The sequence below is a fragment of the Hirundo rustica genome, chromosome 1, assembly GCF_015227805.2.
Source record: "Hirundo rustica isolate bHirRus1 chromosome 1, bHirRus1.pri.v3, whole genome shotgun sequence".
In the NCBI taxonomy this organism is placed as follows: domain Eukaryota; kingdom Metazoa; phylum Chordata; class Aves; order Passeriformes; family Hirundinidae; genus Hirundo; species Hirundo rustica.
In genome coordinates, this window is record NC_053450.1 from 8137462 (window position 1) to 8281640 (window position 144179).

Genomic DNA, 144179 nt, shown 5'->3' on the forward strand with positions numbered 1-144179 from the left:
TGCATAAGCCCCTCTTCCCTTCTTGCTACAGTGCTATAGAAGCCATGTGCTGTAATAGACTTAGCATTTCCTACATCATCAGTCCCATTCCACAGAGAAGTGGTCCATAAAATTACACCTTTCCACTTGGCTGACAGCACACTATCATTTTGCTCCCTGTCATGGAGCAAAACTTCATAAAGTGTAAGGAGGAATAAAAATAAATGAAGGAACAGGTTTGGATTTTTTTTTTTTATTTTTTTTTTTTTTTTTTTTTTTTTTTTTTTTTTTCCCCGAGGGACTCTGTGTAATGACAAGAAGCAACTTTATTTACAAGTCAGAAGAATCATAGAATCACAGAATGTTTTGGATTAGACTGGACATTAAGGAACATCTTGTTCCAGCACTCTGCCATTAGAGGCAGTATCCTGAATTTGAAGCAAGTTGAAATTAAAAAAAGAAAAACAAACAACAATTTTTTGGCATTTATCCTTGACTTCAACCTTCATTTTACTTCTCAAAAAAGGCTAAGGAATTGAAGGACTCCAGCAATCTTTCACCTTCAGTCTCTTAGGTTTGTGTTTGAGAGTTCTGTAATGTCTGTTCAAAGCAGATGGAAATGGTTTGTGATTCCCTCCCATAGCATTCTCCTATAGCATTCATTAGACGTGTATTATTGTGATTGCCTGTCCAGCCTGAAGAGTATTTTCCCACAACTCTCTATGTATTTGAAATTCTTGACAGAAAACAATTTTGATCAGCAGAGCTTGAAAAGGTCCTGGTCCTTCCTTTAATTCTAAGGATAGATTACCATGATATCATCAATTAAACTGTAGCTGGGTGAAGCTATGGCAGGGACAAGGTAGGGGACAGGATGTGAGGTAAAAGCTGGTGAAGAACTTGAGGACTAGGAAGAGTTTCTCTGTGCTGTTCCCTGAGTGTTATCTCAGGCACAGCAGTTCCTCCCAGCTATGTCTTCAGCTGTGATGGCTGTCTGGAAAGATGACCTACTTACATTCCCATCCCATGTCTTGCTGAGGAATAACACCCAACAGATCAGGAAATTGCAACAAGAAATTAAAATCTTAGCTGAACACTCATGCTATTTAGGTGATGGGGTGGTAGTTTTCCTGTGGTGATGATTGTGGTGAGAAAAGAATTGAGGGCAGTAACTTATGTCACCCAGGCTGCTCTACTGTGACTTTGAATTAAAAATGACGCAGCTTGAAAAGGCCACCCATTACAGCTTTTCCCTTAATGTGTGAAGTCTCCTTAAATTTCCAGTTAATTCAGCATGCTATGGAATGTGTTAACAAATCCTGTATTATAGTCTTCTACATTTATAAAATAAATTGTTGCGGATGCATTGTTACACCTGCAGAAGGGAGTGGAGCATATCGATGATAAAAGGTAGACGGTTCCTCATCTGTAGCACACTGACTCACCCATCAGTGTTACCTTGAGTGTTAAGAGCACTTCACATTATTCTGATAACTTCTGTCTCTGGAGAGAATCCAAGAAAGATGAAGCTGTGGTGAGAGAAACATGATGAAGGCAATGTCAGTACCATTCTTTAATCACCCACTTCTACTGATCCTGCAAAAGCCTGGTTTTGGCCCCATCAGCAGGTCTCAGGCACCAGGGAGCCTTAAGACCATTCTCCACGGTACTTCTTACACCCTTCAGAGCACAGACAGACTGGCTCAGGACACTGTGCCTGCAAGCTGTGAGGTACAGAAGCAGGAAAGATGCGGCAGGCTTCAAATATTTGCATTTTACAGAATAAACCCCAAATGTTCTGCCCACAAGGAAGAACTGGAATTTCAGAAATATTTAAGGGACAACAGTAGCCATCTTCCAGGCATAGGTTCTGCCTTTGCTAGGGCTGACCCAGTTCTGTTCCTTCTTTAGTGAGACAGTATCTCACTAGAATAGCAATGTCTCATTTCGTACACAACATCCCTTGCCATTGCTAACATTCAGAATATAATTTAGTTATAAATATAGCTATTAATTTCAGGATCTCTAGGGATATGCTGAGACATTGATGTCTAGTTCCTGCATTACTCTATGATGTATTTTACACAGTCAGATTGCAGAAACATTTTTATACATTCTGTAGTTTAGATTAATAAGTGTATTTGCAGGAAATAAACTTTATATCAGACCATTTTGCCACAAATTTACCCTTGCCTTAAACTTGTTGGCTGGCTGAAAAGTATAGTTTGTCTAAAGTACTCTTTTCATAAATAAACACGTTCTCCATAAGCAGGAACTCAGGACTCTGCCCCATCCCTTCTGTGTTCCTAGGAGCATCAATTCTTAAGTTCCCCATATTTGGGGCAGGACCAGTAATTGCAACATCATGTATAAAGAACATTTTCTTCCACTAATGCAAAGAACTTTTGTCCCAGAGAAAGATATTCTGATAATATGGCAAACTGGCCGTCTTCCTACCTGCTGTCTTGGCTGTTATGGTGCACGTAGTGTCAGTGGTCCAAGCAGTGAAAATGTATTAATCTGCTGTGCTTATTTTCCTGCTTCTGCCAAACCATGAGACTGGCTTAACTATCATCAGATTTAAGCAATAATAGCAAGAATTAGATTTGTCTTATTTCCTTCAGAAATTCATGGCCAGCAGAGACAACTTCTTATGTGGGACTTTTTTTCTAAAATCTAGTAGTCAGGGCTTTGTCAGATAAGTAAAATTATAGAATCGCTGAAAGGTTTGGATTGGAATGGAGCCTTAAAGATCATCTGCTTCCAGCTCCACTGCTGTGGGTAAGGGACACTTTGCACTAGACCAGGTTGTTCAATTCGCAATCCAGCCTGGCCTTGAGTTCTTCCAGGGGTGGAACAGCCATTACTGCTCTGGACAATCTGTTCTGGTGTCTCACTATCCTTACAGTAAAGATTTTCTTCCTAATATCCAATCTAAACCTACTTCCTTCAGTGTGAACCCATTCCCCCTTGTCCTTTCTCTACATGCTCTTGTAAATAGTCTCTTCCATATTTCTTGTGGGCTCCCTTTGGGTACTGGAAGGCCACAATTGGATCACCCCTAAGCCCTCTCTTTTCCAGACTGAAAAATCCCAATTCTCTCAGCCTTTCCTCATAGGAGAGGTGCTCCAGCCCCCTGATGCTCTTGGTGGCCTCCTCTGGATTCACTCCAACAGGCTGAAATCCGCCCTGTGCTGGGGTCCTCAGAGATGGAGACAGCACTGCAGGTGGGGTCTCACCAGAGCAGAGCAGAGCAGAGCAGAGCAGAGCAGAGGGGCTGAGTCCCCTCCCTCACCTGCTGCCCATGATGCTCGGGATATGTTTGGGTTCCTGGGCTCCCACTGCATGTGGCTGAGTCATGTCCAGTCTCTCATCCACCAGTACCCCCAAGTCCTTCTTGGCAGGGCTGCTCAATCTGTCCACTCATCAAATCTATCTCTCTCCAATTTAGAGAGAGGGAAGTGGTGGGGGTCTGTTGTGTCAGAGCCTTTACAGCAAATGATATCTGTAGCCCTTCCCTTGTCCACTGATGTAGTCATTCCATCATAGAAGGCTACTGAGTTTGTCAGGCAGGACTTAGCCATGGTGACAATGTGCTGGCTGTCCTAAATCTTCTCCTTGTTTTCCATATACATTAGCATGGCTTCCAGGAGGATCTGCTCATGATCTTCCCAGGCAGAGGAGTGAGGCTGACGGGTGGGTAGTTCCCAAGGTCCTCCTTTGTATTTTTAAAGATGGGGACGATGTTTCCCTTTCTCCAATCATCCACCTGACTGCCATGACTTTTCAAATATCATGAAGAGTGTCTTGGCAACCACATCAGCCAATTCTCTCTGAAAGTATTTTGGTGATATCCAGCTGCCTGTTGCTCTTCAGCATCCCATTAGGGATCACAAACACTTTGGTACCCTTCACAGTTTTCCAGTTTTTACCTTTTCCTATTTGGCCCATATCTAGGCCATCATGGCTGTGAGAAGCATTGGGTCAGTCACCGGGAGGTTCATGTCCAAATGGATCTAGGTGACATCAGGTGAATTCAGAGTAAGTTCCTTAAGGAATTCATCCAGATCTAGAAGCTTTTTTAGTTTGCTATGAGGTCTTCAGCCTCAGTCATGATCCATTTCCTGAAGGAGCCCACCTTGAGCAGCAGGTTAACTCTCCTGAAGCCCCTGGTTGCAATCTTATTTGCTGCCTTTCTTTTCCCTCATCTGATACTGAACTCCATGATCTCATGGTCACTGCAGCCAAGGCTACTCCTGACGTGCACTTGTCCAACAAGGCTTCCCTGCTTGTTAGTGTGAGGGAGCAGCACACCATTTCTTATGGGATCCACAATTTTTGAAGCATAACCTCCATTTTTCTTGTGTAATAAAGAGACTTAAATGCCTAAAATACAACCTTCTATCTTCAAGTTTTGTAGTTGAAGAACCGCCTATAATGATTAATTATGCCAAGATGCTTATGGAGTAACATTTCATTAGCAGAGGTTCAGATTTGCATCACTGACAGCAAAAACATGTGCTGAAGCTGTGGAACACGGTAATTGAAATGAAGGGTTCAGAAGTCATTTTGAATTTGTAACTGATGTGAAGTACAAGTGAAAATCAGCTGATGCACACTTCATGCTGCACAGATCTCTCAATGAGAGTGGGTATAAATTCTGTTGGCTGCAATAGGGGAAATAAATACTGTACTGCTCTTGTAAAGAAGTGGTTTGATTGTAACAACCGCGTTGTAGGGAGACAGCACTTGCCTCCACCCTCTCTCCTAACCAACACTTAGCAGAGGCTAGAACTTCACTCTAAAATGGACGTGCAGCACCACCTCTCGTTGGGATTGCTTTCTGCAGCGTGATCCTTACAGTTTCCCTCCTTCCTCCTCTGTTTCAGGTCAGCCTTCCTAAGGCATCACCCGCCCCCTAGACAAGTGTAACAACAAACTGGGACAAGTAGGACAGTGTTTTGCTTTTATGAATCTGTAAAAGTGCAATTATTCTGCCTTCCTTGAAGGCTACAGGATCAATGTACTTGCGCCTCTCCTGTAGGGTGTTACCACTTACATCACTCAGACTAGACAGAACAGTCCACTTGGGCAAACTGCCCATGAGAACCCTTTGCGTGTTGGTATCCCAGGAGTACTCCAGACATGCCAAGGTCCATGCCATATAACCTCTGCCGTGGTGTAACCCTGGCCAGCAATTAAGCCCCACACAGGCACCTGTTCTCTCCCCCAGCTGGATGATGGACAGAATTGGAAGAGTGGGAGTGAGAGGATTCCTGAGTTGAGATAAAGACAGTTTAATAGGTAAAGCAAAAAACTGAGCACAGAAGCAAAGTGAACCAAGGAATTCATTCAGTGCTTCCCGCGGGCAGGCAGGGGTCAGCTATCTGTAGGAAAGCAGGGCTCCATTGTGCATAGCAGTGACTTGAGAAGGCAAACACCATCACTCGGAACGTCTCCCCTTCCTTCCTCTTCCCCAGCTTTACGTGCAGCACCATATGACCTGGAATATACCTGTGGGGTCAGCTGGGGTCACAAGTCCTTGCTGTGGCCCCTCCCATCTCCTTCTGTCCTGGTTTCTGTGAGGAGCAGAAAAAGCCTTGTCTCTGTGTGAGCCCTGCTCAGTGATAACGAAAACTTCTCTGTGTCATCAATGCTGTTTTCCAGCACAAATCCAAAACTCAACCCCATACCAGCTGTAACCTTTAACCCAGCTGAAGCAGTACAATATCTTAAATGAAACTAGAGGAAACGGAGCCATTTTCTCTATTGAGAGGTAAGGATGCACATTTAGCTGCTTTGCCAAGGGGGTAGATGTAGCAGGGAAAGGAACCTCTTACATTTGATCTGCTAACATCAAAAAAGTGATAAGGGTAACAGGCTTGTATGGAGCTGTGTTTTTCATATAATTCAGCCATCCGGATGATGTTAACTAGCTGTAATTTTAAATTATTTTTTCCTTGAAAGTCACTATTTTGGTATAAGATAGAGCCTTGTTTTGGGCTGGACTTTTCCTTAACAAACATTAAAGGAATAAAAACTTCTCTGAATAAAGAGGAGTGTTTTCTTAGACAACATCAAAGCCTTTTAGCATGTAAACAGTAAAAAAACCTCAACATGGATCCATGGCAATTCAGACACCTACAAATATAAAAAATAAAATAAACCTAGAAAAATTTAGAACTTTCTAGAGACTACATGAGACTATCTTTTAACTTTTGTCTATTTTTGTGCAATATTGTCAAGAACTAGCTCTGTTTTAGCAGCATATGTTAACAGGTATCATTGCAGACTGACTGGCATAATCAGTATTTTTAGGCAGTTTCTTCTCTCACTTTCAAATTAGTTAGTGGTCATTAATGAAATTAAAAACAAACAAACAGACAAAAACAAAAAACCAAGAAAACCCCAAACCCTCAATGATGAGGCAGTATAAATAATCCAAAATGTGCAGATTCAGAAGAAAATTGATTGTCTATACAACTCATTTATTTCACAAAGAAACATGAGCTCAGAACTTTGATGACTGGATGCTTAACTACTCAACCTCCTGGCTAACTAGATCCTAATAATAGCATTATTTTTCTGAGAAAGTCCTAGTGGCAAAAATTTTTTAGAACACTGAACTCCATGCTGACTTTCATGAAAGAGAAAAAAATAAGATTTTCTCTTATTACAGAGCCTGCTATGGGAAGAGGTAAATAGGTGCTTTTAGGTAGCATGAATGGTATTGTATAATGATACAACCATAATTTTATTCTGCTAACAAGACATACGACTGTGGGATGTCAGAATTTTTTGCATGTTGTCTGTCACAATCCAGTCTTGTGCAGATAACATACTAAAATGCCACAGACTGATTCACACTTTAGAGGAAAAGAATCGTTTAGAGTATATGTACCAAACTTTTGGTTGTGGGCTCAGAAAAATAAATAATTTATCATTTTTATTTTATAGGCTATTAAAAATATGATGACTAATTAGAAGGAAAAAATGAAGCTTCATTATTGATTGAACTGAGCTGCATACTAATGCATTATCAAAAGGATTTGGGAAGAAGAGATGCATTAAATTAGTGACAACAAACTTGAAAGTTTCTAAAAAGTGATTCTAAATAATGAATTTTGGAGATTCTAAAAAATTAAAAATAACTCAATCTTGTGAACATGTGCTGTCCTTATGCAATCAAAAATCCCACAGAAACAAGAAGTTTGCCTACAAAAAGGAAAACTTCAGGACTTAGGAAATGAAATCAGATGGAGAAAGGATAAGCATTTTATAAAAAATGATCCAATCTGAAAAATCATTTCTCAAGTTGAAGGTGTAGTCTAATCCTTCCTAATAGACATTATTTTCAAATCCTGGCTTCTGCACCTTACTCTTTGAAACAATGATAGTGCTTTACAAAGAAAGATGATACCATAAATCTTGCCATTCTAACTCCACATATGTTTGTCTCCTGTAAAATGGATCCATTCCCATGACTTTATAATCTGTGTTTTGTTTTCATGAAGCAAAGAGATAGGAGGGAACTATGAACTATTTAGTGACTTTTCTTCCACTGCCCAGCTCCAGGGAAGAGGGAAATTCACATCTGTCCAAAGGTGATGGGCTGAGGCACTACTCACCTGGGTGTTTTGCTGGGCCAGTAACTGCAGATGATTTTTGTGCTTGGGAGACAACACAGACCCCTACTACTCACTTATTACTAGCTGTGCTTTGTGCTGTGCTTCATGCCTTCAACACTTAAGTTACAACTTGTTGCCATATTATATGAGCTTCTGTGAGATGTTTACAGTTCTGATTAAATTTTCCCACAGTTTCCTGATGTAAACATCTTGTTTTTCCACGTCTTTCTGATGATAATCAACTGATGGATTTCTAACCTGGCCAGTAGGATGGAGAGGTGGTAGCCTTGTTCTCCAATCCTGTGTCATTCTTCAAAACCTATAAAGCCAGGTCTTTGTAAACAATAAATTCTTTCCTTCTTCAGCCTTCATTTTGTGTAGAGCCAAATCTGTGAGCATTTACTTGTGCCCACTAGCACCACAACAACTATCTTTTATTTTCCTGGAACAGCTCTAGCAAGTCCAGCAGGAGAGAAAGTTCAATTGAAGGAAGAAAGCTTAAAGAGCTGAAGATAAACCTGGTTAGCAGAGAAAAAGGAATACAAGACCTGTGATTCTGCCCATCAATACCAGCTTGCAGAAGGACTTGAAACAGAGAAATCTGTCAACAGCTGCTGTGTGAGATTCAAACAAGTGTCGAAGTGTTCAGCTCCTCTCAAATCCCCTGCCACTGCTGTAATCTTCTTCAGTCAGTCTCCTGCTTATTTATGGACTTGAAAATTTCATGGTGGTCCTCTTGCTGAAATGCCCATGTAATGAGATTCTGCCAGTTCTGCTCTGTTCCTTGTCCCTCAGACAAGGAAATGGGACACATGTCCCAAAACGCCATCCTCTGGAGGAACCAGATCTCATCAATCATTAGAAAACACTGAAATTAAGGAAATAATTTTGAGGAGAAAAAAACAAAAACAAAACCCAAAACAACAACAACAACCATTCATACATACATAGCTGTATTAGGAGAAAGTATAGCTTTTAATTTTCTTATACATGCTCAATGACTTTGCAAAAACAACAACAACAACAAATATATATATATATATATATATATATATATCCTCATCATATCCAGTTTTTGCAGACCTATGCATTCACCTTTAGTGCCAGTTTGCTGAGAGGTGCAGGAGGATGGAATGCAACTGGTGTGTAACAAACTTATGCTCAAATGTTCACAGAGGAGTAACAATGCTTCCTCACTCCTGTAGTTGTACCTTTCTCTTGGACTTTTTCTGGGTTGGTTTTCCTTTGTTTGCCACAGGGGTAGAGGAGCACAATCTCACTGGCCCTTCTGAAATCCTGCAGATCTGAGGCAGAAACAATAAGATTCACAAAGGAACACAAGTAAGGTTCAGATCAAGCAAAAAACACAATCATTTTTAAAGAGGAATTATAAAATTATTTTGGAAATACCTGTGAAGACTTCTCTGCTTCGAAGTGCAAAATAAATTGATTGTATAGAGCATCAGTAGTCTCAGGCAAAATTAAGCTTTCAGGGAGGCTTAATGGTAGAAAGCATAATGGTATTTAAATTACAGGGACATAAAGGACAGAGCTATCAACAAGTGAACAAAAAACAGAACCCATGAAGAAAACTCCCAGAGCAAAGTACAGTTATTTCATCCCATTAAGGGATTCAGCTTCTTCTTAATTTTTGAAACAGATGGTATGACAAGATTGGCAATGCTTTGCAGCATGAGCATCATCTAACTCATTCAGAGCCGAGCTGAAAATAACAAAATTAAGCTCAGCATGGAAAAAGACTCAAGCTAACCCATGTGTGGGGAAAGAAATTCAAAACAAAGAGATGGAAACAAGAAGAAACCTGGAAAACAAGTGTGCTAAAGAAGGCCGAGGAATGGGTGGCCCTCAGATCATGTCTACTTAACCAGGCAAGGTGTTTCAACTGTGCAGACTGGAATTATTCAAACTGGGACATGACTGGCACGTTGTGACTTGAACTTTTACATTTAGCCAATAAATTGGTTATTGCACTGCTTTTAATGATGAGAACTCCCTGGAGCTTGAGTTTCTGTCCCTTTGTTAAAATTTTCCACACTCTCCTGACCTTCTCCATGGCAGACATGAAGCACCATATCTTATGGTTCAGAAAGTTTGCAAATTCTGTCAGAGCTGCAGGTTGCTCTTTTTCCTCTTTCCTTCTCCCCAGAAGGTCTGATCCAGTTCCACAGTGCTGCCTTTGGAAGCGCCAGCACTGAGCACTGTGTGTTTGTGTGTTTATCATGAACAAATAAATATACATCTGGTCCTTCTGCATGATCAGACAATGTGACAGAACCCTCTTTTTCTGTCCAAAATATTTGGAGGATTTTGTGCCTTTCCTTTATCATGGATCTTTATTTTATTTATTTATTTATTTATTTTATTTTATTTTTAGCAATACATCAGCAGTTGCTATACGTTACATCCCCTCAGTACATTCAGGTATAACTAGTTATGCGTAGTAATTGAACATATCCTTTACTAATTTTTGTGTGGTTGAAAAATGGTGCTAATTGTAACTCATGCAGAAATTTGATAGCTGTGAGTAATTCCATGTTTCAGGACTTGTGGTTTTTGTCCTTTTACTGTTTGCTTCCTTAACAGTTGAGCTTCACATTGAGACCAGCCAAAGTATAATCAACAATAAAATGAAGGAAAAGTGTTTAAGCCAAAAAGCATCAGCCTGTGGGATTTGTTAACCTTTAGGAAATTTGTTCTGGACATTTAGTAGATTTAATTTTGTTCGGAAAGAAGGATTATAAACATACACACTAAAGAATCTGTGTGAAAATTATTTCCCATTTCAATTCAAGATATAAGAATAACAACTTTTATTATGGGCCAGGGTTTAGATTTTCCATTAACACAGCAGTTACCAAGGAAAAGCTTTGTATTAGGTTAGTAAAGAATTGTTACATGAGTAACAGATATTTGATACTTTCTGAATAATACCTCATGTTCCAAATTAAAAGTAGCCTTTTACAGAAAGTTTCTCTTTCTGACTTGGTTTCAAGTCATTACAAGGACTTATTAAAATACACTGTTTTTGAAAACTCCCTAAAACAGCAAAGGAAGTGTCAATCAGACAGAACATCATCCTTAAGGTACTGCTTTGCAATTTATATGACTTCTAAAATGCAAATCTGCTTTTGTTTTTAAACTGACAATATGTCCCGGACTTTCATTTTTTTGCAGCATTACAGGCAACTTTGAAGTGCTGGGAGTTGCTTTGGTATGTGGAAAGGGATGATCATGGGGATACATCCCATCATTGCCTCCCAGGATGTAAATGCTGTGTGTCTGCCCTTGTCAGCACAGAGGTTCACTGAGGGAACTAATGTGTACAAATGCAAGAAACTGCTGGCAAATCCTCATGGCAAATTTAACAGAATGTAGCATATGTAACACCCTGGTTGGCTGCACAGGTCCTTGGTGGATAAATGCCTGTGCTGAGGCAGACGTCCTGGGCAAAATACCAGAAGGTTGCAGTGATGTAACTGCAACAGCAGTGCAGAGTGGAGAGTAACATCAGGTTAATTTTCACCTGTTGCTTGTGGAGTCCATCTGTATCCCACTCAGGAGTATGTCCTTCTACCTTCCTAGAGAGGCTAGAGCCTTTCATCTCTCCTGCTCATGCTTTTAAATACTCATTATATCCCTGGACATAGATCTAGATCAGTGTCCTGACCACAGTCACTGGAGAATGTTTCAGAATGTTTCAGAATGTATGCACTGAACATAGTGCAAAGTATAAAAAGGTCAAACTGAAATAGTGCTAAATGAGGATATTAGGAGTATTTACTAGCCAAACATAGGATTTGCCTAACAAATCCAAAACTGTTCAAATACTTCTGTCGTGTAGATCATTTTATTAAGAAGAAAAAGATATTGATTTGTTCTTCCAAACTGCTGTATTTTCCTGATCTGTTTGTTCAGCTTATAAGCTGCAGTATCAGAGGGGGCATTCATCAAGGGTGAGCCAACCAATACCCTGACACAGTGTGATGCCCTGGAGTGCCCCTGGGAATGCCACTGTCCCTGCTGCCTCCCTCCCCAGGCAGGGGAATCAGCCTGCTGGAGCAGGGCTCAAAGCAGACAGGGTAGCAGGCTGCACACAGCCTTCCCTTGCTGCAGCCCTGACGGAGCTGGGGTCACCAGGGAATGAAACCATGCCTATAACTAGTGAAGCAATATATCAAAGCTCACCTATGATCTTCTCTCCCTTTAATGGCTGGACCATCTGAAGCACTGCTGGCACTGTTAGACCTCTGCTTCCAAAGGGAGCTTGTATCTGGCAGGTTTGCTTGACTGAATAAAAAGTTAGTTGATTGAATTTTTTATTCCTGCCGCTTTGAAAGTCTGTTTGTTCTGACTCCATTACCAAGCAGTGATGAAATACCCTCAGCACACAATGATTTCAGGACAGAGAGGAATTTCACATCATGGTGGCTGGACTGTAATCTTTCCCCTTCATGATTACTGCCTGGCTGCTTTTTTCCTCCTCCCTCCTTCACTCTTAGTCCCCAAATCTCCTTCCTTCCCTCTTCTCCCTTATGAAAGGATAGATATTCCCTCTCCAATTCTTTCTAAACTAAGGGGAGATATTGCATACTAAGTTACATTTAGTATTCTGGCTCTAATCTAACCAAAACACAACCAAGGAGGGTTTTATCTACCCATGGAAATCTTTATGTGACTCCAGGGACTAATAATGAATATTCAGCTGCTCAGTTATGTACTATGGAAACAGAGGTGGATAACCCAAGGGAAAGAGAAATAAAAGGCCTAATCAAAGGAAAGAGATAACTTGAAGATAAATGTGACAGAAACATGAAGCAGAGAATTACAAAAGGCTCTTCCAGATTGCAGAGGTGTGGAAGAGAAAGATTTTTCCCCACAAAATATAAAATACTGCGAAGAATCACAGAGGTCAGGAAAAATATTTCTGCTGTCACAGGTATGGCCCTCCAATTAAAAAATACTTTGGGGTTTGTCCCATTGGGATGGAGACATTCAGCTGCTTCCCTTCTCCCTAGATCTGGCTCATCCATTTCACCTAGGACAGCGACTCAGGGAGCAAGAGGTGCCTTAGTGCTTTCAAGCCCAGGCTGCCCCTGTGCAGAGCATGCCCTGAGCTGGTCCTGCCTCACTTCCCTGAGAGCCCGGAACAAGGAGCAGACACCTGCTTGCACAAACACCTGGATCTCTCCTAGTGGGAATGGCTGGTGCTCTCACATCCGTGTTATCTGCTAGGAAAAGGAATGTGCCCTGCCCGGCAAATCTGATCCCACAAATAACATATTTGACCCACTTTTTAAAGCTGTTGAGCTAGATTAAATGAATTGTCCATAACAAAACCAGCAGCAATGGATAAAAAGCTTTCCCACCTGAAAACCGTGTCTCTGTGCTGTTCTGTCAGAAGCCTGATTTGAATTCTATTTCCTTAACATATTAATAACAGGCCACAGCCCCAGAAAATTACTCTTTCTTTTCTGTTGGAAATTAAACTGGAACATTTTAGCCTTCTGTGCCTGTGAAGGGTTTCCTTGCTGGGTATTGGGGGACTACACTGAAATTACTTTGCAGATTCTTCTTCCTCAGTTTGGAATTTGTGAATGATCAGCAGGTGGTTTTCGGACATCAATCAGGAACTGCTCTTTAACTGAATTATTTAGATGAGAGACCCAAATCATAGTCTCAATTTCTCTAAAAAAAAGCCTGTAAAAGCTGCTTTCAGATTGAAATATGATGTTTCAGGTTTTGGGATTGCACCTGAATAGCCTTGTAAAACATATTCACCAATCAGCTACATATCTGGGGAGCGTGCCCCCCAGAGCCTCTCTGAATTTAGAAATTAAAAATCAAAATCCATTTACTCAAGTCCCCAAGCAAAGCAATTTGGGCTTTGATTTCTTTTAGCATCTTTTGGCTGATTTATGCTATGATTAAAATTTTTGTTGCTGATGATGCATTATGCATGCAGTAGCTGATGAAATAACATCACAGTAAAATCTAAAAATAGAGCCATTCAAGTATCCTTTAAAGAAAACCTGACATGAATACTAGCTCGCACATCAATGAAACTGAGCTGCAGAAGCAAATTTCACTTACCCACACTTCATGCAGAATTGAAAGCCCAGACAGATCCCTGTTGTGCACGTTTCTACCATCTAAATTTCAGATATGATTTGATTTAGTTTAATTTAATGAGACAGGAAGAGTGGTGAGATGTACACTGAGTTCTTCTGTACAGCACAAGTTGATAGTTTTACCCATTTTGTCCTTTCCAGTTAATGTGTTGCAGCTGGCTGGTCATGGCTGCTCCTCAGCAGACCTGTGGGTACCACATCAAGGCAGGGGTAGCATTTCAAAACAGCTTTTATTTTCCCTCAAATAAGAGAATGAAGCTACTCAGCCTTATCGATATCATCAGAGGGAAATGTCTTTCTCTCTTTCAAGCTATAAGCAGCCACAGCCTAAACATCTGCTCTCTGCCTCCATCATTTATTCTCTCTTTGATTTGAAAATGTACATAGGAGGGTTCAGGGCTCGAGGCTGACACCTATAACCTGCCCACTGGTGTCCTAGCAGAAGGATTGGCTGCCTTCTTGAATCACTGCGGACCCTAAAATCCATTGTTGTGTCCCCTTCCCACGGAATGGACACACCTGAGGAGGGGAAAACTTCATTCAGCCTCTTTCAGGATGATGAGGAAGGTAATGAGTGTGTGTGTGATCAGCTGAAAAGATCTGCACACGTGTTTTAACCTGTGTATTCACTGAGTGGACATGCTCTGTGGGTGTGAGAGCTGTGCAAAGATGATAGAGGATCCACTCGTTCTTGGCAGCACATCACTTCAATTGTGCCCCCTTCAAGTAATTTGAAAGGGGAAGAAAGAAGTTAAAAAATTATGGAAAAGGGATTCCTCAAGTTCAGGCACAGAATAATAGAGGTGAAACATACAGGAAACGTGAATTACAACTAGACAAATGAATATTGTTTGGAAAGAGGAGAGTGATGGAAAAATCAATGTGACTTCTGGTCGCTTCCCCTCCCAGAGCCCAAGCAATCTTCGAAGCTTTTCCAGAGTGTGCTTTAAAGTTTGACTCAATTCTGACATTGCTCTCCTCCCCTATGCAGTTAACCCTGAAGGATCTGGGTCTCCTTTTGAAGAATGCCTGGTGAGATTTATTATTTTGGCTTCAGTGTGAGAGTAACTGCTGTCAGCACATGGGGATCAACAGTGGGCTTTGGTTTTGAACACAGCAGTTATAAACAGACCTGCCTATAGAGAGCAGGGAGTTGACCTCGCAAACACTGTGCACTGTACTGAGTTCAGCTCGCTCCTTAGTGACAGGATTTATTTGTTTTACTTCTCTATCTTCTGCAGTGAAAGACTCTGACAGAATATCAATGCAATGTGTTATTTCTCAGGCATTTCAAGACTGCCTTCCCCTGCAATCGTGATTTCATCACTCTGAGACTTGCAAAAAAGGAACTTTTTTGCTTTTTCCCTCTGCAGCACGTAGTGTCTCTAGCTGGATCCTTTGAAGCACATTTGCAGCATTTAAGTAAGCTTTCACTGCTTCACACACAGAAAAGCTACAGGCTGTCATTAAGTGTCTGTAGGACCATTAGCCTATTAGCATTCAGCAAAGCAGAGCTGACTTTAATTATTTCATTTGCAGTTGCTGCTTCCAGTGTGGTTTGTCTGGAATTCCGCAGCCGTGGTGGTTAATGACTATAGCCCAGCCCGGGAGAGCAGCAATGGGGCAGAGAGGCTTGAACCTCTCCTCGTGCCATGCCTGATTCCTACCATTTAAAACGGATCAAATGAGGGCTCCACAGCGTCTGCTGGCACCTCCACGTTGAATATTATAAACAGTGTTTAATGCATGCAGATTCACCTCCCGATGGTGAGTAACAGGGGCTACAGCAGCCTGTTATTTAATAGAAGGTGACAGAACCGCTTCTTCTGCTCAGATTGTGTGGGTCTGTACTTGCAGAGCTGAAAGCTCCAGGTTTATTCCCAGTTAATGACAGCAGCACTAGTGCCTGTGCATATGCATTATTTACATAGAAACAAAATTAAAACTTTGACAGAGGAGAATATTTTAGGTAGATTGTTTCTGCTTTCAGAAAGCAGTGGGAAGCAGTGATGCCATAACTGAGAGAATAACATGGTTAAATCCATCTTTGATACACCCAGAAGTGACAATGCAATTTTGCCAAGGGTCAAAGTATTCTAGATCTGTTCCTAACTAATGAGCTAGAGATCCATCTCCCGTCAAATAAGGTACTTCCACACTATGAAATTTTGAAAATTACATGAAATCCATAAAATGTAGCTGCATCCTGATAGTCTTTTTCAAATTATTCACATCCACAGAGAAGATAAATCCATCAAGCAGAATGTCATTTATTTTTCTATGAATCTGACAATTTAAACAGTATGCAGTTGAGATTGTGGTAAGTTGGATTGCTTGCTGGTTTTGTCCTAAATTTATAGAAATCAGATAAGAGCTCCTTTCTAGCCTATTCTTTCCCTGATGTACATTCTTAAACATTGGAGTAAAATATTTCCTTTCGAGCAACCAAGACAAGAATATCAAATATCTATTAAGAAACTAATTTGGGCCCCTGAAGTGTTACTAGAAACACAAATACCTCTAGGATTAAACTAATATAAAATTTTCAGTAGTTTTAGAAGTAAAACTTATGGGCATAATTATTGGAAAGTCTTGTCTATTATGGGGAAGGTAAAAAAATATTCACCCATGCTCGTATTATTGGCAAATGTGTTTTTATATTTGGAATCAGCTATTAAAGTACAGCTGTTTATGAAGATTTACACTGAAATTCTTTTTCTGCTCTACTTCCTTCCGAGAAAATGGATTTTTCAGAACAAATATTTTCATAAGACTATTTCAGGTAAGATGGCATTTCCACTCAGTTACATGAGACCCATTCCCCAGCAGTCCTCAGGGACATGGCAAGCTAAATATTGTTCTTAAGCATACCTGATTCTCACTACTGTGCCATGTTCTGAATGTTTCTCTTGTTTCTCCCTTTCTCCATTCTTTGTCCAAATCTTGGCTTTATTATGACGTGAATTGATACAGTATTTCAGTTTCTAAAGTGAAACCTTTTGCATCCATTTTGAGTTTACAAGTTAAATCCCAAACTACTGAGAGCAGCCAGAATTTTATTATAGATTTAATATATGTACTACAGCTCAGAAACCTAATGGTATAATGTATGGTCCTGTTCCATTTAAAGTGTTTAAATGCTCCAACTTATGCTCCAACCTCATTCCACTTAAACGATCCTTGTTATGACTACTCCACCAATTCTGACTATCTGAAAAAAAGAGAGTATAATTTACTGTTTAAAGGCAAAATATTTGGACTGGAGACACACCTGGAGAAAGGATTCTAATGCCAACCTGTCCTCAAGGGAGGGCAGTGTCCTCTGACTCCTTCCATAGGTGCCCATAGTGGCCCCTCTGAGGGTCTCAGGCAGGAAGACAGGCAGGGGAAGACACTCCTCTTGGACAGTGTATTTCAGTAGTTTGGGGAAATAAACATCAAATCCAGCACTTCATCCCACAAACTGCAAATCCCTGACAGTCAGGTCACAGAACCATGGCTTGGTATGATCCTGCATTAGATTGTTTACCAAGCTTTTAGTTTTTGGGGTGGCTCTAATAATATGTGAGATGCACAGTTGTGAGGTGTTTTAGTGCAAAAACACAGTTCTTCTAGAATAGAATGAAAGAGAACATTTTCAAAGCTGATCTGGCCAAAAAGGCCAGAAGATCACCTGTGTATGGACATAATTAGCTATTGCCAGCTCATGAAAACACCTGTGTGTGTGATTACACAGGAGCAGGTGCTTCAAAGTGGCCCTAAATAGGGACTGCAGACCTAAGGTCTCTTTGGGCAGCTGGGCTCTGACACAGCACTTAGCTCAGTGTTTATGAAAAAAGGCATTCAGGTAGACAAAAAGTATCAAATTATGTTTATCATGGAAAAGGAGATAAGTTCCCTTTTTTTTCCAAATGGTGCTTCAGATTCACTGGATGCTCAGCACAAGTCAGAATTACACTGGAGGGCAGAAGTCTGCTGCTGCTGGATCAACAAAGCCTCTCTGGGTCTGATAGCTGAGTAATTAAGAAAGACAGTGCTTCTGTCAAACCTCTTTTTACCATTAATTGCATCGGGGCTATATTTACAGCTGTTACATAACCTTAAAGGTTGCTTTATGATATACAATATAATGAAAAACCCAGAAGGTTGCCAGCTTAAATAATATTTAATACGTGTGTTAAAATGAGTTATCTATCTCTATTTATTTATGTTATTACATTCCTGGGACTTGGGCAATCTTCATTTTGGTTTATTTACAGTTTTATAATAAATTTTGCCGCAGTATGGAGCTAAATTATTTTTTTAAATACTCATACAGATTGGATTATTACTCAAAAGTAGAACCAAAAATCAACAGATGTAAGCGATATATTTAAACTAATTTCCATCACAGCAGAAGCAGGCACATGGCATGTGGATTCTTTTTCCTGTACCAACCATCTGATCTCTGCCTGTGATCATTAATTTAGCACATACTGTATTGTATTTTTAAATACATCTCAAAACAAATGAACACATGCTCCAGTGTTCAAACTCCAATCATTCTGTGGTGGGTAACCTTTATTTTAAGACTATGTGGACCCAGACAGCCAGCAGCAGTATTTATCGGTGAAATGACTAATGGCCCAGTTCTGCAGATGTTGAAATTGCTACATGATGGTTGCATTTTATCAGCAATCACTGAATGTCAAGGGTGGAATTTAAGATCTGCTACAAATTGATCTCTATAGTAAGAGATAAGTGTCGGGGAAAAGGGGGTGAGACCATACCCTTGTCAGTGGGTTTGGTGAGCAGCAACTTATGAGTTGTTTTTGGATCTCCCACCAGCTGGACTTCTATCAAATACCAGCTAAAAGCTGAGCCATAGCTTTGTCTTATAATGTGCATTTCTAAAGAACTGGACAATAACAACTCCTGAACATTGTGAAACAGAGCAAATAAAATATGAACAAATGTATTTTTATGAGCTGTTCCCTTCACATTAGCAAGATGGCTCTCAGGAGTCTTGTTACTTCTATTACAAAGATGTGCAGTTTGAAACTTTTGTTGGAAAGGAAAACTGTCTGTTGTTCACGTGCAGAAATTGCATATATTTACACTTATTTCAGGTCCTTGCAGAGGAGGCTTCTGAGTCATGCAGCTTTTTACTTCATTAGCAACCATATTGCCACAATGAGTGATATTAAAACTACAGGAACAGCACAAATATTTCAAATATTATTGCCAGGAAAGACAGCAAATTTGCTACTGCCTGGTGCCTGTTCTAGGGCCTGAAAAAGGAGACTGAGCAGCTGCTGCTGAGGGAGCTGCTGACATTTGTATAGAGGTTTGTTAGTAGTTACTGTTGGGCAGGTAAGGGGAAGCTTTCTAGCATTATTAAATGCTATCCATTTTTATAACTTCTCTGAGGTTCTGAGCATGGAACTCTAAAGAAGCACAGCTCTTTATCTTCTTTCTTTAGCCACCACTTGGCTTCTGAGATGGTGGTAAAAGAATGGACAAAGCATAGAATCATGGAGACCAGTGAGGTTTTCTAAGGGTTCTTAATGCACTTGTAGTCAATGGCATCACTGACAGCTGAAAGGCAAAATAAAATCCCTATTAACTCAATCACATATACTGAACCTGTGTCTGTTTTCTAATATCTTAATGAATGTAGCAGTGTAGACTCCAGAATCTTAAACTTTAACAAGCTGATATTTGGGAGGGAGGGAATGAAGGAAGAAAAAAAGAGAGAGAGAGAGAGAGAAAGAAAGAGAAAGAGAGAGAGAAAGAAAGAGAAAGAGAGAGAAAGGATATGACTATTCCTGCCTTATGTAGAGAAAATTGAGATATATGTTGAGATATATAGTGACGACATTGAAATTCTCCCAAAAAGCACAGAATAAGGAGGAGATTACAAGGTGCTCAGGCTTTTTTAGAGAGCAGGTGAGATCTTCACAGTGGGTCTGATCTATTGCCTGGCAGAAAAACAGCTTCTCCACAGCCCAGCTGAGCACTGTGTAAAGAGATGTGCCCAACAAACAGAGCCATGCCCTCCAGCTTGGGTGGGCACTCTGGAGGGTGTGGGGTAAGAGAAGGATAAATGTGTTTGTTTAACCAGGTTGGGAATTACTCCTCTAAGCAGCACCACAGTACAAACCATTTTGAGATCACCTATTACCTACTGCAGCTCACTTTGGTGGCTTTTGTGAGGTTGTCTCATGACCTCAGCCTTACAAAAGCACAAACCTCACAATTTCTCCAAACTCTCAGCTTTCCAAGGGAGCTGCCATTTCCACATCTCTCCCACATTTTGGGTTTCCTGGTTCCTCATCAGAGGAAGAAAGGCACAGTGTGAGGGGCACCTCCACCTATACACAATGTGAAGATTTTAATAGACCCTGCTTATAGCCAGGGTGGACAACCAGTGGGGAGGAGAAACTCACTGCAGCCATCCATGGCTTTGGGAAAGGATGGATTGCTCTTGCTGCCTGCTCCTCAGGAACATCACTGTGGACAATTCCTCTGCCTCAGACTGGCATGGAGGGCTTTGGTGTGTGACCTGCAGCTCCACAGCCCACATGCATCAGGCACAGAAGGGAAAAGGCTGCAGGAGAGGGATGTTGCAGACCATCCATAGAGCTGCTCCTTCCCCTCCGCCCAAGACTGACCCAAAGTGTGACAGGAGTGATCTCATTCACAGCCTCTGCCCCTGGTCATACAGAGCAGTTTGAGGACAGCAGGCAGGGATGTGGGCGGTAGCTGTCGGGGAGACTAAGAAATGGCAAGCTGAGGTTTAAGAACAGGCAAGAGAAAATGTGGGGTCTTTGATATTTTAAAGTACAGTTCACAAGGAACCCACAAAATCATAGTTTCCCCGGCAGATGCAGCACACCATAATCCTGTACAAATACTCTAGCCCTTCTGAAACGTAGAGATAATTTAGAAGGATGGTATATTAAGTGTCCTGACATTGCTTTTTAACAGCTGTGAAAGCCTCTTTGCATCTCTTCAAAGAATTGCTGCTTATATGAGAAAACTGACTAAGCTGCCTTTTGTTTGCAGGCAAGCTCTGCAGTGGATCAGGCTGTGAGGCAAACAACAAATACCACCTCCACATGGTTAGGCTACGAACATGCTAATAAGTTACTAAAACCATATTCAAAATTCCGTGGTACCTAGTATGATAAAGGCTGCAAGGATGTGACAGCTAAGATGTGTTAAGTTTTTTCAGTGCCAGAGTCCACAACTTTCCACTAAAAGCCCTAAACACAAACATCCCTTCCCTTCTGTGCATGACATGCAGATTGACTGCTGGCCAGGAATCGTCCTACTGCACTGTGGGCTTTAACTCCAGGCACCAAGAACTTGCCTCAGTTTTCAGGGAAATCATAACAGGAAAATAATAAGCAGTATAACAAGCAGTAGTGGGAAGGTCTGAGGGAAGGAGTGTCATGGAAAGCTGTAAGACAATTTACTCTGCTCTTAATTCCCAGTCAACAGGTTTTGTGGCAATGCACCAGCAGGTGCTCAGCTGTTTTTTCATGGCAGGTGCTGCTTTAACCCAAAGTGAGTTTTGAGGTGAGGCTGAGCTGCAAACAGGTTGATAGGCCTAAAAATCAGAAAATTATATCTATCTCGCACATTAAAAAAAAAAAAAAAAAAAAAAAAGATAGAAAGGAATTTGGGGCAGGGAGAAGGATTTAAATCAACAACACAGCCACCTAAAGAGCAAAGGAAGGAGCCAGCCTAGCTGCTAACTGATAAAAAGGACAGGTAGGGCATGAGTAACTGTAGATCTTTGAAAATTAGGAAGATAAACTGGGATATGCTCTAGGGAAGGAGGATGTGAGAAGAGTTGGCAGACCCAGAGAAGCAAAACATGATGGTCATTGCAGCATTAGTTATGCTTTAGGCAATACTGGAGATATCATCAGGTCTGGATAAAAAGAAGCAGATCCACAGCAAATTGTCAGCCACACACAGCTCCCCACTCACAAAGTTCTTCACGCTGGTGCCACCAGACCCAACAGTTCCCAGCTGAGCCCCAGTGCAGTGTTTGCAGTAACTGCATTGCTGATGAAAGCCCATTCTGAGCAAAGAAAACCACCTCAAAATGCCCAGACAAAACTGAATCTCTGGATCTACTCATCTCTTCTTCCTGCACTCCTGCTTTGGCACGAGGCAGTGTTTCTAACAGCAGGCTGCAGACAGCTTCCAGCCAGAATCTCCTAAGGTAAGTGCTGTGTCTAAAGTAAGAGTACATAATTTAATAAGCTTCTTTCCAGAGCTTGCATGAAAAAAATCTCAATGAAATTTTTAGGTTGGCACTTAAGGGACTTTTTCTGCATAGACAGTCCCCAGTCTCTGTTGCCCTTATTTATTAATAGAGAATTAAATTCTTACTTCACTGGGGCTTTCAGTTTTGGTGTTTTATTTTTAGTTTATTGGTTGGATTTGTTTGTTTGTTTGATTGCTTTCCTCCTAGTGAGAACAAAGAGCAGTATGTTCAGTATAAAAAAAAGAAAAACAAATGCATTTCTTAACTATACATGAGAAAAGAGAATCTGCCCCCCACAGCACATCATTGCCAAGGGAGTTAATACTGCTGATTCATTTTCAAGGCTGTTTTACTGGCATGAGAGTTATACAAGAAGAAATAAACTAAAAAAAAAAAAAACCAAAAAAACCCCACAAAAAACAAACAAACGAAAAAACCACAAACAAACAAACAAACCCCCAAAAAACCAACAACAAAACAAACACAAACAAACAAACAAACAAATGGGGGGGGGGAACCTCACACACAAAAAACCCTTACCAACCAAACAAAAAATGAATTGTGTTTTGCTATTTACTCTTGGATACTTTGTACATCATGGGGTTTTTTTGGTATGTGTGTGTGGGGTTTTTTTGTTTGTTTGTTTGTTTGTTTGTTTGTTTTTTGCTTATGTGGATGATGAGTCTACCATCTTCTCCCCATTTTAAAAAGTAAACTCTTTTGAGATGCTCTCTTTAATGTGTTAAATAACACTTTGTTTCAGGCTGGTGTCTTTGAGTTTATCTACTTACTACTGGGTTTACTGAGAAAAGACTAATAGCCCCTTTCAGACCATGGAACCACATAATTTTAGCAGTGTAACTTAATGTCTTATTAGGAGGAAACTGTGTAGTTGCTCTGGGAATGAATAAAGGTCCCTCTGCCTGTCAGGTTTGTCCAGTCCTTGTACTTGACTTCCCTGAAGGCAGCCTCTAGTCTGTTTTCAACAATCCCAATGTTTTGCTTTGTTTTGTTTTTGCCTTATCAACATTGATTTGGACGCAATGTGCACATTTAGGGATATATTTGCCAGCTTTACACTGAAGATTGCTTTCTTTGCTGTCTTTGACTTTCTCTTAGGGAGAAAATCCTAGGACAAAAACGCTTACTACACAAAGCACACCCTGAGCTTTGAAGGTAACCTTTCTCTTTCATTTTCCTGGATTTTTTTAAAAACTCATGCAGAGTCATCAGATGTTTGTCTTGACTTTTTTTTTTTCCCTTCTCTTTTCTCTTTTCTTTTTCTTTTCTTTTTCTTTTCTTTTTCTTTTTCTTTTTCTTTTTCTTTTTCTTTTTCTTTTTCTTTTCTTTTTCTTTTTCTTTTTCTTTTTCTTTTTCTTTTTCTTTCTTTTTGTTTAGTTTAAAAATGTACAGGAAACACATTACTTGTTTCTTCACTTTCCTTTCTCTTGTATGACTATATGGCACCCTCTTATATTGGAAATATCATAGCGCTGAGACCTTGAACAGTACCCAAGGCAGGAACTGGGTGAACTGGGTGTTGAAAATGTGCTACAAGAGGGTAGATTAAAAAAACCCAAAACAAACAATTGAGTTCTGAAGGAGTGAAATGCATTTGTGCTTTTGGGATTTACTATTGCATTAAATAAGTCATTTGACACTGACCATTTATGGTCAGAGAGTCTTTTTTTTATTTTATTGGTATCTTCTTTTAGGTAGCAGATTTTCCTAAGAAACGCTTTAATTAAGAAACAAATAGAAACCAAAGTCTCATTTTATTGAATATGACAGATCCACAGCAGGTAGTCTAATAAAATCCAGATCTCTTGCAGAACATGTGAGCCCTGCCAGTCTCTGTCTCCCAGAGAATTTAATGAGGTCTCCAACTGTTTTTTTGCACCAAAACACATTCCAGCTTATCTCCTTCAAGCCAAACACTTTTATTGGTTTCTAGATTTTTTCAAATTAAAAATACTCACCTGAGAAACTTCCTTCAGTTTAAAACTGATAAAAGCTGTTTTTGCTATGACAGGCCATAATCCACAGCTAAGAAGCAGCCAAGCTCTATGGGGCAAACAAAAAACACACTGATCATATTAGGTTCAGAAATCTCCAGTTATAGCAGACATGTGGACTGGTCCTTTAATTTTTTTTTTTTTTTTTTTTTTAAATACTATTAAAAAACAGAATGAAAGAAGCAGTGAAAATAAAGATTTTTCAGGTACTGCATAACAGTTACTGAAAAAAAGAGACCATTCAGTCTGTTTACCTTGTCTTGACGTATGCTTAAGTTCTTTTAGTGTGATTGCTAAAATAAAAATATAGTTTCACATTCCTTGAATGTCATACTGCAATGTCCAGGGGAATCCCAGAGGCAGCTTCTCAGGCTGGAAGCATCCAAAGCATTTTAACCAGGAGCTGGGAAGAAGGAAGGCTTTACCCTCTCCACAATGTGTTGCAGAGTGTGCACCCCATATGGTGCCCATAGGGAAGGCTGCAACTTCCTTGCACACTTCTGTCAACTCATCCTCTTTATGGTTTCATGGGCTGGAAATGAAACTTTACACAGAAACCAGACGCAGCTCGTGTAAGTCACAGAATGCCAGATGTGGCCAAATACTTGCATTCAGGTACAACATGCCTGGCTCCCACGTTTAGCATAAATTCAAAACTTTCCCTGCTCTGCTGTTCTCTCTCTGCAATGCAGAGCAGTCGGGCAGACCTGCTGAACAAGCTGGTCAAATACTGCAAACTTCTCACTGTATTTTCCTGTACCATTTGGAGGTTGGTTTATAGGTCCTCAGTTCTGCTGATGTCCATTCACAAACCTGTCTGGGAGTGTTGCCATGTTATGTGAGCTTTTGTGAGATGTTTACAGCTCTGTAGCTGAGTTCTCACAGTTTGTACTGTAAACAATCGGTGTTTTCCACATTCCTCTCTGATGAGAGTCAACTGATTGACTTCTAGTCTGGCCAGTGGGATGGAGAGGTGGTAACCTTGCTCTCCAATCCCTGGTCATTGTTCAGAATCTATATAAGTGAGATCTTTGTAAACAATAAAGTTCTTCTTTTCTTCAGCCTTCATCTTCGTGGAGTCAGATTCTGTGAGTATCTTTTGTGTCCTCTAGCAACATGGGAGCACTTCTTGGTCCTGTGTCCACTGACACCCAGACCCTTGAGCTGTGGTAATGAGGAATGGCACTTTGTACAGCATTGCTGATTTCACCTTGGGCTTTGAGAGCCCTTGGAGGGAAGTTAATGGATTAAATCTGGCTATACAAAACTAGAAATATTTGTACAAACAGTTGATTATACAAAAAGGAAAACAGCAGAAATGTTTTCAGTAGGGAAAAAGAGAGGTGGCAAATCATATTTTCCAATTATGAACCTCATTTGCACTGGATGTATCTCCATGAAAAAGCATTGGACTTACATCAAGGAAGTTTAATTGTGCCTTTACCATGGCCCAGTGTGTTTCTTTTCCATCCTTTCTTGATTACTCCCTTGTTCAACATGATTGTTAGTTTTCAATATGCAGCACCCCAGTTGTGCTATTTGCATTCATTAGCCTTTCAACCTGGATTTTGGATTTTGGTTTGACTTTACAGCTTTGGTTTTATACTTTCTTTTCTCTCTCTCTCTGCTAGATTCTTTCCTTTTCTTCCCTGCCTCCTCACTTCCATCTTGAACTAAGGAGAGTCAGATTTGGCTAAAAGAGGCACAAGTTTTTAAAAGTAACTGTGTAAATGAACCCTTCAGGCAAACCTACTACTGATTTTAGTACATTTATTTCTTAGACGTTGCCAAGCAATTCTTTGCACTGCTATATCTTTCCTAAGGGTTTCCCCTTACAATGGTTGCATATTTTTCTTTTCCTGCTGATCCTCTATTTTTCTACTGACTGCGGAAGAATAGGCAGAGCTGTATACCACTGCATTTTACTTCAGACCAATACAAACCTATACTTCTAATTACATCTCAGTCCTGATGTTGCAATCATGATTCTTCATCCAGTAGTTGCTATCAGCTCTGTCTGTTCATGCAGTTGAACGTCTCACTTCAGTGAGAGCTGCAGGAACATAATTGTCATCTTGTCTGACTTTGAATGCTTCACTGCCAATAGAGAAATTGCATTTGGACTTCATGCAGACACTTAATGACCCTGGTCCTCCCAGTCATATCCTCTTCCCATACACACATTTGGGTGTTTTACTTTGTGTATTGTTTCTTACTTTTGTTCAGATGGAATCTCAATCATTGCTCTACCTGCGGTACTGAAAAAGGATTTAATGCAATCTCAGTATGGTAGAAGGGTCCTGACTCATTGTCTTTGTTTGAAAGACAGGTATCTGCTAGGCAGGGGCAGGGCCTCCCTTGAAATGGGGAATTCCAATCCTCTCCCTCCAAATTATTATAATTTAGATTATTAAAGGGGCTTTCAGGCAGATGTATGGGGATAGGAATAATAGTTCTTTACTAGTATGTATAACAAGGCAAACAAACAACAACAACTGCAACATTAATAATAATCAGAACCAGGAACCTCGAGGGGCTTTGTCTCACAAAGCCTGGGGCAGTCTGATCCCTTGGGACCCCGAGAACACCAAGCTGGAACGGTGGAAATTCCCGGGCTGGTGGATGAGATTTATCAGAAGCTCAGCAGTGGCAGCTGAAATGGCAGGGGTGTTCTGGCAGGGTTGTCCTGGCAGGGATGTCCTGGCCAGACAGGGCAGTGTGGGGTCACAGAGTAGCAAAAAGCCTTGAAGCAGTGCTGAAGAAGCGGCAGCGGTGGGACAGGGATGGCCCAGCAGGGCAGGAGGAGGTGAGCTCAGAGTTCCAGGACACACGAGCAGATGATGGTAGATTTTCTCAGGACTGGACTTGGTGGTGACAGCAAACTCCTCCAGCAGCAAGCAGCAGCCTGGCCCTCCTCTCTCTGATGCTGAGACCAAGAGAGAGAAGCTGCCCCCAGCCCTGTCCTTTACCTGCCCCAAAACTGGCTTTATCTCCCCCTTCGAGAGAAATGCCCACCGACCCAAAACATAGCCAGGTGCTACAACTCCTCTCCTTTGGCCACTTTGTTCTGCTTGAGTACCCATAAGTACCCAGTAGTAAGTTTCCTAGCAACTTATGGGAAAAATTCTTTAAGTAATAAAGAAGCAAATCCGACCCCCAACACTCATGCACGACTCAGGTAACAACTACACCACTTCTGGCAACTGAGTTAGTTCAGGACACCTCTTGTCTAAAAACACGTCTTCCCATGAGGAAGTGCTGTGAGCTATCTCTGGATGGATATCTTCATTGAGGAGATCACATCAGCCCTCTAAAATATTACCCAAGAGTCTGAGATTTCATCCTCTGTTTTATGTTGTTTTCCTGTTCCCTGATGTATGAGGTCAAGATTCTGAGACTGAGTACTGATGACTGTGATGACTTCCAGGGCCGTTCCTTACAGAGGGGGAAAGGCAAGAAAAAAGACTGGTTATGAAAGGATAACAGTTCAAATCTAGTTTTCAGTTTGAAAAAACCCTCCACAAGCAACAAAACCCCCCAAAGAATCTTTGGAAACCTGAAGGAGGAGATGTGAAGGTCAAGTTTTCAATCTGTAGAAATGCATTTATACTCTTTATGTTTGTCATTTCTGTCCTGAAATTTCCCTCTGCCTGGCACTGTCTGGCCTGGAGTGATTTCAATACATTGCAAAAAGCCTTTCTTGTATTTCCTCTGCCCACATCTCAATTTTTCTTGACTTCTAACGAATCACTCCTCTTCCAAGGAAAAAGAAAATCTTTCTTCTGCTGTCTTATAACAATCTTCTTATCATTTTATCACCTCCCATGCGATCTTCATTGTTAGAGCCTGCATTTTTTATGTCATTCACAAGTCAATGGGAGACACTTGCACATGGCAACTTCAAGTTTACTCCTTGGAGCAAGATGCTATCCTTGGAGAAAAATTCCAGGCCAGAGCAAGTGTTAAGAGATAAATGTTAAACAGAGATAGAAAAAAAATGGTACTCAGTGTTTTTTAGTCATTTGTGAAAAATACCTTTTCAGTTTGTCTTGTGTTGGTGAAGTGAGAGGAGATGACCCCAGGTCCACTACATCTGGATGACTGAATTAATTCCTGCTGAACACAGGATCACAGCAAAACCGAAAACTTTTTGGTGTACAGTAACAGATAGTTTCCTTATCTGGAAAATCACCTCCACCAGAAAACAGCATGGCATGGCAAATCTGTAAGAGAACTGAGCACTGTCCCTATTCTTTCCTTTCAGCAGTGAAGAACATGGAAATGAGGATGCTGAAGGTTCAAACAAGCCTCAGAAACACAAAATTTCTCACCAAGGAGAGGTAAACCAATTTAAGATAATGAGACTGGAATAAATAACTTTTTCTTTTTCACCTCCCATTTCTTCCTTTTAAATTTTGCAGGTGAAGATACTTATTTTTAAATGTGTGCATAAATTCCTATCTAATCACACATAGATGTCACTTCAGAAAGAACAATATAGGTAGCAGGCGACTGAGGATGGGACTGTGGGTGACATCAGCAGGATGTGGTCAGACTGTTGTGGTGCCCAGGGCCAGGACCAGCATGACAGGAACAGAGCAGCCCTGTTCCTACTGTCTGAACATGGAACCATTCTGCCTTGGGGCCTCTTGGTTTTCTCTTACTCCTGGAGAAGGCAGCATCTGCTGCTTGACTTTCAGCAGTTCCCCAAGCCTGCCCCAGGCCTCCTGAGCTCTCACATTGAGAATATTTACTGTCTAGTAAAAGAAGAAGTTTTATAGAGTTACAAAACTCTAGAGAACCAAGTGCAAAGAAGCAAATAAAGCATATTTTAGATTTCTCTTATATGTTGCTCAGCACGTGGAGCTGTGGCCTGTTATCTGACTACTAGATATTGCAGATAAGTTATTTTTGGATATTTTTTGCAGCTGAATTGAGTAAAATTAGCAAACATCCCATCCTCAATTGCTTTGGAGGAAAGGTTTTTTGGTTTGGGTTTTTTTTTTTAGAGAGAGAGAGGAGCATATGCTTTTTAAACTGAAATAAAATATGCTTTTCTGCCTGAGGGTGTCAGCAGATATTTGAAATTCTCCTGGAAAAAAAAAAAAAAAAAAAAAAAAAAAAGAGCCCATGAGTCTTTCTTAAAAACATTCTGCAATTTCAGCTGTCTTCTGAAGGAAAGAACATTCTGCGCCAGCAAGTATTTATCAACTGCTTTAAAATACTTGAATACTTGGCTGGGAGATCTGAAGGAGCATGTGGTTTCCTGGAGTCTTGTGCCACCTTGATTTGCATTTTCTGACCATCAGTGGCCCCCACTTGACTTACAGCCCTTGCACCCTCACTTTACTGACAGCTTGCATATGGTTTTTGCCATCAGGGGTAGTCTCCAGCAGCCCAGGCTGTATGTGAAATTTGAGTATTATGGATTATCTCTTTGAATGCCTTTGGTCTTGAGAAGCTGCGGCTCTTAAAGATGATGTGATGGCAGTGGGCAGATGAGGGCTGAGCTTTCCAGGCTCACTGTGATTGCACATGAATTTGGAATACATTCTGTTCTTACCATCTTTTCCTGGTGAGGACTGCCCCTGGTCACAACTGGTGTATGGCTGTTCCTTCATGATCAGTATGCAGTTTTTATGACCTCCGTGGCTATGGTGGGACTTCTGGCTCAGCTGTTGAAGCAAAAAAGCCAGCACATACCTTTGTTTCCTGTGTGGTGGGAATGACTGGGATTTCAAGACAGATACTCACACATCAAAGCACAACTGAGAGCAGAGGCTGTGGTTTCCAAAGTAGGTAGTAATGCTTGAGCAATCAGGTTATCTCCCCTTGTGCTTGGGCAGGAAACTACACAATCTGCTGAACAGAATATTTCAGTGTATGGATTACCCATCCTGAGGCTCTCTTAAGGCTTTGCCATGAGTCTTAAGGCAGCCCTATCTCAGAGGGGAGCTGTTGGATGCACTCCATTACTCAGGAAGAAACACCTCACACTGGAGACAGTGCTGCTCAAACACCACTTGGACCCCCCCATCCCACCAGCAGGTACTGAAACAGAGACATCACTCATGCAACCACTGCTATAAACAGGGAGTCTGGCCTTTCTTCCAAGTCTGTTTTACAGAACTTGGGGTTGATCCTCACCCCTCATCTTCACATGAGAGTGATTGACTTGCCACTTTTCCCCTGGTGAATGGATTTTGAACACCATCAGCCCTGTGGTTCTCTCATTCCTACCTGCACACACTGACAGAAAGAAGAACAGTGACATTAACTGACCTCAAAGAATTTTAAAGCCTGGACTTTTAAGGTTCTAACCCTGCTGCCATGGGCAGAGACACGTCCCTCTAGACTGGGTGGCTCACAGCCCCATCCACACTGGCCTTGAACGCTTCCAAGGATGGGACATCCACAGTTTCTGTGGGCAACCTGTTCCGGTGTCTCATCTTTCTCACAGTAAATATTTTTTTTCTTAATATCTAACTGAAATTTCCTCTTTCATTTTGACCCCACAGCCTGTCCTATCACTACAGTTCCTGATGAGGAGTGCTCCTCTGGCTTCTGTATGGGTACCTTCAGGTACTGCTATGAGATCTCTATACAGCCTTCTCTTCTTCAGGCTCAACAGCCCCAACTTTCTCAGTCTGTCTTCATAAGGGAAGTGCTCCTGTCCTCTTACCAACTTTGTGTCCTCCTCTGGACTTGCTCCAACAGTTTCATGTCCTTTTTGTGTTGGGGGCTCCAGAACTGGATGCAGCTCTCTCAGTGGAGTCTCACAAGCACAGAGTAGAGGGAAAGAAACCTTTTGTTGTAGCCCAGGATTCATTTGGCTTTCTGGGCTGCAGGTGCTCACTGCTGGCTTAGGGTGAGTTTTTAATCAACCATCATCCCCAAGCCCTTCTCGACAGGGCTGCTCTCGGTCACTTCTCTGCCCAACCAGTAGGTGTGAATATAAGTCCACGTTGTTTTCTCCCCATTTATTTCATATCCTGAGTAGGATACTGTCAGTATAGTTTTTAGTTGAGGAGGTTTGCTAAAGTATTCTGTAATGAAGAGTTATGTGCAGAGAAACATCTCCCTTGCATTTATTTTTCACTCAGCAATCCACTGTTAACTTTCAAATCCATTGATTCTTTCAAGACATCACCAAAGCTACTGGAAACTTCATCTAAATCCAAAAGCCATTTTAGTTAGAGGTGCTTTAAGATCTTAGAAAGAAGCATGGACAAAATTGACTGCAATTCCTGTAGAAAATCCAAAATACCTTGTGTGCATATACTTTGTTTCACAAAACATAACACTGTAGGAAATTGAGCTTCCTTAGGCTCATGATAGGGTTTTTTGCCACTGTTGTGGTTTCATTGGTTTTGTAATGGCAGTAGCTGTCACATTATTTCTATGAACAAATTTTGTATATAAGTATGAGTAATTTATATGATTTTAAATCTGAGTATTTCTATATACCCAACTGCACTTAATATTCTTCTTTTAAAGTAATATCCTTATTTCTTCTCCTACAAAGTATGTCGTTCTACCCCAAAATGGGTTATGACTTCATAGAGAAATAATTTCTACTTCCATCGAGATTCAAATTGATTTGTTTTTACGGTATCAATTTGTATACTTATTCAACAGATGGCTTGCTTAAATTCAAGCACAGTTTTTTGTAGGCTGTTTTTTCTCCTCTTCTTCCAGTCAAATGCATGATGAAAATGGAAATAGTGCATCAGGTATATGGTCATAGTTTATTTTTCATGCTCAGTTGCTGGGATTGGTTCCCAGAATGTAGCTCAGCTGCTTCCAGAAATAGTTCTGCAAAATCACACTCAAGCAGCAAATTCCAAAGTGAAATCTGAGAGAAACTAAATCAAATGAGACCAAAAAGAGGTTTTCACATATCTCTGTGAATCCAGCTCATCTCACTTCATCCAACAATCATTAATATTTTCCCCTATGTTTTAATCTTTTTTATATTCAATAAATATTCATTTTCTTCTTTGTTAGACATTTTAATTCACTGTGAAGAAGTTCAGCTGGATATTTAAGAGCATTACCTCCCTCCCTTCTCCACAAAATGCATTTGGGGGTAGAAGGGTGAAATTTCTATTCTGGATCTATATTGAGGTGTTGAGCTCTTCTCTAGACAACTGTAAATGGAGTCACATATTGAGAACATAAATCCCCTCGGAGAGAAATTCCTCCACCTTGTTATTCTTATGCACCTGCTGTGCTGCAGTAGAGCACATTCTGGTGCCAGTCTGGGCTTTCTCATGCAGAAAAGTTGGAAGAGGAGAAATATGAAATAAAACAACTTAGTTGCTGGGTGGGGGTGGTGGTTTTGGTCACCTCTAGCTTCTTACCAACAATTTTCACTCTTTCCCAGCCAGCTGGCCTTCTTGAAAGAAATGCATGTGAGGAATGCCAGTGTGGATGTACCAGTAAAAATGGAGGGACACCCAAGGGAAAGGAGATATTTTGGAGTGTGCCAAGAGGGCAAGGAAGACAGGACTTTGTACAGAATGGGATACTTCACTGTGTTAAAAACCACTTCAGGTGAAGCATTATCAGCTTTAAATGCTGGGAGCGCCCTTGCTGTAGTTCTTGTACCTGTGAATATGGCATTTATTTAACAATGAGGATATATCTGACATTAATCAGGTGCTGCAGCTTTCCATAAAAACAAGTAGGAAAAACTGGCTCCTACATCAGGTGAAATAATTTTCCTGCTTGTAGTTCTCTGGGACAGGATGGGGACTTGTGTTTGGCCATCACTAACAGAGCATCTAACATGAGGCAATTTCAACAGAAAAACTTGGAGACGGAGAGAAAGTCAACATATGAAACATGAAACATAAATAGTGGGATGTGCAATAAATGTTCTTCAGTGTTGCTAAGTGATATGCCAGGCGTGGGCAAGAGCAATGCCATCCTGGGAGTAATGGAATAATCTTCTGCCCAAGATGCCCAAAAGGTAAAAATTCATTTGAGAATGAGGAGAGAACAGTGGAGAGTGCATAAGAAACTACTGAAGAGAAATAACAGCTTTTGAAGTCTACATTTATTAATAAAATGTGGCAAAAGCTTGAAAGGCTCAGGTTGAGCCATTTCCAAAGGCACAGGAGAAGTTTGTCTCATTTCTTACCTTAGAAATATTTCCATGTCTTCTTCCCTTCAGACAATTTTTAATCCCAAAACATGGTATAGAAGCCCATGCATTTGGTGGCTTGGGCATTGGAAACATAGAGCAAGATTCCCCAGTGCTCTGACATCCCAGAGGAAGCTGCAGAGAGGAGGAACTCCATGAGGTTCTTGACACAGCTTTTTCAAAATTTAATTGGTATCTTCTGGATGAAAATCTGCTAGAAAGAAATGAATTAATCTGCTACCCCTGGGAATAGTGGGAATTAGGAAGACTTTGCTCTTGACAAACTTACACCTGTATGAAGGATATGCATGAGTAAACCTCTCAAACTGAATGTGAAAAAGACTGTTCATTATTTTCCATGGACAGTTTGAACTCTGTCTCTTATTGATGGATTTTAAATGTTTGCAGATGTGTTTTTGGTCTCTTCAGTCCCAATTGGTTTCCTGGCCACATCCCAGTTGCGTGTAAGGACAGAGGGCTGTCCCTTCCCGGACTTTCCTGAGGGTTGTGGTGTGTTAGCCCAGGCAGTGTGGTGTGTTAGCCCAGGCAGCAGCCAAACACCCCTCAGTTGCTTGTTCCTCAATTCAAGCTGATGAGAGAAATTGGGATAAAAATGTTAATGGATCAAGATGATGAGAGGGAGATCATTTGCCAATTACCATTGCAGACAAACCAGACTTGAGGAAAATTAATTTATTGCCCCTGTTGTTTACATGGACAGGGACAGCCCAAACTGTCTGGCACCCCAAAATGTGAGTAATCTGCACTTATTCTAATGGGCTTGGTCTGACTTTTAAAGCTTCTTTTGAAATTGTGCTGGGAATCAGGCACCTGACCCCCTCAAAGCCCACAGTTCTTGCCAAAGAGAAGCAGCAAGTTCCTCTTTGCTGTGAAATAATTCAAGATCCATGGTGGAACCCCATACATGCTCTTCTGCATCATCAGGAAATCCCCAATTGCTTCCTTCCTCCTTTAGTAAGAAACTGCTAAACCAGGAAAATCAAATATGCAAAGGAAACTGATACCCAAGGGGTTAAACAAGCATTCACTTCTGGCCATCAGCAAAAGTTTATGTACAAATAATTAATACCTGTTGGATTTTATCAAGCAACTGTACAGGAACAGACTAACAGCAGTAACCTCCCAGACTAATGTTTTTGCATGTTTCCTCTGTTCAAAGGCCTTTTCTTCCACAAAGGAAGGATATTTTCAGGAGACACAGAGAGACAGTTCTCTAGGTACTACACAAAACAGAAAATCCCATTCCCAAAGGCTCCCCTATTTACCAGTTTTTTTATTTCAGTTATAATTTGATTTCAGACTGATAGTACTGATGGGCATCAGCTCAGTAAGACTGTGAATATTCACATTTTTGTTTCCATTGTCAATCTGGCAGGCTTAAAAAAAAAAAAAAAAAAAAAAAAGAAAAGAAAAAAGAAAGAAAAGTGTTGAACACTTTTGTTTGTGAACCACAGAGAAAATAATCAAAAGTGTGAGCCACAGAGAAAATAATCAAAAATCACAATCTGTAGTGAAAGGAAGAGTGGAATTCAGTTGTGGCTTCAAGGAACTGTGTATGCGTTTTGCATTTATGGGACCTGTGCTGTTTTTCATCTTTGATGGCAACATGGGCAGTGGGACTGAGTGTTTGAGTACACCCTCAGCAAGTTTACCAAACTACACAAAGTTGTGTGATCTGTTTGACATGCTAGAGGAAGGGGTGCCATCCACAGGGATCTCAACAGGCTTGAAAAGTGGCCCCATCTTCCCATAAAAACAGTGTGAACCTTTTGGAGCAAGTCCAGAGGAGGCCACAATGATGGTCAGAGGGATAGAGCACCTCTAACATGAAGACAGGGTGACAGAGCTGGGGGTTGTTCAGCCTAGAGAAGAGAAGGCTCTGGGGAAACCTTCTAGCAGCTTTCCAGTTCTGCAGTACAAAGGTTTGTGGTGTTGGTAAACGACTCAAATACAAGGAAAAGGAAAGTTTTGTTCCCAGATCAGATACAGCTGTCTTAGTTATTTTTATTGCAGATTAACACGAGGCTTAGACTGATGGCTTTTAATGTTCCAAAGTCATTTGGGTGAGAGTTTTTAAGTGTGGAATGGTTCATTGATCTCATTTTTATTCTAGTTCTGTGGTTACCTTTCCTTGTCTTTTTCTTCATGCTTTCTTACTATATAGTCTAAGAACATGGCAAAGCAGACTAGTTCTCTTATGCTGGCACTAGCTATTTTTCTATTCCAGGCCATCAAATGCAATTCTGTTCACGTGACTTGTTTATTCATGTGACCTGTTGCCATAGTTGCCTCAATTTAACTTTTTAATGTTGCCTCGTGTTCCTTGATCCATAGATGTTCGTGTGATCCCTTTAGAAGGAGGTTAATTGGTTGTATTTTCTTCTCCTCAAAACAAAACAAAACAAAACAAAACAAAACAAAACAAAACAAAACAAAACAAAACAAAAAAGAGGCGGGGTGGTGAATGACCAAATTTAGCTTAATTTTTAGATGGCTAAATTCCCATGATGTGGAACAAAACCTGACTGCTGAGGTGTGATGTCTCAAGGTGTTAGTAAGAATGCAGTAGTTCTGCTCTGAATTCTAAGCAGGCAGAGACAATCCTGCTTCTCTGCATGAGCTCTATAGCAATTTTTTTCCTTCTTCCCTACCTCCTGCAGCTGATTTCTCACAGATATTAAACTATCCACAGCCCCAACAAAATACTTCAATTTTCTGCTAAGAAGCAGATGCTTGCCAGCTCACATTTGTTATATAGTAATGACATTCTAGAGTGAACTGAAAATGGCATTCTGCAAAATTGAAGATTTTTACTTTCCATCCCCATTTTCTCTTTCAGTAAGAGTGGTTGTGGAGAAATTCCACTGTGTTTTGCCATCATGTTGTCACATGAATGATACCTGAGTTGGATTTTCTCATCAATACATGGGGAATGTAGTAATAAAAGTGCCAGTCAGCCTGTTTTCTCACTTAGCAGAGCATATGGTAGAAGGTGGACTTTTAAATCTTGATCATTGGTGTAAATCTGGGCTTCTGTTGATGTGGGACTGTTGAAACTGAGATCAGAATTAAACCTCAGGAAAAAGAGAAGAGTTTCTGCAAAGCTCAGTATTTTGACAGTTCATGGATATGCCTGAGCTCTTACATCCATTCCTAGTTACTGGCATAGTCTCATCAGCTCCAGGCCCAGTGGTCATGGAGATGTGTGGGATCAGTGGGATCATCCTCGCACCCTTTACCTTGGTGCAGTGCAGAGCACTGAGTGATCAGCTAGCTCTCTGTGTTTGTATCCTCTCTGGGTTCCTGTGCTGTGGGAACACAACTGACAGGGTTTGTGTTCCCATCTGGTGGCCTGTTTATTGTTGCTGTACATGTATAAGCAGCAAAAGTCACAATCTGCTGTGGGGTCATAAAGGCTTTATGCCCTTCAAGTCAGAAAACAGCACAAAGGATCTGGAATGCACTTAGGGCTACAATTAAATCTACCCTTGTAATTAATAGTTCCAAGAACTGAGAAAGGCATTCAGAACTAAATGAGAGGGAAGAGTGCAACGGTTATTCAGAATTGTGTTTAAGGCTTTCAGAAGAACACAGGCACAGACATTAGCTTTCTCCATATTCAGATGAATTTCAGCCATGGTATTTGTTTGCAGCCTGCTGGCAGAAGGCAGCAGTGTTTTCCCTGTGAAGCCATTTGGTTCAAATCCAAATGACAACATTTCTCAGAACAAAGCATAGAAGCCATTTACTTTCTTGAGGCCACACAGACCATGTTCATTTCTATGGCATCTTGCTGACAATCGAGTGCTATCTTAACAAACCCTTTAGTGAGGGCTGCGAAAAAAATTAAAGTAAGCCAACTTGTTATTTTCCCACAGTCATAATTTGAACAAAAATGTAGTTCTTGGTTGTTTTGTTTTATACTTGCTTGCTGTGAAATGTATCACAAAACGCCTTAAAACCTAAAAAAAAAAGAAAAAAAAAGAAAAAACGTTTCTGGGAAGTTCAATGTCTCCATACTTATCTGGAGTTAATGAAACATTTTACATCAACTGAGATTCCCAGGACAACAGTTACTGCCAATATTAAGGAGAATATTTCTGTTACCTATAAGAATATGAATATATATACATTTTCTTATTCTTAACTAGTGCACATCAAAGAAAGGGAGAGAAAATACGAAAGCAGCCCTTCTTTGTTCTTCTTTGCTCTCTATCACCCTCTCTATTGATGGCTGGATTGCGGGTAGTCAGTAAATGATACAATTTCAGTGTTTTTGTTTCAGTTCATCTGGACATCCTCAAAACCACAAAGGCCTCACTGAGCCAGGAGTTATACTACACTTTGTATAACAAAATTGTATAACAACTTTGTGTAACAAAGCACATTTCCTCACCTTGCTTGTATTTTCAGAATCAGGATGTGTCAGGCTGGAAGGACCACAGTGGAATAATCTGGTCCAGCCTCCCTGCTCAAGCAGGGCCATCCTGGAGCACATGGAATAGGATTGTGTCCAGTTGATTCTGGAATGTCTCCAGTGAGGGAGACCCCACACACTCTCTGGAAAACCTGCTCCAGTGCACAATTACCCACACAGTGAAGAAGTTCCATTTCCCTCTTGTCAAAATTGCTTCTACCTTCTTAACCACAGCATGCCAGACTAAAGACCAAAGTATTTAATTAACTTAGTTCATAGTAATTAGTATTCATTCCTAGAAATATATAATGAGTGATGGTGACTGCTGCAGGGGAACCCTACTCAATTTAACAGGTTTATTTCAAATCAGGATCAAGGATGATTAAAGTTATATTAATGACAGGAAATTAAGAGACAATCAGTCAACTGTACATTCCAGATTGGTATTAGCAATGCAACAGATAAAGCACAGTTCTAGACAACTGCAAAATGTCTGAAGATCTGAAGACCCTATTATAAATAGTCAAAGGGTTGCTTCTGGCTGTGCTGAACCAAGGTCTACCCTCAGGTGTTTCAACCTCATTTTTCCCCCCACTGCTGCACATTTTAATACTATTTCATTGTATCACACAGACATGGTGGAAAGATTCCCTGGAACAGGTTGACCAGAGAAGTTGTGGCTCTCACATACCTGGAAATGTTCAAGGCTGAGTTGGATGGGGATCTGAGCAATTTGGTTTAGTGGAAAGTGTCCCTGCCCGTGGCAGGGGAGTTGGAACTGAGTGATCTTTAAGGTCCTTTCCAACTCAAAGTATTCTGTGATTCCATGATTCACTGCTGTGAGATTTGTTCCTGTGATAATGAGACAAAATAGTACATAATGCAACAAAACAAAAATCAGTCTTCTCCAAGCCTTAAACCCTTCTTCAATTTTAGTGTTGTACACAATCCAATATTGAATTATTATATAATATATAAATATATAATACAATACTAAATGAGTATGCTATGTACCAGATAACCCCTTCCTAGTAAAGAGATATGAATTTCCAATTCACCTCATGATTAACTAGTATTTATTTATCAATGTGACAATATTAGGTGCCTCCCATTTATGAATTCTGCAGATAAAGTGAGAGTTGTTGCAGAGAACACAGTAAATAAAGTACACGGCATAATGTTATGTAATTGTGGAGCCTGGTGAGTACCCAGGGGAGAGAAAGAATTATGGATTGTGAAGAAACACCATTTCTTTCAGTTCCGATTTTCTTTTTGAACTTAGCATGAATATGAATAAACAATAAGAAATGGATTATTCTTATGGATTTGAGAAATCAGAAGCTAAGAATAGCACAAGATTAGTAGATAAATTATCTGGTGCTTCTTCTTTTCTTCTCCTGTTTTTACATCCTTTGACAACAAAAGAGAAGAAAAACCCCAGCTCCTGGAATAAGCAGATTCCCGTCCCCAGCAGACAGCAGAGTCTCAAAAGCAGCAGAAAATCCCCCAGGTTCTCCAAAAGAATTTTTAGTGCACAGAAAACTTAAAAAATATTTATGCCTAACAGCATAATACTCTGGACTGAAGAAGAAAACATAATATATATTTGTCATATTGCTAGGAAACAACTGTGATTTGGTCAAAACAAAGATGACAGATATCAATATTTTTCTGAGGAGACTTAAGTGTACCAGGACACAAAAATACTGGCAAAGCTAGTGAGTAATTCACATAAAAATGCAAAGTGCAAGAGGAAAGGACTCAAAGATGTTCATTCTGACATGAAAATGCATACAAAAGTACAATATTTATTAATTTAGTCAAAAGTCTTAGGAATTAAACTTCCATGAGTAATGTTGGAAGCAGTGATCCATCTGCATCTCATTCTATAGATTTGCATTTTTGCGTGTGTAAAGGAGTGGCTGCAAAGCCACACTTCTGTGAAGAACATTTCACTTTTTATATGCAGACACATCTCTGAAAACAGCAACAATAAGTTACTACAGACCTTTGCTGGGCATATCTCTAAAGGATATGCTAAAAAAATTGTCCCTGAACTGTGCAATTTTTCCCACAGTGGATTTTTATGTGGTTAAATTTTGTACCATTGTCCGTGAAGAAATGTTCTGGAAGGGAAAGCAATGAATATGAAACAGTTCTCCTATAAAGAGCAACAACTGTTATAAGCTCCATAACTCTTGGGCAATTTATGATCTTTCCTGGTGGTCAAAAGATAGGAGAAACCACAGGTTGAAAATGGAACTAGAGAATTTTATCTTTAATCTTTCTGACTTAGTAAAGGAAAAAGGGAGAGTTTAAAAAAATACCCTTTCCTCTTCATTTTCTTCTGTCATTGCTAAAAAATAGGTTTTGTCATCAAAAGAATGGCACCAGTTAGGATGGCAGCAGAGAGGCAAAGAAATACAAAGGGTGACAGAAAAGATAAAAGTATTAGAGGAAAAAAACAAAAAAAACCCAAGAAAACCCACATTAGTGGGGACATGGAGGAAGCTGAATTTATACAGTCTATTACAATGAAGATTCAGGAAGGATAGTTTATATATAGCTTCAGAGTAACAATAAACATAAAGAAGATTATTCTCAGTGGATGATGTGATAAGAAGTAGTGGACTGAAACTATGAAGGGAAAACTTTAGGATACATATTAAGAAATATTTTTTAATGACAATAATCAAGGAAAGTGGCCGAAACAATGACCTTGTAGAGAGTCTTACCGAGATAAGGAGAGATCTTCCCTTAACAATATTATCGTAGATTTGAAACACAGAACTGATAGTAAATTGATGGATATTAAATCAAATCCAAGAAACCAGCATTTCAGCTTTTCTCAAGAGCAGTAATGAATGTCTTCCTTTATAGAAGAGTCTTCGGATCACTGAGACTTACTTCAAATTCCCTGATTTTTTTAATGAGAGTTAACACTATCTAAATGTTGTAGATCAAATTCCTGTATTATATATGTGTGGGAGATTAGGGACAGGCGGTTGGAAGATATCGCGCTGTACGGGCAGACAGAACCCCTCCCTCAACACTTAGTTGTTTAGTGTCCCTGATAAGGTAAGCAACACCTAACCTGTAACGTAAGCAGACGGATGTGATGTAGCAAACAGAGGTTTAATAACTCCATGTAACCAGTTAATAAACGCCATTAGCCGTCCACTACACTGGTGTCTGTGAGCTGATGGACCGAGCAGCCTGGGTGTGGCTGCCGTGTCGTTCCTGAACCAGGTCGCTACGCCTCAGCGGAGGTAACAATATATGCTATGTTTTGGGGTTTAAAAAATATTTTCATTTCCTTTTGCCCATGAATGGAACTTTTTTCAAGGCTCACAGACAATATGCCAGTTTCCAGCTCCCAGGATACACTGATGTCTCAGGAACTGTCATAAAGCACATGAAAGTAGTGAAAAAATTCCCTTGCTGTGTGTCAAAATACATCAAAATAGTTCCTATACCACAATGCACTATTTTTTCAAAGGCTTAATCCTGCACTAAGAAAACAAATATGAGCACCATCTCATTATTGCTATTGGAACAGCATCTGAAAGCAGCTGAATCAAAGGAGTGCAAAGTGCAAAGATGCTGAGGCAGAGATGAGGGTAGTGAGAAGCATTGGGTGGGAGACAGCACTTTCCAGTGGATACCCTGGCATTGCAGCATTCAGAGGGCCTTGCCACTGAAGCTGGCAAGAGACAGTAATTACGAACTCTTAGGTGGGATAAAAGGAAGTCTTTGACAGAGAGAAATTCTTCAAAGCATAAAAAATGTGACAATATCATTTCCAGGCATACCTTGTGCCTAGTGTATCCCATAAATATGATATGACTACATATCATATTTAGCATTATTTAGGATCTTAAGTCTTCCTCTAAGTCTTCCCTGGGAATGTATCATTCTTCACTGAAGCTGTTGAGAAGCACAAAGAAGCAAGAATTAACTCCAGCACCCATTTACTCATCGTGGTTTCACCAAAGGAAGACCAAATTCCATGGCTTTGTCACATGCAGGCTTTATTCCAGTGTTGGTCTTATATGTAAACATCAGCAGGTCTTTTTGGGATTCTTGCTATTTTATAGAAATAAAAGATGCGAGGGACCTTTTTTAGTGTTTTCCTGTGAGCTGAGATTATTCTGTGTTATTTTCATAAACTTTAGTCTGTGCAAACGTTAAAGTATACGTTCAATGATATCAGAAGTGGAAAACTATGATGAAACCATTTTGAAAGCAGCATTTAGGATGCTGAATGATGAATACCTTGACTTTTCAGACCTCCTTCCCTCCCCACTGACCTCAGTCACTGAGGATATCAGAAGGGGGTGGAGGTCAAAGTTCTCCCTAGGAGAGAAGTTGAATTTCAAAACTGATAAAACCTTCACAAAAGCTGGATTTCCCCCATTGTTGAAGGTTAATTACGGTTGTCCCTTTCCTCCTTGGCACACCCCAGGGCTTGGTGAGCTCCTGTGGTGCTGGCAGGGTGCTGCCTGAAGTCGTGCTACACACAGGTCTTGCAGGGCACCAAGTTTTCTAAAACAAACCCTAATTTTTGCAGGCACACAGAGACAGGTTGATAACTTTCAGTATGAGCCATGGGTGCCGATAATACAATACTAATAACCTAACCTTCAGGCACAGGAATCAGACCTTAATCTGTTGATGTCTGCCCCAAACCAGAGATAAATCTGCATTAACAGATTATTCTGTTTTACGCCCATTCAGGCTCTTGGTGGCACATGCTCTGAAGGATTAAATTTACCTGTACAAGCTAAATGGAGGTGTTCTGTGAAGTGAAGATGACCAAGAGTCAGGCCCAGATGAGCATTGCTGCCAGCCAGGAAGGGGGAACCTGCTCATACTATGACTTCAGACATTAAAAAAACCCCCTGAAGTTCATAAATTACATTTCTAGGAAAGACTTGGGAATTAGTTAAAGACACATTTGAGGTATTTTTTCTGAATCTGGGTTATTTTTTGGTAACTTTTCTCTCTTAAGCTATCAGTAGAATTTTATTTGGGTTTTTTAAAATCACAGGATCTTGCATTTGAGCTAAAGAACAAGTTTTTTCCCCTGAAGTTTTTATTGAACTAATTCATCTTTCATATGTACTAGCCTCCAGAGGGGAAATAAAATGTACAAACTTTTTCTCTGATAAAAATGACAATGCTCAGAACTGATTTGGTTGATGATTTCTCTCTCCTGGCAGATTGTAGGCTATATTTTTGCTACGGTTTGATATATGTCAGTTAGAAGAAAGTTTTTCTTTCTTATAGAGAATAAAACACTATGGCATGAAAAACAAAGAAGAAGCCCAGTCCTACACTGTGGAATGTGGATTTCTGAAGCTGCATCAACAAAAATCTCGGTTCAAAAATTTGAGCTAGAAGACTCCAAATGGGTATGGAAATTGCTCGCCTTAAATGGGGGAAAATTATTACAGAGTATTAGCTGAAAAATTTAGGAACACACCACCATGAGGCAGGTTTGTTTTTTTTTTTTTTTTGTTTGTTTGTTTGTTTGTTTTTTAATTTTAAATTGGAAACAGGCATGCCTAATATTAGTACTATCTGTTTGCAATTTGTAGTAATTTAATGGATCAGGAGTGATTCAGAGCAGCGGCAAAAGGAGGGCTGTCTAATAACCTGAAAGCTGAGTCCTTCCAAAAATGTGGAATAAAGACTTTGTGACAAAACAGGTTTGATATTGTGCTGAGTGTTGCACAGGCATCCATGGCTGTGCAGTTTGCCTGTAAAAGGGAGCATATGGTGGGTTCCATTAGCAATGCACTAGCTTGGGCACTTGTTTTTGTGTTGCTAATGCTAAATTTATAGAAAGTTACATAATTTTATGAAGATAAACAATTCTTATTGAGGATTGCCAACATTTCGCACGTGACAGGAGAGATAAGCCAAGCAGCAAGGGTAGAAATTAGTTCTTCTTCTGGCATATGGCATCTGCCTGGGTAGAGTTTCCTGAATAATCCATCAATTACCTATACCTGTCAAGCAGTCAGTGAAAAAGCTCATTCCATGAAGGTGAATAGCTAAAGGGTTTTTAACCACTGTAAAAGTCACATCTGTTATAATTTCATACAGTGGTTTTTATCTGATGAGGAAATAACTTGCTAAATCATGACAAAATATTGTCTGTGGTCTGATCTGTAACATCTTTGTTCTAAATGAATGAAGAAACTTTTTTTTTTTTTTTTTTTTTTTTTTGGGTAATCTTTGGATATTGTCATTTTGCACCAAATTTGGATTTTTATTTTCCAAAATGCTTCTAAAGCTTACAAATCTGGTACAAATATGTGCCAAAATTTGTCAAATCTCCTGTAGTCTATTCCAATAGTTGCATGTATAGATTTCAGTCCCTACAATGTTTTATCTCATGAGGAGCTATTCTGGGATGCCTGTTGTTTTTATTTTACATGCTTCTGCCAGATGACTCACTTCACAATTTAACTTGTGTTTCCATTTTTACTCTGGTGATACTCATCCTAATTTTTTTCTTTACTCTTAATCAAAGAATGATTTCATTTAATCATGAAGACTAGCCTGCAAGAGAATGTCTTGCAGCTAAATTTTACTATCTACAAACCTCTGCAGAGGATGAGGAGAGTGAGTAGGCTTGGGAAATTGATTTTGTTGGTGTAGAGTGCCAGTCTTTTGCCCTATAACAAGCAATTTTGACCTTCTATTTCATCCATGCTTTTATAGATATTTTATGTTTTACCTTCTTTCCCTTTCTCCAGAAGGTGGATGTTTAAACTTGAGTACTGTAACACATTTCACTGATCAAAAGGTGCAGAACATCAGTAAATAGGAGGCAGCATTCCTTGGTAGCCTGAGGTAGACCTGAAGGTCTTGCCAGCTACATCTGAGCAAATGTGAGATGTAGAGACTGGGACTGGCTGAAGTGATGGCCAGGAGTGGCCCGTGTTTGATCATTAACCTGTGGTCTGTACCAGCTGCCTCTAACGAGCACTCCCTGGGCATGGTTCTGGCAGCCACAGACCCAGGTCAAATGGCACCTCACCTGATGCCATCATCTTACTCTTCTGGTAGTGATGGAGAGTTTATCCACATGGATGACAGCTTGGCCTTAGGGTCAGGGTCATTGGCCTGTTTCATTTATTCCTACCTTTGTAGATACTGGGACCTACTTTGTGCATGTCTAGATTACAACAGGAGAAAGTCCTCAAGTTGGTGATACCACTCCTTCTGAATGATGGTGCCATAAAAGCAGGATTCCATTGCCTACTCCTATCTGCTGAATGAATCCATGAAGAACATTGAAACCCGTTTTGAGGCTGGTCTGCACCATTAAATATGTAAAAAGATGAATTTCAGTATCACTTGTAGGTGATCACAGAACTGTGCAAAGGACCAAGACATTACTCAACATTTTTTGTAATTTACATATGAAGACATCTACGCCATCGTCTCTGTTGTTAGAGCATAGAACAGCAGTATCTCATCTTTGGTTCATTGCTACAGCCTGGGAAAGAGCCCCACAATGTAAGTCTGTTGATAGGATTTACCCTAACAGTAAGTAGGTCAGGGAGAAATAACTAAGAAAGCAATGATGTACAATTAACTGCACAAATTAACTGCTCAGATGTATGAGGAGTAGCATACATCAACATAAGATATCCTCAAGAGAGACTGGGGCAGAGCAGGAAAGAACAGATACACTCTGTACACTCATTCTGTTTCAGAGAAGACTAGTGTCAGAGAGGGAAATTCTGGAAGTGTCTGTGAAACATATCTGGGTGTTACAGATTCGGTGAGAAATGGAATGTATTGCCTGGGAACAGAAAAGATGTATTGCCTTAAATTATAATAAGGGACATTTAGATTAGCCTTTACGAGAAATATTGCGTAGGATGGTTAAACTCACCGAAAGGTTTTAGGATGAGATAAGAAATCTCATCCATCTGTCACAAATTATGTCAGCCTCATGAAACTGCCAGCTGCATGGCAGGGGTCTACATGGCTTCTGGATTTCTTCTTGACTTCTATGACTCTGTGGTTCTATGATTCCTCAAGTTGCTTTTATACCATTTGTTCAGTGATTATCCTGTGCATGAAAGTGGGAGTGGCAAATTTGGTTCAACCCCCATCCTGGAGTTGTTCTTCTGAACACTGCTTTATAAAGGTAGAATCAAGAACAGGGGGGGTTATGCAAAAAACAGTGGCAACATTGAAAGGTCAAAACAGGAATGCAGATTACTGTAGCTGCATGGAAAGCAAAGTGGTTTGGAAAGGCAAAAGAATGTTAAAGCAAAACTTCTTAAACTTCTACTGATAACCACCTGCAATATAGGACATATCACTGGCTTCCTGTGATCATTTAAGTCCTGGTTCTCACAGAAATCAAAGAAATGTGATGGCCACTGACATACAAATCAAGACAATCAAAATACAAATACAATCAAGAGAGCAGCGCCATGTCAGAGAGCAGCTGGTAATATGGTTAAAACAAGCTTTGGATCAAGCTGCTCACCACCTCCAAAGGCCAACAAGTAGAGCAGATGCAAGCTGCAAAAGGCAGCTTAGAGATGTTGCTCTTTTCACAGCCTTAAAACAGAAGCTCCTTGGCAAAATGTCCCTTCAATTGCATCTAATTCTTCTCTGAGGTCAGTGGGAAATGACGGGGAGGATTATCAGATGCCTGCAAGATGCAAGCATGAGCTGCAGTGACTAAAGGGGATAAATTAATTGTGGATCTATCCCAAGCAGACTCAGAAAGGAGATCTTATTGAAAGAGCCTGCATCTTATCATGCCAGAGGTAAAGGCCCAGGAAGGCAAAGATACACAAAAAACAATGGTTTAAAGGAAGGGTTAGACCTGAAACCTTAATGTTTCTGGACACATGTGTATGGGATCGGACAAAATGAGAGTGGTCAGTACATTATATGGTTTTGTCTGAATGTTCCTCCTTGATGGGTCTATGCAGAAGTATGAAAAGTTATGTAATCCTTGTGGGGAGGCTGTTCTTTTGACTGGCATGTTTACACAGGCAATGGGCTGAGAGACTACTCACAGCAGTATGATAATGTCATATTATAGAATGAAAGGAGATAGCAATTTTAAATATACCACAACTAAAAATATTGTTTTACCAAGCTTGTAAAGAGACATTAACTTCCAACCATTCATTGCCACAATGCCATGACTCTATTGAAATATGCAACAGACACATCTAGTGAGCTATTTTCTTTTGCTTTGAGTCTTTATTTGTCCCATTAAAATCACTGACATGGAAAGCTCCTGTGTTCATATTGTCTGAGAGAGTCAAGGGAGACACAGCAAGGAGAAGGCATTCTCTTCCACTGTGAAAAAGGACCTGTGTTCATAGAGTTAGGCCTGGACACAGCTGGTCCATAGGTCCGAGAGGTGGATCACTGGAAGGGTAGGTGTACTTCAGGATGACAGCTTGTCTTCAGAGAGCTGATGGATCTACTCCTGTATCCTGGCAAAGCCTATGGGATTTGCTGGGCTCTGTGGTTCATTGTTGGGGCCTTTCCAGCTTGGAAGCAAAGGCTGGAAAAATGACATGAAAAGTCAGTGTGCCTTTCTTTGGTCTACACTGTGTGTTGCCCATATCCAGGCACACAGGGCAGGTAACTGCAGCTAGATGGGAACCATCCACAATGTGCCTTGCTTATGGTGACGGACAGGGGTGGAAGAAAAGCTAATCCTCTCTTATCAGAAAGCTTTCAGTCTCCTTTTTATGCCTGAATCATGCAAACTGTCAGACGAAACAATCCATCATACAGGGTATCTCTTGTCAGGATCAAGTAGTGATGTCCAGAATTCCAGCAATGTTCATAGGCCTTGAGGCCGCTGCAAGTAACTCAGCTGGGGTATGGGATTCAGACAATTGCAGCTCTCAGGACTCCTTCTTAGATGCCATACAAGGAGCCATATCTAATGTTTATTCTGCATAGCATCTTCCAGCAGTTTGCCACTGGCAGATTTGGAAATGTCCCACTGTGCTGTGTCTCCTGCGCAGTGCTGGCAGGACCAGCCATGGCCCTGATGCTCAGGGTTAGGACAGCATGATGGCACACTTTTCTTGAGAGCCCCTCTGAAAAAGAGCCTGGTGGTACTCAGTACAGCTGGTTCATCCTGGCATGATTCACTCCTAGTTAAGACATTGTGATTCATGGATGAGTTTTAACTCCATGATTCATTCAGGTCCACTTTCCTTTATTACTGCCAAAAGACATATAATCAGTAGGTGTCTTATCTAAGAAAAACTAAAAATGAGCAAAAGTTAACAGCTCTTCCAAGAGACAATTAAAGCTCTTCTTCTTCAGAGGTATGCAACCAGCACCATGTTGAAAAAGATTGGAATATTCACAAAGCAAATTCATTCCAGCCTCAGCAATATAGCAGATTCGTGAATTTGTGTTTTTATTATCAATGTATTTAAACTGAAAAGAGTTAATTCTCCCTGCTCTTTGTGTTCCTTCTATACAAGTTGTTTTGCTCTGCAGTTTCCATAGATTTTCTTTATAGAAATCTGTAGCATAAAATTTTATTATGTCTGCAACATTGAACAAATCAGAAATAGGAGCACTGAAGGGAATAGGTTTCTGTACTTTCAGTCTCTTTCTGAAGGTTTTCACCCTCAGTTGTGCTGAATGCTGGATCAATTCTATGCTTCCTTCTGCTGAAAAGACAAAAAACTTCACCATGAAAGAGAGAATGGGATAAGGCAGAGAACTATTTTTAAATGGTGGAAACAGAAAACAATATTCATCTGCACAGACATTAGCTATAGATTGGATTGTAAGCTATAATAGTTCCTTGGCAAGAGCATAGAGACAACCAAATTCATTACATCATAGATATGCCATTTATTGTCAGATCTGCAGGCAATTCCACAGAGCTGGTTTCTGTCCTTGATGTTAAAGAAGTGTCCAAAGCCTGATCCCAGGTGAATAAGTGTTTTGTGTACTTCAGATAACGTACATTTGAATTGCACGTGTGTAAACCTGTTCTTTGATTCTTGGAAACACAAATAACAGCACTGCCTTTGCAGTAAAACATTAGCCACTAGCAAAGGACCAGGGCCAAAATCATTCTTGGGTTCCATGCTCTTGACCGCAAGGATTACACCAAGAATCAATCTGACCTTTCTTTTCGGCAATAAAGGAATCATAACCATGTGGGATTTGAGGGATCACAAGGCAATGAATTTCCAGCTTCCATTCAACTGATTTGTGCGTGTGACCAAATAACCTCTCTAATTCTTCCCTGTGGCTCTACAGCCACAGCCTTCCTATGTAGAAATCCCTCAGCTCCAGCTCCCTGGGTTCCTGTGGGGGAAAGGGTCACTGTGATGGATGAGATTTACAGAGGTTAATTTGTGGTTTGGCAAGCCATGGGCTAGTTCCAAGCCAGGGGCCTTGGCTCCCAGCACTGAGAAATTGCCTCTAAGTCAGCTCCCATTACAGTTACTCTGCTTCAGACTCAACAGGGACCTCCTGACTGTGTGTGTACCTGGAGTGAACCCTAAATCAAATCCAGATTTGATCCATTTGATTGCTTCAGTGCGTTAGAGCTCCAGGGAGAGAAATGAGGTGCCTGAAACTATTGAATATAGGATACACTCCCAATTTTCATTTGGGGCAAGAGCAGTCATGGTCAATTAGCTAAAGAGAAATTAAAAGTCAGTTTCATGTCCTTTTGCAGAAGTAACAAGGATAAACTGGCTTTTATACAAAATTTGTACAAGTGAGGCACAAAACACGGAGACTCACTGAGTCATCTTTCTGCAAAGAACAGGATATAACAACAGTAACATCTCTCCTTATGTAAGTTGAGTTTGGCTTGCAGCCAAACAGAAGTGTAGAGATGTGTTTCAAGCTAAGTCAGCTCTATCTAGAGCTGAGCCTGAGCTCGGCTTGGGCTGAGCAAGTTAGGAAAGAAGAGACTGGAACTTGGCAGCAAGGAACAGTTAGTTCCATTTTGCCAAGCACTGTGCATAGCATTAAGGTAAATGTCCTGCTTCTTACAAAACCTGTACTCATAAGGGACTGTCATAAACCAGAATGAGTTTCCTCCAAGACCCTTGAAAAACAAGCCAAAAAATTACAAAAAAGCACTTCAATTTCTGATACAGACCATTGTGAACTTCCAATAAATCAATTAGATGCAGAGATTGTGCAATGAAGTCTGTCCATAAGGATCTCTGCAGTCCAGGATCCAACAGTCATGGAATGTACACTGATGTCTTGAGGTTTCTATTTTCATGTTCCATGAAAATGTAATATGGTGTCTGATGCAAGCTCCATGTAATGAATATCTCTGTTAAGTTCTTCTCTTTCTTAGAATTCAGTTAAAATCTTTGCTGAACATGTAAATATGTGAAAATTAATTAATATTTTTTTTTAAAAAAAGTGTGGTACAACATTCACTTTCAGGTGAAAAACTTGAGGAAATACATTTAAAATAACTTTTAATTGTCACAGATACTGGTATATTATATCCTCTACCTCAGGAATAGGACCAAATTTTCCTGTCTGTGATATCCTTACTGTATTCAGAGCTGAAAGTCAATGAACAAAGTTCTCAGCTTTCTACAGGCAGATGGATTCAGAGCTGAGTACATGCTTGGCACCTGCATCCCAGTAAGAAAAAAATATTTCTGACAGGATGGAAATATCTCCAATTGTCCTCTTTCCTCTGCTCCAAGAAGGCTGGAGCAGAGCCAGGGAAGAAGTATTGGGGTGGCCTGTTGAAAAATTAATACAAATAACAGGTGTCAAAATGTGTTATGGAGATAGTAACCTGAATCCAGGGAAGAGGAATGAGTGTTCTCTTTCTGGGTGTCCACGTCCAGCTCAACCAGGAGATGAGACTGAGCCCTACTCCAACTCCCACTGGTGCCAGTGTAAAACCAACAATAAACCTTTTTTTTTTTTTTTTTTTTTTTTTTTTTAATATCCATAGATGGACCTAGTTATTATATTGAGATCAAATTACCACAAATGTGTAGTAGTAAATTCTCTTGCTTACCTGCCACCTCACATTTGGCTCTCTCCATATTTTTTAAGCTGGGAAAACTAAACATTGAAAGTCGAGAGAACTTCAGGACAGAGTCTGAGAAAGAAAAATACTGAGTATGGGGCTCTTAAAAACTCCCCCATAATCTGTTAACATGCTGTTGATTTAATTCTGATTAGTTGTTCTGATCATCAGGGTGACTGCTGAGCACAGAGATGTCCTCATAGAGAGAAAGGCAGACTCAGGATCCACAGTGGGTCTGCCTGAGGGTGGGTGGAAGGAAGTGAGTTTTCTAAAGGGCTATTTGGTGTTTTCAGCCCTTTGTGTTTTTTATTTTTGTGACAATCTTAGGCTGTCCTGGACTCTTTTAACTGCACCTGCTATCATCTCTCAGGTTTTTGTTTTCTTTTCACTTTTCCTTGAATTGCATTGAAAACACTAAAGAAAACAGTCCACTGTTGGGTAGTTCCTCTCCTTGAGACGATTTCTGTTATCACTGTAATGAGACAGTTTCCCCAGGACCAGGAGAGAGTGGCTTTCCTCTACTCCAGTGACAGCACAGGTCTGGGTTTGCTAACATGTGAACAATGTGCTGACAGGTGGCTCAAAGACTGTCTGATAGCAGTAATCTTACCAGGAGAAGGGGTGTCACAAACAGAGCAGGGGTGCTCTGTTAGTCAAACAACCCTGGTTTTTTTTCCCATGTTGGATGTTACAGGCAAAGGTTCTTGATGGACTCATTCGTTATTTCATTTATGACCAAGGTGGCAGGTTACTGTGACAATAGAAACAATGGAACAGATATACACAAAGGCAGATTTTTGTGCTCAGAAGCCCATGTAACTGCTGCACTGCTTTTCCTCTGGTTCTTTGTTTTCATTAGGTGTTCTGTGATTTTGGGAATGCTTCCTATGCACATTAGGGCAAAGGTATGCAGCTGTGAATTCAATGAGAGAGGAGTATTCAGGACTGATAACTGAATGTGCAAATGACATTTACAGGCTCTGACATCCAATTTAGAAAATACATGAACAAGTTAATTTGCAATCCTGTACTTAAACAGTATTATAATTGTGCCTTTTAAAGGGCAGGTAAGTTGTTTATAGGTTTATCTGACTTTTTTCCTTTTCAAGCAAAACTGTATTTTCCATCTCCTCTAACCCACTGGAAAATGGATTAAGCAAATCTTGTTTAATTTAAAAAGAAAAAAAAAAACAAAAAACACCATCAACCTCCCCCCCCCCCGCCAAAAAAAAACCCCACAACAGGTTGGTTGTAAACAATCATAAAACCTTCATCCTCTAGGTGAGCTTTGCTTTAATTTTAAGCACTGTGCAAATGGAACAGAGTTGCAGATTCAGATTAATATCTTTGCAATGAATTGTACATGCCTGATTTAGTGGGAGTATTTGTAGGGCAAAGGTATGAGAGTCCAAAGGTATGGAATGAAATTGGTAACCTTAACGACACCTGTAACTATTGCAGTACACTGTAGCATCACCATGGCAACCATGGATGCCACAGAGCTACAAAACCCAGGACTGCAGTTACACTGCAAGAGCTATTGTTTCTCTTTTATTTTACAGAGTGTGTTTCACTCACACTCTGGAGCTAAGTAGGTCAAACCATGCTCCACACGCACAAGGCTGCCCAATCACTGATCTCTGTTTGGATGAAGAGAATCTGAGAGCAAGGCACATGCCAGGTTTTTCTGCTTCTTGCATGCTGGGCAAGTGCTTTACACATAATTGGGCATCAAATATGCATTGTTGCATATTCAAAAGTCCAAATTTTCCCCTAGAGTATTTTCATGTTTCTAAAACTTCATCAAGATGATCATTCTTAAATATCCAGTTCCCATACAAATCTGCCAGGCCAGGCACTTAAATTGCACAACAATTGTGATCATTCCTAGATATTAATCTTACAACTAGACAAATTTTTGCATTTGTCTTCTAAACTTATATTCATAGATGCTGTCCTTTGAAGAGAAGGAGGATTACTGATTTGTTTGGCAAGGGGTGGCAGTTGCTGCTCCAAGATTTACTGAGGTGAATTCAGATATGGGATAACACATCCTAAACCAGAAAGAATTAATTGTTCCCACAGAGTCCTCTCCATCACTGTTAGGAGAAGCGTAAACAAGGAAGTAGCACTGGTGTCTTGATTTGTGGAGCATTAAAGGTAAGATACACCTCACTTATAGGTCTGATAGAATAAATTTGGTTAGGCTCACATAATCCAGACTGGAACACAGCTCCATGGTTTATTGCTGCGTGACTGAGAGATGGGACTTCAAAGGAGGCACGCAAGAAGTAGTCCAAGCAAGAAGCCCAGGCAAAAAAAAATCAAAGGCCAGGGCAAAAAGAAGTCAGAGTTGAAGTCATTAAGTCCAAACAAAAACAGGATTGAAGTCAAAGTTGAAGCGATTTATTTTCTTCTCAGTTGAGTCTTACATACTGTTGCAGCCCAAAGCTGTTACAGCCCTAACAGTCATACCCTGAAGCAAGAATTTCCCACTAGTTACAGAATCAGCCTATTTTTTGCCAGTCTTACAAGACTACATTGTTTCAAAAACCTTGATACCTGCACATGCTGCACTTTCCCAGTTCTTCTCATATCTCTGGTTGCTCATCCCATGGCCTGTATCCCACCAAGGCTGGGATATCATTAAGCTCCATTGTGCTCTCTGTTCTGTCCCCCATTTGCTCTCCCATAGTTTATGTCACCAGGAATCCCTGAAAGAAAGGTGCTCTGATCAGAAAATGCAACTTTCTGACATAATTTTCTATCTGCTCCTGCTGCTTGAGAAGGAGTCATGGATCTTTGCAAAGATATGCTATCTAATGGTGACTGAACATGTATCTGTGGGGATGCCTTCATTCTATCCCAGATCTGATAAACACTTACACAACTGACAAAAAATGTAAGGAATGGAGCTGAATGCTTTCAAGCTTTCAATAATCTTTACAGTTTGGCTTCCTAACAGCCAGTTATGTAATCTATTATAATGAGGAATATTAGTCCAAATATCTATTTAAGGACCACTTAAACTCTTTAATTTATATTCATGGATGATAAAACAGACACACTGGGTACTTCATATTTTTTTTCCCTTGGTATGGCTGTTAATCCGAGTTTCAGCAGAGATCCAAAAGGAAGCTGTCCTGTTGTCCCTTCTCCCCTCTTCAGCAAGGCCCAAATTTCAGAGAAGCAACAGTTACTCAGTGCATGACAGGGGATGGATAACTGGGGCAGCTCCTTTCACACTTCCTACTGGCATTTTTGTTATCTTGCTGAAGCAGACTATGCAATGGATTCAGTAATCAGAGGACCCGAACCTCTCTTGTCAGCGGGGGATAAATATGTGGCAGTGACAGCTTTTTGTGATGGTGATTAAGGCTGTCTGGCTGTCATAGTTCATTTGCATTGGCTGGTGTGACTACACTGGTCCAGAAAAGAGTGTGGCATCTCAATTTGTCCTCAGAGGAAGTTCAGCTCTAGTGCTACTGGGCCTGTTTGGTGAAACATGCATTTCAGTTTATTCCTGTATTATATAGATCACTAGGAAGCTTTTCTTTGTAATGACTTTGTCAGTGAGGAAATGCAATTTAAAAGGTCTGTAAGGCTATTCGTGCCCTTTGTCAGATCCAAAGCTTGCTTGTTGTTAACATCACGTCTTGTACATCCTGAGTGTTTTCCTGCCTTCAAATGAATTTGCAATCAGAAGTATTGAGGGACCTTTCCATTTCTCTGCCATGTGCTGAACTAGCTCAGCAACTCTAACCTTTCCTTGCGTCCCTGGAGGTCACATCAGGCTATCCTCCTTTCCATCACTGGAGACTGCAAATGAATCCAGTCTGACCAGCTATCCAGTCTGACCTCCACACATAGCAAAATTCTAACAATGTTACTGATGACCTTTTCAGGAAAGGAAACTGGTCTCTTTCTAGGAAGGATCAGCTGATGAGTAAAAGTGAGCAGGTAACTCACTCACTGCCCTGTCTGCTTACAGCAGGTGGGATAAACATTTATGACAAGTCAAAAATCAGGATAAGATGCCAGTTTTTACTAGCAATAATAAATTCTCTTTAATAGTAAATTATTACTTAATTAGATGAGCACTGCAAATGACAAATAAACGAATAACTACAGCTATGGGGAAAAAATATACATCTATTACACTTATCATCCACACACATTTCTTGCAAAACACTGAACAGATCCTTTTTTTTTGTTTTTTTTTTCTTATATATTTTTTACTGATCCCATGCACAGAGGTTAGCATCTAGGCCATTCTGCAGATGAGGTTATGATTTTCATGGCTGGAATAAGGACACCAGTTAACATTTATTTTTGGATGGAATTTCTTTAAGTACCTTGGTGAGAATTTTTTCAAACATCATTGTATTGCTCACTAAAAATTCACCTTATACTTCAGAGCAGACTACCCCCAAACTGTCACTGAACTTTAAAATGTCACAATAACAGAATTATATGTTCTAAAAATAGGGAAATGGCTTAAAGAGGAATTTAACTGGCTTAGACAAGTTTAATTAATCACTATGCTTTGGAGAAAAAAAGTAACATGCTTTTCCATTGAAGTGCAGAGACAGTTCAGACAGAGACTGGATTGCAGAGGCATTATCAGAAGACATCAGTGTGCTAGGCAAGAGCAAGCCCTGTTCTTTTCAGCTCCTGCTTTTGGAAGGCATGACAAGCCACTTCAATGCAGCCCATGTGAGCTCAGCCTTCTGAGATCCGTTAGCAGCAAACACCTCCTCAGCTCATTGGATTGAATTCATGGTCTGGCATGTCCTCACCATGTTCATTCACACACTTACCTTCGAGAGTCTGACAAGAGCAGAACGGGTGATCTGGGACAGGAGAGAAAGGAGAAGAAGGCTCTTGGCCATGCTTTTGTGTATTAATTGGTTAGAAGGTCAGACTGGTGACATTCAAGAGGTAGAAATGAGCAAGGGACAAAGCAGTTTGTCAGCAGCCCCACATCCTGCTACTCCTGACTGCACTCTGATGGACCCTGGACCTGAGTGTTGCCTGGGGCTGTTGGTTAGGGATGGTGTCACTCTGAAGCTGGGGGTCTGTGCCCTGCTGCTGAAGGCACAGTGTCTGCCTGCGCATGGTATCCTGGTTTGTGATCCTCCTGGAGCAGCCCCACTCCTACTGCTCCCTGGCACTGGGTAATGTCAGCACATCTCTCACTTAGCACTGTGGATACCTGAGGAGTCAAGAGCTCATCCACCACTGCCCTCAGCATTGCCAAGAAATTGGGTGTTTTGGAGGGGGGGCAGAGCTGCCTCCTGGCAAGGAGGGATCCACAAGTCTCAGGAGCCCCTTCCCCAGGCAGCTCTCCAGATCTCCCAGACACACAAAGCCCTGCTTAGCTAAGCCCCAGTTTAGGCCAGTTTGGAGTACACAGACCCATTTTGGCATCATGCAATGAACCCCAAAGCACTGAGAACCATTCCTTTTCCTCCTAAACTGACTGCATTTCCCCTGTCAATGCCAGCACAGGGATGAAGTGTCTGCAGGTGGCTCCATTCCACTGGGAATTCTAAGGCATTCTTACTTAATGAGACACCCTCTGCAAGAGGACTGTTAATACCAGTGTACCTTTTTCCCAAAGAAGAAGTAAAGAGCCTGACCCACCCTACCTTCCCCATATAAATAAAGACAGTCAGGCACAATGAAAGTGCTTCTTCAGCAGGAGTGCCTCAGCCAGACCCTTTCTCCGTCAGAGGGTTTGCTCAGCCCCGCACGGGTGTTGGTCACCAGTGCCAAGAGCAGGCTCAGACCTCTCTGCTCTCCAATCTACCAGGGGGTACAGCCACACCCTTGAGCACTTCAGCTGCTCAAATGACTTGGGCAAGGTTGTGTGTGTAGCCTGTGTGAACAAGGAATTGCACAAGCTCTTTGCCAGGCCAAGGCTTTCACCCAAATCACAATTTTATCCTCCCCTTCCTAAGGTCAAGCAAAGATGCTCAGCTCAGAGTTTATTCTCCTCTCTGATCTTTAATCCTTGGAGAACCAGAATTCCTGATGGGAAAACCAATAGCCCCTCGAGTGTGTCAGGGCAGTTGAGTGCTACTGTAATAAGGTAGAGTATATTCAGTGTAAGGATAATGGGTAATGTGGGATTTATAACAAAGCCATAACTCAGTAGGAGGGGGTTCAGATGATTTCATGAATCACAGCCATGAGATGTGACTGATCGATGAGATCATTAGAAAGCTAAGATTGAATTACAGCTTTGGTAATTTATCACACGACAGCCTCAGCATTTTCTATGATATTTGAGGAACACTTACACATTTTCCTGCACTGTTTTTTTCAGGTGCCTAATTATAAATAAGGTGCTGGAGATGCTTTTAATCAGTGGACAGTCTAGTGCCACTGTCTTTCACTGTAATCAGAGTTGCAGGCATACAGTGAACTTCCCTTTTGAATTATTCAGAATGTAGATCATTGCAGAATTACAACATAGCATTTTCTTTCTCAGTGTTCAACACAGCAGTGGAAAATTCCAGTGTAATAAGGCTGGGACATATATTTCTTTCATAGTTAACATTTTATTGTACTAATTAAGAAGCAAAACAGAAAAAATATTCTACATTCTATGTTATTGCTAATTGTATTTCATATTAATTAATAAACATAGGCCAGTTAGTCTGAGGTGTGAAATTTTTCAACACCTGCTTTTTCAGCTGGTTTAGTAGATTATGCTTTTTTCTTTGTGTATGTTTTCTGGCTCATTTATTTGATATATGTTGTATATGCATTGAAGCTGCATGGAGACATAAGTTTGATAAAGTAAGAAGGCATTTGCTTTCTAAAAGACAAAAATTAGCAGCCATTGGCAGACGGGCAAAATTAAAGGATTCCAGTTAATTTTCTGACTCTGACAGCTACTAACCGAGAGCATTACAAAGGAGAATGTCTAGGATAGCTGACATCTTTGAAAGCAGTCTCTGCAGTCTGTGGAAAGGGTAAGCAAATTGTGAATCCACCTGGGTGATATTTCTGGACCTGGCTCTAAGAAAATGTAAAACAGAGATGCCACTTGTACTTCATGTCGAATCAATTTGACACTCTCCTTTCTGTAATTGCTGGAGGACAGGGATGTTCTGTCTCGCCTCTTCCTTGCTTCTTCCCACGTGTCTCACTGCCAAAATCTCTGCAAAGCACATTCTCTGTACGATCATATCCCCTGCCTCTGGCACCCTGGATTTCACAGTCCTTTTAAGAGGGTCAAGAGTGCTGGAGTTGTTGCAGATCTCTCTCTTCCACTGAAATTTGGATCCCTGTAATGATCTTTTTCATGCAGTAGAAGGAAAGTGATACGATTCTCTTAGACTTTTCTGCAAAAGAAGAAAATTACCCCTTTTAATTTTTCATTTGTTTGTGGGTTGTTTGTTTGTTTTACTTGTTTTTAAATTTGCCTGGTACTGTCTGGCAGAACTGATGGACAAGCAGCATTCCCATTTCTTTGGAAATTTCACCTAAGAAATGTATTTAGTCTGAATTAGACTGAAGTGGGCAGCAATGTTCACCATTTTCTGTGAATGGGAAATTTCAAAGAAAATCTCACACCTGACACACCTGACCATTGTGTTTACAGAACAAAAGCCTTTCCTTGCAGCTGCACTTAAAAATTGACATTCCTGACAGTTCTCCCTGTGTGGCTGCAAAGACACTGACAGGAATGGTAATGGGGTGGGCAGGAGGCTCAGGAGCTGTGAACCTTTCACTCCCTGCCCTGAGCTGCTCATCTGGGAACAGCCAGGGTGCAAATGCTCCCCTGCACACTGGGGACTCTGCCATCCCCAGGTTCTGGGACATCTCTGAGGTTTAGCACTTCTCCCTTCCTTCTGAAGAGCCGGGTGACAATTCTTTACCTGGGCTCTGAAACTTCTGTTCATCATCTCCCACTGCATGGCAAAAGAATGAGCAGCAGCTGAGGCAGTACCTGCCTGCAAGCCAGCAAATCCTCGCAAATTTACTTCCAGTGATGCCAGCTTGTACCTTACATGGTCAGCAGTTTTGTGCATATTAATTTCTCCCTGATGTAAAACTTGTCTCTCAGCCAGAATCCTGTAAAAAAGATTATTCTCTTCTGTCATTGCTGTAAATTGGCATCATCAATGCACCTGCTTCAAGGTGGGCTGGTGCCTGTGAGGGTCCCTCATGGCTCTGTTGCTGCAGTCCCCTATATGTTTTCATTAATATAGCAGTCATTTTAATATTCTGCATCAGTCATATTCCTAAATGCCTGGTATCAGTCAAAATCAGTCAAAATCTGCCCCACTTAGGTTTCTTCAGGACATTTCTGTTGCTCTTTGCTCAGTTTATATGAGTATTTCACAAATATTAATGACTTAGTCTGTGTAAACCTTGCTGAAATATTAAGACACATTTCCCTCTAACAATGAGAAAGCACAGAGAACCACAGGTAAAGGAACACAGGGTAATTTTGGGATATCCAGAGTGACATGGCTGATCCTTGTTTTTCCAAAGCTTGTGCCTTTGTCCCTGTCTGTCTCTGAGCAGCACAGTTCCCACTGACATAAAATCTGTGTTTTCAGTTAATCTGCAATTAATCCATAGCTTCCTAAAACATTACCGAGGCAAAATACCTCTTCCTATGCCACCGTAAAGACGTGGAGGATAAATTCAGCTCACTGAGGCAGTTTCCAGCTTCCTTGCTGCTCTTCCCTTGTCTACAAACCTGAAATTGCTTCTCCCCATCTTGCCCTCCACCAAAGGAGGGGATGCTGACAACAAATCACTCCTGTCTGTGGGATCAGGGTCCTGCAGAGAGGTGATCCCAGCATTAAATCCCATCCAGTGTACGGGCCAGCAGGTTGAGGAGGGATTTACAGCCACGTAAGGCTGCCTTACTTCTATTTTATCCCAGAATGAATGAGTTAGGGAGAGACCTGGCACTGCTGAGCAGATGGTGCTGCTGTCCCTGGTGAGACAAGGGCCATACCTGCCCCAGGAGAGCCAGGAATCCTTGCTTGCTCAGGAGACATGTTTTTCTACTGATGTACTGATGAAATAAACCATACAGTATCTAACCACAGCTGAAACTGAAATAGCAGGCCTCTCATTTATTCCAAGCCCTCACTTATTCCAGCGATGATGGGATTGGGAGTTTTCCAGATTTAGGGTTAAATTATTTTTGCACTCTATTCCCATGTCCAAAGCTGAAGGAATTTAGGCAGTGCTCCTGGTACAAGGCAGCTGCTGGGAGAGTTTCAGTTTCAGTGAACACAGCTCCTGTCATCTGCGATGTTGCCAGCTGGGTTAACACAGCTGTGTCCATGACTATGTTACAAACGTGACACCAACTTAGCACAGTGATTTTCCAGCAAGAGCAAAGCCTTAGTTTCCTCATTGCTATCCGGAAAGTGACAGAAAACCTTCCTTCCCTACATCAATTACTTACTTTGAAAGGCAGGTAAAGGTGAGAGTCAGCTGAGTTGAAAAATGAAGCATTGTTTTTCTTTCTGTCAGCTCAGCTGCCTGATCACTGGATTCTGATCATGGTTCCTCAGAATAGACCCCACAAGGAGTGGGACCTCTCCACTGTCCTTGCCATGGCAAGAAAAAAAAGACAGAAAATGACCTCAGCATGGCTGTCACCCTCTGCTGCTCAGAGGATTGCCACAGTTATTATTATTATTTATTTTTTTTTTTTTTTTTTTAGTTAAGTCATATTTCTAATGGGAAATAAACATGAACATTGTTTTGTGGTGAAGAAATCTCTGTGGTGGCTTGTCAGGTTGTTCCAGTGGTAAATCACCTTAGCTGTTGGAACATGATGAAGGTCTGATTTCCTAAGCACAAAATGGTGTTGACTCTCTGCCATCTCCCCAACACATTTTAAGACTCTCCAGGTTACTCGTGTTTAAGACCTCTTTATGCAGAAAAGAATTATCTTCATAATTTTTTCTAGAGCTTATTCCAAAAACTTTGGAGAAAATGCCACTGTCACCATTATTTGCTTCACAAAAATATTTCTCAACATTCAGATCTCTATAAATGCCTCCGCCTAAATAGATGCTAAGAACTCTAACAAAGTGTTCAGAAATTTTTTCTTTTTTCATTATTTTAGAGTGAGGTTTCTAATAGCAACCTAATGGAGCTTGAAAATTTATGTTTTTTCTTCACACAAATAAGTCCATCCTTTATTAAAATGTTTGATATAATTTCTTCTTATCTATGCTTCCTTTGCCTGCTTTTTTTCCAGATATATTTGCAGCTTTGGACATTTTTTTGCAAGGTTTTAATGCAGTTCCTTCCTCAATGTATTTTATTTTTCTTCCAAAGTGGAAAAAAACCTGCAAATACAAATGCACTTGGAGGAACAAAAACAAGAATGTTATAGGAAGAGAAAATTTATTTTAGATGTTGTGTCATATCAGACCATGTGGGATTATTTTGAAACACAAGTTTTTCAGAACAATGTACAAACTTCAGAGGAATTCAGAGAATTTGGGGATATAGGAAAAGTACCTTCACTAATTTGATTACATTAATAAGATCCAACAGTATTATTCTGCTTTAAAAAAAAAAACAAAAAAACCACAACAAACCAAATACTCTTCACCCACAAAAAATTTCCAGAAAATTAAAAATCCCCTCCAAATCAATCACTGACCAAAAAAAAAAAAAAAAAAAAGTAACCCAAAGTAGCCCAAAACCTCCAAAAGACCCACAAAAAAATGAAGAAAAAAAGAAATGTGGATACTTGAAAGAAACTACCTGGGACATGTATTCTGAAGCTCAAAACCCAGGTTTCAGCGTCCAGAAAGCAGTAGACCGACATGGACTAAATGGTGAAAACCTAGATATGATGATTAGAGATCTGGAAAATGTTGATTTACAAGGAACAATTGAATAAACAACAACTACTTGGCATTGAAAGGGGGAGATTGGATGGACAATCTGTAACTGTTTTCAAGTGTATTACAGGCCAGCCTGAAGATCAGGCAACAACCTGCTTGCTGACATGACTGGCATCTATAGAAGGAGAACCTACTGGATTCAAACTCCAAACAAAGGAAATTTCCAGTGTTTAAGATTAGAAACTCTTTAAAATTTTAAATTAGCACAAAAATTAATCACAAAGTAGAACACAGGTTGTCTAAAAATTTCTGGTGTCTCAATCACTGGGAGTTTTTGGGGAAGAAAAATGACAAACGTTTCTTGATTTATATATAATTACATATAATTAACCCTAAGTTGAAGCAAGACGATGGGTAAATTACATCTTTCCTCTTTTCATCTTTTAGGATTCAGAATAGAAGTGAGAGATTAATACTATTTGGGTTTTAATGGGTATTTTTATGCTGGGCTTTTAAATATAAGTGGGGAAGGAGACACTTTTTGAATCATTCTGACAAACTGTGTATTGCAAAGAGGACTGAGAGTACAAAGGAGATAGGCAAATTGAGCAAGCAGTTCATCACACACACGAATTGCAGCCAGTTTGGGTATCATCAGCAGAAACTATCTACCACTAGAAAATGGCCGTGTTATAGTATTTTGAAGAAATATATTTTTGTGGAGAAATTACCTGACTCACAAATGAATGCATTTTCTTAACCTTTAATGGTCTGTCCTGATTCTTTCAGAAAAGAATGATTTAAATTTTTTCTTTCACCTAAAAGTAGCTGATTTCAAATCTATATATGTAATTAATTAAATGGAAGAAATTGTGTTTGAAGCATAGTATTTCAGGGTGGGTTTTTTTGGTGGTTTTTTTTTTTTTTTTTTTTTTTTTTTAAGAAAACATTTTTTTTTAGTTCAAAATACAAAATTTAGAAGAGGAAGCTTTGGGGTCTGCCTCAGATGAAAAATAAAATAATAATTTAACATCTTCTGGAATGTATTTTCCTTCAAACTTCAATAAAAATTATCCTAGATTCTTAGTAAAATTAGACCTTGTTTAAACATACATATGGAGAATCCCTCATCATTTTGGAGAGTATATATCATTAGAGAAATTGGCCAGTGGCTGATTGACCATATTCAGTTTATAGCTGTAGCATTTTTGTTTTGTTTCGTTTTTGTTATGATTCAGGTTGCCTTCAGTTTTTCTGAAGGTAAATTATGGGCTTTATAGTAATATCACTGAAATGTAGTTTATGACAAAACTTACAGTAAGACAGATTTATGGTGGATGCTCTCTACCCACTGAGAAGCACAAAATATTTGAGCAGAGGCAGTTTTATTTGAAGTATTAGAGTTCTCAGAATATTTAATTTCTTTTTAGGGAGTTAGGTCATAAAATATTAATATTTTCTCCTTCCCACTCAAATAAGGATGGATTTTTTTAATGAGATATAATTTCAAACTCATTACTTCTTTCTTTTCCAGAAATCCCTGTCTTTCATTTACTAGTCTTCCTTAAAGTTTATCTAAAGTTTAAAAAAGTAGCATCACAGTGATATTATTTGACTATCCATTTTGGCCTGGAAGAGCTAGGTAGTAGTGGCCATTTACTTTCTTTTTGTTTAAAACTCTCTGTTTTAAATTAATTGTTTGTTCCTTGTTATTGCTGAAATGAGATTTGAAAGGAAAATGCTAAGGAGGAAATTTGGAAAAGATAATTTATCAAAGACATTGCCATCTACAGCAACCTAAAAAAATAAACTGCCAACAAAAGCTTGAATAAGTCAGTTTTATGAAACCTAAAAAATTTAAAGGCTTGAAATCCAAGTATATCTTTGAAAGATAAAGGGAATCTGTCTGCTATGCTTTGTCCTGTTGGTTGGATTTGGCCATGCATTACTGTGAATTCACGAACTTTATCTGCAGTTCACTGATGTAAGTGAAGAATGAGGTGTCATACTCTCCTCACCCTTCCAAACCTCATCCTGTAATTATTCTCATTTCCACTGTTGGTCTGAAACCACTGTGGACACTGAGAAATAACTGAAGTAATGCAGTGGTTGGATTGTACCTCAGTGCTGCAGGCCAGTCACGTCCACAGGAAATACCATGGGGTTGAATATGAGGCAAACTCATGACACCCACTTGACAGCTAAATCCAAACTTCTAATTCAGAGAGCCCTTATCAAAAATGCAATGTCTTTACTGTCCTGGAAATAGCCTGATTTGAGACCATGAATCACCCCTATGTGTTTGCTGCCACTGGATCTCTGTTCCCCAGGCCCATGGCGATGGCTGAGGTTCTTACAGAGATATTTCAGATGGGCCCCAGTGTGCTCAGCACAGCCTGGAGCAGCCTGAAGGTCCTCACACCATCTCCCAACCATTTGTGTGCCACCTCGCTAGAGAGGTTTATCTCTAGTGAACCCAATATTATCTTTTTTACCCTTCAAGTCCAGATTAAAGCTCTTTTGATCAGCCCTGCTCATTTTTGCACTAAGTTCCTTTTCCCCCCGTTGGTGTACCTCATCTGTTCCAGAGGGCCTGGTGTCATGTAGATAGACCCATGATGAAAAACCCCAAATTCTCCTGGTGACACCAGGCTCAGAGCCAGGAATTGATCTGCTGGCCCTTCCTGCTGGCACTGGGATGGCAGAATGTTCCCTCTGAGCTCTGCCTGTGCAGCTGCATCAGTTGTGGTGGGTGCAGAGCTGAGAGAGGACAGGGACAGCTCTGCCTCTGGACACCATCCCTCCCTGGCAGAGCTGGCAGAGCTACAGTGCCCTTCTTGCCTGCCAACTGCTCCTGGTTCCAGCACTTCCTAAGGGATTCTTTTATGGGAGAGGGTTTGACCACTGTCATTCCTGGCCCTGCATGGGTCTCCTGGCGCTGAGCTGTGGGCTCCTGGGGAGTCTCTCCACTCCCCTCTTGAGGTTCCCTTGGTTCAGGGACTCCCCTAGTGCATCACTCTGGGCAGCTGCTGTTGGGGTCATTGAAACTCCCAAGAATACACAGGTCTGTGACCTTTTTTCTTCCCACTGTCTGAAAGTCTCCTTTGCTTCTTTGTGATCCAGCACTCTGTAGAGGAAACACATTAAAACATTGCATCCTTCTACTCAGCACAACAGACTTCGCAGTTTTGCAAAACATGCAGGAATATGTTGTCAGTTCCTAAAGTAATTAATGTGTTATTTGCATTACAAACATGCTGCTTTATGGAGCCATCAAGAAGAAATGCAGTTTTCAGATGCAAATATGTTACTTAGATGGTGGCTTTATGAAAGTAGTGAAAAAGAGGCAAAAAACATTTTTTCTTAATCAGGTTGCTTATAAAAATAAATCCAAACTTAACATTTCTTTCTGTAACTGGTGAAATGGAGCTGGAGTTGGGACAATCAAAGGTTTCCAGATAAGCATGCAAAAGAAGTATTGATTAGCTAAGTAGCTCAGATCAATGTTCCTCACCCTTGCTTACCAAATGCCTCCAGCCTGAAATAGAATTTTTATTACAATATTTATTACAAAACAAAGCTGAGACACTTTAATGGTAGACTGTGTGTTCTTATCTGTCCTTGGGAGAGTGGCAGAAGTCCTTGATCCAAAGACATCAATGGAACAAGATTTTCTCTCCTCAGACCATAAAGAAACCTTGCATGCTCATTTTAAGTTCCAGGGAGGTTTTAACCACCACCTTAAATAATTTTCAGTGTTTACTTGTAATGAACAAACACTGAAGTCAGCCTAGAGCTCTGTCTTACAGGGACAGCACTCCCATTTCACTCCAAATTTCATAATTTCTGCTGCCATCCTCTAACTTAGCCCAGAAGCCTGGGTCTAAGCCCTTAGAAGAGTGGGCACGGTGCTGTTTTTAACCCGTGACAGATGTGTGTATCCTGTGGCTGGACTGTGTACACGGCAGAGACTTGAACCCATGTCATGCTACCCTAAGCAAATACCAGCAGCTGGATGCCAGAGAACCCAAGGAACACAAAGGTTACACAACTAAGAGGAATATCTCCTGTGCTGAGGACAGTCTGCAGAGCATTTATTTTTCCATTGTGTCGGAAAGCTTTGTATTTCTCTTGCCCAGCTACCATTAACATGGCCCTGTTGGGACTCTGACAAAAATTATTTCAGACACATGTGCTGGTAATTAAAATAAAACCAATAATGTGGTGATTTCTAAATCCTAATTCATGAGATAATTTTCATGGTACTAAGCCTAGTTCAACAAAAAAATTTGATGTGTGCAAACCTTTATCTAGAAAGATGGATTCATGTGTGTGCCTAAATATGTTTATGTGCTCACGCACTGTTTTTCTGTGTGGGCCTTAATTCCTGAGGCTGTGGGGAAAGCAAAGAAAACAATTTCTCTGTTTGGTCATGTTGTGACTTGAAAAAGGCTGTTCGGGGAAGAGAGAAAGTGATGTAGCAGGCAGCTGAAGAAATGCTTTTTTTTTCTGACAGCAGTTGATGGGAAAAAAAAAAAAAAAAAAAGAGACTTTTACCGTGTTCAGATCCAGAGCATTGTTAGCAGGAGTAGGCTGAAGTGGTGCAGGCCTCTTGATGTGGATTTAATTATTCACCTGATTAAGTTTTTCAAGCCCTTTATGAGAAGAAGCTGGTATGGAACCCGGCAAAACAGTTCAGAGACTGGCCTCAATAACCGAATGTAGCATCTTGTCATTCATCCCAGAGCCCTTTATCAATTGTATATAGAAATAACTTCATCTACCACCAAAAGAAAACACCTGCTTTGCTGGCATGAGCACAGTGGCTGTTAACAGGGAGCAGGTCACTAAACAGCAGGGCTCATGTGGGAGGTGAGCAGGAGTTTGAATTCCAGGTGCCACATGGTCCTGGTGCAGGACCAGCAATTGCTTAGGCTGAAAGGGAAACCAATACTGAGGTAATTAGTACAGCAGAGCTGTATAAGTGGTTTGCAGTGCAAGGTTTGTACTCTGTGAGTTCATCTTTGACTGTGTCCAAGATAATGAGATTGGCCTGATGCCCAGAGCCAACAACTATCCTGACTATAAATTTCCCAGCCTCTTCTCCTGGGTCCAATCTGGCTCGATCCTGGAAGTTCTGCTGAAGTCACGGTTCTGAATCTGGCTCCAGCCTTTCGCCTTCCAGGTCTGATTTCTTTTGTCACATTTGGGCACTTCAGAGGTGCTACAGGCACCAAGCAAGGGCAGTTTGCAAACAGCTTCGCAGTTGCCTCTTGTAGAGGTGAATGTTCTCCCCACAGATACAGACAGCGACAGCCCAGAAGCAAGGAGAAATCATTAGACTGTTGTCTAGGAAGTTCCCATTGACAGCTGTGACAGAAACATTAAAGTATGACAGAGGCAGGGAAGGGTGGGTCCAGGCTGAATGCAGAGGACACAGTCATTCTAAGATCCCTGGGACAGCCTTACCTCTTGGATGAACAGTCCTACAGGTGCAGAGCCAGATGTCCATACAGAGCAGGTCAGAAGCAGGAGAGCTTTCATGGTTCTTGTGTTCATAGCAATGTGTTGCTGCCACCTTCCAGGTAATCAGCTCTCACTTCCTTTTAACCCACCAGTAGAAAGTCTCTCAAAAAGACAGTGCAGTAACACCAAAGAGTACTTGACTACAGAGAAAACAGAGCAATGGTGTTGAGTACACTCTATGCTCAGTATACAGGTGAGAGGAGTAATCCTAACTACAATCCTAACTCCTAAAAAATGCTCACTTGATTTTTTTGGGAGGTTTCAAGCAAGCAATACCCAGGGATTCAGATCCTCAGGAAATACACAGGTCAGCAGGCTGTACAATAGTGGTGGTGGCGAGAAAACCAACACCTGTCCGATGCAAAGAGTATAAATAGTCCTTGAAAGAGGGACATAAACCCAACACCCACTCAGCTGTTATCCACCTCCTGTGGTCTGGCACTGTGACCCAGCTTCAACAGAGGCTTGACAGTGTTATGATCCATTTGATACATCCTGATGGTCAAATATGTGGGAAATGTGCAACGAATGCTCTTTGCTAATGAGGGACTTTGTCTGGGAAGTTGCTGGGAGAATGCCATAAGCACCAAACTTTATTCAGGCAATGAGTGGTGGCAGCAGCAAATGTGAATCCTGCTCAGTAACCTGGGCTTAGGAGAAAAGTAAATGTACAAGCTCCGTGAAGGAAACATGTTCAGATTTCTTTGGCTAACGTTGCCTTGTGATAAGCAGCATTCACTCTCAGCCTTTTCTGTGTGGCTCTTTGGTCAATCCTTGGGGCCCAGTGCCAGCTAAATAAAATACCTGGCTCCATCATGTTGCTTCATTTGGTTGAGATAAAACAGCTGGTCTTATTGTTTCAAATCAATTCGTTCATAGCAAAAGAAATTCAAGATTGGGTCCTCATTAAATATTCTTCGTCATTGACACAATCCTGAGAAAATTGACTTTTTTATGTTTGTGCTTCCCATATGTCCTTTAACTTTCTTCTCAAGGACTCGTAAAGATGGGACACCCCCTTCTCCCTGGGCTGACTAGAATGCAAATAATTTGATAATGGGGAACAAAATGTTAGGAAAGAGAAGAAACAGTTCAAGAAAAGACTGTGAAAAAAAAAAAAGATGTCTCTTTCAAGGGAAGGAGTCCCTTCTTCCCAGTCCCAAATATTAGAGAATGGGAGAAAATATTCTTAAAAGAAAAAATAGATAATACTCCAGTATTCTAGCCAGCCTTTAAATCACCACCATCCACTCAATATTCACCTCTAATAGTCAGTACTGGCAAATCTTAGCAGAAGAACATAGACAATAGCTGATCATGTTAATGGGTCGTTTTGGTCCAAATTGGCAAAGTTTAGAGCCCTATGGGAAAAAGAGTCCCTAAGTTAAAAGGCTGCTGATGAATTACAAGAGTTTCAATAGAAGACCATAAGGAAGAAACAATTAATAAGTGAAAGCTGGGAAACCTTCACTTGGCACAATAATTTGTCCTTCACTGTTTTGGGGGGGATTTTTTCCCGTTTGTATGAATGCATATATAACTTACACTTCTTTAATTCTTTGCATTTTGGAGGGCCCTTCGTTCTTGAGATGTGTCACTAAGAGTTCTTATTTTATTTTTCTTCTGCTTTTTAATTTAAAAAAAATTGAAAATGTAAAACATAGCTGGGTGATTTATGATGAAAAAGACTTCATTTGAAAAGGGTTGGTAATGAGGGCTTTGAAGATGCATTTAGTAGTTAAACTTCAATGTACTTTTTTTCCATCTATCCTGACCAATTTTTATTTACTGATGCAAAAACCAATGTAGACTTATGAGTCATCTGTTAAAATTATTTTCAATCACTACATTGTTTTTCATTCACAGGAAGTTCACAGTTTACTTTTTTATCAAAGGAGGAAAAAATAATTTGCACTTAAATATTTATCATAATACAAATTTAGAAGCAGAAAATGGTAGAAAAGCATCTCTATAATCAGTCGTTCTGCTGGCATTTGGTCTGTGATGGAGGTCTTAGCTCTTCTGACCAAAAAAAAACAACCAGGAAATGTCTGGCTGCAGGTATTAGAAGAAGGCAGCTGTCTGCATATGGAGCAGCTGGGAGCAGCTAACTAGTACCACTGCTAACTGTGGCCCCAGTTTGGGCTGAACCAGTCCTGCTTGGTGCCTTGACCCTTGCTCTCAAGTTCTGGTCAGTGTGGGAGAGCAGGAAAAATGGAGCTGCTCCTTTCTGGAATAGCAAGAAGGAGCTTACTGCTGGTGAGGTTTGGCAGAAGGACAAATGAGTTGACAGATTTTGGCAGCTTGCTTAGGAAACGGGTCTGTCATCCTGGGGGAAATTAAAATTCAAATGTCTCACAGCCAGAAGAGATGTGTGGGTGAGCTAGAAAGAAATGGAAAAAAATTCTGGGCTCTCTGGTTTTCAAGACAGGGGTTATTGGTCATCTGGAATTTGTTTTCTTTGCTTGAGAGTTGCAGCTTATTCGAAGTTTGAGTTGCTAGTTGGCAATGAGAAGGAAAATAACTGCTTGGGCTGTGAGAACATGCTCTTTGGGGGGGACCCAGTGGGAACAGGGAACTCCCTCTCTCAGCATGCTGTGGGTGCCAGAAGTTTAGGTGCAATGTCTGGGCAACTTCATGGAGTCCAGATCTAATGGAGGCTGTCAAGAGCAAAGGCAACTTTCCAAGCAGTCTGTGAGTTATAACTGATTTGGAGACTGGCAGAGCACCCTGGAGAGGAATCACTACATGCCTGCTTTTTTCTTCTGCTCCTTCCTTTGTATTCACTTGCTGATCCTTGCTGGAGACAGGATACTCTTGTCAGATAATCTGACTCCAAATAACCTCGTCTAATACAAGCAGGCTAGCTCATACTTGGTAATCTCAATTGTGCAATGAAATAATGTCCTTAGCACACGGTAAGCAACCAAAAGTCAGAAATATTAATCTCAGCATTTTTTTAGATGCAGGGGTGGTTCTGAGTTCAGTGATAGCACAACTCACCACACTGGAGTTTTGTAAGCCTCACAAAATCTTTCCTTGTTTTCTGCCTTAGTAGTGGCAAGCAGCAGGGCCAAAACACACCAAAGGTTTAGAAGAAAATTTTGTTTAAAACAGCAATAGCAGATGCCATTCTTGGTGAAGATAATATTAACAGGCTGAGAATATTTAGTGGTTATGTGTGGGGAGGTAAAAAAAAAGGATCCACATTCTTATAAAGGGCTTTACGAGTTCATCCTACACATTCCTATTTGAGCTCATTTGTTGCCACATTTCTGTCTTCTGTGAACTTGGATGCAGTCAGCAAAATTCCCAAGTAAAGATTTACAACACCTTGATACAACATGTGACAAAGGTCCATATACCTGCATACTGATGTATCTTTAGTGAAGGTGCTAACACATTGCAGAGATTTTGTGTGTCTGTGTGCCAGCACAACAACCCTAGGAGAGGACTTTTCCAGCTGGGCTGAGCACAAAAAGGGTTTGCAGCAGGAAGTTTTAAGGTCGTTTAGGTAATGGCAATATCCTTAGCTTTCTGGTCTATAACAAATAAATAGTCTTGTCTTTTAGTTGTACCTTTCCAAAGGATAAACTTTCCTGTTCTTTCTTTAAATGTTACCTTTCCAAAGGATAACCTTTCCTGTTCTTTCTTTAAATGTTATCATTCTCTTAATTCTACATTATGTTATGCACATGCACACAGATTCATGCTCACTACATTATTTTATTGAGACCCCCACCAGCTAAAAAACATTGGAGCTGTCTGTAGGTTCATGAGGTTGTAAATATGTTTTTGGCCTGGGCCAGAACCTCGTCCTAAAGTCCTGCACAGTGTGGACATGTCATCTGGGGCAGCACAACGGGAGGCATTGCTTCATTTTTTTCATGGCATGAATGAGACTGAAAGTGTTGCATATTTTGCCCTATTTCTGTCACTGTATAATTATTAACAGAAGTATATTGCCATTACTGCACTGCTCATAAGGACAGCATAACCTTTGTGCATCTTCTGGTTTTGTTTATCTAATAATCCTCTTGTAACTTGCCTCCTCTTTTTCACAGACAGGTTTCAATGTGTGCTTGCAGCGCAGCACAGCAGATTCTGGTGAAAATTTAATACAATGGAGAAATCATTGTTCTGTCTGAAATATTTCTTACTGGAGTATAAAATGCATCTTACACTTTGTGTCAAAGTGTAAGAAATTTCTTTTGGGGTCATGGCTAAGGAAGAAAAAAGAAATATTTTTGTTGCTTACCTGAACATTAGAAAAAGGGGTAGGAGTAAAGTAATTCTGGACTTTTTTGAGAAAGAAAATATATTAATAATATATGGCTTTGGAGCTGACAGAATTTTTTTGAGCAAATCCACTCTTTGTTGCCTCTTTATGTCACAAAGGTAATATTGATCACAAGGAATAGGTATGATTTTCATTTGGGTTTAGTTAGCCTTTTCAGGTTGCTTATTAACTTTTGAAACAAAAAGCCATTTTAAGAAGTAAAAGCACCAATGGGCAATACTGTGTCATCTCCACCAAATGATCATCTCTCCTTTTGACCAATCTGTCCCCTCAGTTAGTGAATAATTAGTCCTCGAAGCTCAGTCATGACAAAAACTCTATCAGAAAATGTTTACAGGTTCTATTTACAGTGCAATTATCAACAGCTTTAACATTGTTTTGATTTATTACTTGTAAGCTTCATTGTTTTTCTACAACCTCATTACAGAATTATTTGTGAAAGCAGGAAATGTGTCTTATTACTTCCTAATCACTTTAGATATAAACTGCCTGGATGTTTTCCAGCTAATATATCAAATTATCTCACTCTCTGAAAGGGTCCTACCAAAATTTGGGCACAAATAATGGTATATAATTAATTATATTAATCAGAGCTAGTAGTTTCAGATGGCTGTCTGAATGTGACACATACTAATGCATCAGTTTAAAAAGATGCCAAGCTCCGTTCCTGGGATCTGAGATGGGTCATCTACAGTATCACTCACACTTCTGAGTATAAATTATGTAGGTCAGTAATTTCATGAAGACAAAATTGTAATGACATTCCCTGAACAGTAATATCCTTCTAGAATTACTTCGTCTGTCTTGGGTGTTTTAATTTGTTATTTTTGTATGCATGTGTAAACCACTGTCCAGGGAATTCAGCAGGGCAAACAAACTTCCAGAGACCTGTCAGGCCATGAGGCTTGGTGAAAACAGGAGCAGGAGAGGTGATACATTGCTCACCTGTAAGCTGGGCACAGCTCCTGCATAGTCAAACCATAGTGCCTCTCTCACCTTGGATCAAGGAAGTGTGATATTGGATGGGATCTGACTTGCCCCTCTCATAAATGCCACTGCACTTTACATGAATTCATATCTCAAAGCAATTTTCTCTCCAAAATGCTCCATGCCTTTGATACCAGTGCCTGGGAAAATGTCATTAAAGTGTTGTCCCACATAGAGGGAAGGAATGACAGCCCATAAAGTTTAATCTGTCACCTCTTTCTATAATCAAGGAAGTCAAGTCTGAAACCATGTAATCTTTCCCCCAAGAGTGTATTATCTATTCATAGTCATTAGACTCTCCTGCATAAAAAAGACTTGTAAAGAGGGCAGCAATTAGATCTGAAGAGAAGTGCATATGAATAATATGTTAATTCAGTGACTTATTTTCTGGGTTTAGAATACAGAAAGACAGATTTTCACTTTCTCCAATGAACTTGCTATGATAGCTTAATTAATGACTATTTTAACTGATATTTAGCTTTACAGACTGATTTGGGATATACAAAGCTGAGCTGTGCTGCTGTCTCAGGTAACTCACATTTCTTTCTCAAGCTGCTCCTGAATGTACACAATCATTGCCAGCAAGAATACTGTCGTAAAAACTGCATCTCTAAATTCACTTTCCATGGACAATAAAAAGCTATTACTTGCATATTTGGAGAAAGGAGAATGAAACTTGCATAAGCACAGATGAAACAAGTTAATTTCAAATTCTTATGGGAAATCTACTGGTAATTTGCTCTGTTATTCACCAAGGTCTTCATGAAAAGCAGAGAAACAGTGTGAATCATGGAGCGATATTTTGCTATTGCTTTTCATATATGTATTTTAAATGAAGAGAGGACTGATTGTAAAAAAACATCCTCAGAGTATTAACAGCTATCTGCAAGTGGTCTAACTACTTAACAAGTCAAATAGTGATTTCAGAGAATGTATTTCACACAGTAGGTGGGACAGCATATGAAAATAAATATCAAATTTACTATGATTTGGCAGGTGACTGGGAGCTCATTAAATAGCTGTAACACAATTACTTGTGATCCCCTGGCCTTTCCTGAGTTCTCAGCCTCCTCAGTAGAACATTACTCCTGTAGCAATTTTTTTTTTTTTTGAGCTCTGAGCTATAAAAAGCTGTTGATGGATTTTTTTTTTTTTCCTTTTCTTTGTGTGTGTGTGTTTGTTTGTTTGGGTTTTTGTTTACTATAAAGCTGCAAATTTTAGACTCACTTGAGAATTCACAGGCATAACAAAATTAATAACGTGAGTTGAATGAATGCTCAGTCTAAGAGAAATCTGGGCTGTGGTGTATTCAGTGCCCTATGGATAAATGAAGAGAAGACCTCAGATGAGAACGTTTCCCAGACAGATGAAGACAGGAAGGTGATGGTGGCAAAAAGAGAAGAAGGAGTGGGGATTACAGGTACTCAGGTGGAGGTAAATGTGGTGAAAAAAATACATTCTTGACTTGTTGCTTTCCCAAAATCAAGGTAAAAACAATTGCACTTTTTCATTTGGATGTCCAAGCTGTGCAAAATGCCAAATCAGTCTGCCTTCTTAGTGAAGCAATTTCTTTTTTTCAGCAGTTTTTCCTCTGTGTTTTTGGCTGCCTACTGCCTGGCCATTGACATGTTCTCCAGTTAGCTTGGGGAAGAAAAATAACTTCTGGTGAGCTCTGGATTTGTGCTGAGAAGGTATGTGCCCTGTGTGCCCAGCCCCCAGTGCCACCACATTTACCATACATTTACCAGAGTTACATCACATGTACCATACACTTACACCCCATTCACACCACATTTACCATACATTTACCAGAGAGTTACATCACATGTACCATACACTTACACCCCATTCACACCACATTTACCGTACATTTATCAGAGTTACATCACATTTACCATATACTTACACCACATTCACACCATATTTACCACACATTGCTGACCCCGTGCAGACAGCAGAACCCTCAGGAAGCTGCCAGGTCACACGAGCAGGTGAGAGTGGGCTTTGGCAGTGGGAGAGGAGTAGCTGGAGCTGAACAGAGGAAATATCCCTGGGGCAGGGTGAATCACCATGAGATTGCAGAGGCCTCTGATAGGGCATGGTGCAGAGCCTTCATCCCCATTTTCTGCCTCTGAACCATATCACGGTGGTAAGAGGTGTTTTTCAACAATCACATCTTTATCCCTGTCAGGGCATAAAGTGGGGAAAGGATCAAACGGCATGTATAAAGAGAGCAGGCAATTTCCTAAAGGTGTAATCTCTCAGAAAATACTCAGCTGCTTTGTCTGTGGTCAGTTTCAATCAGCAAGACATTTTCCTTTCTCTTCTCTGCAGAAAGCAGCTCCCTTTTGTTTCCTGCCTCAGAACACTTTAACTTCTACATTGTCTCTTCCATAAAATTTCATGGAAGAGCTTTGGACAGCCATGCTGAGCACTCCTCCATGTGTGTAGCTGCTCTGTGCTGAAACACCTAGTTGTGACAGGTAGGCTGCCTTCCTATTCAGCACTTATATTTTTTATCTACCTAATAAGGCTTGTTTACTCCATGTAATCACAGCCAACTGAAATCCATGGAAAGTCTCCCATTGCTTTAAGATGCTGCAAGTTATGGTGTAAATTTTAGTCTTGATTTTATTTAAGCCAATTCACCCCTAGGGTCTGAACTAATTTGGAGTCACTCTGATTTTGCCATGAGGAGTTTCAATTCTGAGAAGAAAGAGGTGTTTTTTTACTTTATAGTTGTGTACCTCTCTAAACAGGAGAGGAGACCCTGTTAGTGAGGATTATTGCAGAACGAGCAATCAGGCAATGAGGAGCTGCTCCTTAGGGATGTTCTTCTCCTCTGATCTTCACATAACAACACCTGGTGGGAGGAAACAATGTTCCAGGAAAGTGCTCCTGATCTGGCAGCTGATGATGATTATGTTGGGAGAAATGCCTACAGGCTCTCTTGATTAGGGAAATCATTCTTTTCATCTGAATTACAGCACCTTTTAAAAGCTTCCATCTGAGATCTGCAACAGTCTTACTATTGAGTTTGTGTGATAAGGTCTCACTTGGTGATTAAACCTTACCCAGCCCTTGAAAATTGTAACTTCAAGTCACAAAACAACAGTGGAACTTAGGGTATATATCTTGTCCAGTATATTTTATTATATTTATTGCTTAAGGCAAAAGGGAAGCTAAATTAGTTAGTGTGAAGCACTCTGTATTCCTCATCCAGGACTGAAAAGTTATGAAGCTGCTGCACTAGTCTTCAACAGAAAAGCAATAAATATTTTATAAAAGGTGTAGCTGGGTCTGATAGGGATCTCATACCACAGTAAGCAGATTTGAAGCAGTTTTTCAAATTGACTGAGACTGTCAAACTTACAGAACTTTTGAAGGTATGTGTCAAGAGTGGAATTTGATGCTTCATTTTATTCATGAAACCTGTCTTCCACAGCCTTTTACATTGTCTATTTCCACACATCCTTCCAAAATATGTCACCAGCTTCCTCAAGGAGCTGTCACTGATCTCAATACTATTTTTTTCTAGCCTCTCCTAAGGAAATGAGGTAGGATTTCATTGTATCCAGTCTCTTTCTCACTTCTTTAAATTAATATATATACAATTGTTAATAATTTTTGTTTTCTTTTTCAGTTTGAAGGGTCTTTTTCTCAATGGTGGTGTGGTCTGTTTCAGGTGAAGGCATGCTAGAAAGTAGATCCTGCTTGCATTTATTTATGTTCTTTAAGGTGTTTAAAATAGTTTATTTAAATCTTCATATACAGTCTACCAGGACATACATGGGAGGAGATTTTATTCATGGTCTTAGGTAGAAAAAATTATGGGTGGAAAATTGGGAGGAGCATTCTGTAAATATGTGAGAGGCAGAGATATTTGGTTTGATCCCATGTGTTCTCCTGTACAAATAGCCAGATCCACAGCTGGTTTCTCCTGATGCATCTACCTCATAGAAAAAAAGCACAGAAAAAAGCGTTGTGTCACAAAAGAAGCAGCCCCTAAAGAAGCAACACTGTTAAAGCTTAGCATAAATATTTCAAGATTAACAAATTCCTTTAACAGGGAAGCAAAAGTAGACTGACCTCATTCTCGTCAAAGGCTTGAAACCAAAATAACTTCTGGGCACCAGTGCATTTAATGAATGTGTTGTTAAACCTCAAAGGCCTCACTTTTTAAAGAAGCGTCATTTCACACTCCTGTGCTGTCCAGTTGGGGTTTTGTAATTGCTGACATCCACACATAGCCTTTAGCTGAATCACACTTGCTTTTCCTCAATGCCATTCAAGTCCAGCAAGACGCCATACTCAATTAGCCACTTCTGCATCCCTGGTCTCTGGAGGCTGGGAGACAGCGAGGGAAGGATCATTGTGTTTTGTTTGTTTGTCCTTAAAGGCAGAGAACTGACCTGAAAGAGAGGTGGACTGGGGCAGAGGTGAGCAGGAATGGGCTCTGGTGAGGAGGGTGCTGCACCAGGCAGGGCAGTCTGATGACAGATGGCAACTTGCAGAAGCTTCCAAGGAGATGCAAGGAGTGAGACACTGACTCTGAGGTGAAGCAGAATGCTTGGAGGAAAAACAGGGGTGAAATAACTTGCTGAAGATATACCTTCTCCAGGGGCCATTAACTGAAACAAGATAAATATATTCCCATAAAAAATTTCCTGCTCCACCAGAAATTAATGTCAACTCTTTGTCAAACTTTCACTAACATCCGTGAAAACACGTCTTTAAAAAAAGTCTGAGTGAGCAAACTACTTCAGTCAATTACTCCTACTTACAGACAGAATGTACTCATACAGATAAGTGAATATCAGAATGTACTGATATTTTCTTGTTCCGTGTGTTATAGGAAAAGCACCTGGATAGCAATTGAAGGGATGCTCCAAACACAGGCTAATCCAACCTCCTTTGTTAATGCCTTTCACATAATGGGGCTGTCTATGGCTACCTCCACACTGGCTCCTCTATGAACATGGCAATAAGAGAGTTTTCAAAATGATCCATGTGTATAACTCAGATAATCTGTATAGGATCCAGTTATAGCTTTTCATGAGCAGAGCCCATCTGTTAGCTCTTACCCTCTCTGCTCTCTCCACATGAAATAGTGAGAATATATTTGGGGAACAGAGCTGTAACTGCTGGGTCCCTGAATGACTGTTCAGACAATCTTCTTGCTTAGATATTCTGACCTTGTCTGATGCATTTTTGGAGACATCCAGTGATCAAGACAGCAGCTTTGTCACTCCATGTCACCATTCTCATAGATGCCATTCTGTAGCTAAAGTCATTATTCCTACAAATTATTACTGATTTCCTCTTGTTCCTCCACAGAGAACAAGAAATAAAAGTTTTTTTCATATTTGAGGACTGTTGTATACTTTCCCATAATCTCACTTCTTTCTGATATTCTTATAGGTCATGTTTACCACATTCTTGCTATTCTGTTTTGCAGGTTTTTTTGTATCTCCTGCAGTCTCCCAAAATTTTCAGAAATATCTGTAGCATGTTGCACCCAGAGTCAGTGACTGATTTCTAGCTCAGCCTCCTCTACTACTAATTATAGTGGAATAATGATGACTGATGTTTTCAATATGTTATACATGGAAGATAATTTCAAAATAGAAATTGCTTTTTGTAGCAGGAATCAATGTTAGAATCACAGAATTATCTGAATTGGCAGAGACCTTCAAAGATCACCTAGTTCCAATCCTCCCTGTCAGGGACATCTGTCATAGATCAAGGTCCTCAAAGCCCCATTCAATATGATCTTGAACTATTTCAATGGTGGGACATCCATAATTTTCCTGGACAACCTGTTCCAGTGTCTTGCCATCCTTATTATAAAAAAGTTCTTTCTTACGTCCAATCTAAACCTGCTCTCTTTCAATGTAAAACTATGTCCTCTTGTCCTGTAACCTGAGGCCTTGGTAAAAATCTCTCAATCTTTCTTACAAGCCCCCTTTGTATACTGAAAGGTAAAATGAGCCCCCCTGGAGCCTTCTCTCCTCTGGGCTGGGCAAACCCAACTCTCTCAGCCTGTCTTTTCCAGAGAGGTTCTCCACCCCTCTGAGCATCTTCATGGCTTCCTCTGAACTTTCTCCAACAGGATGTTGGGGGTCCTGTAGTTGGACACATTACTTTGTGGGCTGTCACAAAAGTGGAATAGAGAGGCAGAATCACCTCTCTTGACCTATTGTCCATGCTTTGTTTTATGTAGCCCAGGACATGGTTGGTTTTCTGGTCTGTGACTGCAGCTTGCCAGTGCATCTCTAATTCTGCATCCACCAGCACCCCCAAGCCCTCCTCTGCAGGGTTGATCTCAATCCCTTCATGCTCCAGTCTGTTTCTGGGTTGTTCCAACCCAGGGGCAGCACCTGGCACTCAGCCTTGTTGAACTTCATGAGGTTTGCATGCTCCCACTCCTCAGGGCTGTCCAGGTCCCTCTGGTGAATCCATTCCCTCAAGAGAATATCTCTGCACCACTCAGCTGGGTGCTCTGTAAACTTGGTGATGGAGGACTTGACCCCACTCACTATGTCACCAATGAATATATTAATTAGTACTGGTCCCAGTATGTACTTTTGGGAATACCACTCGTTACTGGGTGCAGACTATTACTGTTGTGTTGAACATACCTATTTCCTGAAAAATTCCTTAGTGTGTATATATATATATATATATATATATATATATATATATATATATATATATTTTAATTGTATACTGGACTCTTATCCTCTTCTTAAAAAACCCCAATAGATTTAATAACCCAATGTCACATAACTAGTATTTCAATACTGAATATTAAATGTTCTTGTTCTTTTGTTATTCTTTTCAGATAAGAAACAGACTTATATTTTCCCCTTTGGTTTGTTGTTTTTTTTTTTTTTTTTTTTTTTAATTCTTGATGGGTTTGTGCAATCCATCCTTATTGCCTTTCTTTATTCCCTGAGAGCAGCATGTGGTTGTGCTGTTAAGCCTTTCTGACTGTAATTTGCATGATTACTTCAGGGAGGAGGAGGGAAAATCAGGCTGCTACACAACATATTAGATCTATGTTGGTGGTTTTACTCTTTTACAAGGATTATGCGATCCAGTCATCTTTTTATACTATGGCTATATGCAAAGTTTTATCACCTCAGCAATTATCTTATGTCTACATTATTTTACCCCACCTCTAAGGACATGGTTGTTCACTTATTCTCCTGGCAAAATTTTCAGCAGCAGATAAATTGTTGGATTTAACTGCTGCTGATAATTTTGCCAACAGAATAAGTGAACAACTTTTTTGTCTTGATACCACAGATTTCAACTGTTACTGATTTACCATACTCAGCTGCCTTGATGAAATACTGTATCCAAGATTTGTTTTAAGATATTTGTATAACATATACAGGGTAGCAATGATTCTGCACTGATCCATGCTTTTAACAACCACAGTCAGTTATTCCTTCTGACATGGGAAAGCTATAAAACATCAGCTGAAAATCTGATGAGATATGAAACACCCTGACTCATTAGATACATGAACACTGCAGAAATTTTGGAACCAATAATTTTATTTGCAATGAAAATTAATAATATTTATCTCTTTTTTTATCCTGAAATATCTGAAGGCATTTCTTAGACTTTTGGTAGCCAACACAGAAATGTGACGAAAGAATCATCTGTATTCCCTCAGGACTAAAATGAGGGAATTGCATGAAAACAGAGCTACTTTATAGCTGACTATTAGCAATTGTCACCAGAGCTATATAAATAAAATCACTATCCCAACTCAGTTGCTTATGTTCTGCTTTACTCTAGGCAAGTTTTCCAACATTTCTGCCCTTACTTTCCTATTTACAAAATACCTAATGTTGAAAGCCACGTAGAGACCCTGAAGGGCTGCCAGCAGAACCGGAGCTTATGGCTCTCTTGCTGTCTCTATGTAAACAGTATGCCTTCATCAGTATGGGTTGAGACTATATCGTTAAGGCACAGCTTGCTGGATATAATATTTCCTCAGCGCTGTACAAACATGAACTCATTATCTTCATCTCTCACAAATTGGGTGGCTGATTGTACAATCTCACTTTCACAAGTCAAGAAAGTAAGATGGGAGGCAAAACACGCTAATTAAGCCACCATATGAGACAATGTAAGGTGGCAGAAGCATCTTTAAAGTTGCCTTTGGTTTTCTAGATGATCAATGAAGAGTAGGGTGTGATTTATGCCATGCTAAAGTCAATACCTATGTTCGGTTAAATGACTCACCCTATGCTTCACTGACTCTGTGGACTTTTCTATTAAATATAATAGGAACACAAGAAACTTTCTCAGATGTCAATGCTTACATTGCCGGATGGCTAATTTAGTTAGGTAAGTTTTGGGAAGCTAAGAAATACAAATCCTGCCCTATAAGCCACAGTGAAATGCAAATAACACAGTCTAGAATAGGGGAAGGGGTCACAGAAGCAAGCCTGACAGAGAGCAAGGAGTGTTTGGAGAATGATCTCAGGTATGTGATATGATTCTTGTGTCTGTCTTGTGCAGGACCAGGAGCTGCCCGTGATATTTGTGGGTTCCTTCCAACTCAGGGTATTCTATTATTTAGGACAGTTTTTGAATTCCCGTTAAGCTGGTGAAAACCAGACTGCTCTAACCCTTTTGTTAGAATCAAAATATCAGTAAAGCCTGCATAAAGTTTCCTTTCTCCTTGCCAAGATCAACTGGTCAACATGATCCCTTCCCTCTAAGAATTACCTAGTCTCAAACCCCAGAAACAATTCCTCTGTCATGAGTGTCACCTCTCTGCTTTGAGTATATGTGAGAGAAAACAGTGAGTGAGACCATGGGGCAAATCCAGAAACCTGCTATCTAAGGCTGCCAGATGAAAGCTGACTGCATGAATGATGGAAAAGCATAACTACGATGGCATATTTAGTCATTTACTGTGGATTCAGGATTTCAGAGATGTGACTGCTTCTTTTCATTGACTGCACAGAGAATCAGTGTGTGACAGTCTGTGTGCTGCACTGTTTTCACAAATGTCTAAGGAGTGTCAGGAGTCTTAGGGGACTGAACAATGAAAGTGACTCGAACTATTGTCTGGTCATATTGATAATTATTCTGGTGTTTGGTTTAAAAAAAAAATGTATAGCAAAACCATGTCTTTAGAAGCTGTGCAGCTTAAAGATCAATAGACCTCTGAAAGGATGGCTCTTCATTAGAAAGAATTTGAGGGAAAACCAGGATTAGAAACTCAAGAGCGAAAGTAGTTTGTCTCCTTTTCATACAATATTTTCTTTTTTACAAAGAAAAAGGAGTAATGTTTTAAAATGCTGTCCATTTTTAAGGTGCAATGCAGGTGTATTTTGGGGAGCCATGTGAAATGCTTTCAAGGTTTCCTAGGGAGCATATGGTTAAAAATAAATAAATAAATAAATAAATAAATCAGCAAACAATGACACAAAACAGAATACCAGTGACTAGCACTTATCCCATCCATCAGACACGTGCTGGAGCATAAACTTGGGGGTATATTAGCAGTTACTGATGCCATCTGGTCTTTTTTCTATTGCGATTGTATAACAGTTTCTGCATTTTAACAGAGCCACATTGGAGGGAATTGCTAGAGAGAAGTAACAGCCATCCAAGCACAGGAAATTTAAATAGTTAATGATGCAGAGAATGCATGAGAAATGAGGTTGGAAGTTTGGCATCCCAGCTCATAAACAAAAGGTAACAGATACCACAAGAGCAACAAACAACACATCTGTTGATTTAAGCATTGACATTTTTCCACATAGGAAAAAAAAAATAAATTACCGTCTAGAGACTAGAAACAGTGTAAACCACCATGACCCCGCAGCACATTTAAGAGGAAAGGCAATTTATCCAAGCTTTCAGCTCTTCTGAGGTTTATTCAGGAGCAGGGAAGATGCAGAGGCTGTGTTTGCTGAAGGCTGAGGGGTGAGAAGCTGTACACAGCAAGTACATCCACAAAATGTGAAGTGAGCTGCCTGAAGTGAGCTGGTAGGACAAAGGGTAATGGCTTCAAAGTGCAGGAGGGTGGGTTTAAATTGGATATTGGGAAGAAATTCTTTTCTGTGAAGGTGGTGAGGCACCAGCAGTGGTTGCCCAGAGAAGCTGTGGATGCCCCATCCCTGGAGGTGTTTAACGCAAGGTTGGATGGGGCTTTGAGCAACCTGGTCTAGTGGAAGGTATCCCTGCCCATGGCAGAGGGGTTGGATTAGATGATCCTTAGGGTCCCTTCCAAGTCAAACCATTCCATGATCCCATGACTCCATGACATTTTTACTGTGTTCTACAGGGCTTGATAGCAAGATGCAGGAAGCTGAACTTGTAAATCCATGCACAGGTTTTGTCCCTAATGGAAGTATTTTCTGGTAGGATTTTAAGCACATTGTTAACACTAAACCTGGGAAGAAATGTAGGATACAGCTATCTGTGCCTGGAGAAATACTATTTTAGAGTTGAAAATATGAATGTTCTATGCTATTTCAGTATGACTTTTTTTTTTTTTTTTTCTCATTTAAAGAAGAGTGTTAAGCTAAAGCAATTAAAAAGTCCAACAAACTGATCAGCTACAATAACCAACAACAACAGCCCTTCAAGTAGGTGTCTAGCTGGTGGCTAAATGCAAGAATCGGTGATATGAAAATCTACACTCACACCAAACACCTTACCAGGCTGTCCTACACTCTCCTGTTACAGCTGTCTCACCCTAAATAGTAGTGGAATATTGATTGAATTAGCTATTTGGTCTGATTTCCCCATACCTAAAGACATCGTGAGACTCTGACTAGAATTTCTGTCTTGCTTCTAAAGAACCTTTTCTGGCCAAAATTCAGGCAAACTCTTGTAGTCATATAAAAAGTTGCAGCAAATGGTAATTTTACAATAATGAAAAGTTGAACATTACCACAGTACAAGACTGTGTGGTACCCTGCTTGTTTGTCTAACATTTCTGCTCTGATGTAAAGAGGATAGAACTTGGGAACTTCAGAGCATCTCTGTCAGACTTCCTGTGCAATCTTGCATGAGTCAATCCTTTGTGCTTTGCTTTGCTTTTATCCCCTCTCTCATCTAGGATTCCTGCCATTCTTTCTCAGTTGTATGGCAAATGGCAGAATCATTTTGGGAGGGTGTTGGATGATGATATTTACTGTAGTTAAAGACTGTGAAACAAAATCTTTGTCTCTTTTTAACTGTTTTGTAAATTTTGGTTATTCTGAAAGTTTTGATGCTTATATTACTCTCCACCAGCTTGTCACAAGATAGAGTTGTCATGTCCAAAGAATTTATCTTTTCATTATTTTCTCATTATTTCAACACATATTCCTTCCTAAATGATACATCAGAAGGAGGAAAAGAAAAATAAACACCTGCTGTTCCTGTCTATGTTCTACAGCTAGAGAAAATTAGTCATTAGTTCTGTGGCAGCTCCCAGCCCACTTACAGGAATCTGTGAAAGATGACCTTACCCTATTGTGTTTTAGGAAAATATCCAGCCAAAGAGGGTAGGATAAATAACATATATTTGATTAAAGGGAAAAACGTAGCCTCATTTCTTCTGTTAATAAAGGTGGGAATGTTTACATATCATGTAAGAGTGTTTACAGATCTTTACAGATCACATGTTTTTCACTCATAGAACCATAACAGTGTTTCAGTGCAGAGCTCTACATAAGGTAGTTGATCCAAATTACAATAAAATTGCTTTTCTCAGTTATTTTATATGAACCCTGTGAAGGGATGTCACAGGCTGTTGCGCTCCTGGTCCATGGGGACCATACAATTGTGGTCACTGGTACCAAAGAGGATTGGTAGGAGCCTTTACCTTGTGAACACAAAGGGCTGTGAACAGAGGGGCTCCTGTACTATTGTCACCTCCTTGCTGGTCAGGCCAGGACAGCCCTGAGTGCAGTCTTGTAACCCTGGGATTCCCCAGTGCCCTGGAGAGTCACATCTCATAGGGGTTATCATCACATCAGGGAAATAAGATGCTTGATACCTACCAATCTCTTTAAGAACAAAAGTACTCTGGGTTGAGTATCCTGAAATGTTTCACACCCCTAATGTCTAAAGTGTTCTTGTTGGAAGGTGAGATATTGGTGTCTTGGTCTTGCTCACTGTTAACTAATCTCAGTACCAGGTTTTTCTTTTTGCATATTTTCTTGTGTTTGTTTGTTTGTTTGTTAAGAATGACCAAGAGTTACCTGGACACAAATCCCACCCTAGCTCTGGAGGCAGACACTGAGCTCTACAACCAATGCTGTACCTGACCTTGTGCTAAAAATCCTGACCAAAGCCCATTAGGCCAAGAAAATCTTGCAGCAGTTTGCTTCAAATCTTCACGAAAAAAAATGACCCACAGAAATAAGCAAAATCACGAAACTGTGTTTATTCAAAACACAAAAATGGAAGAAGAGAAGCACACATGCTAATTTCCACTTAATCATTTCACAGTATGTCATTACACTGTGAGATCCAGCACAGCAAAATGTCAGCACCAAAGAAATAAATTCTCTTTGCATGCCACCTTCTTTCCCGAATTTTAAGAAGGGCTCAGCACACCTGTTTGCCAAGGAGAAAACCTGCAATTAGTGCTGAGTGACTGTTTCTGTAGCTGAGTGGATGAGGTAGACACCAGCACTTGCTCACCACAGCCAGCAAACGTCTGCACCATTCACAAAACACACATTTGTTCACACTTAACATTCTTTTCATATCACTCCACTGAGAATTTGACTGTAACAGCAAAAGTATTTTGCAATTTTAAGAGATGTCTCCCCACAGACACAAATTAATTCAGCTTCACAGAGCTCCTGGTTTAAGAATTTTTTTCCATGAGTTAAATGGAGGGGAGAAAATGTTCTCAGTTATATATTAAAAAAAAAAAAAAAAGAAAAAAGAAAAAAAAAAGGAAAAAGGAAAAAAAAAAAGAACAGGTTTGGGGCCCTGGAGATTCAGTGACACAGGACAATATGATGCTTCATATAGTAAAGATTGCAGAAGCCATCTGGAGCACAAAATGCCGTTTGTTTCCCATGCTTCTATGTGCTGGCAGTTCTGTACATAGATAAGATTCTTTCTTACATTAAAATTCTGTGGGAAAATTACTGTAAGTATGCTTCTTCAATTGCTTCATCTGTTTTTCAGTTATCTCTGCTTGTTTTCTGTTAGTATGAGCACTATAGAACCTGTTCAGATGTGGAATGGTTAGGGAGGTTCAATACTTTTATTACAAAATGTCTTTATTGATCTTCAGAATTTTCATTTCAGTCCTTATTTCTACTGAGTAAAATAACTCAAGAAAGCAGCCATTGGATTCTTTTAGAAAAATGGTCTGGTAAAATTCATAAGGATACCTAGATTTGTCCTACAGCTGCAAGATTTTCTTTTAAGGTCCAAGTGTGGTATCTTACTGTTTATCATCAGCTGAGATGTGCATGCTGGGTATGCTTATATTCTACAACTGTAGGTCAGAATTTCATTTTAAATCACTCCTGTGAGTGATTGAGGCAAAGCCATGTGAAACAATAATAAAATAGCCCAGGTAGGAAGAGACCTTGAAAGATCACCTGATCCAATCTTCCATGAGAAAGGGAGCCAAGTGAGACATTCTAGCACACCATCCAGTCACATCTTGAAAACCACCAGTGATATGAACTCAGCCACATTCCTGGGGAGGTTGTTCCAATGACTGATTGTTCTCACTGTAAAATGTTCACTTCCTATGTTGAGATTAAACCTCTCTTTGTGCCACTTGTCCCCATTGCTCCTTGTGCTCTCCTTGTGACTCTCTATGAACACAGACCCTTCACCCTTTTTCTAGGTGCCCTTTTAAGCACTGGAATACTGTGATGATGTCATCCCTGAGCCAGCTTTTCTCAAAGTTAAAAGAAGAGTCCATCAGTCTTTCCTCACAGAGGAGGGTCCAGCCCTTTGATCATCTTCATGGCCTGCCTTTGGATGTTCTCCAGTCTGTCTATGCCCATCAATTGTGGGGACAAGAGGTGGGCAATGTACTCCAGGCCTGAAAAGTACATCTCTATCCCTGTGGATGCAGCCCAGGATCCATTTATCTTAATTTACTTTAATTTACTTTAATTTACTTTAATTTACTTTAATTTACTTTAATTTTCCTTAATTTACCTTCATTACTGCAGCAGCTCCACTGCTGACACATGCTCAGCCTCTTGTCCACCAGGCCCCAGGGCCCCTTTCAGCAGGGTTGCTCCTCATCCACACAGAGCCCAGCCTGTAAAGTCTCTTTGGTTATGTCATCCCAAGGGCAGGAATCTGCACGTGTCTTTGTTAAACTTCATACAGTTTTCCCTAACCCACTCTTCCAGCCTTTCCAAGCCTCTCTGTGAGATCTCTTCCTCCTGATGTATCCTCCTAACACCCAGCTTGGTGTCATCAGAACTCTTGATGAGAGCATTTTCAATGCTACCACGCAGATCATTTGGGAAGGTGTTGTGAAGTGTGGAGCACAGTATCAATCCCTGGGGGCCCCACTTGTGACAGGCTGCCAGCCTGAGTAAAAAACATTGCTCCCCACCTCTATTAGAATTTTCCTGCCCACAAAACACACCATCTCATGCCTGTGTCTTGCCAGTTTGTCTAGAAGAAGACTATGGGAGTTGATGTGGAATGCTTTGCTGTCCTTGGTAAAATAGCCACTTGCTCTCCCCATGTCAAAAGAAGACAAAATTTTGTTGTGGAAGGTGACCAGGTTACTATGGCACAACTTTTGTTTGGTAAATCTGAGATGGCTGATCATGTTGTACTGCAATGGGCTGAATGAAAACAGCCATGGTGGAATTCATCTCACATTGTTTTAAGTGCTGTTGAAGTCAAGCAAAAATTGTTCCTGTTACTGAAGATTTTTCCTCCATGTGAGTCCATGTGAAAAATTATTTTTTTCTTTCCTTATGTGGCTGACCATAAAAGGTATATTATCCTCTGTCCAAGAATAACAGAACTAGAAGGTTTGTAAGTGGAAGATGGGACAGGAATAGTGTTTTCCTATTAGATGAAAACTGGAAGAATACAGTTTCTTCAAAAAATTTCTTGGATGAAGAAGTTTAAAAATAAAATTGAAGTTTTGTTTAGAAAAAATAAAATAACATGATTTTACAGTGCTAAAAGTAATGAAATTCAGCGGGCAGAAAATCCTTCATTATTCAGAGTGTAAGGGAAATACCTTGTTTTCTTAAAGCTACTCATATATGTCACTTTTTAACAAGGATGAAATTAACATAGCCTGAATAAATGCAGAGAGCTGGGCAAATCCAGGCAGAAAATGGCATGTGATTATCTCAATGTCAGAAAATAAGAACATAACATTTCTCTTCGGCACTCACCAAAGTAGAAGTATGGAAAAATCATTGTATTTCTACCAAACTTTTTAATCTTCTTTTGTCTACACATAAAAGTTGTTGATTATTTTGAATTCCCAAGGCAAGTCAGCACAACAGCTGAATTAAAGCACAGCTTCCAGAAGCCTGGTCTAATTGCTCAACTAGGAATGCAAAGTGTCTCTGAATAAGTTATTATTTTAATAGCAAAATCCTGTTAATGGGACTGGGATATTTTTTAGTTCTTTAATAATATAAACAACATTTCCCTTTTCTATTTTCCAGAACATCTTAAGTCATTGGGCTCTTTCTGATCAAAGTAAGTAAATTCATATTATTTTTTAAAATTGCTGGTCGCTTCTGTCACAGAGACTTATGTGAGCCAAAATGTACTCAAATGAAATTTAATTTGCAAAACCATTTAAAGGTCTGTCAGCATTGATGGATTACAGATTCAGGATGTCAAATGGAATTGCTACTACACACATGACTTTAGGATTCCTAAGCTTTAGAAGGGTAACCCAGCATGCTCAACCACTTACTTTGTTAGAGGAGGACTCTGCACCTCCAGGGGTTCCTCTTGGGCAATGTCCACCATGGGGAGAGTCAGGAGAGATGGAAGGCTTATCAGTCAATAAAAAGTTGACATTATTCTTATTTCACTACAGAACAAGAACAGAATTAATCAGTGAAAACTGTAAAGGTGAGATGATAATGAGTCAAGAAGTACAAGGAGTACATAACAGGGGGAATTAAATCCTGAATTGAATAGTATTGTCAATGGTTCAGTCAGAAAGTAGAGATATTGTGTTTTACAGAAGATGTTTGTTGATATATTCTTATGCTATATTGTGCATGATATTAAATCAATGTTGTTTTTCCATGTGCACAATTTAAAAAATAACCATTAAAAGAAATGTACTCTTGAGAGACGTTAAAGTGACTATGCCTTCATCAATTAGACAAATCACTCTTACCAAGCCTTTCACTTCCAGGATTCAGAGTTAGCCTCCGTGTGAAGGCTAATGCTGCAATCCTTCCAAAAGAAACATAGGAAATTTGAATAGCTGAAATGTAATAATATGTAGCTAAATCTCCTCATCCTCAAGCACTTCTTTCATCAAAACTGATGTCCCTTATTCTGCTCCTCTCAGCAGCCAGGCCTCTCTCAATGACTGAGGAGTTCTGATTGGGTCCCAGGCACCACAGAATGAATTAAAAAAGCACAGAACCACATTTTAAGTGGTATGGGGTTAAGCCATCCCGAAGGGACCTTCAGAAGACACCATGCAATAGAAGACACAATTCAGCACCCAAATATCTGGTGCAAAGAAGGTGCATTCTTTTCTGGGACTTTCCAGGGTCACTACTTTGCTTTGCAAGAAGGACCAAAGAAACTGACGAAAATTGAAAATTTCTTTTCTCTCCATCTTACAGGGTATCCAGTGTCCTTGTATATGTTTTCACTGGACTGTCCTTTTATTCTTATATTTATAGGGTCACTGCATATTTTAATTGAATTTTCCTGAGAAAGCATTTATGTTTTCTATTTGTCTCTTGCTCAGGCGCAGTCTAAGGGCACCTAACACAAACTTAAAGTGATCATATGGACAATCACAAGATAGTTACAGGAAAATTACTCAATATGGCCATAAAAGCATTTGAAAATGTAGTTGCTTTGTAGTTTAGCTAATATAAACTTTTTTTTTTTTTTTTTTTTTTTTTTCCCAAAGACATACATACTAACGTATATGCTTACAGATCCCTTCCCTTAACTACTGCAGGTTTCCTGACAAGTTTGTCAGGGGTTCAGTTTTACTCTTGGCGAACATTTACCACAGAAAGACAAAGCTACCTTATGCTGGCACAAGTAGTCCCTCCTGGACTCTTCCATCTGCTCAAGTTTCAAGGAACAGATGCTAGGATAAATTTCAGACTTGGGATATGCAGCTGAATGAAAGAATGGCCCGTGGCAGCAGCAGCTTCCAAATTAAGAAGAAAATGCTTTAAAAATGGGAAGTAAAATAACCCTTAAACCCAGATACTGTAAAGTTCACTGGAAACCGAACGATGGGTAGACAATAAATCTGTAAAATCTCTTGAAAAGGCAAAAGAAGAGGACATTGCCACACTGTGGAATGACATCTCACCTGATAATGGCTTGTGGTTATGTTGGGCTAATTAATATGTTGAAAGAAAATGTTTGAAAAAGGAAAAAATATTAAAAACTTTTTTTTATCAGAAAATAAATTAGACTTAAATAATTAGATTTTTTTTATTTAGAAAAACATTGCCAGCTTAAAATGTTTGGATCCAACTAAGGGCTGGAAATATTTTGATAACAGTCTTCAAAAGCTTGAAATAGGTTGTTTCTTCACCCAATAACCAGCTCTGTGCATCACATATTAAATCTTCAGGCAATGAAGCTTCCAGGTTGGAAATACTTTAAAGCTAACTTTTTAAAATAGCATCCTAGTCTTCCACCAAAATTTAAAGCAGATTCATAAAGGGTAGTAAATCACTAATTTATTAGCCTTTAGTATGCACCCTAGAGGATTCCAGCCTGGAACAGCAAGATTTATCTGAAAACTTGCAGAAGTCATTGGATTATTTCCTCATACTTCAAATCAAGTTCAATTATGGTTTAGGTTTTTGTTTTGTTTTTCATTTTTTTCCCACAAGTCTTGAAATATTAATGGAATTATCCAGAAATATTGTAATGTAAACTTCTCTTAATTTAAATTCATAATCAGCAAGCTTAATTAGCCACTTTTCAAGTCAATTGTTATTTACTTAACATAGCATAATTACTCAATTACATTAAAATTGTGTCTTTTTGAATAATCTGATCCAAATATTTTTTAATGGTTTTACTTTCACTAAAGAATTCATGAGTGATTTTTGTCCTTTCGTTGATGAGTTCATGGCTGATTTTTTTTTTCTCTAAGCATTTTGAATACTCAGCATTAGTATTATATTAAATTAATTACAGTGAAGGCATAGGAAATGTCGATTAAAACATAGAAAATATAAACATTTTCATCGAAAGCATTTAAGACTGAAGAATTAAAAATTCATGAGTCCTCGATTCTCTAGTTATAACAAATATTTGACTGTCATCATGGAATAGATGAATTTGATGATGTTAAGAGGATTTCCATATGAGGCATCAAGGACCATTGACTATCTAATGTGAACGTCACAGATTTTTATTGCTTAAACATTGTGGACTTGATCCATAGCTCACTGAAACTCACTGAGGGCCTTTTACTGACATCTTTGATGTTTGAGATTAACTCAATATTTTCACAAATTGTTTTTTTCTCTTGTCTCAATGAAGCTCCAGGTCAGTCAGAGCCAGTGAAAAGTTCATCTGTCAGGAAGAACAGCTTTCCCAATGGACAGAAGTTATATCACTGCCATTGGATTGAAGAGGAAACAGTACAGTGAGGAGGAGGACAGAGCAGTTGTTGGACTCCAGAGGAGGCCCAAGAGGATACTCAGAAGGCTGGAACACCTCTCCTATGAAGAGAGGCTGAGAGAGATGAGGTTGTTCAGTTTGGAGAAGAGGAGATCCTATTGCAGCCTTTCAGTACTTAGAAGGGGCTTATGAAGAAGATAAAGAATGGGTTTTTTACATCAGCAAATAGTGACAAGACAAAGAGTAATGGTTTCAAACTAAAAGAGGAGAGATTTAAATTAGATATTAGGAAGCAATTCTTTACTCAGGGGGGAGTGAGACACTGGCACAGGTTGCCCAGAATAGTTGTGGTTGCCCCATCCCTGGAAGTGCTCAAGACCAGCCTGGATGGGGCCCAGAGCAACCTAGTCTAGAGGGTGGACCATGGCAGGAGGCTGGAACTAGATGGTCTTTAAGGTCTCTTCCAACTCAAACCACTTGATTCTATGATTCTATGGCACCTATAGGCTCCCAGAGACTGAATTCAGATATCTGCTATGCCTCAGTCTTACTCTGTAACCTTCAACAAGAAATTCATTGTCATATTAGCAGATCAGTTGCTCTTTTAAACTTCCAGTGTCATGAAACCAAGTCAGCAAAACCTTATCAAACCTGCTTTGGTTCCAGCTTGCCAAACGTGTTCAAGGCTACCCCCATCTGGAGCTGTTGGCCACATTATTTGTTTTTAAGAACAGAAAATAGAGCATTCTCTATATCCCCACCTCTAGCTTGAATGCCATCTCATTATCTTTGAACTTAATACAGTGTAAAGAATTATACCACAGCTCTGTGACGGGTGTTTGGGACCCTCTATGACACTTGGTGGAGATACAGTGAGTTGGTGAAATCAGAAATGTGATTTCTTTGACTGACTGTATGCACTGCTTTAAGATGAATGATCAATCTTGTAAGACTTTGAATGAGAGTTTAAAGTGATTTGGTGTGTTTGCTTGCATTGGAAGAATCCACAATTAATCAGAGAACTCAATTTCTAATATATTCTAATGTTATATGGCAACAGGAACTTGGGTAATGGTCATTTGCCGTGCTTGTTTGTGTGAGACCCTTGTTTACCAAGCAGAAAATAGGACTCTTAATGCCTCAGATGCTCAGGAGTAGCCATAACTCTCAAAAACTGCATTTTATTAATTCCAGAGAGGTGGTGATTACACAGTGCCTGTTTTACTTGCCTTTGTAATCTCAGTAGAAATGAGGATTTAACTTGCTAAGTAGCACAGTTCAGGTAGGAAGAACAGAAAACATTTCCATGAAGTGCCTGTGCCAGTGGGGTGTGAGAAGCAACCAGAAGGCAACCTGGAGCTCAGATCTCCACTCTGTAATGAAACTCAGCTGTGAAATACAAAAGAACATTACCTGGTTTGATCCAAAGAATATTAATGAACTTCATGCACATACATTCATCCACTGGTGGTCAAGCTGAGAGGATCAACCTGTCCCAGCTGAGTTTTTGCATAAATCCAAAGTGAAGAAGCATATGACTGGTGATGGCTGAGTGAGAAATATTCACCTCGGTATTTTTGCAGTGCACAGTGATATCCTCTGATGATTTACCAATGTTGTCTTCTCAAGGACTCTTGAAAAGAACCAGGTGAAGTGTCAGGGCAGTTATCTATCATTGAGAAGTCTGTTCAAAAGTGTTGTAATTTACCATTCATTTCAATGAAAACATTCAAATAAACTTGAGTTCAAAGACCCCAAAATCAGACCTTTTCTGAGTTGAGTGAACCTCAGGAGTGGGGTATTACTAGTTTCTTAATTGACCTCTCAGGAAAGTTTTGCTCATGACATTCAGCACTTCAGGAAACACTACAGTGTCTCATGCACTGGTGGCTGAATCACAAGGCTGAGGCTAGAAAACGTGAGCTCTGCTGCTGGACCATGGTTGTGGCCATGAAGCCTTTAGTCAGTGACCCACTGGTCTGCAGGGTGTTTAGACAACATCCCCTCAGGCAGGAGCCTTGTCCTTTGGCTATGTGGGAACATGGACATGGACAGATAAAACCCAGTGCTGTAAGACAATACTGGAGAAAGCTGATTTTTCCAACTGACTTCTGTACCCAGGTTCTGCTTCAGATATGGTTTGTATACTTAAGATAGTACAAGTACTGGCAAAATTAGGCAGACTATGCTTCAGAGGAAACAAGACAGCTAACAGTTCAGAGCTGCAGGAAATTTAAAGAGAGGAGTGGCACAATTAATTGATTTGATATGGGAATTTTCTTCTTTATTTTAAATAATAGAGCATTTTGTTACATCACGTGTGTTCAGGTCAACTTCTGTTTCATTTGGCCCTTTCAGAGCTGGCCAGTATAGCCTTACTTTTGAAATGCCATCCACCATTTGCTCTGGACCAGCAAGGAGAAGCTGTGTTTCCAGCAGACACGCTGAACTTCAGCAGGCCAGCAGCATTCTTTAACTCATTGATAACATAATCACAATAAGCCCTGCCAAGGTTTTATTGCTGATTATTATTCTGTCATTTTCCCTGCTTTCACCTCACATGTCGTTGACTCCTGGTTGCCACGGGGATGCTACACAGTATTAATCTAACTTTAGATTAGCCTTGTAACCTTGCATACTTTAAAATTCTTTAGGTTTCTTAGCAACTCAGCTGAGTATCTGGATCTCTCAGCTATTCTCTTAGACAGGGATAGAATGGGTTTGTCGTCCCTGAAAGCACTCAATGCCTGTTAACCTGTGATGAGGGAGAGGATGATGCTTTGCCCACCTGTGCCCATCCATACTCTTTTCCACAGACCTGTTGATGTTCACTGAAGTTACTTCAGCATTAAGAAAGTTCTCACACAAAGAAGCGTTTCCAGGATGAAGTCCTGCGAGCTTTGCACTGCAATAGAACTTAAAACAAACAAACAAACAAACAAACAAACAAAAAACAACAACAAAAAAACAGGAACAAAAGCAGAATATGGAGAGTATATTAATAAATGAAATACTTAGAATTCTGAAAAAAAACCCCAAACCCTTGAAAAAATGGAGGTTGGACAAAAAGATGACAAGGATATCCATTCCCATATGAAAGCAGTATTGTACAACTGAACCTCAAAAACTCTTTCAACCAATCATTTTCTAACCAAGAAACTTTCAAATGTTGTAGATGGGACACTGACTGTAAATTATCCTTGATTCAACTCCATAGCAGAAAACAGAAGGATCATCTCTAATGATTCAGTGTCACAAAAGTTCCCCATGCAAGGGGAGGAAAGGAGGGGAAATCTTTAGTCAGCAGCATTCATCCATTCGTCTCTTGCTGTACAAATCCCAGCACTCCTGAGTGTTAAAAAGGGACCTTTGGAATGGACAGAACTGCAACAGGAAAACTTTATTAAGTCCTCAAGCAAGATGAGCCTACACTATGAAATAATCTTTCACTATTTTTCAACTGCCCATTTACAGAAGATGGGTATGAGGTTATGTCCATTTGGTTCAGGCTATTTAGGGATGCCTCAGATATTTACAGAAATATCTGTCAGTCACAGAATAATGGATGTATAAAATGGAAACCACAAGGGAGTGTTACCTATTTTAATCGCTTATGTTACCATGCTGAAGGATGTCTCAGGGAACAGGGGCAAGCAGCAGTTCCACTCCTCTCCTCCTCCATGCTTGAGGAATAATTGGGATAATTTCTTTAGTATCACTGCTATAGTCGCCACACTGTGAATTTATTTGGGTTTCACATCCATCACAAGGGTGGAATCAGGCCAGTTTTAGTTTCTCCTTCTAGGCTGTCATGTAGCATTAGATGGTAAGATATTCTAAATTAAACACAGATTGAAAAAAAACCCCTGCAATCCATAACTTCTCACCATGCCTTGCTCTGTTTTTTGGGGTAGTTAATTTCATATAGCTCCAAGCTCTCTTTTTCCTCTTTGTAATATAGCAAGATGTTTATGTCTATGTACCCCTTTTACCCTACCAAAAAGTCAACACGAATATTCTGATAATCAGCTCATTGGTAAATATCATTGGGAATGGTGAAACTCAGAGTATAGTTTTCTCTGATGAAAGGAAATTAAAAAAAAAACAACCCAAGTTATGATGAGAGCAGCTCTGAAGAACTCAGAGGAGTTGCACCAGGTATGGGATTGCTCTGAAGTTTTTTTTGTCCTTTTATCAGAATCTGAGTTTGCTAAATAAAAATGCTATGGTATTTAATATTTCAATTATTAGTCTGCATGTCTTCGGAAAACAAATGTGATTCAAGGGGATTCTCAGAAATGGGCTGAATTTATTAACAGTTTGAATTACATTAAGTTTCAGTTCACTGTGTGTAACATGAAAGGAGTTATCTCATTTCTAAAATTATCCTTACTCTTTACATGGGCACTGAAATGCTCCTAGTGAAACCAGTGGGAGTTTTAGTTGAAAGTCTAGATTTAAAAGAGGATGAAATAAAGCTGGGTGGGATCGTAATTGCTACTACCAAATCTGAATATTGAACAATATATCACAGAATCATACAACGGTTTGGGTCAGAAGGGACTTAAAGATCATCTTGTTCCAACCCCCTTCTGTGGGCAGGGACATCTTCCACTAGACCGGGTTGCTCAGAGCCCCAGCCTGGACTTGAATCCTTCTAGAGGACAGGGCATTCACAGTTTCTCTGGGCAACCTGTTCCAGTGTCTCACCACCATCACAACATAGAATTTCTTCCCAACACCTATTCAAAACCTGCTCTCCTTCAGTTAAAAGCCATTTGCCCTTTTCTATCACTGCATGCCCTCATCCCTCTCCAGCTTTGTTGTAGCCCTTTTAGGTACCAGAAAGTACTACAAGTTCACTCTGGAACCTTCTCCAGGCCACACATCCCCAACCCTCTCAGTCTGTCTTTACGTGAAAGGTGCCCCAACCAAAGGTCCCATTCCTTCTTATACTGAGGGCCCTAGAGATGGACACAGCACTCCATGCGGGGTCTCACAAAAGTGGAGGGGGAGAATCACCTCCCTTGACTTGCTCCCCACATTGCTTTTGCTGCAGCCCAGGACATATTTGGCTTTCTGGGCTGCACAAGCACATTGTTGGGTCATTTTGACTTTTTCATTCACCACCATGCCTTTCTCCTCAGGGCTGCTCTCCATTCTCTGCATTTGTGCTTGGGATTGCCCTGACACAGGTGCAGGACCTTGCATTTGACCTTGTTTAACTTCCTGATTTTCACAGGATCCCACCTCTTAAGTGTGTCAAAATTCCTCTGGGTGGGATCCCATTCCTCCAGAGTGTCAGTTGAACCACTCAACTGTTGTATGTGTGTATCCATACAGAAAGATAGATAATTATTCTGCTTCTCATTCCACTGATTTCCACAGAGTGATATTCAGGGCTAATCTACCTTCAAGTTATGTTACAGGAACTCAGACAAAAGAATAAAAAAAAAAGACTAAGAAAAGTCTGTGTTAGCCAAAAGTAACTGTGCTTGTATAGTTAACTGGTAATCCGAGATGTGAGGAATTATAACTATACCTCAGAAAAGCAAAATTTCATTTGTTCTTCTTATAAATCAAAGCACAGGGGAGTGATTATCAACAGGTTGATTCAAATACAATATTACTTACTTCTGCTTGAAATAAATTTGAATGTTACCAAACAAGAGTTTGAGCTTGTCTAAACCCTCTTGCAAATGAGACTGCTGCTTGCATGACCCCAGCTGGCTTAAGCTCAATTTTGTTTTATGATTATCTCTGCATCTCAGAGATTGAAAACATCCATGTGTTCAAACAGTTTGTGTTGGTCTGTAAAACCTTAGACAAAGCAGAGAAAGTAGAGCAAAGCCAAGGCAGAGTTGTTTAATATCTGGGCTGTTTAGTATTCAGTCAGCTTTCATGCTGTAGGATGATGACTGCTAGAACTGTTGAAAATTCAGAGCAAGCCTGTGGAAATAATCACAAATAGTGCACAACATAACAGGAAGTGGAGCAGGTCCTGCTTGTTCTGTGTCTGGCATAGTTTTACAATACCAGAGGACATCTGGGCCATTGTCCATTTTTGAATATTTTTCCACATGGATTAGGCCAAGGCAGATAGACATCACTTCAGAAAACAGCTTTCCTTAGTAATACTTTCCCTTTGTTATAAGTAAAATAAATGAAAGTATTTTTCCTTGAACAGTATTCCTGCTGTCAGGAACACAGACAGCTATTTACCTTCCCAGCAAACCACCTCCTTTTTGCTGACTGCCATTCTATTTATATGGAGTCTGCTTGGTAAACGAAAGATTTATTCTTTTCTCAGGAAAGGGTCAGCACTTTTTCTAGGCACAAATTCCATCTGCTGTCAGATCCCTTATATGAGCTAATAGTCAAATACAGATGGGGGATGATTTTCTTCAGGAAACCAAGTCTGCCTCAGTAGAGGAGAAGAGAATAGTTTATAAATGTCCAAGAGAATTAGCAATTTTTTCAGATCTCTTTTGAAGGATTCTAGTTCCTAGATGGGCTTTGTTTTGTAGTAGTTTTAGCTTGGGGTGTTTTTCAGGTTTTGATCCAATTCCTGCAAGTCCTGACTCTTGGGAGCATGTATAGACAGAAGTCCTTGTCCAGTTACATCAGGTTCTAGGGAAAGAGTACAGCAGCTTGGATTTCCTTACAAACTGAAAATATACCCAACAAAATGGATAAATGCTGTAACCTCTCACTGCCTGGGGCTCCACAGTACCTGAAGTTCTCTGCTGTCAGTCCTTAAGCCTGAGGTTAGCTTATGAAGCTGCTGTGCCACAGTCACATTTTTTACAGCACAGATGTGCTGGGGTGCTGCTGCCTGACTCCCCGAGCTGCTTCTGGGGAAATGGAGCTCAAGCCACCCTGGCTGATGTGCTGGAACAGCACCACAAATACAGACAGACACTGGTTTGGTCCATTCATTGCACTGTAAATTTTAGTGAGAGTTCCTGTTGTATCCTAATGTGAACGGTCTTGGTTGAGCTTGTTTACCTTGAGTGGAATCATTAGAGGCAATGTCTTTGTGCATAGGGAAATGATGTGAAGATGTGAGCAGCACCTGTAGGCCAGGAAGCTGTAGAAACTAAGCAGCCTGTCTCTGTGTCTGAAGTAATTTGTTCTGTTGAAGGACAAGACCTGCTGATTTATCTACATCACCACGTTGCCCTGATTTGCCCTTAGACCTGAGCCAGTGTTTCCTGCACTGATTTTATTTGCCTTAGTCTTCTGGGACAATGTCTTTTATCAGCAACCACCTTCATAACAATCCCAATACCTGCCTTTGTCTTGATGTGTAACAAATTTGTGTCCAACTGCACCAACAACAATGTGGTTGTTATAAATGAATTTATGTCTGCGGTTTCAGTTGTACGGTTTGGGTTCGGGTGTTCTCATTTTGGTTGTATAGTTTGGGTTTGGGTTTTCTCGTTTTGGTTGTACAGTCTAGGTTCAGGAAAGGGAAAAGCAAAGTATGTAGGCATTCCGCAGCAGAGCTGCAGAATAGAAAGGGGAGGAAGAAGGGGAAAGGGGGACCATAGCGACTCCTCCAGATGGACAGCTTTGGTGGCCAAACACCTCCTGAGTCCAAGCCACGGTGACCACAAATCACACAATGCCCCGTGAGGCAGGAGGCGGATCCTGGACACGAGCCAACCCAGAGCCTGGAAGCGGGAAAGATTGGCCCAAGGACAGTGACCTCAGAGGAGGGAACCAATGGGAAGGATAGATGGTAGAATAAAAGGAGATACTCAGGAGAACCTGTGTCCCCCCGCCAGCAGACTGTTGTACATGGTGTACCTCTGCCTCAGTGAGAAGAAGGGCCACTCCCCTCTCCTTGCTCCCCAGATTTTAGTGATTGGGTGTTTATTAAAACCAGTTAAACCTGTTCAATTGTGACTGGAGCGAATTATTACACAGTGATTTAGAGCAAGGATTCACATTGCACTGAGTCCTGTGGGGCACTGGCTTCATGCAGCCTCAAGTGAGAGGGCAGTGGATATAACATTCATCACGTACAGCCTTAGCCAGAGGTGTGTGTCCTCACACACAACACACACACAAACTGTGCCACACTCTTGTGAACGCAGAGAGCTCCTTTCTGACAGAGTGGTTGCACTCCTCTGCTGTCACATTCTGAAATTCCCATTAAAATTCTGCATGAATTAGTCTCAATCAAATTTATGGTACTTTTCTTATTAAGATGGCATTATATTTTTCTCATTTTGTTTTGGATGTCAAATCCATTGCACTTTTCACTCTCCTCTCTAAACTCTGTTCTTGCAGACAGGTCAGGACCTCTTAATTGGATGCAGTTTTCAACCATTCATTCAGACTTTCTAGAAATAATTCCACTTAGCTTGGTATCAAATTCCATGTATGTCTCTACCATATATTAATATTAATAATATTACTTAACAAGTAACATCAAGCTTCTCAGTATTTATAAATATATTTTGTTTTATCTGCTTTAGTCCACTACATCATTGCTATTTGTCTTCACATCTCAATGCTTGACTTCCATTTTATTAATACTGGTAGACCTTTCCTTTGTTGTGGTGATAACAGTTTAAAATATGCCACTTCATATTTACTTTGTTGTTTCTACACATGATCATGAAGATGATAGGAGAAAATCCCTGATCTGTTATGCCAACCTGTGTTCTGGGGATGGTGTTTTGAGGGTAGAGTTTTTGCCAGCTGATGTGTCCAAAAGAATTTGTATTGTTACATAAGGTAGATTGTTTCTAAACCATAGCTGATCATTGGAATCAGATCCAGGGTGGCCTTGAAACTGAATTTCTAATCTTTATCATACATACAGATTAATTATTTCAGTGAGACAGGTCGATGTTGCCAATGACAAGACTATGTATTTTTCTTGTGCTGGATACCTTAGAAATGGACCAAAAACTTCATAATCATAAGAATATAGAAAGGTTTGGGGTGGAAGGGAACTAAAGAATCATCTTGCTCCAACCCCCCTGCCATGGGCAGGGACACCTTCCATGAGACCAGGTTGCTCAAAGCCTCATCCAACCTGACCTTGAACACTGCCAGGGATGGGGCAGCCACAGCTCCCTGGGCAGATCCTCACACTGTGACAGTGCCTCACACTGTCACAATAAAGAATTTTTTCCTAATAATGACCCTGTGAATACATAATCTGACCCTTGCATACACTTTGCTTTTTACATACTAACAGTACCTAACCCACAGAGAACAGATGAAGTTCTTGGTGATATTTTTTGTCTTAGTCACTGGGTCAGGAATATATAATGTATGTTTTCTAAAAAACATCAATATTAAATCTCTAATGCTCATATCCTATCCAAAGTCAAATATCACTCATTTTGAAAGTTAGTAAAAATGCCTTTTGCAACTGTCTTTATCTCTGTTTTGACCTCTAAATCACAGATGCAGTAACAAGAAACATGGAGATTTTTTGGAAGTGTTTATACAACACTAAACCACTTAAAGGAATGGGTCAATATGGATCAATAATGGAAAACAGTGTAAGTAACACTGCAAATAAAAGACAAAAAAATCCCTCCAAACTTGTCCAGAAGATAAATGACAGGTTGTCACCATTAATTTATTTATTTTTATTTTTACTTTAAATTTCTTTTTTCCAGAGTAGATATAGAACATTTCATTGCTACAAGTCAGGACAATAGTGGAGGGCAATTGTGAGAATTACTATTAGTCTCCAAACAGGACATTAAAAAACCTTGATATGTTTAAGGCTTCAAGACTAACTGTTACCTCCTTGTTGATGTATTATACAGAAATGTAATAAAATTTTCATTTCACTAACATCAGTGATTTAACTTCTGTCTCATCTTCTTCAGCTATATTCGTGAAGTTCTTTGTACTCCCTATAAACTGCAAAATTAAAAAACAGAAACTAAAACTGCTTGTATGAAGTCTTGCAGACCTGTAATGCAGCTGGGAACACACTGGTCTTCTCTTGTTCCAATTGAAACATCTCATTGTAGGTGATCATAAAGACATTTAACTGAGTGGCCTAAATATGAGCTTCTTGTGTCCTTTGGGATTCTGTGGGCTGTCCCAGCCCCAAGAAAGCATGAGTCACCAATAGGTCTCAGGGAAGATTTAATTCCCATGTGGATGTCTTGGCTAGCTGGACTGGGTTCTGATGTCACCCAGTGTTTATCGTTTGAAAGAGGGGAAAAAAAAGAAAACAACAACCCCCACCCCCAAAAAACCCCAAAAAACCCAAACAAACAAAACAAAACAAACAAACAAAAAAACCCCCCACAAACAAACAAACCAAAACCCACAAAAAAACCCCACTGAAACAAAACAAAAAAAGAGCAGTGTGTGGCAGTCTGTGGTCTAGAGTTCAGGCTCTCATGGAAATCCAGACCCTAAAGCTGGTGGAGCCCAGGAATCTGTTGAGGTAGATTTTTGGTGTGGAGTAGCAAGTGTCTGCTGGGAGTTGGAATGCCTGAGGGCGCCAGGCACACCCCAGGGAGATGGCAGTTCCCTTACTGAGCCTATATATTTCCTCAGCATGTCTTTGAGACTTGGATGAGAGTGCTCCATGGTGCCGTGTTTGGTTTGAGGTATGGGTTTGTTGATAACATGGGAAATTACTTGTTCTGAGGCAGATCTACAGAGCCTGAGTCTTTTCCATCTTCTGTTTATATGAGCTAATATCTCAGGTTTAGTATTTGTGCACGGAATTATATGGCACAGCTCCAAATCTCATTGCCTGCAGCAGAAAAACAACTCAGATTGGAGATTTCACTTCAGTGCACTTTGTACTTTGTATTCTTGAACAACTCTTGATGCATCAAGGAGTATGTGTGTATTCTGCAACTATAATTTTATTTAACAGAAGGAAAAATGTATAATTTAGATTTTCCCTTGCTTTTTTTTTTTTTTTTTTTTTTTTTTTTTTTTTTTTTTTTTTTTTTTTTTTTTTTGTCTATATGGTCAATTTACTTTTCTTTTCCTACCTTTTTGTTTCCACTGGAAATCAAAACTGTTTTAAAAGACCCAGTCTGCTAAACTAGGCAAATTTTGTCCCCAGAAATGTTAATTAAATGGCACCACAGTTTATTTTGGTCTATTGCATTGAGTTCTGACCAGAATTTCTGAGTAACATTGTGGCAGTCCTTGTACTCAGCACATTGCTCAGAGATTGAATGTTGGGATATTTGGTCCACACTCCATCTTCTCCATGGTGCCCCTCAGTCTGTGCTAAGGAAGGTAGCACTGGTGCCCCTGGCTGGGGAAACAAGACAGACACACATGATTTGGGCAGATCAGAGCTCTATTTCCCTTCCCCAGTGCAGGGATCAGGTGCCACACTGCTCAACAGGGACTTCTCAAGTAACCACGACCTCACCACTTTCTTCACCATATATTCCACATTTCCCACCTTTCCCCTCCCAGGTGAATAGCTCGCTGCTGTGTTCCTCTTTCCTGTGGGGCCTGGTTTTCCTGATTTAACACTCCTCTGACCATCTTGGCCTTCACGAGTCACTGCTGGTAAGAAGTACACTGATTTTTATAACCTCTGGTATTTTTCACTCACTGAAGTTCCTAATATTTAATACCTTTTACTTCCTAGGTTCTCCATTATTGTGTTATTGGCTTAACTCCACTTTGGCTTAGGCTACCTGTTTTTCCTCTTCCATTGCTTGCAGCAATGAACAATGTCACACTTTTACCTTGCAGGATTAACCTCAGGCCAGGTCTGGCTATCTTCATGCCTGCTTTACCTAATTTTTACATGCATTGCAGTTTCTTTCTTTAGAAATAATTAGAGAGAAAATAAGTAGAGAGAAATGATGCTATGTTTAACAGAGAAATCTCCTGGTGTGCAAAAGTAATTGATAATAGCACAGATTCACAAATTAGATTTAATTGCCAGTATGAATCAGATGTTTCTGCTTCTGGTTTCCTTAAAGTTGTTCCTCCTGTGTGAAGCACTGCAATTTGTAGAACTTTTCAGGCCCTGTGACAACAGAGATATTTTCTTTTCTAGTTCTGTCATCAGATATTTACCTTGCAGTGGCCAATTCACACTCAGACCCCTGACCACTAACAAAGCTTCTGGCTTTGGCTTCAGTTTGGTTTGCTGGCACTGAGACTTCACCCACCTTGATGTTCAGGTGTTGGCAGAGGAAGTTGTAAATCCAACCCACCTCACTTATATATGACACGTTGACTACTGTTGAGTAGCAATAGTTCAGGATGCTTACTGGTCCTGTTTGCATTGGTGAGCGTGACCAATGCTTTTGGGAAGATTTTCACAATTATGAGGAGGCTTTGCAAAGACTGATAGTGGTGTTGGTATTTGGAGGAAAGTCCTCAAAATAGACAGTGAAGACAAGAAAGCCTGGTTCCTCTGAGCCCTGGGTGAGGTGGCCAATTTGAAAGAGGCACAGAAAGTCCAGCTGTAGTCATGTCCTTTGTAGTTAATCTGTGAGTGCTGAGGAGACCCTATGGCAATGTTTGCACTTAGAGATGAATGTGTCTAGGAATATCCCTGGGCACTGAGGCCAACTGGCATGTTTTTAATAAACTCTCCCAGCCTCCAAAGCAGGGTGGTTCCATACACATCATGTCCTGGGAATGGCCCCCAAACTACATTAATGTGCAGGCAGTGCTCTGGAGCTTTTGGGAGACAGTTAATAACAGGCTGAAATTGCATCAGGGACTGTTCAAACAGCCCCACAGTACAATCTGCCACATTTCCATGACCAAGAACCTTCCCCAGCTTTATCTAATTTATTCCTATAATCAGGGTGCCTATGCAGCAAAGTCATCCTCCTGCAGCACAAAGCACTCTGAGTGCATATGCCTGTGCCAAGGCATGGGTGGAAATAGATCCACAAAAGCCAGAGCTTAAGAGGTGCAACCTGGCCATAGAATTCCCTTGTATTTCATGCTTGACAGGTGATGTAGGCATTGCTCACACTGATTGGAACCAGAGAGTGAAAACTTCATCCTCGGTACTGAGCAAAGTAAACACTCAGTCATTAGTCATAAATCTGGGACATATTCTCAGCATTACATAGGGATTGGAAGATTTCTTTCCGTGCCATGGAACACTTGAAAGGTATCAGGCTGTCACAGTACTGCCTGTCTTTTAAAAAACTCAGGTTCAAACTAGCAGGGAGAACTATATCTGGCTAGTGGTAAAGAAACAACCTTGCAGAATTGTGCATGCCATTAAATAAATGAAGTATCTGGGTATTATTTTGTCAGTGAATCTTAGTCTGTTCAAAATATTGTTACTTCTGTGACTTGTGAATCATAAGTGGCTCAATTCTGAGTTATAAAAATAATACATTAATCCAGGTCTGTGGGAGTTAAACTGACATCAAAAGCAGTAAAGACATTGAATTTAACTTTACTACTGTAAGGGGAAATTTGTAATTGAAAGAAAACCTTCTGCAGAAAGGAGCTGTTGAGCTCAGTGATCTGATAACAGCAGAATTTTAGCATGAAATGCTCTGTGACCAACAAAGAGCAGCTTGTGAAAATACAGTTCATTCTTCAATTTATTGTGTTCAGCTTCTTTTTCTGTCAATATAGCCCCCAGGCTAAATCTTTGCTGACAACAATAAATCCCCCCAAAAAACATTCCTGCAGACTCTCTTTGCCCTGCTGCCACCCACATAGCAACCTGCTGTGTTCTGGGGAAAACACTGAAGTTTTGATTACAATCATTGCTCAGATTACATTACAATGATACCAAAACCAAGCAGGAGTTGAAAGAAGGTCTTTTACAAGAAATCATCAGAGAATTGGTCTCTCAAAAGTATGAAAGGCATTAGAGAGATGATGAAATTTTGTAGTCAAGCAACATTTTGGTTTTGAGGGAATATTTGGTTTCACAAAAAGAACAACAGAAAATAAAACTTTATGAAATGTTCCACAGAAAGGTTGTGTCATTGAGAAAACACCAGGATATGGCTATGAAAACTGTCATCCTTAAGGAGGGAGAATATTTATGACAAACACAACTGCTACAAGAGGGAAAGAAATTGTTTTAACAGCAGTGTCATAATTTCATTTATGGGAGCATGAATATCTCCCTATCAAATACTAAACACAGGGTCAGAAAGACACCTAGTAATAAAAATAATTATAACAAATACCATCTTCCTCCATTCACATCTCTGTTTTGACATCATCATGTGTTTGCTTTTATCTCAGGTTACATTACTGAGTTCAGGCAGGTAACTGTTCTATATAGCAGTAGAAGAACTGGTAATTCTCACCCAGGACCCATGAATGCCTCTCTCAAGGGCTTAATCACCAGAGCATTCAAGTGTACCTGCCTGTCTGTAAAAGTCTGCCAACAGCATGAAACAGGGCTGTTTCCTAGGACCCAGAATGGTACCTGGTCAATTCTGGGCACCACTGAGATGCAAAAGTATAAATAATATTTATTTAAACTGGAGATAAATATGGCCTTGTGAGTTTTGGGTCCAGGGTGACTCCATTATTAGGACATAGATCCACTATTTCTCTCTTATCTATGCTTAGCAGTAATATGATGACATAGACATCTCCAGAAAAGAACAATGATTCTGCAATTAGCAGGCTTAGAATTTGATATCCCTAGTTCATAGATCAGCTCCTGCATGGAAAAATGAAGTAGATCTCTCAAAGGATGACATTTTGACTATTGCTATTACTGTTACCATCCAGCACTGAAAGACCCAGAAATCAGAAAAACAGATTTTTCTGCCTCACTGGATTCAGCAGAGCAAAGAACAGCTACACTGGGAGACACTAGAGTGGGATGGAGAAGTTCTGGATCCTCTCTAGCTCTGTCCCAAAGTTTTCATGTGAGGAGCAGCAAATCAATTAACTCTGTGAGGTTTTAAATACTCACAATCTTCTCTTCATTTCTTTATGCTATGACTCTGCTGGTTTTCTGTGCTAGGACTCCCACCAGCAGCTTGCAGCAGGCTCAGCTCAGAGTGGCTCTGCTGTAAATGTGATCACCATCAAACTCAGGGCACAGGTAAAACAATCCCAGCTGAGGAGCCCAGGGACATGGAAGAGAATACCTGCATTTATTCTCCTGTTTTTGGCTCAACAAGGGTCATACTTAAATATATGCACCTTTCTCAGAGATGTCAAGAAGCACTCAGAGAAGAGCGATTAGCAAGTGACAGTAAAATGTTGTGCCCAGGACAGAAAACTCCATCTTCCAGCAGTCACTGACTGTAAGTATCACAATTTTCAGGAGCTGCCTAATCTCATTCTTCATGTCACGTTGGAAAGGTGTGTGGAGGGACTCACTGATACCTGTTCTCCCTTCCCAGAGAGGTCCTGTTAGAGGCTGAGAGAATTTGCTGGCTAATCAGAGCTCAATCACCACTTCCAGCTGATCTTCCTCCCTCTGTAAACATCAGCCCTTCTCTATGTGCCATTTTTTGTGACAATATGTAATATCATAACAGCAGCATGCACAGCTTTGTCTGAGTTGTGAAACTGCAGCTCACAAGAGTTCACAACATGGTCAGTCAACCTTCACAAGGACTGCCAGGGAGAGCAAGAGCTGCAAAGGGATGTTTATGATTTTATCCATCTGGGAGCTGATGCTGCAGCTCTTCTGCTGCTGCCCTTGTACTTCCAGGACTGTGCTGCGTTATAACTGGAATTGTATACAAAGGAATAGAGGCCACCCAAAGGTGACACAAAGCTGAATAAACACAGCCATGGACTGCACAGAATGGCCAGACGGGGCTTCCTCTCGGCTTTGATTTATAATGAGCAGAAAAGCAGTGACCTGAGCAATTATCCATCTCTGACTGCACTGTGCTCTTTCTGCCACAGTGGTTTTTTTTGCTAGAAGACACATAGTTATTTTTACATTTGACTTTTTTTATACAGGCAGAGGCTCGCTATGATGGGTTAAGCAGACAGCTGTGCCTTCCAGTAAAGCTGGCAGCTATGACTTGCAAATATTTCTATTTATGCAGTTAAGCTGCACATTTCAAGGCTGAGCAATGCAAATTTCTTGTGTTTCTTTCCATGGTTCCTACTGGGATTTGAGGGAATTCAAGACATGAGAGATATCCAGGGCAGAACTGAGGAGGACTGTGAGGTTTTAAGATACTCCTAGATATCGTAGGATATTCGTAGAGAGGAGAGCTGCTTGTTCTATCTGTAGTACAGAACTCCTAATAGACAAACATTCTTCCTGTCCTTCCAAAAAATGGGAAAACAGATTTTAAAAAATCAGTATCTGAGCTGCCTCTAATTTTAGTTATGAATGTTCAAGCATTTATTCTAGACCCTGTAGGCACTAGACACACAAATTGAAGGTTAATGCTTGATAGTATTCTAAGCACACTTGTGTGCCATTGAGCAGTTCTTGCATACATGGGGAATCCAAATCCCATCATCCAGTTAAGTTGTGCACTGTGTTAGGTCTCACCTCACTAGTGTCAACAGTAATTATGCTCATTTATGCCCATGCTGAACTGGGTCTGTAAAATCATAAAGTAAAACTCAGATATCATCACACAAGCAAGATTCCCATGGACAACATCATGGCACTTACTTTACAAGTATCAGGGTTTGGCCTATAGAAAAGTAAAAGAGCTAGGTGATCCCTCACTCTTATCATATGAGGTGGTTTTCCACAGTTTCATGGTCCCATTTATTCCTCTTTTCACCAGGTTTTGTGATGAATCTTCCACTGTTTATTCACAACTCCCTGTTCACCCTCATCGACAGGGAGAGTTCCCTGGTACTCAGCTTTGATTTTCTTTCACTAGGCTTCCTTACATAATTTCCACTCGTCTTTAACATGTTACTGAATACATCTTTCTAAAAAATTTCCCCACCAGAGTAGATGCAGAAGGGGGTTTCAAAAGATATCAGTATTAATACAGGATTTAAAATAAAAATGAGGGGACCTGGAAGATTTTATTTCAAAAATTAATATCATTAAACATTGATAAAAAAAAAAAAAATCTAAATTTCCAAATATTTCAGACCTCATCAAGCAGAAATCACTGATTGGCATAGTCTGCAACTCTGCCTAACTATTAATGACCCTGGTCTTCTCAGGACACCTCTGTGCCATTCTCCTTTGCAAGCAGCAAATATAGAAATGATCCTTCAGGAAACTGATGTGGTAATGTAGAGCAATACTTCAACTTTCAGTCTTTACCTAAAAGATGTTATGAAAGAATGCAGGCTGCCCTAGAAACCTGGGACAGGTTTCACCTGAGGTTCTTGCCTCATCTCAAGTGCTATGCTCAGCTTAGGGAGCTACAATAAAATAAATTAATATTAATGTAAGCTATTGGAGGGAATCCAAAGGGTGGCTGTGAAGATGGTGAGGGGCTTGGAGGGGAAGACAGAGGAGCAGCTGAAGTCCCTTGGTCTGTCCAGCCAGGAGAAGAAGAGATTGAGGGGACCCCTCAATGTGGTCTTCAACATCCCCATGGGGGGAAGTGGAGGGCAGGCACTGATCTCTTCTCTCTCCTGACCAGTGACAACACTCAAGGGAATGGCATGAAGCTGTGTCAGGGGAGGTTCAGGCTGGATATCAGGATAAGGTTCTTCACCCAGAGGGTGGGTGGCCACTGGAACAGGCTCCCCAGGGAAGTGGTCACAGTACCAAGCCTGACAGAGTTCAAGAAGTGTTTGGACAATGCTGTCAGGTATATGGTGTGATTCTTGGGGATGGTGCTGTGCAGGACCAGGAATTGGAGTTGATGATCCTTGTGGATCTCTTCCAACTCAGAATATTCTCTGATTTGAATTATAATTGCATTGCATATTTGTTGACACTTCCTCAGAAGGCTGTTTAAGATCCTTTTTACTTGTTGAGCCTTAGAAGTATTTTTATCTCATTTAGACAGCAGCAGTCTGAAGATTAAACTGACCTTTATGAAACTGATGTTTGTTTCTTAACTATATACAGATTGTGTGCAAAGCAAACAAAAAAAATGTCTTTTGGTATGTCTGCATGGAGACACCAAGCACTTTCACTTTCTTTCAAAAATTTTTCTGATTTACAGAATCACAGAATCAAATAGATTGGAAAAGACCTCTGAGATCACCAAGTGATTCCCTTGACTGAAGACCACCTTGTCAGACAGACCATGACACTCAGTGCCATGTCCAGCTGTTTCTTGAACGTCTCCAGGGATGGTGGCTCCACCACTTTTCTTAGCAGCCAGCTGCAATGCTTGAGAACATTTTCCATTAAGAAATTCTTCCTAGTATCCAATCTAAACCTTTCCTGGTGCAATGTGAAGCCATCTCTTCTTCTTCTGTTCCTTGTTACCTGGGAGAAGAGGCTGATCCCCACCTAGATACAGCCTCCTTTCAGGCAGTTGGAGAGAGAATGATAACGTCTCCCTTGATTCTCCTTTTCTCCAGGCTGAACACCCCCTGTTCCCTCAGTTGCTCCTCAGATTTGTGCTCCAGACCCTTCCCCAGCTCTGTTGCCTTGAGCCCCTCCAGCCCATTGATGGTCTTTCTTTGGGGGCCCCAAAACTGGACACAGCACTTGAAGTGGGGTGTCACCAGTGTCCCGTACAGGGGGACAATCTCTTCCCTGGTCCTGCTGGCTATTGCTGTTACAGACCAGGTGCCATTGGCCTTCTTGGCCACCTGGGCACACACTGGCTCATGTTCAGGTGGCTGTGGACCAGCACCCCAGATCCTTTTCCTCTGGGCAGTTTTCCAGCCCCTCTACCCCCAGCCTGGAGTGCTGCCAGGGGTTGTTACTGAAGTGCAAGACCCAGCTCTTGGCCGTGTTGAACTTCCCACCGTTGGTCTCAAGCAACAGATTTGCTTGGTGGGACTTTGGTACAGCACATTAACAGTTTTAAGATTTTTTTTACTCTGTGTTCCTGTCTGACTCCTCTTCATAGTCAAAAAAATTTAAAGCAACTGCATGATGATGACATAAAAAGCCCCCAAAACACCTATGCAAAGTGTTTGGATTATTTTCCTCTGAAATAAATACATCTATACCAATAAAAAGAGAAAAGGAAAAAGTGGCCATTTGCATCATGTTAAGTGGATGGTACCACAAAACTGAAATTAGCAGAGATATAGGTAAAAAGAAGAGTTTCCCGGATTTTAAGGGAAAGAATAAGCCAGTATGTGCAAAACATAGAATATTGAAGGAAACCATGAGCAACTTTGTTACAATTTTAAGGAAAACTTAGCCTTGTCTACATGAAATGGGATTGTTTTGCTAATAAAAAGTGTTGATAAGCTTTCAAAAAATGCAATGTTGAATGTCAATGTAGACATTTTTCTTTCATCATAAAAAATACAAACTGAATTTCATCTCTGCACTGCAAGAATCAACCAGACAATTAAAAAAAAAAAAAAAAAACCAAACAAAACAAAAACACCAAAAAACCCTAAAAGAACAAAACCAAAACAAAACAAAAAAACCCCAAAAACCAAACCACAAAGTGTTTTGTTGAAGAAGGATCTGAGAAGCCTGACAGTACATTTGCTACCTGTGCCTGTGGTTCCTATGAATATCAAAAAATCAGTCAGTCTTTTTTCTTAAAATTTTTGGCAAGAATGAACTGGTATCCTTACTGGTATTTTGGGTAAATGAATTAATTTTGCCTTACTGAAGACAACAGAGACAAAACCTGGAAACCACAAAAGCAGGGTCTCCCAGGATCACAAGGATGATGTGGCCACTGATGACTGATTCTGGAAGAGATAACATGGATATAACAGCTCAGTATTCTTGTAATTACTTAGAAACTTCACAGATTTATTTATAATTCTGATTATTGAAATATACATAAAAATAAGGGAAGGTTTTAATTCTATTTTTTGCAAGCCTGAAAATTGGATCTCAGTGTAAGCAATTGCATAATGCCCAAGTGCAAAAACCTAAATAGCTATTCCAGTATTCTAAAAAAAAAAAAAAAAAAAAAAAAAAAAAAAATTAAATGTAATTTCTCTTCTGAACTAATTTATATAATTTATGTTACATATCAAATGAAATGTAGAGAATATTTTAATCATGTTGGCTTGAGATTTTGTAAATGTATACAATTTTGAGAAAAATATAAGTTGTGAGAATTATATTGTGAGAATATGGAAAAATGTCAGACAATATAAATATGCTGTTCTATTTGAATTACCACCTTTTCTCTTCCTTCTCCCAAATCTTTTCACTTAACACAACTTGGATTCACCTGGTGCGTAAAAACTCTTTAACTCTTTTATTTTAGGATTTTGTCTGAACTTCAGGCTTTGAGAATATTTCTGGCTACCATTGGTTTGGATGTCACTGCTTTCAGCTGAGAATAAGGAACTCTGGCAATAGAATTAATGTAAAGCATATTTGGCTCATTAGGGGAAGCATGAATAATAGGTCTGTTATCAATTAGCTGGTTTAATGAACTACTCCATATGTCAAGGTACTGAAGAGTTTTCTATATTTGTACATCTCTGCATCTACCTTCATGTTTGGGCTCAGGGTCCAGAGTATTTTTAAGTTGGCCTTTTCTCTTTCCTTCAGCCAATCTCTCAGAAATTCTACATTTTTTTAATTAGGGATAAAGCTATAGTCCTTTAGAATGCCAAAGGACATGGAAAATTTGTTTTAAATACTTTGAGAGTCATTAATTTTTAGCAGGAGCCCAAGGCTTTGAAAAAATATCAGTAATTTTGGAGACATTGAAGTAATTGACAAAAATCTCAAATACTGTTTTAATTCTAGGGCATTTACACTTTAAAAGTTAGGAAATTATGTACTGAGAGGCTGAGGCCATGAAGCCTTCTGAAATAAAATAATTTCAGTAAAGGATTAGCTGTTTGGGGGAGAAATAATTTCAGAGTGTGAAAACTGAATCTTTTTATCATAAAATTAAAATTGGGATAACTACATATACTCTCAATTCATCATGGCAAACCTACTATTTTGAGGACATATTGTCTGAAATATCTCCTTTAGGTGGCAGAATACTTTCACAAAATATACCAGAGCTAAAGCAACACACTTCATGAATCTGGGGCAGCAAGTACCAATATGCAACAGGATTGTATTTGTTGGTAGAGTGTGCACATCAGTGTTGTGACTTAGGACATAATAAATGAATAATAGTGAGCACTTCATTAAACTTCATACATGGATTTGAGATCTCTTTGAATGAATTTTATTCGTGCTTATTAATAAACTGAGACTGAAAGGAAATATTATTTCTTTCTACAGCTGCCTATTGTGTTGTTACACTGGAGGTGAGGCCATATTCTTCCAGGTGCACAGTGATAAGCACAAGAGGCAAGGCAAAGAAATTGCATTTTTCATTAGGTATAAGGAAGAAGGAATCTTCATGAAAGGAGTGTTCAGACACGGAAACAGCGCTGACAATAGAGGCTGAGGAACTTCCTTCTATGGAGACTCTGGGCCCATATAGGCTGACTGAAAATAGGGCTTTCTTTTCCATATTTTGTGGCCTTCTTAAAAGCAGACAGTGAATTTCCAGGGAAATGCAGATTGCAAATTGAAAACAACTGGAATAGACTGAGAGATATTGGCCTTTCAGTTCTTTACCATAGCTTGTAGCTGCTTCTGTCTAGATAACACAGCTATAAAAGGCTGATTGCTTCTGAAATAATATATTTATGTTACAGTGATATATTTAGGAAACCAGCTCCTAAAGACAATGCAAAAAAATCTTTTATACCATCAATAAGACATGAATTCTACAGAGGCATACTCTGGAGGAAGTTATTTACAAGTTTATTTTCACTACTCCATAAAGAAACTGTTAAAGCATTTCTGTCTTCAACAGCCTCCAGTGGTGGCACATGGCTTCATGGACTGATGCAAAAATGCCTCCCTTGCTGTGCTCACATTGTGCTGCTGGTGGGAGTTATAGATACAGAAGGCTTCAGCCACTTTGACACTCCACAAGTTCAGACAAATCTCATACCCCTAGATGACTGCAAATTTTGTTTTAAGTTAATGATTAATATTTTCAGAAGGAGGGAAAGGGCTTTCTAGCTGTGTTTGTCATAGGATCCTAAGAGCATTGGTATGTTGGATATTTAAAAATGCTCAGGGGAACTTGTTCATCCAGTCTGAGCAGACTTCTACAACTTATGCAAAATATGACAGTATTTGAAAATGGATTCCGAACTGACAAATTTTGCCACTTTTCTCAAGCAGGACTAAGATCTTATCCATGGAAATCCCTTCTCTTCGGCTGACCGTTTGTATGTCTGACATCTCTGATTATTTTTAGAATGTTACAGCTGCCTCCCTCCCTCCATCCCTGTTCTTCCTTCCCATAACAAGGGGAGTAAAAAGGTTGTATGGCCAAGAACTTCATTACTTAAACCAACACTGGCAATCAGTGTGATCACTCTTACTGGAGGAGAAGCATAAAGCCTTTCTGATATGTGTTTGAAAGCAGGTACTAGCAAATAAATCACTGATTTTTTAAACATTTCTGATCATCCATTTCTTTTGATAGACAATCTTATGAAAGAGAAAGTGTCCTCTATTCTATTCTGATGAAACCTTTTTTTTTTTTTTTTTTTTTTTGTCATTAAGGTTCTTCGTAAGTCAAGACAGATCCAGCATATTAAAGATGAAGATGGATGATGGCACATCTTGATTAAAAACCTTTCTCTGCAACGGTAAAGTCTTCCCCTTATGCTCAAGAGACTGAGAATGATGAGCCAACCAGCTGCTAAGTGGAAGCATCATCAGCCTGTAGAGGTCAGATCCACCTCGGAATGTATCTGAAATATACTACAGAAAACAACTTCAGGGAATTTTACTGCCATAAGCCGTAAGTCTTCATAAAGCTCCAGCTAAAACATGTCCTTTCCTTCTCCTTTTGCTTGACTGGTAGACCCAGCTCAGTGTGATCTGAATGTTCAGTACATCTGCTCTCTAACACTCTCCAACAACAACAAAAAAGTTGATGGGTTTCTTGATTTCATGGTATTTTATGCTCTTAAATGTGTGACATGTAATGAAACAGATATTTCAGATGAAGATACTAGAAAAATGTCAAACATTATCATGTTGTGTTTTGCTATAAAATACATTTGATTTTTTTTTCTCCTTGGTAATTTTCACCTAACCTTGTTTAGCTCGTAGTTGGAGATTCAATAGTCCTCAAATAACACATCTTGCATTTGTTACTATTGAACTTGATCCAATTGCTATTACACTATTTCTTTAGATCAATTAATTTCATGAAATTGTTAACTTACACTATTGACAATGTCTCTCATTTTGACCTTCTCAGCATTACTTACTCTTTTCTATTGACTATATTATAAATGAAGTTGTTATTGAGGTACTCAGTGGTGTTGATTCTGTGTTCAGACTCCCTTTATCCTGATGCTTCAACATGACCCTCTATTGCCTTCCTTTAAGTTCTTAAGAAATCTAAAATTCAGATCCCCGTCTTTTCCAATGTAGCTAAATTTTCTTGCAATAATACATTAAAAGCTTTTTACAGAAACTGCAGCTATTCCAAGTGATACATATAATTTTATTATTATTTTAGATCTTCTCTATAAGTTCTCCAGAAATTCTGAAATGGGTGTGTTCTGATACAAGCACAGAATACCAATATGGGATTTCCTCTCCCAATTTAAGATTCTATGATCTCCCTGTAGCTAATAGATTAGCAGGGGATATAAATAAAATTAACAAATCCTCCTTCAGGAATAGACAAATAGATCTCTGCTTCTATCAAGGGAGCCTGTGTTCGTTTAGATGACTACTGTTAGAGATACAAATTTATTATGACTATTCTTATTGCAGCTTCCCTAGGAATAAACCTTAATTATTTAGTATTTCATAATATAAAAGAAATCTAGATTTAAATGTTATTGGCACTCATTGCCAAAAGAAAACTGGTCCACTCCCCACAACCTGTGCATTGTCCAGACCAATTATTAAGCTGTTTTTTCCCTTGATTGTTTGTTCAGACACTGGGAGTTTCAAGTCTAGGAGCATAAGAATGCAGCAGCTTATCTTTGAACAGGGGACTGATTGAGAGAAAGAGCAGTGATCTGTTTGTTTCAGTTAGCAGCATTTGGTGTTAAGTATTTGATATATTGTAGAGAGATTAGTTGCATAAACCACAGTGGTTCTGTCTTCAGGGGTCTGCAAGGATTTATAATTCTTTCTAAAAAGATCAACAGGCAGTTGAAGTTCTGTCACCGTGACCATGACAAGGTACTTGGATCCTCAACTGTTAGAAGAGGACTTGTTCTCTGTCTTTGCTGTCCCTACTCTGTCTAGAATCAGAACAGTCCTAGAAGTAGCACTTGGACTTGAGGAGGACATCCAGCAGAGGTAGCTCCTATTACGTCTTTGTGCTCTTGGCCTTGGTGTAAACAGGACACTTGAGAAACCACAGACTGGAGGAGGCAGGGATGTGCCAAGCGCCAGCTGGATCTGCTCCCTGACAAAGTCACAGAGGCAGGAGAGCTACCACTTGTAGCTCCTCCTTTGGGCATTTTCAAATAAAGAGCTGGGACCAGTCTGCAGGTAAGGGAGAAACTGTCATCATTTGAACAAGAGAAATAATAGAAATAGTAGAAAAAGTTAGGAGATGCAGCCTGAAAAAAAAAAAAAGTTCTTTGTACTGCACACACTCTTCAGTTGCATTCTGATATCTGTGTCAAAACCTGGCAGACAGAAGTTTTGATAAAGTAAGGATATGATCTGGCTTGGAGCTGGAGTTCAGGAGTATCCTCTTTATTGTAACTGCTATGTCAAGAGGATTTTGTACCTGATATTAAGCATTTCCAGATATGAAGTCTTCAAATCCTCTAAGATACAATTAATTTACTGCCATCTGATTAAAAACAAAGAAACAAACAAAACAAAACAAAAAAACAAAACAAACAAACAAAAAAAACCAAACCCAAACAAAACTTCATGGTAGGCAAAAGTCTCTTCTAAGCAAGTCTGAGTGTCTCAATTCTGACATATGATCACTTTGGAGGCTGAAAGTTATTTAATGTTATGTCTTTATTAATAAAGCTGTTCTACCTGAATAATAAAGGCCTCTGTCTTGGTTAGCATTGCAAGATGTATTCTATTCCCAATCAGTTGGAACCGGTCGAGGAGGTGTTTTTCTTTAACTCTGGGGAGAGAGGGGGTGGGTTAATGGGCCACCTGTTAAAACCAGGTGGGGCAGTGTTTCCCATCCTCCCTCCAGGGGTTATCTTCTGTTAATGGGCCATTAAGGCTCACCACATGACTGATAAAATTCCATCATCCCATTGTGAGATGTTCCACCCAGTGGGCGGAGCCAAGCATTCCTACTTGGATAAAATCTGAGATTCAGAACATCAGGACAGCCTGTTTTCCACTGGACCCTTCTACAGGACCATCTCTACTCCAGAAGAACTACATCTGTTCCTCCAGGAGGAGTTATTTGGACTGCTACCAACACCCTGACCACCAAGGTGTCAGGTTGTATTCTGACTCTGTCAGTGTTTCTAGGATTTGTAGTTTATTTGTTTGCTTGGGTGGTTTTTTTGTTTGTGTTTTTGGTTGGGTTTTTTTTTTTTTTTTTGTTTTGTTTTGTTTTTACTACTACATTTGTATTTTTAATATTCCAAGTAAAGAACTATTATTCCTATTCCCATATTTTTGCCTGAAAGCCCCTAATTGCAAAATTATAATAATTTGGAGGGAGGGGCTTACATTTTCTATTGCAAGGGAAGTTCCAGCTTTCCCTAGCAGACACCTGTCTTTCCAAACAAAGACAGCCTCCAATTTGCATCCTAAGGACATTAGCAAGCATTCAGTTGTTGCTCATAATTACATTGAATGATGTGAATACCATGTGAAGTGATGCAGTTTTATGATGCTGATTTGCAGTAAATAATCTCCAAGTGCTTTCCAATCCCAAGATTAAGACCTGATCTTTTACAAAACATTAATTCCACTACATTTGTGTCATCTCTCAAAGGAACTATACACTAGTACAAAAAAATGAACACAGAGGCACTTCAACAGTGTATACACAATGTAAAACCTGTTGAAGTAATCCTGTCAATGATTTCAGTAGAAGTCTGGAGTTCTGTTCTTTTGCTCTCACATGTTTATTAAAATTCTTACATTACTTTTGTCTGCAATCCTCAAAGTGTAAGTACAGTTGTTGGTTGTCTTTTGTTTCTGACATACGTAGTTTTAACTCTCTGTCCCAATAGCACCATTTTTAAGAACATGGCAGTCTGGATTAGGGAGGAACAGGGAAGGGATGCATGGGACGAGCAGCTCAAAGCAGTTCTGAATCATTTTGTGTTTGTTCAATATAACATTTGAAAATATTCAGAAGCCATTAACTTCAAATGGCACCTTTCATTGGGATCTGAGTCAGTTACTAGTATCTCTGGTTTTACATCAAATGGCATCCTGAATCAGGATCCAAGTCAGTTACTAATATTTTTTCTGCACAAATACATGTAACGTTGCAGCTGGGCTAGAAGCTTCCTAGGTAAAATCCTAACTGTGTCACTGAAATTACACAAGGGATGAATCAAACTTTAATGTAGTGATTATCTAACCAAATGTAGCATTTTGTACTTGCACTTTACATTAAGTAATATGAAAACCTTTCATTTAGAATTATTTAGTAAGAACACAGAATGATTCATAGGTGACACAAAATAGACAGGTTAGTCAAGCCTAGAGATGATTGAGAGAAAACACAAAAATTCAAATAAGCTTTTTTAGCAATCAAGAAAATGCTGGATATAACCAACTGTTGCTAAATGTAAAGCAGTGCATAATACAGTAATAAAATTTGCCAAGTTATATACTAAATTGACACCAAAATTCAGTAGAGATCCTTGTTTTAGTTTCATATTCAGAAAAAAAAAAAAACAAATAAAATGAATCATTCAAATGAAAGCAAAGAATGACAATATCATTACTTTGTTATGTAATAAGTGACCTCATTTTGAATGGAGTATGTTGTTCTTCATTTCATCTTAAGGAGGATACTGTAGTACAGCTAGGGGATCTGAGAAGTGCTGACAAAGGTCCAATAACCTGGAATAAATATCAAGCTAAAGAAGAAGTGAAAACCAGAGAGTCATTTACTACGGAAAGGAAATAAGTAAATTAAGTCATAAGACAAAATGTACGCATATTGTATAATCTGGAAAAGGTCGGACAAAGAATTCTGTTTCCCTTTTTTCATAGCAAACATATGTGAGGGTGTTAAATGAAGTAGAAATGTGATGAACTGAAAATTGCAAAGATGGAATACGTTCCATTTCATATTGTAATTATCTGATAGAATCCTTTGATGCAGGAGGCAGTTTTAGGCTGGAAGTAAAGAGGATTTAGAAAAGGACTGGTAACAATTTTGTCTATAAAAAACAAATTACAGCACAGACTTAGAGAGAAGTAAATCTCTTGCTTCCAGCCCTGAGTTAATCTTTGAATGGTAATCTGATCATTGGGCTATTATGCCATACATTCAGCTGCTGCAAGTTTCTCATAAACTTCCCCAAACTTGTGCAGTTTGGCACAAGATATCAGAGCAGTACAATCCTACTACAATTCATGCATTTCTTATGCTTTTAATACCAGTAATGTCTAGTGAATCTGAAATCTGAATCTAGGAAATAAGTAGGGTTTTCGATTACAGTTCTCAGCAAAGCCTATTTTTTACACTGAGTTTATAAACATTTAGATAGCAAAGTATCCCAGTGTCCCTAACTACTTTCTGAAATATTCAGAATAGCCCTGTATTTTTGTTTAAACTCTAGTCTGTACCATCTACCTCCAATCTGCAGCTGCTCATCCATTCAAAACAAAAACTTTGATTTATTGATCAGGATATGTATGCAGTGAATTGTAGTACATATATATATATATCCATGAGCACATTTAATTTTAACTCAGCAAAACCAGTATGAGCATAATCACATGTGTAATGACAGGGGTTTTCTAGGTGGGCTTGGTGGACTGTGCCATCTGAAGATAAACAAGTTTGATAAAGCATTTTTCAGTGTTACCCCACCAATAGACAGACATGAAATCACAAGTTTTCTTACAGTATGAAGCTAATTAGAATCAGTATCTTTGCCATCTGAATGTCTCTCAGCCTGCTTCCTTAGGAGAACTGTTTCAGTCCTCTGATCATCTTTGTGACCCTCTGGACACACTCCAACAGGTACATGTTCTTTTTATGCTGTAAGCCCTAGAGTAGAATGCAGGCCTCCAGGTGGGGTCTCATAAGAGCAGAATATAGTGGAAGAATATATATTATATATTCCTCAACCTGCTGTCCCTGTGGGTTTTGAAGCAGCCCAAGACAAAGTTGGATTCCTGGGCTGCAAGAACATGCTGCTACATCATGTTGTCCTCTTATCTAACAACTTTTCATAATTATGTTTTCTATATCCTCAGAGTGGTTGAATTAAATAATAGCTCTAACTGGAGTTCAGTGATCACATAAGTATATGTTCGGGTACTCTATGTTACTATCACTACTGTGGAAAATCTATTGGTCATTTCTTGTTTTTTTATACAAGGTTTAGTTTTTAATTTTGTCTATTTTACATTCATTTGCAAAATCTCAAGCCAATGTGATTAAAACACCTGGATTGTCTAATGTTCTCTTGCAAGGCATTTTAGAGAGGACAGCTGATGGCAAAGACATAGCAGAGTCTCAAGAGTGCCTGAATTTGTCTTGCAGATCCAAGTCAGCAGACGGATAGAAGTCCCTCCAAGTCTGCATGCTGCAAGGGCCTGGACTCTTCAGATAACTCTTCATTTGCTTAGGAAATAATTAAAGAACAAACTCTTTTTGTCATTCTGTTCAGTTACCAGCTTTGCACCTCATTTTTTTGTTTTATAAATAAACTAAAATTTTGTTTGTCTTGTGTTTTGGACAGTCCAATCCATATTTACCCACCAGCCCAGAGGATTAAGCAGCTGTATTGCTTAAGTAGAGCTGAATTAGACAATCATTGATCCATATGGTTGATTTACAACAGAAATTAATAGGAAAATTTCCTTGAATCAAATTATTTCTTGGTAAGAGTGCTCAGTCAATAAGTGACGCTTGCAATATCACCCTAATGACAAACATAACATTCGCTTTCCCTAAGTGTCAGCCCCTAGCAGATACCCTTACAATATCTTACGTTGTGGTAAGTGTAATTTGTTGCAATTTAGGATTTAAAATGCTCTTTCTTTGAAGTGGAGGTCTAGTCTGACTAGTCAACTTGTAAAAGCAACAACACAGGTTTTAATGAGATGACTCAGTGAGTTCCAGATTGTGTTTGTTGCATCACTAAATAAATGTCCCTGTGCAAGTGGGATGTGTTACAACTCACACATTAGTGTCTTGCAATGCTGCTGCTGGAGATGGCCAGCTAGTTGTGGGAATTTTCTTATGCAAGAAAGTTTCTTGCTTTAGTTCACGAATACAAATATGAACTTTGTTCCCTTGCCAAAGGTATCCAAGGGGTGAATCAGGAATAGCATAGCCAGCAGGTCCAGGGAGGTGATCATGCCCCCCGCTCAGCCCTGGCAAAGCTTCACGTGGAGTGATGTCTCCAGATGTGATGGAGTCATCAGAGTGATGGCTCTTCAGTACAAGGCAGACACTTCTGGAGTGAACCCAAAAAGTAAAAAAAAACAAAAACAAAAAACAAACAAAAAACTCAACCAACCAAAAAAAAACCCCACACAAAAACAAACCACACAAAAAACCCCCCACCAGATTAAGAGACTGGAGAATCTCTCTTACAAGGAAAGGCTGAGGGAGCTGGGCATGTTCAGCCTAGAAAAGAGAAAGCTGAGAGGGGACCTCCTCATCACTGTCTATCAGTGTCTGTAGGGAGGTGTCAGAGGATGGACCAGGCTCTGCTTGGTGGTGCCCAGCGATAGGACAAGAGGCAATGGGCAGAAACTGATGCCCAGGAAGTTCCACCTGAATACGAGGAAGAACTTCTTTACTGTGCAGTGACCAAGCTCTGGCACAGATTGCCCAGAGAGGGTGTGGAGCCTCCTCACTGGAGATATCCAAGAACTATCTGGACATGATCCTGTGCCATGTGCTCTGTGATGACTGCTTGAACAGGGAGGCTGGACCAGGCAAACCACTCTGTTCCCTTCCAACCTGACCCAGTCTGTGATTCTATGATTTTGTGACACCTATTAAATGAAGACTATGCCTTCAGGACCTAGCTATAAATCTTCCCAGCTGTTGTCTCCTTTGTTGTTAGAAAATATGGCATATCTTAACTGAATGCATACATTGCTCTCTGGACGCAGATCATCTCTGATAATCACACGCTGCTAAGTTTATTTAAACAGGAATAACCTCACTGTTACATTAGGGCTTGTTATTAGGCAAAAGTAATAATAAAGTTGATTCATGATAGCAAAATCTTCACCTGAAAAGATATTCCAAAAGCAAAGAGCCGGTCAGACCTTCATTTTTTTCAGTCTTGGATTAAAGCCAAGATACCCATCTGCTGGCCTGACAGGGAGTCAGTCATGTGGGTTATGCTACATTCCAGGACCTAAGGTCTGTGATGTTGCCCAGATGATGCCACAGCTTGTCAAGAATGCAGACTTCCACCCACTGCTACTCTTTCATGTGGGCATGAATGACAGCACAAGCCCAAACCTAGGCAGAATCAAGGATTCCATTTTACCAGCTAGAGGAAAGGATGCAGCCAGAAAGAGATGTATAATGGAAAGCAGCATCTGACTTCATGAATGCTGTCATGGGTATTTTGACTTTGATGATAAGGGGACATTCTTTGATGACTATAGCTTTTTAGGGAGGAATAGGATCCATCTGCCTAGAAGAGACAAGGGAATCTTTGGCAGCAGGCAGGCTAGTTATGTGAGGTGAGCTTTAAAATTAAGGACTAGGGGGCCAGTATCCACACCATTGTGTCCAGCTGGGAATGAGCCAGACCAACCAGAGAAGCAATAAAATTCCTTAGCTGCCTCTCCACATGAGAATCAGAATGCCAAGCACCTCAAGTGTGTGTATAGCTATAGTGGAACATCTTGCACCCCACCTGGCAAAGCTTAATGCTTTATTATCTCTCTGAAATACCCTTATACCAACTCATGCAGCATGGAGGATGAACAGCAAGAATTGGAGGTCTGTGTGCAGTAGCACAACCATGATCTTATTGCAATTACAGAGATATGGCAGGATAGCTCACATGGAATGCTGCCATGGATGGCAATGTAATAACAATAGTGCCATGGGTTTGATCCCTGTATAAGCCATTCACTTAAGAGTTGGACTCAATTATCCTTGTGGGTCCCTGTCAGCTCAGGATATTCCATAATTCTTTGATTCTGTGAGGTGGCTGATTTGCTCTCTGTGTGAGAGATAAACTGGAATATATTGAAGTCTAGGGGAGGATGGATAATTAATTGAGAGTTTAGGGATAAGGATTAAGGGGCAGGCTAGCATGGGTGAAAATGGGTGTTTATTACAGGCTACCTGATCAGGAAAAGGAGGTGGATGAGTCCTTCTACAAACAGCTGGGAGTAGCCTAGATCACAGGCCCTGGACTCATGGGAGATTCCAACCACCTGATATCTGCATATCTGATATCACATATGTGATATATGATATCACAGTCCAGGAGGCTCCTGCAGACCATCAATAATAATTTTTTGTCACAGGTGGTGGAGGACTGAATGAGGAAGGGAAAAACATTTTTACTTCAGGGGTGGCAGAGCACTGAAATGGGCTGTCCAGAGCGGTTGTGGAGTCTCCTTCTCTGAAGACAATCAAAACTATCCATGATGTGTTCCTGTACAAGCTGCTTGATCAGGGGGGCTGAAACCCAAACTAACAAAAACCAACCAACCAAACAAAAACAAAACAAAACAAAAAAACCCAAACCAAAACCAAAACCAAATGAAAAAAAAAAAACAACCAAAAAACACAACAACAAAAAAACAACAACAAAAAAACCATGACCAAAATCACATAAGTTCACTCATTTTTTCAACTGGCTACAGGTCTGTAATGATAAAGATTATCCAGATGGAAGAAAATAAGTGTTTCTATGACAACTGGGCCAGACAAGTAACTCATTCTCTTAGAGCTCTAGTACTGCCAAATTCAAGACTATTGAAAACCACTTGTTTTAATAAAATAAGATTTTATGGCTTTGAGTATACACACAAACCATGTGCATTGTGAATTGTGTTTCTGGTCTGTTTTGCTACTTTTTGCCATTTTTAGGATTATTTTTTTTTTCCTTAAATACTTTGTAACCACAGCACAGAGACTGTCTGCTCTCTGCCTTAAGCAAATCTTCATTTAGGTTGTATATTTTCTGTTGCTTCATTTTGACATTTCCATTCATGTAGAGCAGTAAAAACAGTAGCAACTATTCCTTATATTCAATTTTCCTTGCACATACTTCAAACCCCTTGTTATGTACTTGTGGAGCTATTTATTGCTTAGTAAAACTCATCTTTTTGATTTCACTCTAAAACATCACTGAATATTAATTCTGTATTTTGATGTTCTCACAGTTTGGATTCTGTAGCTGGTACTCATTGCAGGAGTGCTGCTTAAACTACAGCACTTAATGTTTTTTAATGCTGCTCAGTTCTATCAAAATTTAAATTATGGATACCTGAAGAATATAGCCTTGCTAGCACACACATAACACATTGTCTTCTATAAAGTAACATTTTCTGAGTAAGGAGGAGTGTCATTTAACATCAGAAGGGTAAATTGGGGTGCTGAGAAGAGTTATAAAAAAGAACATGGAAAGGGCATATACAAGATATTGAAATTTACTTCACTTTAAAGATTAATCTCAATTGAAGTTAGAGAATCAAACATATTCTTGTTCATAAAAACATATTTTAATTTATTCATTCTAGATTTCTCTTGAGGAGAAAGAAATTGATCCTATTGTATTTCCAATACTTCTTTTTTATGTAAGAGAATACTTAGTCCATGGAGGATCCTATGCTTATGAACTTGTAGGACAAAGAAAACAGATTTATGTTAGTTGACTGTAAGATAAAACTCTACTTCTTTCAAGTTTCTGGGCAAAAATTCTATTTACCAAAATCCCCAGAGAATATAAGGAAAAATAAAATGCCTTTAAAAGAAATATTCTGTGTTGTACACCCAGAAAAAATCTGTATTATCTGAATTTTGCCATGCTGTGACCTGAAAAATGAAACCTGTTGCAAAACCAAGAGGATGACACAATTAAAATTCAGTAGATTGATCAATTGTTAGGAACAGTTAATTTTTAATAGGATTTGAGCATAACAAGCTTGTATCTAGGAATATTTAGACATCTTTAGCAAAGACTTTTTTTTTCAGTGAAAGGAAAAGCCATTGTTGTCTCCAAAATACAAAAATAACTGCCATAATCAATTGGAAATAAATAGTTTCTTCACAAAGTTTCTTTAAAAAATCTTGTATCTACACATGACTAACTTACTTTTCAAACTCAGATTATTTTATTCACAGCCTTTTTACTGGAAAATGCCAAAAGCTGAATCACAGACAGAGAAGCTTTTACCTACTTGCTTTGCCTATTGTTTTTCTTGGTGACATCAGTGATAATACCGTGCTGTAAAATGGAAAAAATCTTTCTGAATAGACTGCAGAACTAGCAGCTTCATGTTTCCCCAACTCCTGATTTATTGAAGGTGTACAGGTTTCTCCTAATAAGACAAAGGTCTTTTTTTCTGTTGGTATATTACTATTTAGTTATTTAGTTGGTATGTTACATCTTACAAGGGAGAAGAAGTTCTCTCTTATTCTTTGACACTTAGATTTATGAGGAAAACACCAAAGGAAAACTTACTGCTTTTTGCAGTAATTCTTATCATTATTTTTATTTATTTATTTATTTGTTTGTTTGTGTGTGTGTGTGTGTGTATATATATATATATAGATATAGATATATATTTTTTTTTTCCTCTTCTACATTTTTTGTTTAGCTTTGAACACAAGGGGAGTTGGTTGCCCTTTTCCTGGACAGAGATCTCTTTTGAAACCCTGAAACCCTGACTTTATGAAAATTGTTTTAATCCAGAAATTTTGTTTCTGTAAAGTGCAGTTTGGAGAATTGAAAGCAGCATCTGTCTGTCTAGGTATCATGTAGGAAGGGGAAACAAGTACCAACGTCACGTAGCACAGTTGTTCAATGCTCATCCAAAGGCATTGCAAAAGTTACACTTCAGAGTCACAGCCAAACATGAAAAGCCGACATTTAATAGCTCAATACAAAAATATTTTTAAGTATTTCACTCCAAGCCCCTGTACATGTGTCAATACAGTGAGCTTGTCAAATTAAATAGGGAAGATCAGAACATTTTCCTTATCATGAAACATGTAATACTCACTGAAGTTTCATGTGATGCAACATGCCTGAAACAAAATTAATTCCATTTATCCAGTGTGTGTCTACTAGAAGAGAAGCCTAAACAGCTACGACAAAGATATCAGCTCTAGAGATATAGTAAATAGAATCAGATTAATCCCTTTTCAAGTGCAATATGGTAAATAATTGTTGGGATTTGTTTCTAAACTGCAAATGCAATAATAATAATATGGAAAAAACAATATAAATGATGAGTACTAGGCAGGGTAAATAGCTATTGAATAAGGTTATCCAACGTTTTGATAGAGCAGAACTCTATAGCCTGCTTATTTGATTTTTTTTTAGTTTTACTGGTGGCGCTTTTGTATCATCACTTGAGACACTAGTTCAAGATATAATAACCTCCTTGTTATGATTCCTGGTGGATGTTAAGATGGGTGAAAATGACAGTCTGTAATAAACTCCAGTCTGTAATAAACTGAATCTTATGCATACCCATGGAGATCTACACATTGATTTTCATCATCTGCGCTTTAGTTCTTTGTCTCCACATTTGCTGGATTTAATGGGGTTGTTGTGGGTTGGTTTGTTGTTTTTTTTTTTTTTTTGCCTTTCTTCTTTCTTAGCTGTGCCCTTAAATAGTTACAGAAAAACAGAGATTAAACATATACTATTTAAAAAGAATCAGTTACTTGAAATTTTACCCCAAAGTGACTGATGATTTTGGGGTTTTTGTGCTTTTTTGTTTGCTTTCCGTTATGAAATATATTAATTAATAACCTGTTTCATAAAAATGCATAAGTGTACTTCCACATCTTCAAGAAAATAAAATCAAGAGCAGAATCTATAGAGAAATACCTGAATGCAGTGGGGTTTTTTTTGTTTTGTTTTGTTTTGTTTTTTTTCCTTTTCACTGTTATTTTGGCTATATTTCTTCAGTCTTACAGAAAATATTACATCTCAGCTAACATATTTGAGGTTTGTGAGTTACTGCCAAAAAGGGAAAGGATGAGTGAGTGTTGACAGCATCCAAAATAATGAAATCACAGGTGCTTTACATGATTACTGAAAATAATGATAATATTTGCAAGTCTAGCACATCCACCTATCTGAGACAGCTACAATGTCTTCAGTGAACTGCTGTGCTGTGGTGGGGTCAGCAGCCAGATACCTACCTACCTACCTACCTACCTACCTACCTACCTACCTACCTACCTACCTACCTACCTACCTACCTCTATCTATCTATCTATCTATCTATCTATCTATCTATCTATCTATCTATCTATCTATCTATCTATCTATCTATCTATCTAATCTAATCTAATCTATCTATCCCTACCTATCCACCCACCCACTCCCCCTTCTCACCATGACAGGGGACATTATAGGAGGGAAAAGCTCCTGGGGTAAGATATAGACAGGAAGTTCATTTATCATTTAACATCACAGACAAAGCAGATTTGATTTGGGGAAACTCAAGTGTGTGGTTTTATGAGCCACAATACAAGAAAGACATAAAGCTGATAGAGAGTGTCCAAAGAGGGGCTGTGAAGATGGTATATGGTCTGGAGGGGAAGCTATAGGAGAAGCAGCTGAGGTCACTTGGTCTGCTCAGCCTCAGGAAGAGGAGATTAAGAGGAGACCTCATGGTGCTCTTTAACATCGTCATGGTGGGAAGAAGAGGGAAACTGATCTCTCTCCTGACCAGTGACAGGACCCAAGGGAATGGTCTGCAGTTGACTCAGAGGAGGTTTAGGCTGAGTATAAGGAAAAAGTTCTCCATCCAGACAGTAGTTGGGCACTGGAACAGGCTCCTCAGGGAGGTGTTCACAGCACCGAGTCTGACAGAGTTGATGCATTCAGTCAATGCTCTCAAGCATGTGGTGGGATTTTTGGGATGGATTGTGCAGGGCTGGAAGTAGGACTTGGATGTTTTTTGTGAGTTCCTTCTAACTTAGTATATTCTATGATCCTATGAAAAGTAATTTAATTTTTTTTTCATTTAAAATAGATTCAAGTAGGGAGAAACAAAGGCCAAATTAAAATGTTTCCCCCTCTTCCCCCTCCATCTCCCTTGCACAGGTCAGGCCCTTCCCTGGGCTGTGACCTTTCAGGGACAGCTGCTCCTGCCAGGGTCTCCACATCCCCACATTCCACCATCCTGAGGACAATCAGCTCAAGTTGCTCATTTCCTACACAGTCATCATCTCCTCGGTGCCATTCCCGGACTCTGTCTCTTGTACACTATTCCCTGGCTGTACAGCTGTGCAAGGACTCTAGGATATGGCCAACACCTGCAGGAGAGGCAAAAGGTCTCAAAAAACCCAAACACCCCCACTCTCCCCCCAACACCCCCCCTGCCCCCCCAATAAATAAATAAATAAAACCCCCACAAAATCTAAACCCCCCAAAACCAAACCAAAACAAAAACCAAAGCCAAAACAAAAATTAAAAAAGCATCCTACACCCCAAATTTGTGTTCTTTGTTAGCTGGGACACGGGAGGTGCTGGACCGAGAGGGAATAAGGGTGTCTGACTGAGGCTGCTTTCAAAATAGACTTTCATGATGTATTCAATATTAGCTTAATAACTTCAGAGGCTCAAATAAAATAATAATTTCTTAATGAGAAGGTGATCATGATAATCTGCTGGTTTGAGTGGGTTTGGGGGTGGGTTTTGTATGCTATTCTTTTGTATAAGAAAGGAGTTTCAAGCTTCCAGGAATATTTTGTGCCTCCATCTTTATTCTCATGTGGATTTTAAACCTCAAATGCAGATTAAATGTACCTTTCACATTAAATAAGCTCCTATCAGTTGCATGTGACTGCAAGCATAGGCTTAGGACAACATCTATTTCTGTGACTATGTAATACTAAAAATTTCGTGAAGTTTAACTTATCTTGTCCAGTTTGCTCTGGAAGTCCCCTATGCCCATTCCTCTTCTCCAGTTCTGTCTTTTCTTGTGTCATTTCCGAAACCATTGATGGCCAGTGCTGCACTCCACAGCAGGCTGGAATCCAACTGCAGCCTGGGAAGTGTTGCATAAAGAGGAAATATTTTGCATTTTTTATTTCCTATGTAAATTTGGGCTCTTGGGGCAAAATAGTCCTGAGACTTTGAGACACCCTGAGGTTTCTTCTAGGGCTGTCCTTGGACACTTGTCATCTGACCAGCAGTCTGATCCCTGATCTCAAAAGGATCCACAGAGCCATCCTTTTTTTAGCTTGAAAATCAGTGTGTCTAACCACCATGGCCCATCACTGCATATCACATTTCCTATAGCCTGTTGCATTGAGACTTCTTAGCTGTAATTCCTTTCTAAAAGTCTCTTTATTGTTTAACATTCTTGTCTTCATTGGTTTCTGTCTATTTCATTAATTTTTCAGGAATTTATTTTTGTCTTTTGAGTTTGTAGCATCTTTTAGTTTGGAAAAGTCTTCAAAAGGTAATTTAATAACTTTTTGTTTTTTATCAGATCAAATAAACTTCATTTTATCCAAAAAAATACTGCCCAATGTGACTAATAATATCTGCTGTGACACTCTGAGGACTTACATTAATTGTTGGTGCTCGCTTTAAGGATCACGTTCTACTCTCGCATCCAGTTTGTGAAGATGTTCTTGACCCCCCCTTGAAATATTAATCTTCTATTACACTGCATCAGATAAAATTATCTGTGGCAGTGATGAGATGTGCTATGTTAGCAAAGAGGCAATAAGTACTTTCAGTTAATATTAAGTTTTTAATTAGATAGATTGGTTTGGAATAGATTGGGGCCTTTATTTCCAAGTGGCTTACTGCCTACAGCTTGCTGTAGAACAGTTCAAATGAAACAAGATGCAACATAAAAATGAAATATCAAAAATAAAATATCAGCAGTGGAGAAAACCAGAAGAAAGTTTGCACTCTCTATCTACACAGCTGACTTCTATTCAGAGAGAAAGAGGAGGAGAGGTAGAACATGAAAGTAGAGTGCATTTTGAAATAAATATTTTTGTTCTGTTTACTGCAAATAACATTAATATTAACTGAAAAATGCTGTAGTCTCAGTTTTATTTTATTTAATTTCATCTACCTGTGATTCTAAGAGAACTCTGAGCTAGCTAATTGTTTAAATCAGCCTAAGTATATAAATGCAAATATTTTCACTTTTTGCTTGAATACTGTCGCGGTGCTGTTCCTCGCGCTGATGAGCGCGGCCACGGGCTAGCTCAGTCTTGTGCACTGCAGCAACGTGTGAGGTCGGGGTGGCAAGCCGGGCGAGCCACCTCCTCCCTGTGGGGTCTTGGTTCCCCTCTCAGCGACGGTCAGCAGATGGCAAATGCAACCCACGGCAGCTAATCAAAAGCCGGACTCCTCTGGGCTAAGTTTAACAGGATTTTATTCAGGGGGAGAGGCAGCACGGGGCTCAGCACTCTCTGACCCACCGCCCAGAAGAGACAGCGAGATCAGGTGTGCATGAGCTTAAAAGGGAAACAAAGTAGGTGTGGTCTCTTCTGTAGTAACGAATCAAAATTGACGGGGGGTGTAACAAGGGGAGTAACCATGAAACCGGGAACCAATCATGAAACGCTGGGAGGGGATTTCCTGGCACCCAGCCTATCACTCGACGACCTCCCTGGAGCTTTCCAGAAGCCAGGGAAGGGTCCTGGAGTGATAGACGGGGTGCCCAAGGGGAGAGAGAGAGGATTGACAACTTGGAACAAGGGGGAAGGGATGATTGACATTTAACGGAAAGGGCCAACTAAGTAGTAAACAGGTTGAAACCATTGACTGAACAGGGGGGTACAAGGAACCAACCATTACATTAAATATATATAAAAGTACATAAAACCGATAAAATAAAACACGCACCACCACAGAATACATCAAATTTCAAGGCAACAAATGCATTCAGAGTCACAATCTACTCAGACTTATTCAGCAAACAAAAAAGAAATGACATGTTTATCCTGAGACTTTTCTTTGTCACGTTATTTTCTGATTTTTACTCAGAATGACACTTAAACTATCCTTACAGTTCTTTAAGAGGTAGGTATTCTCACCAGAACCCTTCTTAGACCTTCTTGGTGTGCCCAAAGCCACCAGCTGTGCTTGAAATGGGATTTCACCATGCTTTGGAGAGCCTCCACAACTATCAGAAGTCTTCATGCTTCATCATTCCCATGTTCTCCCCAAACAAGCATGATATGTAGCTACAGACATGACCTGCTCAAGCGATATTCCTGTCAGAAGCTGTAATAGCGATTTGAATGTATTTCTCCAGCAGGTTAACATTTTTGCTAAGGGATTAGAAAGTGAATGCATGCTCAGTGTGCTATACATATGTATGGGCATTAACCAATGTGTTCTTTTTTGGAGAAAACTCCCAAATTTGAATTTCCAAGATTTCTGCCATGCAGGGTAAGTCTAGAAATTTCCAATATCTAAGCCACTCTTGGTCATTTGCAACTATCTGTCACGTAGGGAAATCAGGATTGTCTCATTTTGTCTTCTGATGTTGATATTCACCTTCTCAGAAATAAAGGCCATGATATGCTTTCTTGTTTCTTAAAAAAACACCAAACAAACAGATAAAAAACCTGCCAACTTATCAAACAAAACCTCCCTGAACAAATTGAAACAACCTTACCTGATGTGACAAAACCCACTTCATATACTTTGTCAAGTCTGGGTTAAAACACCTTTTAACTTCTTTATTACCCTCTGAGCACAATTCCACAAACCATACCATTTTCCAGAAGATGTGTCTGGATAAAATGAAACAGATGTCTGGAAGCATTTTTTCCTAGCAAGCAAAGAAAACAACACTAATATTCTATTTATTGCACGCATTATTCTATGTAATCAACAAGATGGAGTTGAATGTTGGCTCCAAAAAGCAAAAGGCTGGATAGAAAAATACATTTACATTGAGAAGCCAGTATTGTGGCCCTTATTTGTGTGAAAAGATTTGAAAATACTTTGCAGCTCTTGGGGAAAAATACTGGATTTTTCTCATACATTCTCCCAAAGTATTCTTAGATAAGTGGTCATATTTTCTTTTCATGCATATATAATCAGTGTTTTTAGCATCATCTCTCACTAGGAATTCCATCAAAAGTGACTTCCTAATTCCTTCTTAAGGAATGACAAGTTCAATCATGCCCTTTGTATAGCAGTGTCTTTTCACGCCTGGCAGGCGTGCAGGCTAGCTCAGTTCTGCACTGCCACAGCTGGATCGGTTGGGGTTACAGGCAGGGCAAGTAACCTCCTCCTGGTGAGTTCTTGGTTCCCCACACCAGCGAGTGGACCTGATGGAGTTGCGACGGCGGTGACGGAAAAAGAGTCGTCTCTCTTTAGGCAGGGTAGAAGGTAGTTTATTAAGGGGAGTCGGGCAAAGAGCTCCACCTCAGACAACTGCTGCCCAGAGAGAGCAGAGATCAAAGCTTGACAGCCACTTATAAACGGGGGAGGGCGGACAACAGGTCAGCCAACCAGGGAACACGGAGGTGGTAACAGGAGGTGTCAACTTCTGAACCATTAACAAATCACAGGAGGGTAGGAGGGGATTCCCCGGGCACCAGCCTACCACTCGACACCTCTCCTGGATCTTTCCAGAATCCAGGGAAGGGTCTCGAAGTGACAGACAGGGCAACCAAGAGGAGAGGGGGGGACTGACAGGGACAGGTGCAGGGGAGAAATGATTGGCATATAACGTCTGGTTATATACCTAACTCATAAGGGGGGAAACTATTACAGAACACGGGTATACAGTGGACTGAACCATTACAAAAATAACTTAAAAATCTTACAAAAATAACTTAATAACTTAATAAAACAACTCTCACGCCACTACACCTTTGAAACATTGCGATAAAATAAGATTAATTCTGCTGAAATCAATGTTGATATTCTATAACCAACTTATGTAAACAGAATCTGAAATCCATCTATACCATGTGCTCATATACTTGTATTCCTGTAATATTCGTTCCTTTATATTACTGCATTAGAATAGAGAAAAAGGTAAAGTAGCAAAAAAGTGCTAAGAACAAAAGGGCTAAAGATGTGAGTCAAGAAGGAATATGTTTCAGAGACAAATTTCACACCTTCAGTAGAGCTGGGAGAGCAGCCAGTGGCTGAAAGCAGAACCCCTGCCCGTGACCATAATTCAGCTCAAGATAATTTCCTTTACCCAAATACCAAAGGGTTGTTAGCAAAATTGCTTAATTTTGTAGACAAACAAAAAAATATGGTTAAAAGTAACTAAAAAGAAAAAGGTTGAAAGCATTTTTTTTCTGGTTTCTATTCAGATTTTATAATCAGGACCTGTGATTACGAGTCTGAAAATCCATCTGATGGTGGAGATTGGTATCAAAAGGCTTGAGGAAAAATGGTGAAAGAAAACAGGCCTATTTTCAGTAAAATTGAGACACCTGACAGGGTCCTACTTCTTTAGTGGATTGGTTTTATGAGTCTAGAAGCTGGGGGAAAAGAAAAAAAACAACAAACCAAACACTGTTTTTTACAATACATGTTGGTTTTGCAGCCTGTTCCAAATATTTTGGTATCTCTATATTTCTACTATACAAATGGTGAGGAAAAATAGGACATCAAGTAATCTTAGTCTCATTTATTAAACCTGCCACAAAACACTCATCTGTATTTACTACCTGTGCCAATGAGAAAGTACAAAAGGAGAGAATAGGCTTTATTTCTAATCTTGTCATATATCCACAACAGTCTTTCAACTTCTCTTTGTTTTCAGATCTTCCAACTTCTTTTCCCAATATATTGAAACTAAAATTCCAAATCAGCCAAAGAAATGTTTTCTTCAGCCATTTTTGTTTATCCGTAAACTTTGAGAGGTTTGAACATTATATTCAAGTACAATGCTGATCTTGCCTTCTAGAGTTATTTATAACAGCAGAATGTTCTTTTACTTGGCTTTTCTGTGCAGATTTCTGCCTTCTGCTGAAGGTACTTTTTATATAATGAGCTCAAACTCAATCAGGATCTCATGAATAGTCTAAGGAACATTTTATTTGGTGTGTTGACATTTCACATTTTCTTTATTACCCTTTGTGAAATCTTTATCACAATAGTGAAACCTCATTTGAATGTTAAAGGGTTCTTTTATCTTTCAATAATTTTTATGTTGAAGAGACAATGCTTTCTGTTTCTAGGCAGGCTACTTATTTTTTGAGTTGGCATGACATGAACCATTAATTATATCTATATTTACAGCACTCTGAAATGGTCTCCAAGACCTTTGTGTAACTCTGTGTTCATATGTCACAAAAATATAAATCTTTCAAATAGATGACTGTCAACAGACATTTATCTAACCTATTTTTAAAAGCCTTTTAGTGAAGTATATTCCACAAATTCCATCCCTATAGTTCATCTCTTAGAGTAAAAAAAAAAAAAAAAAGAAAAAAAGAAAAAAAAAAAAGTAATAGCTGGAGAGAGACTCTTTTCACAGTGGCATGTAGTGATAGGACAAGTAGGAATGGTTTTAAACTGAAGGTGGGGAGGTGTAGATTGGACATTAGGAAGAAATTCTTTACTGTGAGGGTGGTGAGGCACTGGCACAGGTTACCCAAGAAATTGTGGATGCCCCTTCTCTGGAAGCGCTCAAGGCCAAGCTGGATAGGGCTTCAAGACACCAGGTCCAGTGGAAGGTGTCCCTGCCCGTGGCAATGGGGTTAGAGCAAGACGATTTTTAAGCTCCCTTCCAACCCAAATCATTCTGTGATTCTATGATTCTATGATTTGATTCTATGAAATATTTGTTGTCCTCCTTTCCTAAGTACATAGAATAATTTATCACTGTCCTCCTCATACTAGAAGCTGGCAGATACTTCTGCTTCTTCAAGCCCCAGATTTCCTGTAAACTTTTTAATTAAAGTGAAGTATGTCATGTGGATGAAAGGCAGAAAGAAAGGAGGTCAGCTCTGGCTGTTAAAACTTGGAAGTGGTTTTGAAATAGGATGCTTTTATATGAAGTACTGTAGATATGTGCGGACATGAAAAATTCAAATGTAAATAAGAGAAAATTGTTCTTTGATTGATGGAGTAGAAACTAAGAAAAAAATGGAGACATTAGCTTTATTCACAGTTACTCATCCAAGCTAAAGCTGTGTCAGATTTCCAAATCTTTACCCATTTGAGAAGACCATAAAGAAAGAACAATTAAAAAAAGATAGAACAGTAGAGTGCAAGACAGTGCACTTCAATCCAGGCACAGAATTGACAAATTGGAGCTTATGGGAGGCCAATGCATGCATAAAGTGTTAAAGAGAACTGGCAGTTCCTTAAAAGAGCTACATTAAGGAGGATAATCAGGGCTGGGCAATGTACTTAGGGAAGCTGCACAGAACTCAAAGAAGGAAAATCAAAGGAATTATCAGAGATTCTAAAAAAGCCTACATGCAAGGAGGAAAAAAATTGTGTTTAACCTAAAAATAAGGGGGCTGAGGAAAAATGCAATATAAAACTAAAAATGGAGAGCTGCAATAAACCTCTTGGGAGAACAGTGATATCCTTATCAATTTAACCTTTAAGAATCAAAAGGATAGATACAGTCTGCCTTAGGCAAAGAAAGGTGCGTGGCTTCAGCTCTGCAGCTCTGCATCACTTCTTTTCCTGGAAAAATAGTCCCAGATCTGTTTACCTTCCCCCCAAAAACATACTTCTTTCCTTTCCTCCACTGAGGTTTCCCAGTACTACAGGGACCTCATAAACACTGAGTCATGGAGAATATTTAGTCCTTTTCTTTCTTCACACGCAGCACAGCTGTTAATGCCAAGCAGACATGCACTCAGCCTTTCTGCACCAGTGTGACTTCATTGGCTCATGTCAAGTTTGCAATATAAGAGGGTGTACACAGTTTGACTTCATGCCACTGGGAGGTCATCCTAGTATTTCATCAGTATATGCTTGATTCCAGCATTTATTAATTGAAATGCCATACACAGAAAAAAATGGACTGCAGTATCTCCCAGTAATCTCAATATATGTATATCTCAATATACAGCACAAACAGAACAGACGATTGGGGATACAAGCATCATAAAACCACAATACATGATTTTTTCACCAATCACTTGTGCAAATAAAATGATTTTTATCTAGAATTTTTTTCCCATGCTGTTTTACAGGAATATAAAGGGAGACAGTGTCAAACCCGTAAAAATTCAAATTTATAAATTATCTGCAATGCAAATTGAATAGACTATCTGCACCTCTTTTGTCTGCCTCCTACAAAAACAAATTAGAATAATTTGATTTGACTTGTTTTGAAAATTCCATGCTGGCTGTTTTTTGCTACCTTATTATTATAACAATTAATGTAATAATGATGTGTTAAAGTCTCATTCCAACAGTCCAAGTGAGGCTGAGCCATATGAATCTCTCTGTAAGATCCCTCTTTCTTTTTAGAGATGATCAGAAGTTTTTCTCTTCTCAATTCTACCATCCACCCCTTGTGTGGTACCAAAGATGACAAAAAAATGATGAGGTGACTTAGCCAGCTACTCCTGTAAGCACCAGAGTGAATTGCAGATGAACGGTTGAGCTGTTTATTCCTTAAATAATCCTTAATACTTTTCCTCTTTTTCTTCTCTCTGTTATTATGGAACCTCATTCTGACTTTGTGTCATATGCCACTTTTGAAATGAAGAACTCCGAGAAGGCAAACTATGCGGGTGTCTACTATGTGTCACTAGCTTTTTGCCAGGATTTTCTTTACCATCTGGTAATAAACTTCTGTTTTCCTTGTTGGTTTTGTTTTGTTTTGTTCTGTTCTGTTTTGTTTTTTTCTCTTGCTTCATAAGTATTTATATGGATTCATCTTTCCTTCACTAAGAAAAAGAATAACTTTGAATATTTTTCTGGATTTTTTTTTCTTTTTTTTTTTTTTCCCTCACAATATGTTATCCATTTATGTTCATTCTTAGTTACTTGTACAATTTTTAAATAACGTTATTTTCAAACCTTTTATGGGCTCTTATTTCAACCACAACCACTATGCTTTGCTTTGTACCTGTCTTTTTCACTTGGGGAGTTCATTTCTAGATAAACCTAGATCTAGATTTTAGATCTAGATTTCTAGATGATACAATCCCTATTAGATCACCCGCCTGCTTTGAATTGGACTGTGTTCCCCAGACATCCTACCCACCTCTTTGCATACCAAGCAAACAAGATCCTTCCTAGCTTTACTCTACAGTCCCTTTTCTCACATCCTAAAAGTAGTGAATGCTATTCTTAATTTTCTAAAAAATTACCACTTACCTTTGGACTCTTCATCAGTTCCTCCTAATCAGCTGGAAAGAAAGTTGAAACAATCATTCTTCTAGTTGATTCTCAAGCTCCTGAGGGGGGAAAAAAGAGGAAAAAACCCAACATTAAAACTACTACATTTCAACACTTAATGGGTGATTATACTGCTGTAAAATTTTTCTAAAGAAAGCTGAAGCTCTCCACCACCATCAGAATGTTCTGTTTGTTATTTAAAAAGTCTTAATTAAGCAAACTAGAATATACCATCTCACACACTGTGTCAAAAGGCATTTTATTCAAAATGTCTTGCTTTTCATTCATGATGTACTGACCTGACTCTATATTCTTACTTGCATGAATACTTGATTTTCTGTCTCAGTGATATTCATAACCATGAGATTCATGTGGTTATTGCCCCACAATTCTCTCTGTAGCCTGAAAGAAGGGTAACTGGCTCCCAGCATTTGGCAGAGACTGGGTTGAGATTACAGGGCTCTGTGTGACTTTGGGAGGAGACAGTGGTGAAAGAAGTCGAGGGTCTCACCTCTGTCAAGAACTTGTGAATATTTTGCAATATTGCAGAACTTGTGAATATTTTGTTGAAGATAAAAAAGAAAAGAAAACAAACAAAACAAACAAACAAATAAACAAACAAAAACATCAGTGCTAATTATCTTCACAGTAATATGAGAGCCCGGGATTTATCCTTTGGGTTAACATCCTCTGACTACTCTCTCATTACATCCTGAGAAAACTTGAACTGCATAAGGATCTGATGTTCTCAAGCACTACTGAGAATCCCACTGGTTACCTTACACCAAATTTGTAGCCCGTAACTATAAGCCACTTTCATTTTTCATTGGAGCTACTCCAGCATTCAAATTACATTCAATTTTGTCAAAGCTCTTAGCTGCTTGAGATATTTTTCAGAGCTTGTATCAGTGCATGTGAGGGAGAGAAAGGAGGGGGGAAAATGAGATGTTTTCCTATTTTAGTAGGAAATCCTTGCATCCAATGCTACATATTCATCTGGGATGAAATAGTTCTCTTAATTTCAAATCTAACATCTGCTCTTCCTTGACTGAAGACCTGCCCAGTGACTAGACAACAATTTTGTTGCCTTGTGAGACCAAAGATGAGATAAGGCTGTCCTTTACTTACCCCACAAGGAAGCTTTTTCACCCTTCTTGCAACACTTATTTTTGGGACAGATTGGACTCTTCTGTGTTAAAAAGTAAAACCTTTTCGTTTTCCAAGCCAAAGAGTATGAAAGTGACATTCATATTATTCATATGTTTTCAACAGTCTCTTTGTTCTAGATATTGCCTCAGAAGATTAAAAAAACCCAGAATGCTGATTTAAAGATTAAATTAGGAAGAAATTTTAGAGTCCCTCTAAGGTCATGCTTTGAATTTTAATTCCTACAGAAGGAAAATTAATCAGACCTGAATCCTTTTAGTCTTGTGACTGGAATAGAACACATTTTAAAAGAATGAAGATAAAGCATTTCTGAACAGCTATGATTCAGACATGGTAAGGAAATGCCACTAATTTGATAGTATTTATGATGCTTCATATGACATTAGTAAATCTGGTTGATGTTTTTATTTTTTGGCAGGAACAGTAATGGTTGTAAGCAATTCAGATTTATAGTTCTTCAATGTGTTTTAGAGAATTCTGTGTGTGAATGTTGGTGCATTTGGATTAGGAATCATGAATCAGGCAGTTTGGACTTCATAGTGAGATGCTAAGCCATCCCTTTAAGCAATTCCTATACTACTTGCCTTAGATGGCTGACACAACTTGAGAATGGCCTAGGAACCGTCAGTTTTATAAAATTCTGTTCATTCCCATCCTGGACTCCTGCACCCCCAGCTTTGAATGTGGTCATGTGAAGGAAGGAATTTAGGGACAAAAAAAAAAAAAAAAAAAAAGAAAAAAAAAAGTAGAGCGTTAGTTAATGGCAGAGACCAAATTCAAATGAGTGAGGATTTGACATTGAAAAAAATTAATCATTCATTTAAACGCAGAAGATAGTGAGAAGGGACTGAGTTACGGTCTTGGTTACAACATTGGTTCTGTGAAAGCAGGGAGGGGTCAGATGATTATGGAACAAATAGCGAGTTGTTCAAACTCAAGTTACAGGTAATGGAAAAGAAAGGAATAATTGTGACCAGGCCACATGATTCTTTTAAGATGCTGTTGAGTGGAGTAGCAGTGGTGTTTGGTCTGCTTTCCAGAGCAGGGTCCTTGTGGAATTCTCTTCCACTCACCATTGCTACCTCTGGTCATATCAGGAAGCAGCAGTATCAGTGTCTGTAGATAGGGTCATAGTTATGGAATGGTTTGGGTTGGAAGGGACCCTAAAGATCGTATGGTTCCAACCCTCCTGCCATGGGGAGGCATACCTTCCATGAGACCAGGTTGCTCAGAGCCCCATCCATCTCGGCCTTCAACACTTCCAGGGATGGGACATCCACAACTTCTCTGGACAACCTGTTTCAGTAAAGAAGTAGTAAAGATTATTAAAGAACTTCTCATAGTAAAGAATTTCTTCCTAACATCTAATCTAAACCTACCTTCCTTCATGCTGAAGCCATTCTCCTTTGTCTTATCACTGCATGTCCTTGTGAAAAGTTCCTCTTCATCTTCACCTAAAGGGAGCCGGTTTTGTGGCTCCCTTTAGGTACTGACCCTCTGCAATAAGGTCTCCCTGAAGTCTTCTCCGGGCTGAGCAACTGGGCTGTGGTTTCTGATGTGTGTATGAACAAACTTGCCCGAAGAGGTGGAGTGTCACCTCCTTCAGTACCCACAGAGAGTAGCTGAGCTCTGAGCTAACCTCAGCTTTCAGTCCCTGCTGATGGCATTACCTGCAAGGCCAAACACTGGGGCTGCTCCTCCCTCTCTCCATGCCAGCTCCCTGCCCCTTTGGACACCAGGGCTTTGCAATGCCCTACTGCTGGGCAGGCACACAGCAGCAGCTCACAGTACTGGGTGGTATCTACCTGTTGGATAACAGCCAGATGGGGATGTTCTCCATCTGACCCAGTCCTATTCAAATCAAGCATTTCCAAAAGCATGTGGATATTTTCAGCACCTAACTGGAGTTCTGGTTAAGCAAAACTTGAACAGGACTCACCCTCAAGGACCTAATTTTCTTGAAAAATGAAGGGCAATTTAACTTGTCCCTTAACTATTTTCCTTGAACATATACTGCTCAGTAAACAAGGCATCCAAAATAATTTACAATAATTGTTGGAAATATATACTGTGGGCTTGCGAATTCTTAAGAATGTTTTACCTTCCCAGTGATGGAGGTGCTGTCTTGTATTTCTCTCTGTCACCATGTTAGTGTTGTTAAGCTGAATTATATTCAGTACAAACACGAATGACAGCTTTTAGCTATGTGAAAACAGACTGTCATCCAGAAAGATTAAGTTCTCTTTGTTCTGAGCCATATTCTAAAACTACTTACAGTGTATTTTCTGATTCACTTGAGTGGCTGCACAGTTATACCCTTGGTGAGGCTTAATTTTCACAAACATCTCCAAGAATAGTAAATTATTCATTATCAAGACCTTTTCATTAGACAGCTGACATATTATCAGCTCTTCTCTCTACTCTGAAGAGAGATAAATAAAAGTTTATTACTCCAGGAATAAGAAGAGAATAGTTGTTTGGCACCTAAATTCCATTTAATTCTATAAATACTAAACATCATTCCTAACCTATTATTAGAAACCTGAGTTTGAGATTCAAGGCTATACGTTCAGCTCAAGTGATTTACAGTTTCCTTCCCAGCTTTAGTCATGATAGTAACTGTTAATTCTACCTAAATGGACAGTATTTAAACAAAGCAAAACATATATCAGAACAAAACTTAACTGTTCGTCCTCTATGAACTATTATAAATCAGGAAAAAAAATTGCTAAAAGCACCAGAATTGTCATCATCTGAATTAGTCCACATGTATTCCAGGTATTACCTTCCTAGAAATGCATAATCAAGGTGGAAGTGTGCAATGTTCAGCAGCATAGAACATGATATTCATTAGTAAAATGTTCTTTTGTCAAGTAAACTCAAGAACCTGAGAGAAATAAAACAATCTAAAACCAAAATGAATTACTTTAAAATCAAATAATCTTGCTTTTCCTCTTTTAAACAGTAATAACCCTCAAGAAATCTTAATTTTTCAGCTTTTCTTAATATACTTCTAAAAATAAAACCAAGCTGCATTTTAAAAATACATGCTATTTCAAAATAAAAAGTCCAACTGTTTCCACCAATATATGAGAAATTAATTTGAAAAAAATTTACCATTTTAGATAAAAAAATCTGTCCAATTTGAGTAGAAATGATATTTATTCTCTGTTTTTCTAAAACTGTCTTTTTCCACAAATATGCTATTTTTGACAAAAAATTCCAACCATCTCTATATCTGTTCCCCTCCTCCATATTTCTGTCAAAATTAATGATCATATCCTACATTTTGGTGCTCTCCCTGGATTATGGGCCTTTCCTAATGAGCTGATCTGATTTATACTGGGTTGATGATCAACAGCTCGGGGCAGAACATACCAGAAATCCCTTGGGAGTTGCAAATTGTCAAAAAGATGAAGAAAAACTGCTTGTACGTTGTGTTTATGACTCCTATATTATTTTTAGGAACTGTTACTGACAAACCCTCAAAGCCATTATGTCTCTTTCATATTTATCTTTGCACAGGAATGTTAGTAATTACTGATTTACAAATGTGTATCTGCTATAAGATCTCATATTAAAACATTGTGCATTTTCAGTACTCATCTCTTTGTACCTTCGTTATTTTTTCTTTCAGCAAGAGCGGGTTTCCTCTGAAGGAAATATCCACTGTGTTTAAAAAAAAAAAAAAAAAAAAAAAGAGAGAGAGAGAGAAAAGAAAAGCTATTTTCTGCAGATTATGGGCCCATTTCATTAAAAAATTAGTTACATAAACCCGCCAAATGTTCCAAAAAACTAAAAAATTTTGGAGCCTCTAAGAAAGATTAACCATCCAAATGTTAATTTACATATTATATTTCTTCAAATTACCTTTCCATATTATTATCAAAAAAAACCAAACAGCAACAAAACAACAGCAAAAAAAACCCCCAAATCCCCCAAAATAACAAAGTAGGAATTTTTGATCCAGGTTAATCCAGATGTTTTAGCTTCATTCACTTTATTTGATGATCTTAATGTGAATGACCCCCCCTGAATAACTTTTCTGAGCAAGGCTTCCTCATTGAAGTTCCAAAGATTTTGAGCTTCTAAGGGACGGACATTAAAATACAGCAAAGGGTGTAGAATAGACATCCAGATTTATCCAATCCAACTCGACTTCCCAGAAATGGGAACTAGTGAGGTATTTCCAATCTCATAGCATGGATTGAGGTAAAGACCTTGGAGAATCTGATCCTCACTGTAAACTTCTTTTTCAAAAATCAGACCTATCTTCATGCCCTACTTTTGACATTAAAAAGTAATAAGAAAATCAATAATTATTCTCTTAAACAAAAGTAATTCGAAAGACATTTGACACATGCAGTTTCCATCTCATGGTTAGCAGAGCTGCTAACAGCAGTTTCAGTGGATTCTGGAAAACACAGAAAGAATATTTCAAAGCCCATTGCCCAATTAAATACCCCCACCAGGCTATCCAAGCAAAAACATCTACCAATTGTATCTTGTCTTTGAATCAGATCTCAAAAACCTGCTTATATCAGCCAGAAGAAGAAAATAATTTCAGACTAAGAAATGGAAGTATAATGTTCTCCTTTCAGTGACAAGAAAATACTGCAGTAATCACACACAGTTGTTCTCTAGGTGCACAGAAGAAGAGAGGATTTGAAGCATCCAGTCTGTATTAAATAAGAAATGACATTCAGCTACTGGTAAGTCTTAATATGTCACCCTGGTACCATTCATTGACTTGCCATTGCAAATATGCAGATGTAATTCAGTGAATATGAACTGGGGATGGATATCACCATGGCTGGATTTTTTCTAAACTCTATAGCTGACCCTCTGGATTTTCTGAGTTTAGTTTTTGGGGTTTTTTGGGGGGATGGTGGGGGGGAGGTTGTGCATGGTTGTTTCATTTTGTGGTAGTTTCTGGTTGTTACATTGTTGTCTTGGAGGGCTAGAGATGTTTTTTCTAGTTCTTTATTATTCGTTAAATATAGCTCTTTAAAAACAGTTGGCTACAGTATGGACTGATATCCTCCTGGATGGTATATATTTTAAAGTGTTTGGCAATTCTCAAAATAGACTGGAAGTAATTCAGTTCCAAAAGATTTATAAAACCTTGAAATTCAGTTTAGGCAAGGAGACTTCCAAACACATGTTCATTAGGACTGCAACAAGAGTACAAGCTTACTAAATGAAGGAAACACAGGAATTAATGAAGGCTCTAGAATGTCAGTGAAATGTTTAAGTCTTTATAGGAATGGCAAATTTTGAATATTAGTGGCAGACCAGCTATGTACTTCTGAAGTTTAAACAATGACTACAATAAAATTTTCATTATTTTGTACACTGACAAAACTCTGTAAATTATTTCTGCTGATTAAGTCTATTTTCTCTGACACTTGTACCAGAAATTTTTTATGTACTCAAGAGGCTCTCAAAATGTTATTTCTAGTTGGAAATCGAGATTAAAAATGTCACTCAACAGCAACAACAGCAGAAGCTATTGCATTGTCTGGATGGTACAGATTATTGCTAATGGAATACAGCAGGCAAAGTTTCACAGTATGATCAGTGCATTTTATGCAGTGGAAATGAAAAACAGCACCGCTCTTGTTCAATAGCTATTCTCTTGGAAAGATTGTCTGTTTACGAAGCAGAAAATTGCCAAGTAGAAATACCAGTGACAGTGAGTAGACGACTTTTAAACTTATTCCACACATTTTTACAGACTCATCACATGCAAAAATATCCTTTTACACAGAAAAGAAACAAAATTCTCTTCACTGCTGAAATTACTTCTCACTGCTGAACAGCAAGGAAGCAGGTATGTTCATCGGTCACTCAGCTGGGGACTTGACACCTGGACAACACAAATGCCACTTTGTGTCCCTTCCATAAAGAAGATCAAGATAGTCCAAGATTTTTTTTCTGCATATCTTTTTCCCAGTGATAGCAATGATTAGAGAGAGAGTATGGTTTCTAAGGTTGATTGGACTTGATTCTATTGCCACTGCAATATAATAAACCCAACATATGTCCAGCAAGCCTGAAACTAATGCTCTGCAGGACTGTCTATTCTTATCAAATTCAGTGTATAGAAAAAGGGGAGAAATAAAGAAGACAGATTAAAAACCACATTGATGAAAAGATTGATTTCAATACTCAGCCAAGGACTTACTCAAAAAAGTATTTC

The 144179-nt window shown here is 39.6% G+C and overlaps 1 long non-coding RNA gene across 4 annotated transcripts; it reads left to right on the top strand.

The window, feature by feature from the left end:
• Positions 1-25096: 25096 nt before the first annotated feature.
• On the top strand, positions 25097-116072 carry LOC120754684 (uncharacterized). Of its 4 annotated transcripts, none has more exons than XR_005701522.2 (7): positions 25104-25122; positions 28299-28374; positions 42910-43034; positions 73921-74031; positions 88003-88036; positions 102575-102670; positions 113715-116072. It is a non-coding gene; the product is annotated as an uncharacterized LOC120754684 (long non-coding RNA). The 4 variants fall into 4 exon arrangements; XR_005701523.2 differs by having other exon boundaries at positions 25107-25122; positions 28302-28374; XR_009208035.1 differs by lacking the exons at positions 42910-43034; positions 73921-74031; positions 102575-102670 and having other exon boundaries at positions 25097-25122.
• The last annotated feature ends 28107 nt before the right edge of the window (positions 116073-144179 follow it).